The sequence below is a fragment of the Nomascus leucogenys genome, chromosome 4 (assembly GCF_006542625.1).
Source record: "Nomascus leucogenys isolate Asia chromosome 4, Asia_NLE_v1, whole genome shotgun sequence".
Lineage (NCBI taxonomy): Eukaryota > Metazoa > Chordata > Mammalia > Primates > Hylobatidae > Nomascus > Nomascus leucogenys.
The window spans coordinates 82,766,533-82,910,711 of NC_044384.1; the positions used below are offsets into that span (position 1 = coordinate 82,766,533).

The following is a 144,179-nucleotide window of genomic DNA, read 5'->3' on the forward strand; positions in this document are numbered from 1 at the left end:
ATGTGATGGGTGCTGTTAAAAGCATTCAGTTTTAAAAGGGAAAGAGAGGATAAAAGTTTGAAAAATTTGCAGCCTGATGATGTGATAGAAAAGAAAAACCCATTTTCTGAGGAGAAACTCAAGCCTGCTGCAGAAATTTGCATAAGTAATGAGGAACCAAAGCTTAATCCCTAAGACAATGGGGAAAATGTCTCCAGGGCATGTCAGAGACCTTTTTGACAGCCCCTCCTATCACAGGCCTGGAGGCCTAGGAGGTCCAGGTGCCCCTGCTGTGTGCAGCCTTAGCGACTTGGTGCCCTGTGTCTCAGCCACTCTAGCCATGGCTGAAAGGGGCCAAGGTACAGATCAGGCTGTGGCTTCAGAGGGTGCAAGTCCCAAGCCTTGACAGCTTCCACATGGTGTTGAGCCTACAGGTGCACAGAAGTCAATAATTGAGGTTTGGGAACCTCCACCTAGAGTTCAGAGGATGTATGGAAATGCCTGGATGCCCAGGTAGAAGTTTGCTGCAGGGGTGGGGTCCTCATGGAGAACCTCTGCTTGGGCAGTGTGAAAGGAAGATGTGGGGTTGAAGTCCATACACAGAGTCTCCACTGGAGACTGCCTAGTGGAGCTGTGAGAAGAGAGTCTTCAACCTCCAGACCCCAGAATGGTAAAGGCATTGACAGCTTGCAGTGCACGCCTGGAAAAGCTGCAGACACTCAATGCCAGCTCACAAAAGCAGCCAGGAGGGAGGCTGTACCCTGCAAAGCCACAGAAGCAGATCTGCCCAAGACCATGGAAACCCACCTTTTGCATCAGTGTGACCTGAATGTGAGACATGCAGTCAAAGGAGATAACTTTGGAGCTTTAAGATTGGACTTCCCTGCTGTATTTTGGAATTGTATGGGGCCTTTCATATAACTGCTATGGAGAACAGTTTGGAGGTTTCTCAAAAGAATTAAAAGTAAAGCTAACATTTGACCCAACAGTTCCAGTGCACAGTTGTTAGTCCATTTTCAAGCTGCTGATAAAGACATACCTGAGACTGGATAATTTATAAAGAAAAAAGGTTTAATGGACTCACAGCTCCATGTGGCTGGTGAGGCCTCACAATCACGGTGGAAGGTGATTCCCATGTAGTCAGTGCCTTTTATCTAGGTACAGCCTCATCCTTTTGTTTTGGTCAATTTCTCCCATTTGGAATGGATGTATTTTTCCAATGCCTGTACCCCCATTGTATCTAGGAAGTAACCAATTTCTTTTGATTTTACAAGGTCATAGGTGGAAGGGACTTGCCTTGTCTCAGATGAGACTTTGGACTGTAGACTTCTGAGTTAATTCTGAAATGAGTTAAAACTTTGGGGGACTGTTGGGAAGGCATGATTAGTTTTGAAATGTGAGGACATGAGAGTTGGGAGGGGCCAGGGGCAGAATGATATGGTTTGACTGTGTCCGCCTAACTTATCTCATCTTGAATTGTAGCTCCCACGATTCCCACGCATCATGGGAGGGATCCAGTGGGAGGTAACTGAATCATGGGGGCGAGTGTTTCCCATGCTGTTCCTATGATAGTGAATAAGTCTCACATGATCTGATGGTTTTATAAAAGGGAGATTCCCTGCAAAAATTCTCTTTTTGCCTGCTGCCATGTAAGACGTGCCTTTTGCCCTCCACCAGGATTGTGAGGCTTCACCAGCTATGTGGAACTGTGAGTCCATTAAACCTCTTTCCTTTGTAAATTATCCAGTCTCAGGTATGTCTTTATCAGCAGCTTGAAAATGGACTAATACAATGATGCAGTGGAATTGCTGGGTCAAATGTTAGCTCTATTTTTAATTTTTTTGGGGAATCTCCAAACTGTTCTCCATAGCAGTTGTACTAATTTACATTCCCACCAACAGTGTATGAGGGTTCCCTTTTCTCCACATTCTCACCAGCATTTGTTCTTGCCTGTCTTTTTGATATCAGCCATTTTAACTGGGGTGAGATGAGATCTCATTGTAGTTTTGATTTGCATTTTTCTGAGGATCAATGATGTTCAGCACTATTTCCTATGTCTGTTTGACATCTGTATGTCCTCTTTTGAGAAATACCTATTTACGTTGCCCATTTTTTTATTAGATTATTTGATTTTTCCTATAGAGTTGTTTGAGCTCCTTATATATTCTGGTGATTAGTCCTTTGTCAGAGGGGTAGTTTGCAAATATTTTCTCCCATTCTGTGGGTTGCCTCTTTACTTTGTTGAATGTATCCTTTGCTGTGCAGAAGCTTTTTAACTTGCTGTGATCCCATTTGTCCACATTTGCTTTGTTTTCCTGTACTTGTCAGGTATTACTCAAGAAATCTTTGGCCAGTCTAATGTACTGTAAAATTTCTCCAGTGTTTTCTTGTAGCAGTTTCATAGTTTGAGGTCTTAGATTCAAGTTTTTAGTGCATTTTGATTTGATTTTTGTATATGGTGAGAGAGTTCTAGTTTTATTCTTCTGCATATGGATATCCAGTTTTGCAACTATTTTTTATGTTCTTGTAAAAGTATGCAGCTTGAAAATGGACTTTTTCCATTTTTTTCATTTTTTTACATTGTAATTATTTAAGCAATTACTCTATTAAATAATTGAGGAAGAATCATTGTTTTAAATATTATTCAATCTTCATATCCAGAAACATGCGAGGTATATATAATTATACAAATGTTCTATTATGATTCCTTTTAAAGTGTTATGATTTTCTTCAAACTTCTTATGATTATTTGTAGATATTTTATATTTAATCATTTAGAATCACAGTTGTAAGTGGAATGTATTTATCCATTGTATCTTGTTATTTATTTATTTTCTAAATTTTAGTAGTATCTAGAAATGGTCTCGATTTTTCCTTAATCTTGCTGTTTAATCAGCAGTCAGCACCTGGAATTCCTTAAAACTGTGTCACTTGGCTGCAGGTATCTTCCTGCCCTGCTTTTCTGGAGCATCTTCTCCTGGTGCAAATATAATGAAATCAACAAACAAAAAAGCACAAAAATGAAAGACATGGACTAAACATACAAGTCCTGCATTCTTTAGGACATACCGATTCTTTGCCCACCAGCTTTAATAAAAAACATGCCTCTGCCCCCGAGTGTTTGTGTAAACCTTGTGAAGTAAAAAACCAAGCTCCCAGTCTAGGATCTGGGAAGGCAGCTTGAATAGCTTCTACTCTCATACTTGGACACCATGGCATTAACCAAAGGGATTTTGGAAAAGGCAAGAGAAGCACAGAAAAGTTTTAGAACTTTTTCTCATTCTTCATTGCTTAAAAAATCCCTTTACTTATCACTTCTTTTCCCCTTTTCCAACACTTTTTTTTCCCCAGGAAAATTAGATAGACTGAATTTCACATGTGATACAAAAGGACTTCTCATCTGTGGGAGGGGCTCTTATTTTCTATACAGTCTCTCACAAATTCTTCAGTGTCCTGGGAGTCAGGCCTGTAAGCACTGGCAATCCCGGACAGCTAACAGGTACGGTCACTGGGCTGAGGGCCCCCCAGGGATGAGAAGATGGTGTTTGGATCGCTGCATGTTTGTAAATTACCTTCAAGAGTGTGCATGTCATACTAGGGCAGGAAGGGCAGAGGTCACCTAATTTTGGTCTCTTCACCACAAATTAACCTCCCGGACAGGCTGGGCAGAGATGGTCTGTGTGATCTCGTGAGCCTTAGGGGATGTATGAGGCCATTGTGGAAGGGATGAGGATATACCAAAGGCAAAGGCACTGACTACATGGGAATAGCCCAGATCTAAGCCTTTTTGGGGGATGGTAGCCCTAAATGGTGTTTTGCTTTCCTCAGCACAGACCTATAGCAGAGAGCTCCTCTGAGGGGCAGCTAGGCTATTTACTCACTCATTTTCCACATCCTGGATGCTGTCAAGAAGAGGCTGGTTCCTGGTTTCAGGAAGGAGGAGGACAACAAGGCCAGAGAGGATGGCGAAGACCCCATAGATGATCCAGGGCAGGGGTGGAGAATATATGCTTAGGATCATCACGAGGGAAGCCAGGGCTCCCCCAATATTAGCAAAGGTTCCAGTGATTCCAGTAGCTCTTCCCCTTGGAGTAAAAACAGCAACAGAGGAAAAGTTGTTAAAAATCGTACATATAATTTGTGATTTATCATTTTGCTGTGATTATGGGTGAGCACTTAAACACATGGAGGTGATAACAGACTCTTGCTTTTGAAATTTTCTTTTATTTGCTAGCAATTTATTTTAGATTCACAAGTGAATTAGACACATTTTTATCATTTACAAAATGCTATTTTCCTTAGCACCAACCTTTCAGGTGGTTCAGAAGGTACGTGGGATACTGCATTAAAAGACTTAATGCAGTGTCTGGAACAAGGTCAGCTTGATATAAACTTGGGCTGTAATTTGTTGTTTTTATGACTATTACATTTGATTGTTTTTTAACTAACTTGTCTTAGATTTTTTTCCCTTGTTAAGTGTCAATTGTTGAGACAGGTCCATTTTGAGAATGACAGAGCACACATAAACTTTCGTACCTGATTATGGAAGGAATTAGTTCATTTTCTTGGGCAGCAGAACAGGTAATGGCAAGAGAAGCAGCTCCCACACCCAGGGTTGCCAAAACCACACGCAGGGTCTGCATTTCTGGAGAAAGGAAGACCACAGGGCCTCAGGAAATCTGAGCTGAAGGATCAGCATCTCCCAAGGTAGAAGTGAAAAGGACTGCTTTGGAGGTGTTTCCAGGGGTGAAATGTACTGTAGGAAAACTGCATAGAGGCAAAGAAGGTGCAGTGGCTAATAGCTGAGAAATGTGATTGGCCTACATATTGTGACTTAAATAGTGAATAAAAGGATCTGAGTTGATGCTTCAATTCTCACTATATATCAGGGGTACGCCATAGAAGAAAAGGGAACATTAGAGCTAAAGAGTTTTTTTTTTGGTCTCACTTATTCTGTCCAGGAACACCTGTGCCCTCCTTGCAGAAAACAGGAGTGTCATGTGGGCAATACTAGGGAGTGTAAGACTCATCCATGTCCTCATAGATTTTAAAACTCAGATATATACACAATATTGACATGGGGCTATGTTTGCAAAAGGCAGTCATAAAAGGACAGGGTTCCTATGTTAAAGGACAAATTGGACAGTATTAATGTTTCAAGGATGAAGAATAAGGACCTTTATTGGAGAAAAGAATCAGACTTTGGAAACAAATGAAGGGAAGTTTCAGAGGCAGGATTCTATCCAATTAAAACAAAAATGTCATAATTGCCTCGTGTCATTGGAGTGGGTTCTGTTGCATTGCAGCAGACTCGTATCATTGCTGACATTCAAGAGAAGAACTGGAGCACACCAACCTGGTATTCTCTTCAGTACACTACTAGACTGGGAGTGAGGTGAAGCCTGGTGACAACTTTGGTTCCCTCATTTATTGCATGTGATCATTTAATTTATGAATTCTAAGATTCTAAAAGAAGGTCTTAACTGACAATTGCCTCCTTCCTACTGGACATTTCTGTACATAAAGATACAGGACTTTTGTTTCCTTGAAGTCAAGACAACTCCCCTAAACCAGGATTGCAGTTATGGTGACCTAATGCAAGGCACACAGTGGATATGTAGGGATTAGGGAGTACTTTGTCACAGAAGCTGTAGTGGTAAGAGTGAGCCCAGACAGAGGAAATAGCAGTATTGTGTTCTCATATTGGGATACAAAGGCCCAGCACCTCAATACTTACTAAGAGTATGATTGGCCAAAGGGCAAGTGATAAATTGCTGTCCTAGAGAAACTATCAGGAATAAATGGCACCAATTTTTTACTACTTCTCAAATGTGCTGAAGACAACCATATATCCGAGCCAATCTTACTCATCTTTGACTCATTTCCCAGCAACTTCCATGTGGCAAAATCTGTCCTAAAGCCCCAGATTTCTATCAGGGAATCCTGAGAACTCGATTTTCCCTTTCCTTCTGGCTTCAGATAGGTGTGACCAGTGCAATCCCTGAGAAAAGAGGGAAAGGCATTTTCTTTCTTCTACCTGTGAACTTTTCTCACCTTGAGGCACAAATATGATGACCAGAAGGCAGATTGCCAGTAGGAACATGAGAAGCATCTGGCTTACTCGACGGCTCATGTGATTCAGTGCCCAAGGTGCAACACAATTGGCCAGGAGGGTGACTGCACCAAAGAGAGTCTGCAACAGGAAAACATTGTTTCCCAGATGCTGGAGGTGCAAAGTAAGGCCCCAAAAGGGGATGGTACTTGCAAATCTGCAGTGAACACAGAAAAAGGCACATATTATAATCTGTGGAAACTAAATCCTACAAACGAGAATAATATTGGCCCAGGTAGCCAAGGACTTTTTAAAGTAAAAAGGCAGAGTGTGTCTTGCGGAATATTTTCTTGCAAGTTGATATTTTAAAGTTATCATAAAATAATGGTTAGATGATAGTGGTAACAATTTTATCTTGAGGGATAACAGATGTTTTATGGAGGATGTGCTATGGGGTTTATTTATTTGTTTTATAAACAATGGATTTTATTAGTATTCTAAAACCAATTAGCCACATGGCATCAAAAATCACTGCAAAAAATTCACAGTAATGAAAATATACAATTAAAAATAAAAATGTACTGATATCAGTCAAACTCACAGTAAAGATCTAAGAAGCCAAAATTTCCATTTGCCACCCTTACAATCAGGAATGTTTACTAAAATGTACAACTTATTGGGTACAGATTGTATATCCATGGCATTCATTCTGTAGATGGTCTTGTGTAGCAAATCTAGATTAGAATAAGAAAACCTATTTTTATATTATGCATATTTAATGGCGTCTAACTTCATTATGGTTTTATTTTTTGGAATAAGAGGCAGTCTATAGAGACAGCTGGCAAGATGGCCGAATAGGAACAGCTCTGGTCTGCAGCTCCCAGCGAGAGCAATGCAGAAGGTGAGTGATTTCTGCATTTCCAACTGAGGTACCTGGTTGATCTCACTGGGACTGGTTAGACAGTGGGTGCAGCCCACGGAGGGTGAGCTGAAGCAGGGTGGGGCATCACCTCACCCAGGAAGTCCAAAGGGCCAGGGAATTTCCTCCCTACCCAAGGAAGCCATAGGGACTGTGCTATCCAGCCCAGAAACTATGCTTTTCCCACGGTTTTTGCAACACGCAGACCAGGAGATTCCCTTGTGTGCCTATGCCACCAGGGCCCTGGGTTTCAAGTGCAAAACCAGGTGGCTGTTTGGGGAGACACTGAGCTAGCTGCAGTTTTGTTTTTTTTTTTCCCCTAGTGGGACCTGGAACCTCAGTGAGACAGAACCGTTCACTCTCCTGGAAAGGGGGCTGATGCCAGAAAGCCAAGTGGTCTCGCTCAGCAGGTCCCACTCCCATGGAGCCCAGCAAGCTAAGAACCACTGGCTTGAAATTCTCACTGCCAGCACAGCAGTCTGAGGTCGAACTGGGATGATTGACCTTGGTAAGGGGAGGAATGTACACCATTACTGAGGCTTGTGTAGGCAGTTTTCCCCTCACAGTGTTAAGGAAGCCACTGGGAAGTTCAAACTGTGTGGAACTCACTGCAGTGCTGCAAAGCAACTGTGGCCAGACTGCCTCTCTAGATTCCTCCTCCCTGGGCAGGGCATCTCTGAAAGAAAGGCAGCAGCCCCAGTCAAGGGTTTATAGATAAAACTCCCATCTCCTGGGACAGAGCACTTTGGGGAAGGGGTGGCTGTGGGTGTGGCTTCAGTGGACTTAAACATTCTTGCTTGCCAGCTCTGAAGAGAGCAGTGCATCTCTCAGCACAGTGCTTGAGCTCTGCTAAGGGATAGACTGCCTCCTTAAGTGGGTCGCTAAACCCTGTGACTCCTGACTGGGAGACGCTTCCCAGCAGGGGTCAACAGACATTTCATACAGGAGAGCTCTGGCTGGCATCAGGCAGGTGCCCCTCTAAAATGAAGCTTCCAGAGGAAGGAGCAGGCAGGAATCTTTGCTGTTCTGCAACCTCCACTGGTGATACCCAAGCAAACAGGATCTGGAGTGGACCTCCGGCAAACTCCAGCAGACCTGCAGAAGAGGGACCTGACTGTTAGAAAGAAAACTAACAAACAGAAAGAAGTAACATCAACATCAACAAAAAGGATGCCCTCACAAAAACCCCATCCAAAGGCCATCAGCATCAAAGATCAAAGGTAGATAAATCCACAAAGATGAGGAAAAACCAGGGTAAAAATGCTGAAAATTCCCAAAACCAGAATGTGTCTTCTCCTCCAAATGATGACATTTCTCTCCAGGAAGGGCACTAAATTGGATGGAGAATGAGCTTGACAAATTGACAGAAGTAGGCTTCAGAAGGTGGGTAATAACAAACTCCCCTGAGCTAAAGAAGCACGTTCTAACCCAATGCAAGGAAGCTAAGAACCTTAATAGAAGGTTGCAGGAACCGCTAACTAGTTAACCAGTTTAGAGAAGAACATAAATGACGTGATGGAGCTGAAAAACACAGCACGAGAACTTCATGAAACATACACAAGTATCAATAGCTGAATCAATCAAGTGGAAAAAAGGATATGAGAGATTGAAGATCAACTAAATGAAATAAACTGTGAAGGAAAGATTAGAGAAAAAAGAATAAAAGGAACAAACTGAGCCTCCAAGAAGTACGGGACTCTGTGAAAAGACCAAATCTATGATGGATTGGTGTACCTGAAAGTGACAAGGAGAATAAAAGCAAGTTGGAAATCACATGTCAGGACATTATACAGGAGAACTTCCCCAACCTAGCAAGACAGGCCAACATACAATTTCAGGATATACAGAGAACACCACTTAGATACTCCTTGAGAAGAGCAACACCAAGACACATGATTGTCAGATTCTCCAAGATTGAAATGAAGGAAAAAATGTTAAGGGCAGCCACAGAGGAAGGTCAGGTTACCTACAAAGGAAAGCCCATCAGACTAACAGTGGATCTCTCTGCAGAAACCCCACAAGCCAGAAGAGAATGAATGCCAATATTCGACATTCTTAAAATACAAGAATTTTCAACCCAGAATTTCATATACAGCCAAACTAAGCTTCATAAGCAAAGGAGAAATAAGCTTCTTTCCAGACAAGCAAATGCTGAGGGATTTTGTCACCAGCAGGCCTGCCTTACAAGAGCTCCTGAAGGAAGCACTAAATATGGGAAGGAAATACTGGTACCAACCACTGCAAAAACATACCAAAATATAAAGACCAATGATGCTATGTAGAAACTGCATCAACTAATGTGCAAACTAAGCAGCTAACATCATGATGCCAGGATCAAATTAAACATAACAATGTTAACCTTAAATGTAAATGGGCTAAATGCCCCAATTAAAAGACACAGACTGGCAAATTGCATAGAGTCAAGACCCATTGGTGTGCTGTATTCGGGAGACCTATCTCATGTGCAAAGACACACATAGGTTCAAAATAAAGGGATAAAGAAATATTTACCAAGCAAAGAGAAAGAAAAAAAAAGCAGGGATTGCAATCCTATTCTCTGATAAAACAAACTTTAAGCCAACAGATATCAAAGAAGACAAAGAAGGGCATTACATAATGGTAAAGGAATCAATGCAACAAGAAGAGCTAACTATCCTAAATATATACACACACAACACAGGAGCACCCAGATTCATAAAGCAACTTATTAGAGACCTACAAAGAGGCTTAGATTCCCACGCAATAATAGTGGGAGACTTTAACATCCCACTGTCAATATTAGACAGATCAACTAGACAGAAAATCAACAAGGATATTCAGGACTTGAACCCAGCTCTGGACCAAGCGGGTCTCTAATAGACATCTACAGAACTCTGTACCCCAAATCAAGAGAATATACATTCTTCTTAGCACCACATCGCCCTTATTCTAAAATTGATCACATAATTGGAAGTAAAACACTCCTCAGCAAGTGCAAAAGAACAGAAATCATAACAAACAAGTCTCTCAGACCACAGTGCAATCAAATTAGAACTCAGGATTAAGAAACTCACTCAAAACCGCTCAACTACATGGAAACTGAACAACCTGCTCCTGAATGACTACTGGGTAAATAATGAAGTAAAGACAGAAATAAAGAAGTTATTTGAAACGAATGAGAACAAAGACACAATGTAGGAGAATCTCTGGGACACAGCAAAAGCAGTATTAAGACGGATTTTACAGCACTAAATGCCGACATCAGAAAGCGGGAAAGATCTAAAATCGACACCCTAACATCACAATTAAAAGAACTAGAGAAGTAAGAGTGAACAAATTGAAAAGCTAGGCAAAGACAAGAAATAACTAAGATGAGAGCAGAACGGAAGGAGACAGAGACACAAAAACCACTCATACAAATCAGTGAATCCAGGAACCAGTTTTTTGAAAAGATCAACAAAATAAATAGACTGCTAGCAAGACTAGTAAAGAAGAAAAGAGAGAAGAATCAAATATACACAATAAAAAATGATATAGGGGATATCACTGCTAATCCCACAGAAATACAAACTACCATCAGAGAATACTATAAACACCTCTACACAAATAAACTAAAAATCCAGAAGAAATGGATAAATTCCTGGACATATACACCCTCCCAAGACTAAACCAGGAAGAAGTTGAATCCCTGAATAGACCAACAACAAGTTCTGAAATTGAGGCAGTAAATAATAGCCTACCAACTCAAAAAGCCTAGGACCAGATGGATTCACACCTGAATTCTCCCAGGGAGAATTGGACAGCAAAGAGGAGTTGGAACCATTCCTTCTGAAAATTCTCCAAATAATAGAAAAAGAGGGACTCCTCCTTAACATATTTTATGAGGCCAGCATTATCCTGATACCAAAACCTGGCAGAGACACAACCAGAAAAGAAAATTTCAGGCCAATATCCCTGATGAACATCGATGCAAAAATCCTCAGCACAATACTGGCAAACTGAATCCAGCAGCACATCAACAGGTTATCCACCATGATTAAGTAGGCTTTATCCCTGGGATGCAAGGCTGGTCCAACATACAAAAATCAATAAACATAATCCATCACATAAACAGAATCAATGACAATAGCCACATGATTATCTCAACAGATGCAGAAAAGACCTTCAACCAAATTCAACACCCCTTCATGGTAAACTACTCAATAAACTAGGTATAGATGGAACATATCTCAAAATAATAAGAGCTATTTATGACAAACCCATAGCCAATATCATACCAAATGGGCAAAAGCTGGAAGCGTTCCCTTCGAAAACTGGCACAAGGATGCCCTCTCTCACCACTCCTATTCAACATAGTATTAGAAGTTCTGGCCAGGGTAACCAGGCAAGAGAAGGAAATGAAGGGTATTCAAATAGGAAGAGAAGAAGTCAAATAGTCTCTGCAGATGACATGATTGTATATTTAGAAAATTCCATCATCTCAGCCCCAAAACCCCTTAAGCTGATAAGCAACTTCAGCAAAGTCTCAGGATACAAAATCGATGTGCAAAAATCACAAGCATTCCTATTCATCAACAACAGACAAACAGAGAGCTAAATCATGAATGAACTCCCATTCACAATTGCTACAAAGAAAATAAAATACCTAGGAATACAACTTACAAGGGACGTGAAGGAGCTCTTCAAGGAGAACTACAAACCACTGCGCAAGGAAATAAGAGAGGACACAAACAAATGGAAAAACATTCCATGCTCATGGATAAAAAGAATCAATATCATGAAAATGGCCATACTGCCCAAAGTAATTTATAGATTCAATGCTATTCCTCAAGCTACCATTGACTTTCTTTGCAGAACTAGAAAAAACTACTTTAAATTTCATATGGATTTTAAAAAAGCTTGTATAGCCAAGACAATGCTAAGCAAAAAGAACAAAGCTGGAGGCATCATACTGCCTGACTTCAAACTATACTACAAGGCTAAAGTAATCAAAACTGCATGGTACTGGTACCAAATCAGATATATAGACCAATGGAGCAGAACAGAAATAACACCACACATCTACTACCACCTGGTCTTTGACAAACCTGACACAAATGAGCAATGGGGAAAGGATATCCTATTTAATAAATGGTGCTGGGAAAACTGGCTAGCCATATGCAGAAAACTGAAACTGGACCCCTTCCTTACACCTTATACAAAAATTAACTCAAGATGGATAAAAGACTTAAATGTAATACCTAAAACCATAAAAACCCTAGAAGACAACTTAGGCAATACCATTTGGGACATAGGCATGGGCAAAGACTTCAGGACTAAAACACCGAAAGCAATTGCAACAAAAGCCAAAATTGACAACTGGGATCTAATTAAACTAAAGAGCTTCTGCACAGCAAAAGAAACTATCAACAGAGTGAACAGGCAACCTACAGAATGGGATACATTTTTGCCATCTATACATCTGACAGGGTTCTAATATCTGGAATCTACAAGGAACTAATCAAATTTACAAGAAAAAAAATCCCATCAAAAAGTGGGCAAATGATGTGAACAGACACTTCTCAAAATAAAACACTTATGTGGCCAACAAACATGAAAAAAACTCATCATCACTGGTCATCAGACAAATGCAAATTGAAACCACATCGAGATACCATCTCACGCCTGTTTGAAGAGGAGCTAGGTGTGGGTGTTTTCAGTGCCTTTCACAGGATACTTTTTTTTTTTTTTTTTTAACCTGGTGGATAGCCTAATGTGATCCTTAAAAAGTCAGGAAACAACAGATGCTGAAGAGGATGTGGAGAAATAGAAATGCTTCTACACTGTTGGTGGGAGTGTAAATTAGTTCAACCATGTGGAAGACAGTGTGGTGATTCCTCATGGATTTAGAAACAAATACCATTTGACCTAGCAATCCAATTACTGTGTATATTATTCAAAGGATTATAAATCATTCTACTATAAGGACACATGCACATGTATGTTTACTGGAGCACTATTCACAATAGCATAGACTTGGAACCAACCCAAATGCCCATCAATGATAGTCTGGATAAAGAAAATGTGGCACATATACACCATGGAATACTATGAAGCCATAAAAAAGATGAGTTCATGTCCCTAGCAGGGACATGGATGAAGCTGGAAATCATCATTCTCAGCAAACTAACACAGGATCAGAAAAGCAAACAACACATGTTCTCACTCATAAGTGGGAATTGAACAATGGGAACACATGGACACAGGAAGGGAGACATCACACACTGGGGCCTGTTGCGGGTGGGGGGCAAGGGGTGGGACAGCATTATGCATACACGGTTTAAATCCTAGATAACGGGTTGATGGGTGCAGCAAACCACCATGGCACATGTATACCAGTGTAACAAACCTGCACGTTCTGCATATGTATCCCAGAACTTAAAGTATAATTTAAAAAAAGAGGCAGTCAATAAACTTTAATTATATATTCAACATACATTTGTATCTCATTGTAGTGAATACTTATAATTTTATGTTACTTCAGCATCCATTTTGAATTCAAGTTCAACTTTCTTATACCAGAGGCAGGGCTCAGTCACCCTTGACACAGTTTCCATTTCTATGCCACTCCCAAATGGTTCAAGCCAGTGGCCAGAGATAAAAACTTGGAGCCATGTTTCCTGCCTAGCAGATTGGGTTTGTGACTTTCCCAGCACTTCTTGTAAGTGTACCATTCAGGCATTTGCCCGGAAGCTCTAAGTGACCCACAACCTACTTGCTTATATATACTGCTCGTTGCCATGTGCTTTTCTCTCTCTGTGCATGATTCTTTATTTCTGCATCATGTGATCTGGTGATGCTTACCCAGGATCTGTAAGTAGACATCCTTGAACTTGTTTCCTTTTGTTCAGTGTATTGAATTTATGCTTTCCATTGGAAGAACTAGGGGCTGGCTATTCAGGGTTGGATTTTCTTTCTTTTTTTTTTTAAATTATATTTTAAGTTCTGGGATACATGTGCAGAACGTGCCTTTTTGTTACATAGGTATACACGTGCCATGGTGGTTTGCTGCACCCATCAACTCATCACCTACATTAGGTATTTCTCCTAATGTTATCCCTCCCCTAACCCCTCACCCCCTGACAGGCCCTGGTGTGTGATGTTCGCCTCCGTGTGTCCATGTGTTCTCATTGTTCAACTCCAACTTATCAGTGAGAACACATGGTGTTTGGTTTTCTGATCTTGTGATAGTTTGCTGAGAATGATGGTTTCCAGCTTCATCCATGTCCCTGCAAAGGACATGAACTCATCCTTTTTTATGGCTGCATAGTATTCCATGGTGTATATGTGCCACATTTTCTTAATCCAGTCTATCAAGTTTGGATTTTCTCCAGGATAGAAATCAGAACACAGGACTGGGCTCCCAGTGGCAGAGCAATGGTCAGGCAGGCATAAATTGCACATAGATCAGATAAGAACCACAACAGCATATGCCAGTCTAAGCTATTTTCCTGTGTGAGTGCCTAGTTGTCCAAACCTTCCTAGTTATGGTTTGGACAACTAGGCACTAGCTGTCCACCAGGTAAAACATGTATCCTGTGAAAGGCACTGAAATCACCCACATCTAGCTCCTCTTCTCTTTCCCTTAGGGCAGGGTTGCTAGTCACTCAGATACTGAAATCCCAGTTTAGCTGGGAACTCTCAAAACACTTATTTACTTTTTAAAACTGGTAAAAATGCATAACATGAGTTCTGCCCTGTTAACGAATTTTTAAGTGTACAGTAAAATATTCTTAACTGTATGCATAATGTTGTACAGCATCTTGTGTAACTGACACTTTACGCCCATTAAATGGGAACTTCCTATTTCCCCCTGCCCTCTGCCCCAGGAAACTACGATTCTACTTTCTGCTTCTATAAATTTGATTATTTTAGATATATTATGTAAGGGGAATTGGTGGTGTTTGTCCTTCTGTCCTGGCATATTTAACTTAGCATAATGTCCTCAAGTTTCATACATGTTAGATATGACATTTTTCTTTCCATGGCTGACTAATATTCCATCGTGTGTACATACCAAATTTTACTTATCCATATGTCAATGGACATTTAAGTTGCTTCTACATCTTGGCAATTGTGAATAATGTTGCAATGAACATGGGAGTGCAAATATCTCTTCCCAATCCTGATTTCAATTGTTTCTTTAAAGAATTGAGATCCTGGAAGTAGGACTGGTGAATCATATGGTAGTCCTACTGCTTCCCATAGGGGCTGTACTGTTTACATTTTCACTAACAGTGTACAGTGGTTCCAATTTTTCCACATTCTTGCCAACAGTTATCTCTTATTTATTTATTCAATTTATTTATAATGTCCTAACAGATTTGAAGTAATATCTGATGGTAGTTTTGACTTGCATGTTCCTGACTAGTGATTTTGAGCGCATGTTCTATTGGCCATTTGTATGGCTTCTTTGGAAAAATGTCTAGTCAAGTCCTTTGCTTATTTTGTGATTGGACTATTTGCATTCGTGGTAGTGAGTTGTAGGTTTTTCCTAATATATTTTGGATATTAACTCATATCAGATATGTGGTTGGCAAATATTTTCCCTCATTCTGAAGGCTGCCTTTTCATTCTATTATTTCCTTTGCTGTGCAGAAGCTTTCTAGTTTGATGTCCCATTTGTATATTTTTCCTTTCATTGTTTGTGCTTTTGGCATCATATCCATGAAATAATTGCCAAAACTAATGTCATGAAGTTTTTCACCTATGTTTTCTTCTAGGATTTTGATAGTTTCAGGTCTCATGTTAAGTCCTGAATCCATTTTCAGTTGATTTTTGTGTGTGCTATAAGGATAGGGTTCAATTTCATTTAATAAAGAAAATTGGGTGTATATATATATACATTTTAATCAAGTGAAACCCTTTCCTTAGAGCACAGAACCCTTTCCTGATAGCACAGTAAAATGAAATTGAATCCTTTCCTTATGGCACATATATGTGGATATGTAGTTGCTTAGCACCATTTGTTGAAGAAACTATCTTTTTCTATTGTGTATCTTTGTCACCCCCACAAAGATCAGTTGGCTGTATACGCATGGATTGATTTCTGCATTCTCCATTCTGTTCCATTGGTCTAAATGTCCATCTTTATGCAAATACCATAGTGTTTTAAACTACTGTTGCTTTGCAATATGTTTTGAAATCAGGTGGTGTGTGGCCTTTAGCTTTGTTCTTCTTTCTCAAGGTAGTTTTGGCTATTCTAAAATTTGTATGGTTCCCATAGGATTTTAGGATTTTTTTCTATTTCTGTAAAATAATGCCACTGAGATTTTGATAGGGATTGCATTGAATCTTCAGATTACTTTGAGTAGCATGAACATTTAATAATACAAAGCTTTGTAATTCATGCATATATCTTTTCATTCGTCTTTGTTTTGTTTATTTCATCAATGTTTTGTAGTTTTCAGTGTACAAGTCTTTTGCCTCCTTGGTTAAGTTTATTCCTAAGTATTTTCTTCCCTTTTATGGTATTATAAATGAGATCACTTCTTAATTTTATTTTTGGATAGTTTGTTGTTAGTGTATAAAAACACAACTGATTTTTATGTGCATTTTGTATCCTTCAACTAGATTGCATTTGTTTATTAGCTCTAAAATTTTTGTGTGTGTAATCTTTAGGATTTTTACTTATAAGATCATATAACCGGTGACTAGAGCTTAGTTTACTTCTTCCTTTCCTATTTAGATGCTTTTAATCTCTTTTTCTTCCCTAACTGCTCTGGTTAGCACTTTAAGTACTATATTAAATAGAAGTGGTGACTCTTGTCCTCGATGTTAAAGGAAGAGCTTTCAGTTTTTCATCGAGTATGATGTTAGCTCTGGACTTCTCATAGTTTCCTTTACCAGTAAGCCTTATACTTTAATATGCTTTCATGTTGCTCGTTAGGGTTCTTTGTTTAAACGTGAAGGGTTCCCTTTAACATTTCTTATAATGCAGATCTAGTGTTGACAGACTCACTCAGTTTTTGTTTGTCTGGGAAAGTCTTTATTTCCCTTCATTTTTGAAGGCCAGTTGGCTGGATATAGTACTTTTTGTTGGCAGTTTTCATCTCTAAATATATCATCATACATTCTGCTGGCCTGTAAACTTTCTGTGGGAAAACAAACCAAAGTCTTATGGAGGTTCTCTTAGTACAAGACAAGTCACTTCTCTTGCTGCTTTCAAAATTCTTTTCTTTTGATAATTTTATTATAAAATGTCTAGATATGAATTTTTTAAAATTTTTAATGTTTATGGATACATGATAATTATATATATTTATGAGGCACTGTGATATTTTGATATAATCATACAGTATATAGTGATAAAACCTGGGTAATTGGGATATCCATTATCTCACACATTCATCATTTGTGTGTGTGTGTGTGTGTCAAGAACATTTTAAATATACTCTTCTGGCTATTTTGAAATATACAATAACTTTATTGTTAACTATAGTCACCTATAGTCAACTATAACTATTGTGCTACTGAAAACTAGATCTTATTTTTTCTATATAACTGTATTTTTGTGCCCATTAGCCCATCCCTCTTAATACCCTCTCCCCAATATCTTTCCCAGCTTCTGGTAGCCACCATTTCACTTATTACCACCAGGAGATAAATTTTTTAGCTCTCACATATGAGTGAGAACATGCAATATTTGTCTTTTGGTGCCTGGATAATTTAACTTAAAATAATGTCCTCCAATTCCATCCATGTTGCTGTAAATGACAGGAATGTATTATTTTTATGGCTGAATAATATTCCATTATATCTGTCTCTCTCTACATATCTGATTATATATATATCCAAGTATATATATATAATGTATATCCCGTTTTCTTTTTTTTTTTGACAGGGTCTCACTCTGTCTTAAAAGTGACACTCCACCTCCTCGGGCTCAAGCTATCCTCCCATCTCAGCCTCCAGAGTAACTGGGACTACACGTATGTGCCACCATGCCTGGCTAATATTTTGTATATTTATTTATTTTTTTTTTTGTAGAGTCAGGGTTCTGCCATGTTGCTCAGGTTGATATGAACTTCTGGATTCAAGCAATCCATCCACCTTGGCCTCCCAAAATTCTGGGATTACAGGTGTGAGCCACCACGGCCTGCCAATATACCCCATTTTCTTTATACAGCCATTGATAAACATTTAGGTTGATACCATATCTTGGCTATTGGGAATACTGCTGCAAAAAACATAGAAGTGCAGATATCTCTTCAATATGCTGATTTTCTATCTTTGCATATATACCCAAAAGTGAGACTGGTGGATAATATGGTATTTCCATGTTTTAATCTTTTCACAAAGTTTTATATTGTTTTGCATAGTGGCTGTACTGATTTATATTCCCACCAACAGTGTGCAAACATCCCCCTCTATGTGCTTCTTCCCCAGCATTTGTTTTTTGTCTTTTTGTCTTTTTGATAATATTTTAACTGGGGTGAGATAATATCTTATTGTGATTTTAATTTACATTTTTCTGGTGATTAGCAGTATTGAGCATTTTTTTTTTTTTTATTCTTTTTTTTTTTTATTATACTTTAGGGTTTTAGGGTACATGTGCACAATGTGCAGGTTTGTTACATATGTATCCATGTGCCATGTTGATTTCCTGCACCCATTAACTCGTCATTTAGCATTAGGTGTATCTCCTAATGCTGTCCCTCCCCCCTCCCCCCACCCCACAACAGTCCCCGGAGTGTGATGTTCCCCTTCCTATGTCCATGAGTTCTCATTGTTCAATTCCCACCTGTGAGTGAGAACATGCGGTGTTTGGTTTTTTGTCCTTGCGATAGTTTACTGAGAATGATGTTTTCATACCATTTGACCCAGCCATCCCATTACTGGGTATATACCCAAAGGACTATAAATCATGCTGCTATAAAGACACATGCACACGTATGTTTATTGCGGCACTATTCACAATAGCAAAGAGTTGGAACCAACCCAAATGTCCAACAACGATAGACTGGATTAAGAAAATGTGGCACATATACACCATGGAATACTATGCAGCCATAAAAAATGATGAGTTTGTGTCCTTTGTAGGGACATGGAGCATTTTTTATACTTGTTGGTCATTTGTATATCTTATTTTAAGAAATGTCTATTCAGGTATCTTGCCCATTTAAAAATAGGGTTATTTGTTTCTTTGCTACTGAGTTGTTTATGTTCCTTATAGGTTTGATTTATTAATCCCTTGTCAGTTGAATAGTTTGCACTTTTTTTTCCATTCTGTAGGTTGTTTCTCCACTTTGTTGTTTTCCTTTGTTGTGCAGAAGATTTTTAGCTTGATGTAATTCCATTTGTCGTTTTTTTGCTTTGTTTGCCTGTGCTTTTGAGTTTTTACTCAAGAAAACTTTGCTAATAGCAATGTCCTAAAGGATTTCCTCAATGCTTTCTTCTAGTATTATCATAGTTTTAGGTCTTACATTTAAGTCTGTAATTTTTTATTTTATTTATTTATTTATTTTGAAATGGGGTTTTGCTCTGTCACCCAGGCTGGAGTGCAGTGGTGCAATGTTGGCTCACTGCAACCTCCACTTCCTGGGTTGAAGCAATTCTGGTGCTTCAGCCTCCTGAGTAGCTGGGATTACAGGGCCGTGATGCCTGGCTAATTTTTGTAATTTTAGTAGAGATGGGGTTTCACCATGTTTGGCTAGGCTGGTCTTGAACTCCTGACCTCAGGTGATCCGCCTGCCTCGTCCTCTCAAAATGCTGGAATTACAGGCATGAGCCACTGTGCCCGGTCTATATATCTCCATTTCTTTATAATCAGTTTCTTAAGATTTATTTTGTTCCCTTTTGTGCCATATTTCTCTGTTTCTTCGTGTTCTTTGTAGCTTTGCATTCGTATCTATACATTTGAAGAAATAGCCACCTCTTCCTGTCTTCCCAGACTGGCTTTTACAATCGGCCCAGATAGAGATTCTGGGGACCTTCAATTCTACTCTGTGAAAGTATCTTCTCTGTATTTGTGCATGTAAATTCCTAATTAGGGGGATTTCCTGGTTTCTGTTTTTCAGGAACTGTCAATCTCTTGCTTTCTGTGGTGTCTGTCTGCCGTACCATGAGTCCTCTGATGCAGCAGCTTAACACCCAGCTGTCTTTGTTCTCAGTAGTTCTGAGGCATCTAGTGTGTGTGGGGTCCTACTGGCATAATGGTTGGGCTAGAAAGAAACTAATTTCTTGGGCATCTCCCTGGAAAATCAGTATATCAGACACATACTGAACTCCTTTCCCTCCTGAGGGAGAAATCTCAAGTTGTGCATCTTCCTTTCATTGCACTGAGCTGTGTGAGTCACAGCTTTCTTTTGTACTCACTTTGTCCTCAGTGACCCCAGGCATCCAAATATGCCAGTTCCATCAGTGCTCTGAGTGAGGGGAGACAGACACCAGTTCCTCACACAGTGTGTCCAAAGGCCAAGGTGTGGCTGAATGCTCTACTCTTTCCTTCCCTATGAGGGAAAAGTCATAGGCCAGGGTGTCCTCTCTTGGCATGGGCTGTAATAACTTTGGGAAGGGGTTGTCATGTATAAACTGACATTACTCTTCTTGCCCATTTCAGTGCAACTGTTTTTGGTTTCATGCTCATCTGGGGCATTACAATGTCTTATCTCAGTTTTGAAATTCTCATAGAAGTATTTTTGTCCAGTCATTATTTAATCAGTGTTTCTGTGTGTGGTTGAAGGGTAAGATTTTCGGTTATGTCATCTTGCTGAACTTATGATCATTTCCTAGTGTTTTAGAATTTTTTCTATACCTTGATCTGAGGGGTAGCTAGATATTAATAAATGGTAATATTCATTGATCTGTATACATTCATATAATTTGCTGTTTATAATTTAGCTCAATTAAAATGGAAACAAATGAAGAAACTTTGAGTCTAAACCTATACCATAATTGAAGTTCTCAGCATAAGTCTCCAGTGATGAGCCTGGTAGAATGATGTTATAAACAGAAATCATTGTGTAATTAATTTTGTGTCAGTCTTTTCATAACCCTTTTACCACTTTTAAAAATAGCGATTCTCTTTATGGATTTATCATCTTTTATCCCCCAAATATTTTCCTTCAACATGTTGTATCATTTGAAATAAGAAATGGATTTATGTCTCCTCTATTTTAACATTCCTCACACACTGCATGAAACTTACCTCACAAAGGACAGGAAACAGATTCTTTTACATATGTTGGGTATGCGGAGCAATTCACAAAGAGAATGCTTTTTCTGTGCTGCCTCCAGTTCTTGCTTCATGGTGGATTTCAAAACCTTCAACAACAGCAGAAGCAACAAACTGTTCAGTTGTCACAAAATGGTAGGCATTGTAAGAGGACTTGTCAACCAACAGATGACAAGATAGATGACATCCGTTTCTGTCTAGCAGAAAATACATACCTTAAAAATGCAATGGCAAATATAAAAGTGGTATGAAAGTTAGATTAGAGAGTTAAAGAAGCCTCAGAGAAATTATTTATCAAGGCTATTTTAGACAAGAGATTTAATTGGCTGCAGAGCATTGAAAAGAATATGTAGGTTAGAGATTCAGATCAGGATGGGGAAAAAAATGAAGAGTTACTTGGATTAAACTCCAAAGCTCCATTTATACCAGATGGGCCCCAAAGACCTGGTTCTCAGCTGAACTGCCTTTGGTGAAAAACAGTTTGTCTGCCTCAGGAAAGAGATAAATTTCCTGAGAGAGTTTATTTTGGTTCTTGTTTCAGAAATACTGGAGGTTTGGGAGTGGGTTACTTTCTTCCTAACCTTTGTTTTTTTAATTATTATTATACTTTAAGTTTTAGGGTACATGTGCACAACGTGCAGGTTTGTTACATATGTATACATGTGCCATGTTGGTGTGCTGCACCCATTAACTCATCATTTAGCATCAGGTATATCTCCTAACGCTGTCCCTCCCCCCTACCCCCACCCCACAACAGTCCCTGGAGTGTGATGTCCCCCTTCCTGTGTCCATGTGTTCTCATTGTTCAATTCCCACCTATGAGTGAGAATATGCGGTGTTTGGTTTTTTGTCCTTGCGATAGTTTGCTGAGAATGATGGATGAAACTGGAAACTAACCCTTATGTTTCTATGAGGAACAAGTTTCAACAGGGATAATCTTGGTCCCTCTCCACATACCCTAAGCTGCCTGTGGAGGACTATGGTATTGTTGGTGAGTGTGGGAGAATGAGACAGGCATGCTGTAGTGCCCGGAACACTTTTAGAGAGAGATTGCATTCAAGTCTGCTTTCTGGGCCACATCCTATGTTTATCAGGTTAGGCTCTGCACCTCTGGGAAAACCTGTGACTGGTGAGTAAGCTTAATTCTGGGATGAAGTGTTAGAAATCCTGTTGAGACAAGGTACGTAAAGTCATGTCTTCTATTCCAGTTTTCTCAGTAGTACAAATGCTAAAAATTTTGATCTCCATGTTTCTGAACCCTTTAACTATCTCTCAGTTATGTTTGGTTTGGGCATAGGAGATGAACGTTATGTACTGAACTAGCTGACCACTAAAATTAGACTGATCAATGGATTGATATTGATATAAAGTGGATTTGCTTTAGGCTATAAGGGCTGCCTAGAGTAGGTGTGTTAGGCAGTCTGTCAGATGGAGGTTGAAACAGCAATAAGACCACACATATATGGATAATATTTACAAAATAAAAAAATCAAGTTAACACAATATTAGGTACCCATTCATGCATAGAATCCACATCCTGAACCAATTGCTTCTTTTGAGCAACACTGTCCTTCCTCTGCGTGCTGAGGGGACAGTCAGTTGCCATTCACTTTGAGATAATGCATTGTTATTTTTTTGATTCTACTGTTTTTTGTAACACTTAATTGTTGTTGTTGTTTTAAATCTTCCTGAACTTCTGTAAGAGTAGCTTTTATTTTCTTACTGGGCCAACCTTGTAGGTCACATGCTAGGTGTGTGTGTGTGAAACCACAGCTAGCACCTGAGAATTCAGTTGACCCCAAAGAATTACATTATATATATATATACGTATATATACGTATATATATATATACACGTATATATACGTATATATATACATATATATATACTCTATATATTCTCTTTCTATATATTCTTTATATATATTTAGATGCAGTCTAGAAATGACATTCAATTCCATCTGAATTTCAACATTTCCTTTTTTAAAAAAAGCTATGCCAATATTTTCACTATTATATTGGGATGCCTGTGCTATTGTCTCTGCAATGGGTTCATCTTTGTGGGAATATTTATTTCTTCCTGCCACCTTCAGTTGAACATTAACTCACAGGAGGATTTTCAGGCTTCTTATTTCAAATCTCCTTCTGAAGGATCTCTGCTTCCTTCTGGGACTAAGTTCCATCAGATATGTCATTGACCATGTCTTAAGAGATGTTTTATTCATTCTCTGATTAACTAGCTCCTAGTCCTCTCCTGTTTCAGTAAAATAAGGTAAAATGTATTTTTCTTGTCTTCATTAACATTCTTTCTATACTTTTATAATTTCCAACACTTAGATTTAAACAGGTCCATTAGTTCTCCTCTCTCATATTAAAGTAAAAGTTCCATTCAGGCTGTGACCCGGACTTCCTCTGTCATTCATGACCTAGTACCACTTGTGGCATACTATAATTTTTTGATAAATACTTTACATTTACTTAATAATCCATGGGGTGGAAAAAAAGATAAAGACTTCCCCCAGGCATTTCCACTTAGTCATGCTTTAAAACTTATAGTAAGTAGAAGAAACTCCATACAAATATAGATTTGGACTGGTGTTGGCACTGTCATATTTCCAAGAAAGAATGAAATCTGGAACAGGCAGGCACTCACTAAATATATCTTGAATGAAAGAATATATGACAGAGTGAACAAATAAGTGAACCTCCTTATGTCCTATTCTGTTTGCTCACTAATCCTTCCTTCCTCTGTCCTTATTACCCTGAAAGAAGGCCACAGAATAATAACTGGGAAGTAATGAACTAGTTTAGATTACTTTCTATTATAGAGTTAGAGTCAGTCCAATGCAAAATTTGCATTGTTAACACTCTGTGCCACTGCCTCTGTTGAGTAAAATATCTATGTCCCATCCTTTCAGCAACAGGATATTCTCTTTCAATGTTAATCCAATGTTGACACCCATTGAGAATGATCGTGAGGTGAGATGACCCATAACTATACCTGTGTTTCTCTCCTTTATTCACCTTATGAACACCAACAAGTATAGATGACAATTTATGTCTTCCCAGCATCCCATATCCAGCTCCCATCTTGCTTACCTCCATGGTTAGGATGTCTTCAGCATTCTTCATTCCATTCCTGTGTGCAGCTTTTCTAAGTTCCTTTAAGCCCTCTTCTGGCTTGTTATTGATAATGAGCCACCGAGCAGACTCTGCCAGCCACCTGAGCAAAGAAGAGGACAGAGGTGCAGCCAACTACTACTTACTCATTTTTTTTCACGTAACATTTATCCTGAGATGCCTTTCCCCTCCAAGCTAACACCCACCTCTTGTTTGGTTATACCAGGAAATAAAAGCCTACATTCTCTTGTGCCATCACCAGGAAAATGTAAGGATGACTCTCTGTGCAGTACACAGATAAACACTTGAGTCATATTGGCATCCCTCTTATTCAGCAAATTTATCATGGAGCTCCTGATGCTGAAGCATGAGGAATCATCACTTGTACAGATGCCTGCCAAGGTCCTAGTAAGGGCATAACAAATGACTATTCATAATGCGTTCTTTTTCCTAAAGTAAAGACCCTGAAATAATTGATGTATGCTTGAGGCCTTATAGAGATTAGACTCATTTCTGGCCATACCATCTATGACCGAAACTGGATATATTAGCAAGTCATTTACCTAAATCTTCCTCAGTTTGCTCATCTATGTAAATGGAACAATGTTACCATGTATGATTGTTACAGAGATAAGATGAACTAATGGATGAGCCTGACAGGGAGTACACTTTTTCTCTATCTGAACTTTCTCTCTGTATTAAATCTGTAATTATCTCTCTGAGGTAAAGACCAAATAGGCTTCCTCCACTGAACTGGTTTTGTTAAGGGAAGGGGTGTAGTTGACCATACATTAGGGTTTGTAAAGTAAATAGAAGGAAGAGAGAGCACAGGACAAGATGTAAATTGTTCGTTTTGCAATGAGAACTCATGGACACAGGAAGGGGATCCTCACACTCCGGGGACTGTTATGGGGTGGGGGGAGGGGGGAGGGACAGCATTAGGAGATACACCTAATGCTAAATGACGAGTTAATGGGTGCAGGAAATCAACATGGCACATGGATACATATGTAACAAACCTGCACATTGTGCACATGTACCCTAAAACCCTAAAGTATAAAAAAAAAAAATTGTTCGTTTTGCCTTTATGTTTTTAACTGGAGCAACTATGCAGTTCTTAGAAATGTATAGAGGTAAATTTGCTGTCCCTTCCTATCATCCAATATCACCTACAACAATTAAAAGCATCTCAAACTTTATCACAAATTTCTTTCTAGGGATGTACATATAAACATAGGCCACAATTAAGGATATCTACTCAAATATTTTCCTCTATTGGGGAAAACATTTTTGTAATAGTTCTGTTTCTACAATACTTGTTGAGGAAAGGATGGTCAGGAACATGAATAACTCCCAGGCAATGATTTATTGCTATGTCCTGTCTTATGGGTTATTGGTTTAGCAAATGTAAACTCAGTAGTGATGGCTGACATGACAGAAGCAGAATTCAGAATATGGATAGGAATGAAGTTCATTGAGCTACAGGAGTACATGGTAACCCAATGCAAGGAAGCTAAAAATCATGTAACACATTGCAGGAGCTGACAGACAAAATGGTCAGTATAGAGTAGAATGTAACTGACCTGATAGAGTTGAAAAACACAGTACAAGAATTTCATAATGCAATCACAAGTATTTTATTTCATTTTTTTATTATACTTTAAGTTTTAGGGTACATGTGCACAACGTGCAGGTTAGTTACATATGTATACATGTGCCATGTTGGTGTGCTGCACCCATTAACTCTTCATTTAACATTAGGTATATCTCCTAATGCTATTCCTCCCCCCTTCCCCCATCCCACAACAGTCCCTGGTGTGTGATGTTCCCCTTCCTGTGTCCACGTGTTCTCATTGTTCAATTCCCACCTATGAGTGAGAACATGCGGTGTTTGGTTTTTTGTCCTTGCGATAGTTTGCTGAGAATGATGGTTTCCAGCTTCATCCATGTCCCTACAAAGGACATGAAGTCATCATTTTTTATGGTTGCATAGTATTCCACGGTGTATACGTGCCACATTTTCTTAATCCGGTCTGGCATTGTTGGACATTTGGGTTGGTTCCAAGTCTTTGCTATTGTGAATAGTGCCGCAATAAACATACGTGTGCATGTGTCTTTATAGCAGAATGATTTATAATCCTTTGGTATATACCCAGTAATGGGATGGCTGGGTCAAATGGTATTTCTATTCTAGATCCTTGAGGAATCACCACACTGACTTCCACAATGGTTGAACTAGTTTACAGTCCCACCAACAGTGTAAAAGTGTTCCTATTGCTCCACATCCTCTCCAGCACCTGTTGTTTCCTGACTTTTTAATGATGGCCATTCTAACTGGTGTGAGATGGTATCTCATTGTGGTTTTGTTTTGCATTTCTCTGATGGCCAGTGATGATGAGCATTTCTTCATGTGTCTTTTGGCTGCATAAATGTCTTCTTTTGAGAAGTGTCTGTTCATATACTTTGCCCACATTCTGATGGGGTTGTTTTTTTTTTCCTTGTAAATTTGAGTTCATTGTAGATTCTGGATATTACCCTTTGTCAGATGAGTAGATTGCAAAAATTTTCTCCCATTCTGTAGGTTGCCTGTTCACTCTGATGGTAGTTTCTTTTGCTGTGCAGAAGCTCTTTAGTTTAATTAGATCCCATTTGTCAATTATGGCTTTTGTTGCCATTGCTTTTGGCGTTTTAGACATGAAGTCCTTGTCCATGCCTATGTCCTGAATGGTATCGCCTAGGTTTTCTTCGAGGGTTTTTATGGTTTTAGGTCTAACATGCAAGTCTTTAATCCATCTTGAATTAATTTTTGTATAAGGTGTAAGGAAGGGATCCAGTTTCAGCTTTCTACATATGGCTAGCCAGTTTTCCCAGCACCATTTATTAAATAGGGAATCCTATCCCCATTTCTTGTTTCTGTCAGGTTTGTCAAAGATCAGATAGTTGTAGATATGTGGCATTATTTCTGAGGGCTCCGTTCTGTTCCATTGTTCTATATCTCTGTTTTGGTACAAATACCATGCTGTTTTGGTGACTGTAGCCTTGTAGTATAGTTTGAACTCAGGTAGCGTGATGCCTCCAGCTTTGTTCTTTTGGCTTACGATTGACTTGGCAATGCGGGCTCTTTTTTGGTTCCACATGAACTTTAAAGTAGTTTTTTCCAATTATGTGAAGAAAGTCATTGGTAGCTTGATGGGGATGGCATTGAATCTATAAATTACCTTGGGCAGTATGGCCATTTTCACGATATTGATTCTTCCAACCCATGAGCATGGAATGTTCTTCCGTTTGTTTGTATTCTCTTGTATTTCATTGAGCAGTGGTTTGTAGTTCTCCTTGAAGAGGTCCGTCACATCTCTTGAAAGTTGGATTCCTAGGTATTTTATTCTCTTTGAGGAAATTGCAAATGGGAGTTCACACATGATTTGGCTCTCTGTTTGTCTGTTATTGGTGTGTAAGAATGCTTGTGATTTCTGCACATTGATTTTATATCCTGAGACTTTGCTGAAGTTGCCTATCAGCTTAAGGAGATTTTGGGCTGAGACAATGGGGTTTTCTAGATATACAATCATGTCATCTGCAAACAGGGACAATTTGACTTCCTCTTTTCCTAATTGAATACCCTTTATTTCCTTCTCCTGCCTGATTGCCTTGGCCAGAACTTCCAACACTATGTTGAATAGGAGTGGTGAGAGAGGGCATCCCTGTCTTGTGCCAGTTTTCAAAGGGAATGCTTCCAGTTTTTGCCCATTCAGTATGATATTGGCTGTGGGTTTGTCATAGATAGCTCTTATTATTTTGAGATATGTCCCATCAATACCTAATTTATTGAGAGTTTTTAGCATGAAGAGTTTTTGAATTTTGTCAAAGGCCTTTTCTGCATCTATTGAGATAATCATGTGGTTTTTGTCTTTGGTTCTGTTTATATGCTGGATTACATTTATTGATTTGCATAGGTTGAACCAGCCTTGCATCCCAGGGATGTAGCCCACTTGATCATGGCCAATAAGCTCTTTGATGCGCTGCTGGATTCGGTTTGCCAGTATTTTATTGAGGATTTTTGCATCGATGTTCATCAGGGATATTGGTCTAAAATTCTTTTTTTGTTGTGTCTCTGCCAGGCGTTGTTATCAGGATGATGCTGGCCTCATAAAATGAGTTAGGGAGGATTCCCTCTTTTTCTATTGATTGGAATAGTTTCAGAAGGAATGGTACCAGCTCCTCCTTATACCTCTGGTAGAATTCGGCTGTGAATCCAGCTGGTCCTGGACTTATTTTGGTTGGTAAGCTATTAATTATTTCCTCAATTTCAGAGCCTGTTATTGGTCTATTCAGAGATTCAACTTCTTCCTGGTTTAGTCTTGGGAGGGTGTATGTGTCGAGGAATTTATCCATTTCTTCTAGATTTTCTAGTTTATTTGCGTAGAGGTGTTTATAGTATTCTCTGATGGTAGTTTGTATTTCTGTGGGATTGGTGGTGATATCCCCTTTGTCACTTTTTTTGCGTCTATTTGATTCTGCTCTCTTTTCTTCTTTATTGGTCTTGCAAGCGGTCTATCAATTTTGTTGATCTTTTCAAAAAACCAGCTCCTGGATTCATTGATTTTTTGAAGAGTTTTTTGTGTCTCTATTTCCTTCAGTTCTGCTCTGATCTTAGTTATTTCTTGCCTTCTGCTAGCTTTTGAATTTACTTGCTCTTGTTTCTCCAGTTCTTTTAATTATGATGTTAGGGTGTCAATTTTAGATCTTTCCTGCTTTCTCCTGTGGGCATTTAGTGCTATAAATTTCCCTCTACACACTGCTTTGAATGTGTCCCAGAGATTCTGGTATGTTGTGTCTTTGTTCTTGTTGCCTTCAAAGAACATCTTTATTTCTGCCTTCATTTTATTATGTACCCAGTAGTCATTCAGGAGCAGGTTGTTCAGTTTCCATGTAGTTGTGCAGTTTTGAGTGTGTTTCTTAATCCTGAGTTCTAGTTTGATTGCACTGTGGTCTGAGAGACAGTTTGTTATAATTTCTGTTCTTTTACATTTGCTGAGGAGAGCTTTACTTCCAACTATGTGGTCAATTTTGGAATAGGTGTGGTGTGGTGCTGAAAAGAATGTATATTCTGTTGATTTGGGGTAGAGAGTTCTGTAGGTGTCTATTAGGTCCGCTTGATGCAGAGCTGAGTTTAGTTCCTGAATATCCTTGTTAACTTTCTGTCTCGTTGATCTGTGTAATGTTGACAGTGGGGTGTTAAAGTCTCCTATTATTATTGTGTGGGAGTCTAAGTCTCCAGGTCTCTGAGGACTTGCTTTATGAATCTGGGTGCTCCTGTATTGGGCACATATACATTTAGGATAGTTAGCTCTTCTTGTTGAAGTGATCCCTTTAGCATTATGTAATGGCCTTTGTGGGTTTAAAGTCTGTTTTATCCGAGACTAGGATTGCAACCCCTGCCTTTTTTTGTTTTCCATTTGCTTGGTAGATCTCCCTCCATCCCTTTATTTTGAGCCTGTGTGTGTCTCTACAGGTGAGATGGGTTTCCTGAATACAGCACCCTGATAGGTCTTGACTCTTTATCCAATTTGCCAGTCTTTGTCTTTTAATTGGAGCATTTAGCCCATTTACATTTAAGGTTAATATTGTTATGTGTAATTTGATCCTGTCATTATGATGTTAGCTGGTTATTTTGCTCATTAGTTGATGCAGTTTCTTCCTAGCATCAATGGTCTTTACAATTTGGCATGTTTTTGCAGTAGCTGGTACCAGTTGTTCCTTTCCATGTTTAGTGCTTCCTTCAGGAGCTCTTTTAGGGCAGGCCTGGTGGTGAGAAAATCTCTCAGCATTTGCTTGTCTGGAAAGGATTTTATTTCTCCTTCATTTATGAAGCTTACTTTGGCTGGATATGAAATTCTGGGTTGAAAATTCTTTTCTTTAAGAATGTTGAATATTGGCCCCCACTCTCTTCTGGCTTGTAAAATTTCTGCTGAGAGATCAGCTGTTAGTCTGATGGGCTTCCCTTTGTGGGTAACCTGACCTTTCTCTCTGGCTGCCCTTAACATTTTTTCCTTCATTTCAACTTTGGTGAATCTGACAATTATGTGTCTTGGGGTTGCTCTTCTCGAGGAGTATCTTTGTGGCATTCTCTGTATTTCCTGAATTTGAATATTGGCCTGCCTTGGTAGATTGGGGAAGTTCTCCTGGATAATATCCTGCAGAGTGTTTTCCAACTTGGTTCCATTCTGCCCATTACTTTCGGGTACACCAATCAGACGTAGATTTGGTCTTTTCCCATAGTCCCATATTTCCTGGAGGCTTTGTTTATTTCTTTTTACTCTTTTTTCTCTAAACTTCTTTTCTTGCTTCATTTCATTCATTTGATCTTCCATCGCTGATACCCTTTCTTCCAGTTGATCGAATCAGCTACTGAGGCTTGTGCATTCGTCACGTAGTTCTCGTGCCATGGTTTTCAGCTCCATCAAGTCCTTTAAGGACTTCTCTGCATTGGTTATTCTAGTTAGCCATTTGTCTGATTTTTTTTCAAGATTTTGAACTTCTTTGCCATGGGTTTGAACTTCCTCCTTTGGCTCGGAGTAGTTTGATCATCTGAAGCCTTCTTCTCTCAGCTCGTCAAAGTCATTCTCCATCCAGCTTTGTTCCATTGCTGGTGAGGAGCTGCATTCCTTTGGAGGAGGAGAGGCACTCTGATTTTTAGAGTTTCCAGTTTTTCTGCTCTGTTTTTTCCCCATCTTTGTGGTTTTATCTACTTTTGGTCTTTGATGATGGTGACGTACAGATGGGGTTTTTGTGTGGATGTCCTTTCTGTTTGTTAGTTTTCCTTCTAACAGTCAGGATCCTCAGCTGCAGGTCTGTTGGTCCACTCCAGACACTGTTTGCCTGGGTATCAGCAGCAGAGGCTGCAGAACAGCGGATATTGGTGAACAGCAAATGTTGCTGCCTGATCGTTCCTCTGGAAGTTTTGTCTCAGAGGAGTACCCAGCGATGTGAGGTGTCAGACTGCCCCTACTGGGGGGTACCTCCCAGTTAGGCTACTCTGGGTTCAGGGACCCACTTGAGGAGGTAATCTGCCTGTTCTCAGTTCTCCAGCTATGTGCTGGGAGAACCACTACTCTCTTCAAAACTGCCAGACGGGGACATTTAAGTCTGCAGAGGTTTCTGCTGCCTTTTGTTTGGCTATACCCTGCGCTGAGAGGTGGAGTCTACAGAGGCAGGCAGGCCTCCTTGAGCTGTGGCGGGTTCCACCCAGTTGGAGCTTTCCAGTCACTTTGTTTACCTACTCAAACCTTGGCAATGGTGGGTGCCCCACCCCCAGCCTGGCTGCTGCCTTGCAGTTTGATCTCAGACTGCTGTGCTAGCAATGAGTGAGCCTCTGTGGGCATAGGACCTTCTGAGCCAGGTGAGGGATATAATCTCCTGATGTGCCATTTGCTAAGACCGTTGGAAAAGTGCAGTATTAGGGTGGGAGTGACCTGATTTTCCAGGTGCCATCTATCACCCCTTTCTTTGATTAGGAAAGGGAATGCTCTGGCCCCTTGTGCTTCCTGGGTGAGGCAATGCCTCGCCATGCTTCAGCTGGCACTTGGTGTGCTGCACTCACTGTCCTGCACCCACTGTCCGACACTCCCCAGTGAGATGAACCTGGTACCTCAGTTGGAAATGCAGAAATCACCTGTCTTCTTCGTCGCTCACACTGGGAACTGTAGACTGGAGCTGTTCCTATTTGGCCATCTTGGCTCCACCCCCCCATCACAAGTATTAAAAGCAGAATAAACTAAGAAGAAGAAATAATCTCAGAGCTTGCAGACTGCCTTTCTGAAATAAGACAGTCAGATAAGAATAGAGAAAAAAGAATGAAAAGGAATAAAAGCAACAGAAGAGACTGAATCTACAACTGATTGATGTACCTGAAAGGGATTGGAAGTATGGAACCAACTTGGAGATCATATTTCAGGATATCTTCCATGAGAAGTTTCCCAAGTTAGCTAGATAGGCAAACATTCAAATTCAGGAAATGCAGGAAATGCACAGAATTCCAGTAAGATACTTCACAAGATCATCTTCAAAACACATAATAATCAGGTTCTCCAAGGTTGAAATGATAGAAAAAATGTTAAATGCAGTTAGAAAGAAAGGCCAGGTCACCTGCAAAAGGAAGCCCATTGGACTAATAGTGGGCCTCTCAGATGAAACCCCCTACAAGCCAGAAGAGATTGGGGACCAATATTCAACATTCTTAAGAGAAGAAGTTCTAATCCAGAATTTTGTATTTGGCCAAAATAAGCTTCAGAAGTGAAAGAGAAATAAGATCCCTTTTCAGACAAGCAAGTGTTGAGGGAGTTCATTACCATCAGACCTGCCTTACAAGAACTCCTGAAAGAAGCACTAAATATGGAAAAGAAAGTCCACTACCAGCCATTACAAAAACACACTGAAGTGCACAGGACAGAGACACTATAATGCAAACTCATAAACAAGTCAGAAAAATGATCAGTTAGCATCATGATGACAGGATCAAATCCACACATATCAATACTAACCTTAAATGTGAATAAGCTAAATGCCCCAGTTAAAAGACACAGAGTGGAAATCTGGATAAAAAACCAAGACCCATTGGTGTACTGTCTTTAAGAGATCTATCTCACATGCAATAACACACATAGGCTCAAAGTTAAGGGATGTAGAAAAATCAACCAATAAAATAAAAAGGCAGAAAAACCAGGGGTTGCAATCCTACTTTCTGACAAAACAGACTTTAAACCAACAAAGATGAAAAAAAGAAAGAAGGCATTACATAATGGCAAAGGGTTCAATTCAACAAGAAGATCTAACTATCTTAAATATATATGCACCCAATGCAGGAGCACCCAAATTCATAAAGCAAGTTCTTAGAGACCGTCAACAAGAAGGATTCCCACACAATAATAGTGGGAGACTTTAACACTCCACTGACAATAGTAGACAGATCATCAAGACAGAACATTAACAAAGATATTCAGGACCTGACATTCAGAAATTAACAAAGATATTCAGGACCTGATATTCAGGACCATTTGACTGGATCAAATGGTCCTGACATATATCTAAAGAACTCTCCACCCAAACCAATAGAATATATATTCTTCTCATTGCCACATGTCACATATTCTAAAATCAGTCGCATAATCAGAAGTAAAACACCCCTCAGCAAATGCAAAATAACTGAAATCATAACAAACAGTCTCTCAGACCACAGCACAATCCAATTAGAAAGCAAGATGAGAGATTGTTCCAAGATAACTGAATAGGAACAGCTCCAGTCTACAGCTCCCAGCATGAGTGATGAAGAAGATGGGTGATTTCTGCATTTCCAACTGAGCTTTTAAGAGAGCAATGTCCTCCTAGCATGGAGTTTCAGATCTGAGAACAGACAGTCTGCCTCCTAAAGTGGGTCCCTGAACCCCGAGTAGCCAGCCTAACTGGGAGACACCTCCCAGTAGTGGCTGACTGACACCTCATACAACTGGGTGCCCCTCTGAGATGAAGCTTCCAGAGGAAGGATCAGGCAGCAAGATTTGCTGTTCTGCACGTTTGCTGTTCTGCAGCCTCTGCTGGTGACACCCAGGCAAACAGGGTCTGAAGTGGATCTCCAGCAAACTCCAACAGACCTGCAGCTGAGGGTCCTGATTGTTAGAAGGAAAACTAACAAACAGAAAGGAAGAGCAACAAAATCAACAAAAAGGACATCCACACCAAAACCCCATCTGTATGTCACCATCATCAAAGACCAAAGGTAGATAAAACCACAAAGATGGGGAGAAACCAGAGCAGAAAACCTGAAAATTCTAAAAACTAGAGTGCCTCTTCTCCTCCAAAGGAATGCAGCTCCCTGCCAGCAATGGAACAAAGCTGGACGGAGGTGACTTTGATGAGTTGACAAAAGTAGGCTCCAGAAGATTGGTAATAACAGATTTCTCTGAGCTAAAGGGGGATGTTCAAACCCACCACAAGGAAGCTAAAAACCTTGAAAAAAGATTTGACAAATGGCCAACTAGAATAAACAGTGTAGAGAAAACCTTAAATGACCTGATGGAGCTGAAAACCATGGCATGAGAACTATGAGATGCATACACAAGCTTCAGTAACTGATGCGATCAAGTTGAAGAAAGGGTATCAGTGATTGAAGACCAAATGAATGAAATGAAGTGAGAAGAGAAGTTTAGAGAAAAGAGAGTAAAAAGAAACAAACAAAACCCCCAGGAAATATGTGACTGTGTGAAAAGACCAAATCTATGTTCGATTGATGTACCTGAAAGTGATGGGGAGAATGGAACCAAGTTGGAAAACACTCTTCAGGATATTATCCAGGACAACTTCCCCAGCCTAGCAAGGCAGGCCAACCTTCAATTTCAGGAAATACAGAGAATGCCACAAAGATACTCCTTGAGAAGAGCAACCCCAAGACACATAATTGTTATATTCACCAAAGTTGACATGAAGGAAAAAATGTTAAGGGCAGCCAGAGATAAAGGTCGGGTTACCCATAAAGGGAAGCCCATCAGACTAACAGCTGATCTTTCAGCAGAAACTCTACAAGCCAGAAGAGAGTGGGAGCCAATATTCAACATTCTTCAAGAAAAGAATTTTCATGCCGGAATTTCATATCCAGCCAAACTAAGCTTCATAAGTGAAGGAGAAATAAAATCCTTTACAGACAAGCAAATGCTGAGAGATTTTGTCACCATCAGGCCTGCCTTACAAGAGCTCCTGAAGAAAGCACTAAACATGGAAAGAAACAACCGGTACCAGCCACTGCAGGAACATGCCAAATTGTAAAGATCATCGATGCTAGGAAGAAACTGCATCAACTAATGAGCAAAATAACCAGCTAACATCATAATGACAGGATCAAATTCACACATAACAATATTAGCTTTAAATGTAAATGGGCTAAATGCCCCAGTTAAAAGACACAGACTGGCAAATTGTATAAAGAGTGGAGACTCATTAGTGTGTTGTATTCAGGAGACCCATCTCACATACAGAGACACACATAGGCTCAAAAGAAAGGGATGGAGGAAGATCTACCAAGAAAATGGAAAGCAAAAAAAAGCAGGAGTTGCAATCCTAGTCTCGGATAAAACAGACTTTAAAACAACAAAGATCAAAAGAGACAAAGAAGGCCATTACATAATGGTAAAGGGATCAATGCAACAAGAAGAGCTAACTATCCTAAATATATATATGCACCCAATACAGGAGCACCCAGATTCATAAAGCAAGCCCTTAGAGACCTACAAAGACACTTAGACTCTCACACAATAATAATGGGAGACTTTAACACCCCACTGTCAACATTAGACAGATCAACGAGATAGAAAGTTAACAAAGATATCCAGGAGTTGAACACAGCTCTGCACCAAGTGGACCTAATATACATCTACAGAACTCTCCACCCCAAATCAACAGAATATACATTCTTCTCAGCACCACACTGCACTTATTCCAAAATTGACCACATAGTTGGAAGTAAAGCTCTCCTCAGCAAATGTAAAAGAACAGAAATTATAACAAACTGTCTCTCAGACCACAGTGCAATCAAACTAGGACTCAGGATTAAGAAACTCACTCAAAACCACTCAACTACATGGAAACTGAACAACCTGCTCCTGAATGCCTACTGGGTACATAATGAAATGAAGGCAGAAATAAGGATGTTCTTTGAAGCCAATGAGAACAAAGACATAACATACCAGAATCTCTGGGACACATTCAAAGCAGTGTGTAGAGGGAAATGTATAGCACTAAATGCCCACAAGAGAAAGCAGGAAAGATCTAAAATTGACACCTAACATCACAATTAAAAGAACTAGAGAAACAAGAGCAAACACATTCAAAAGCTAGCAGAAGGCAAGAAATAACTAAAATCAGAGCAGAACTGAAGGAAATAGAGACACAAAAAACCCTTCAAAAAATCAATGAATCCAGGAGCTGTTTTTTTTTTTGTTTTTGTTTTTGTTTTTTTGAGATGGAGTCTCACTCTGTTGCCCAGGCTGGAGTGCAATGGCACAATCTTGGCTCACTGCACAGGAGCTGGTTTTTTGAAAAGATCAACAAAATAGATAGACCACTAGCAAGACTAATAAAGAAGAAAGAGAGAAGAATCAAATAGACGGAATAAAAAATGATAAAGTGGATATCACCACTGATCCCACAGAAATACAAACTACCATCAGAGAATACTATAAACACCTCTATGCAAATAAACTAGAGAATCTAGAAGAAATGGATAAATTCCTGGACACATACACCCTCCCAAGACTAAACGAGGAAGAAGTTGAATCCCAGAATAGACCAATAACAGGCTCTGAAATTGAGGACATAATTAATAGCCTACCAACCAAAAGAAGTCCAGGACCAGATGGATTCACAGCCGAATTCTACCAGAGGTACAAAGGAGCTGGTACTATTTCTTCTGAAACTATTCCAATCAATAGAAAAAGGGGGAATCCTCCCTAACTCATTTTATGAGGCCAGCATCATCCTGATACCAAAGCCTGGCAGAGACACAACAAAAAAAGAGAATTTTAGACCAATATCCCTGATGTACATCGATGCAAAAATCCTCAGTAAAATACTGGCAAACCGAATCCAGCAGCACCTCATAAAGCTTATCTGCCATGATCTAGTTGACTTCATCCCTGGGATGCAAGGCTGGTTCAACCTCTGCAAATCAACAAACGTAATCCAGCATATAAACAGAACCAACGACAAAAACCACATGATTTTCTCAATAGACGCAGAAAAGGCCTTTGACAAAATTCAACAGCCCTTCATGCTAAAAACTCTCAATAAATTAGGTATTGATGGGATATATCTCAAAATAATAAGAGCTATTTGTGACAAACCCACAGCCGATATCATACTGAATGGGCAAAAACTGGAAGCATTCCCCTTTGAAAACTGACACAAGACAGGGATGCCCTCTCTCACCACTCCTATTCAACATATTGTTGGAAGTTCTGGCTAGGGCAATCAGGCAGGAGAAAGAAATAAAGGGTATTCAATTACAAAAAGAGGAAGTCAAATTGTCCCTGTTTGCAGATGACATGATTGTATATTTAGAAAACCCCATCATCTCAGCCCAAAATCTCCTTAAGCTCATAAGCAACTCAGCAAAGTCTCAAGATACAAAATCAATGTGCAGAAATCACAAGCATTCCTATGCAGCAATAACGGACATACAGAGAGCCAAATCATGAGTGAACTCCCATTCACAGTTACTTCAAAGAGAATAAAATACCTAGGAATCCAACTTACAAGGGATGTGAAGGACCTCTTCAAGGAGAACTACAAACCACTGCTCAGTGAAATCAAAGAGGATACAAACAAATGGAAGAACATTCCATGCTCATGGGTAGGAAGAATCAATATCATGAAAATGGCCATATTGCCCAAGGTAATTTATAGATTCAATACCATCCCCCTCAAGCTACCAATGACTTTTTTCAAACAATTGGAAAAAACGACTTTAAAGCTCATATGGAACCAAAAAAGAGCCCACATTGCCAAGACAATCCTAAGCCAAAAGAACAAAGTTGGAGTCATCATGCTACCTGACTTCAAACTATACTACAAGGCTACAGTCACCAAAACAGCATGGTACTGGTACCAAAACAGAGATATAGACCAATGGAACAGAACGGAACCCCCAGAAATAATACCACACATCTACAACCATCTGATCTTTGACAAACCTGACAAAAACAAGAAATGAAGGAAACTGGTTAGCCATATGTAGAAAGCTAAACTGGATCCCTTCCTTACACCTTATACAAAAATTAATTCAAGATGGATTAAAGACTTTAATGTTAGACCTAAAACCATAAAAACCCTAGAAGAAGACCTAGGCAGTACCATTCAGGACATAGGTATGGGCAAGGACTTCATGACTAAAACACCAAAAGCACTGGCAACAAAAGCCATAATTGACAAATGACATCTAAGTAAACTAAAGAGCTGCTGCACAGCAAAATATGCTACCATCAGAGTGATCAGGCAACCTACAGAATGGGAGAAAATTTTTGCAATCTACTCATCTGACAAAGGGCTAATATCAAGAATCTACAAAGAACTTAAACTTACAAGGCAAAATGAAACAAGCCCGTCAAAAAGTGGGCGAAGGATATGAACAAACACTTCTCAAAAGAAGACATTTATGCAGCCAAAAAAACACATGAAAAAATGCTCATCCTCAGTGGCCATCAGAGAAATGTAAATCAAAACCACAATGAGATACCATCTCACAGCATCAGAATGGCGATCATTAAAAAGTCAGGAAACCACAGGTGCTGGAGAGAATGTGGAGAAATAGGAACACTTTTACACTGTTGGTGGCACTGTAAACTAGTTCAACCATTGTGGAAGTCAGTGTGGCGATTCCTCAAGGATCTAGAACTAGAAATACCATTTGATCCAGCGATCCCATTACTGGGTATATATCCAAAGGATTATAAATCATGCTGCTATAAAGACACATGCACACGTATGTTTATTGTGGCACTATTCACAATAGCAAAGTCTTGGAACCAACCCAAATGTCGATCAATGACAGACTGGATTAAGAAAATATGACACATATACACCATGGAATACTACGCAGCCATAAAAAAGGATGACTTCATATCCTTTGTAGGGACTTAGATGAAGGTGGAAACCGTTATTCTGAGCAAACTGTCACAAGGACAGAAAACCAAACACCACATGGTCTCACTCATAGGTGGTAATCGAACAATGAGAACACTTGGACACAGAGTGGGGAACATCACACTGGGGCCTGTCATGGGGGGGGATGGGGAAGGGAAAGCATTAGGAGAAATACCTAATGTAAATGATGAGTTAATGGGTCCAGCACACCAACATGGCACATGTATACATATGTAACAAATCTGCACATTATGCACATGTACCCTAGAATTTTAAGTATAATAAAAAAAGAAAAAAGAAATCAAGACAAGAAATTTATTCAAAATCATACAATTACATGAAAATTCAATAACCTGCTCCTGAATAACTTTTGGATAAGTAAGGAAATTATGGCAGAAATCAAGGAGTTCTTTGAAACTTAATGAGAACAAACATACAAGATACTAGCATCTCTGGGACACAGCTAAGGCAGTGTTAAGGTGGAAATTTATAGTACTAAATGCTCACATCAAAAAGTTAGAAAGATCTCAAGTTAACAACCTGACATCACAACTGAAAGAACTAGAGAACAAAGAGCAAATAAATCCCAAAACTAGAAGACAAGAAATAATCAAAACTAAAGCTGAACTGAAGGAGATTGAGACACAGAAAGCCATTCAAAAGATCAACTAATAAAGCAGATTCATGTTTTGAAAAAAAATTAATAATATATATAGACCCCTAGCTAGACTAATAAAGAAGAAAAGAGAGAAGACTCAAATAAACACAATCAGAAACGTCAAGGGGGATATTACCATTGACCTCACAGAAATACAAACAACAATCAGAGCATATTATGAACACCTCTGTGCACATAAAGTAGAAAATCTAGAAGAAATGGATAAATTCCTGGACACCTACACCGTCCCAAGACTGAACCAGGAAGAATTTGAATCCCTGAACAGACCAATAACAAGCTCTGAAATTGAGGCAGTAATAAATAGCCTACTGAAGGAAATAATGTATACAGTGGTCCATTTCCAAGACAAAGTGCCTTGAATCGGCTTAGGTCAGCAAACTACAGAAGAGACAGGATATACTAAGCCCCTGCTTGAATACCTGATGCCTACTTCTCAGCCTCCCCCACTCCCGCCTTCCTCCTCACTTAGTTGCCCTCACTTGAGCCAAAGAAATTTAGTCTAAGATAAAATTTACTAGTCTCCAAAATAGCTCACTTTGTGTGTTCTTATCAGCCTGCCCAGCTACTTAGGTCATAAGTCAAATACTTAAAAAGCCCCTGAGCTAATTAGGATTGCAAGGCATTGTGGGTTGCAAAAAATACAGCAAGGCAACCCTGTAAAAACACCTGAAGCCACTACCCAACAACCAATAGGCGACGTCTGAGAAGATTGTAACCTCGTAGTACTCATCCTATGAGGAACCAGGAGAGGGACTTGTGAACTATGGGATAAATTGCTTGTTGAAACTGTGCTGGATGTGCCTGCGTGCCAGACACCCAATCTTGCAAGATCATCATTGAAAGTCTCACTTCTGCTGTTCTCTGTGTCTCTGAGTCCATTCTTTGGGTTTGGACAAGTGAGTTTGTTTCTCACACATAACAACCAAAAAAAGCCCAGGACCTGATGGTTTCACAGCTGAATTCCACCAGATGTACAGAGAAGAGCTGGTACTATTCCTACCAAAACTATTCCAAAAAATTGAGGAGTAGGAACTCCTCCCTAACTCATTCTATGAGGGCAGCATCATCCTGACACCAAAACCTGGCAGAGATACAACAAAAATAGAAAACTTGAGGCCAATATCCTTGATGAACATCAGTGCAAAAATCCTAAAACAGAATCCAGCAGCACATTGAAAAGCTTATCCAGCGTGATCTAGTAGGCTTTATCCCTGGGATGTAAGGATGGCTCAACATACACAAATCAATAAATTTGATTCATCACATAAACAGAACTAAAGACGAAAACACATGGTTGTCTCAAGAGATACAGAAAAGGCTTTCAATAAAATTCAACATCCATTAATGTTAAAAAAACCGTCAATAAACTAGGTATTGACAAAACATACCTCAAAATAGTAAGTGCCATCTATAACAAACCCACAAACAACATAATACTGAATGGGCAAAAGCTGGAAGCTTTCCACTTGAAAACTGGCACAAGATGAGGTTGCCCTCTCTCACCACTCCTATTCAACATAGTATTGGAATTCCTGGCCAGGGCAATCAGGCAAGAGAAAGAAATAAAGGGCATCCAAATAGGAAGAGAGGAAGTCAAACTATCCCTGTTTGTAGATGACAGGTCTTATATCAAGAAAACCCCATAGTCTCAGGCCAAAAGCTTCTTAAGCTGATAGACAACTTCAGCAAAGCCTCAGGGTACAAAATCAATGTGCAAAAATCACTAGCATTCCTGTACACCAACAACAGCCAAGCCAAGGGCCAAATAATGAATGAACTCCCATTCACAATTGCCACAAAAAGAATAAAATACCTAGGAATACAGCTAACTAAGGAGGTGAAAGATCTCTACAAGGAGAACTATGAACCACTGCTCAAAGAAATCAGAGATGACACAAACAGAAAAAACTGCATGCTCATGGATAGGAAGAACCAATATTGTTAAAGTGGCCATACTGCCCAAAGCAATTTATAGATTCAAAGCTATTCCTATTCAACTACCACTGAGATTCTTCACAGAGCTAGGAAAAACTATTTTAAAATACATATGAAACCAAAAAAGAGCCTGAATAGCCAAGACAATCCTAAGCAAAAGAAACAAAGCTAGAGGCATCCATCATGCTACCCAACTTCAAACTATAATACAGGGCTTCAGTAACCAAAACAGCATGGTACTGGAACAAAAACAAACACATAGACCAATGGAACAGAATAGAGAACACAGAAGTAAGACCAAACACCTACAACTCTCTGATCTTCAACAAAACTGACAAAAACAAGCAATGGGGGAAATAATTCCCTATTCAATAAATGGTGCTATGATAACTGGCTAGCCATATTCAGAAGACTAAAACTGAACTCCTTACTTACACCATATACAAAAATTAACTCAACATAAGTTAAAAACTTAAATGTAAAATCCCAAACTATAAAAACCCTGGAAGACAACCTAGGCAATACCATTCAGGACACAGGCACAGGCAAAGATTTCGTGATAACAACACCCAAAGCAATTGCAACCAAAGCAAAAATTGACAAATGGCATCTAACTAAACTAAAGAGCTTTTGCACAGTAAAAGAAACTATCAACAGAGTAAACAGGCAACCTACAGAATGGGAGAAAATTTTTGCAAACTATGCATCCAATAAAGGTCTGATATTCAGAATCTATAAAGAAGTTAGACAAAATTTCAATAGAAAAACAACCCCATTAAAAGTGGGCAAAGGGGGGTGGCTGGCAAGATGGCTGAAGAGGAACAGCTCTGGTCTGCAGCCCCCAGCGAGATCAATGCAGAAGGTGGGTGATTTCTGCATTTCCAACTGAGGTACCTGGCTCTTATCTTATTGGGACTGGTTAGACAGTGGATGCAGCTCACAGAGGGTGAGCAGAAGCAGGTTGGGACATCACCTTGCCCGGGAAGTGCAAGGGCTTGGGGAACTCACTCCCCTAGCCAAGGGAAGCCATGAGGGACTGTGCTGTGAGGGACAGTGCATCTGGGCCCAGATACTATGCTTTTCACATGGTCTTCACAACCTGCAGACCAGGAGATTCCCTTGGATGCCTGGGTTTCAAGCACAAAACTGGGTGACAATTTGGGCAGACACTGAGCTAGCTGCAGGAGTTTTTTTTTTAAATACCCCAGTGGTGCTTGGAATGCCAGTGAGACAGAACCGTTCACTCCCCTGAAAAGGGGGCACTGAAGCCAGGGAGTTAAGTGGTCTAGCTCAGTAGATCCCACCCCCATGGAGCCAAGCAAGCTAAGATCCACTGGCTTGAAATTCCCACTGCCAGAACAGCAGGCTGAAGTCGACTTGGGACACTAGAGCTTGGTGAGGGGAAGGGTGTCCAACATTACTGGGGCTTGAGTAGGCGATTTTCCCCTCACAGTGTAAACAAAGACACAAGGAAGTCTGAATTGGGCTGAGCCCACCACAGCTCAGTGCCTAAGCTGCCGTAGCCAGACTGCCTCTCTAGATTCCTCCTCTCTGGGCAGGGCATCTCTAAAAGAAAGGAAGCATCCCCAGTCAAGGGCTTATAGATAAAATTCACATATCCCTGGGACAGAGTACGTGGGGGAAGGGGCAGCTGTGGGTGCAGCTTCAGCAGACTTAAACGTTCCTGCTTGCTGGCTCTGAAGACAGCAGTGGATCTCCCAGCACAGCGCTCGAGCTCTGCTAAGGGACAGACTGAGTCCTCAAGTGGGTCCCTGACCCCTGTGCCTTCTGACAGGGAGACACTCCCCAGCAGGGGTTGACAGACACCTCATACAGGAGAGCTCCAGCTGGCATCTGGCAGTTGCCCCTCTGGGACGAAGCTTCCAGAGGAAGGAGCAGGCAGCAATCTTTGCTGTTCTGCAGCCTCTGCTGGTGATACTCAGGGAAACAGGGTCCAGAGTGGACCTCCAGAAAACTCCAGCAGACCTGCAGCAGAGGGGCCTGATTATTAGAAGGAAAACTAACAAACAGAAAGGAATAGCGTCAACATCAACAAAAAGTATGATCACACAAAAACCCCATCTGAAGGTCACTGACATCAAAGACCAAAAGTAGATAAATCCACAAAGATGAAGAAAAACCAGTGCAAAAAGGCTGAAAATTCCAAAACCAAGAATGCCTCCTCTCCAAAGGATCACAACTCCTTGGCAGCAAGGGAACAAAACTGGACAGAGAATGAGCTTGACAAATTGACAGAATTAGGCTTCAGAAGGTGGGTAATAACAAACTCCTCTGAGCTAAAGGAGCACGTTCTAACCCAATGCAAGTAAGCTAAGAACCTTGAAAAAAGGATAGATGAATGGCTAACTAGAATAACCAATTTAGAGAAGAACATAAATGACCTGACGGAGCTGCAAAACACAGCATGAGAACTTCATGAAGCATACACAAGTATCAATAGCAAAATTGATCAAGCAGAAGAAAGTATATCAGAGATTGAAGATCAACTTAATGAAATAAAGTGTGAAGACAAGATTAGAGAAGAAAGAATGAAAGGGAATGAACAAAGTCCCCAAGAAATATAGGACTATGTGAAAAGACCAAACCTACGATTGATTGGTGTACATGAAAGTGATGGGGAGAATGAAACCAAGTTGGAAAATACTCTTCAGGATATTATCCAGGAGAACTTCCCCAACCTAGCAATACAGGCCAACATTCAAATTCAGGAAATACAGAGAACACTACAAAGATACTCCTTCAGAAGAGCAACCCCAAGACACATAAGCATCAGATTGAGCAAGGTTGAAATGAAGGAAAAAATGTTAAGGGTAGCCAGAGAGAAAGGTCAGGTTACCCACAAAGGGAAGCGCACAGTGGTCTCTCTGCAGAAACCCTACAAGCCAGAAGAGAGTGGGAGCCAATATTCAACATTCTTAAAGAAAAGAATTTTCAACCCAGAATTTCATATCCAGCCAAACTAAGCTTCATAAGTGAAGGAGAAATAAAATCCTTTCCAGACAAGCAAATGCTAAGAGATTTTGTCACCACCAGGCCTACCTTACAAGAGCTCCTGAAGGAAGCACTAAATATAAAAAGGAAAAACTGGTACCAGCCACTGCAGAAACATACCAAATTGTAAAGACCATTGACAATATGAAGAAACAGCATCAACTAATGGGCAAAATAACCAGCTAGCATCATAATAAGAGTATGAAATTCACATATAAACATATTAACCTTAAATGTAAATGGGCTAAATGCCCCAAATAAAATACACACATGGGCAAATTGGATAAAGAGTCAAGACCCATCGGTGTGCTGTATTCAGGAGATCCATCTCACATGCAAGAACACACGTAGGCTCATAATAAAGGGATGGAGGAATATTTACCAAGCAAATAGAAAGAAAAAAAGAGGAGGGATTGCAATCCCAGTCTCTGACAAAACAGACTTCAGACTTTAAACCAACAAAGATCAAAAAAGTCAAAGAAAGGCATTATATAATGGTAAAGGGATAAATGCAACGAGAAGAGCTAAGTATCCTAAATATAAATGCACCCAATAGAGGAGCACCCACATTCATAAAGCAAGTTCTTAGAGACCTACAAAGAGACTTAGACTCCCACACTATAATAGTGGGAGACTTTAACATCCCACTGTCAATATTAGATCAGTGAGACAGAAAATTAACAAGGATATTCAGGACTTGAACTCAGCTCTGCACCAAGCCAACCTAATAGACATCTACAGAACTCTCCATCCAAAATAAACAGAATATACATTCTTCTCAGCACCACACCACCTTTACTCTAAAATAGACCACATAATTGGAAGTAAGACATTCCTCTGCAAATGCAAAAGTATGGAAATCATAACAAACAGTCTCTCAGACCACAGTGCAATCAAATTAGAACTCAGGATTAAGAAACTCACTCAAACGCACACAACTACATGGAAACTGAACAACCTGCTCCTGAATGACTAATAGGTAAATAACAAAATTAAGGCAGAAAAAAGTACATTTTCTGAACCCAATGGGAACAAAGACACAATGTACCAGAGTCTCTGGGACACACTTAAAACAGTGTTTAGAGGGAAATTTATAGCACTAAATGCCCACAGAGGAAAGTGGGAAACATCTCTAACTGCCACCCTAACATCACAATTAAAAGAACTACAGAAGTAAGAGTAAACAAATTCAAAAGCTAGCAGAAGACAAGAAATAACTAAGATCAGAGTAGAACTGAGAGATAGAAACATGAAAACCCTTTAAAAAATCAGTGAATCCAGCAGCTGTTTTTTGAAAAGATTAACAAAATAGACCGCTAGCAGGACTAATACAGAAGAAAAGAGAGAAGAATCAAATCGACACAATAAAAAATGATAAAGGGGATATCACTGCTGATTCCACAGAAATACAAACTGCTATCAGAGAGTATTATAAACACCCCTATGCAAATGAAGTAGAAAATCTAAATGAAATGGATAAATTCCTGGACACATACACCCTCCCAAGACTAAACAAGGAAGAAGTTGAATCCTTGAATAGACCAATAACAAGTTCTGAAATTGAGGCAGTAATTAATAGCCTACCAACCAACCAAAGGCCAGAACCAGAAAGATTTACAGCTGAATTCTACCAGAGGTACAAAGAGAAGCTGGTACCATTCCTTCTGAAACTATTCCAAACAATAGAATAAAAGGGACTCCTCCCAAACTCATTTTATAAGGCCAGCATCATCCTGATATCAAAACCCATTGGAAACACAACAAAAAAATTTCAGGCCAATATTCCTGATGAACATCAGTGCAAAAATCCTCAATAAAATACTGGCAAACTGAATCCAGCAGCACATCAAAAAGCTTATCCACCACCATCAAGTTAGCTTCATCCCTGGGATGCAAGCCTGGTTCAACATATGCAAATCCATCACATAAATAGAACAAATGACAAAAACCACTTGATTATCTCAATAGATGCAGAAAAGTCCTCCAATAAAATTGAACACCATTTCATGCTAAAAACTCTCAATAAGCTAGTTATTGATGGAACGTATCTCAAAATAATAAGAGCTATTTCTTAGGAACCTATAGCCAATATCATACTAAATGGGTAAAAGCTGGAAGCATTCCCTTTGAAAACCAGCACAAGACGAGGATGCCATCTCTCACCACTCCTATTCAACATAGTATTGGAAGTTCTGGCCAGGCCAATCAGGCAAGAGAAAGAAATAAAGACAGAACCAAAGACAAAAACCACATGATTATCTCAATAGATGCAGAAAAGGCCTTTGACAAAATTCAAAAACTCTTCATGCTAAAAACTCTCAATAAATTAGGTATTGATGGGACATATCTCAAAATCATAAGAGCTGTCTATGACAAACCCACAGCCAATATCATACTGAATGGGCAAAAACTGGAAGCATTCCCTTTGAAAACTGGCACAAGACAGGGATGCCCTCTCTCACCACTCCTATTCAACATAGTGCTAGAAGTTCTGGCCAGGGCAATCAGGCAGGAGAAGGAAATAAAGGGTATTCAATTAGGAAAAGAGGAAGTCAAATTGTCCCTGTTTCCAGATGATATGATTGTATATCTAGAAAACCCCATTGTCTCAGCCCAAAATCTCCTTAAGCTGATAAGCAACTTCAGCAAAGTCTCAGGATACAAAATCAATGTACAAAAATCACAAGCATTCTTGTACACCAATCACAGACAAACAGAGAGCCAAATCATGAGTGAACTCCCATTCACAATTGCTTCAAAGAGAATAAAATACCTAGGAATCCAACTTACAAGGGATGTGAAGGACCTCTTCAAGGAAAACTACAAACCTCTGCTCATTGAAATAAAAGAGGATACAAACAAATGGAAGAACATTCCATGCTCATGGGTTGGAAGAATCAATATCATGAAAATGGCCATACTGCCCAAGGTAATTTATAGATTCAATGCCATCCCCATCAAGCTACCAATGACTTTCTTCACAGAATTGGAAAAAACTACTTTAAAGTTCATATGGAATGAATAAAGAGCCCACATTGCCAAGTCAATCCTAAGCCAAAAGAACAAAGCTGGAGGCAGCACGCTACCTGACTTCAAACTATACTACAAGGCTACAGTAACCAACACAGCATGGTACTGGTACCACAACAGAGACATAGATCAATGGATCAGAACAGAGCCCTCAGAAGTAATGCCACATACCTACAACTATCTGATCTTTGACAAACCTGACAAAAACAAGCAATGGGAAAAGGATTCTCTATTTAATAAATGGTGCTGGGAAAACTGGCTAGCCATATGTAGAAAGCTGAAACTGGATCCCTTCCTTACACCTTATACAAAAATTAATTCAAGATGGATTAAAGACTTACATGTTAGACCTAAAACCATAAAAACCCTAGAAGAAAATCTAGGCAATACCATTCAGGACATAGGCATGGGCAAGGACTTCATGTCTAAAACACCAAAAGCAATGGCAACAAAAGCCAAAATTGACAAATGGGATCTAATTAAACTAAAGAGCTTCTGCACAGCAAAAGAAACTACCATCAGAGTGAACAGGCAACCTACAAAATGGGAGGAAATTTTTGCAACCTACTCATCTGACAAAGGGCTAATATCCAGAATCTACAATGAACTCAAACAAATTTACAAGAAAAAAACAAACAACCCCATCAAAAAGTGGGCGAAGGACATGAACAGACACTTCTCAAAAGAAGATATTTATGCAGCCAAAAAACACATGAAGAAATGCTCATCATCACTGGCCATCAGAGAAATGCAAATCAAAACCACGAGATACCATCTCACACCAGTTAGAATGGCCATCATTAAAAAATCAGGAAACAACAGGTGCTAGAGAGGATGTGGAGAAATAGGAACACTTTTACACTGTTGGTAGGACTGTAAACTAGTTCAAGCATTGTGGAAGTCAGTGTGGCATTCCTCAGGGATCTAGAACTAGAAATACCATTTGACCCAGCCATCCCATTACTGGGTATATAACCAAAGGACTATAAATCATGCTGCTATAAAGACACATGCACACGTATGTTTATTGCGGCACTATTCACAATAGCAAAGACTTGGAACCCACCTAAATGTCCAACAACGATAGACTGGATTAAGAAAATGTGGCACATATACACCATGGAATACTATGCAACCATAAAAAATGATGAGGTCATGTCCTTTGTAGGGACATGGATGAAACTGGAAACCATCATTCTCAGTAAACTATTGCAAGGACAAAAAACCAAACCCTGCATGTTCTCACTCATAGGTGGGAATTGAACAATGAGAACACATGGACACAGGAAGGGGAACATCACACTCTGGGGACTGTTGTGGGGTGGGGGGAGGGGGGAGGGAGAGCATTAGGAGATATACCTAATGCTAAATGACGAGTTAATGGGTGCAGCACACCAACATGGCACATGGATACATATGTAACCTGCACATTGTGCACATGTACCCTAAAACTTAAAGTATAATAATAATAATAATAAAGAAACCAAAAAAAAGAAAGGATATTCAAATAGGAAGAGAGGAAGTCAAATTGTCTCTGTTTCCAGACAATATGATTGTTTATTTAGAAAACCCCATCGTCTCAGTCCAAAATCTTCTTAAGCTGATAAGCAACCTCAGCAGTCTCAGGATACAAAATCAATGTGCAAAAATCACAAGCATTCCTATACACGAATAATAGACAAACAGAGAGCCAAATCATGAGTGAACTCTCATTCACAGTTGCTACAAAGAATAAAATACCTAGGAATCCAACTCACAAGGGATGTGAAGGATGTCTTCAAGGAGAACTACAAACCACTGCTCAAGAAAATAAGAGAAAATACAAACAATGGAAAAATATTCTATGCTCATGGATAGAAAGAATCAATATCATAAAAATGGCCATACTGCCCAAAGTAATTTAAAGATTCAATGCTATCCCCAACAAGCTACAAATGACTTTTTCACAGAATTAGAAAAAACTACTTTAAAGTTCATATGGAACTACAAAAGAGCCTGCATAGCCAAGGCAATGTTAAGCAAAAAGAACAAAGCTGGAGGCATCATGCTACCTGACTTCAAATTATATTACAAGGCTACAGTAACAAAAACAGCATGGTACTGGTACCAAAACAGATATATAGACCAATTGAACAGAACAGAGCCCTCAGAAATAATGCCACACATCTACAACCATCTGATCTTTGACAAACCTGACAAAAACAAGCAATGGGGAAGGGATTCCCCATTTAATAAATGGTGTTGGGAAAACTGGCTAGCCATACGCAGAAAACTGAAACTGGACCCCTTCCAGGTGTCTACCTTATACAAAAATTAACTCAGGATGAATTAAAGACTTAAATGTAAGACCTAAAATCATAAAATCCCTAGAAGAAAACCTAGTCAATACCATTCAGGACATAGGCATGGGCAAAGATTTTATGACTAAAACACCAAAAGCAATGGCAACAAAAACCAAAATTGATAAATGGGATCTAATTAAGCTAAAGAGCTTCTGCACAGCATTGGAAACTATCATCAGAGTGAACAGGCAACCCTCAGAAGGGGAGAAACTGTTTGCAATCTATTCATGTGGCAAAGGGCTAATATCCAGAAACTACAAGGAACTTAAATAAATTTACAAGAAAAAAATACTCCATCAAAAAGTGGGTGAAGGATATGACCAGACACTTCTCAAAATAAGACATTTATGCAGCCAACAAACATATGAAAAAAAGCTCATCATCACTGGTCATTAGAGAAATGCAAATCAAAACCACAATGTGATATCACCTTGGAACAGGAATTAAGAGAAATTAAAGAATGTGTAAGCAGAAACTCAGTTGTATGTAAGAAAACCCAATTCTCCCTGAGAAAGAGCAAGAGCTGGAGTCCTTTAAAAATTAACTGCCTATTTTTCTGTGTCTAGTGAGCCTTATCTCTCCTTCTTTCCTAGGCATTGTGAAGACCCTGTTTCTCCAGATGTGTTGCTGCAAGATCACTAGACAGATAAACTCAAGTCATAAAACATGTTTGTTTTTGAAAAGTAAGAAATGATGTAATGCATGTCTCAATCAATTGAATAACTGTCTTTGTTTCTCGCTTCTGTAATATGCTTCCCCCTGCACAGATCTCCCCCCACCCCACGAAATGCTTAAAAGGTAACTTAAGTCTTTGTTCAGGGTTCAGTCCTTTGGATGCTAATCTGACTGGGCCGGTGCACCTAAATAATAAATATCCTCCTGAGCCCCATTGGTCTCTCTGATTCCTTAACAATACTGCAACATTTCTGTGGACTCATCCAGGGTTGGAGATGGCAGATTTACTGTCTCCTCTGCCTGTGGGACTACAGCCCTGGGGCTGGGGGAGACCTGGCATCCAAGGCACACCACAGGGGAGCTTCACCTGGATGGAGACCAGCTCTCCCCCAATCCTGGAGGCCTGCCTGGAAGCACAATGGAGCCAGGGGTGGGGTTGCAGTGATACCAGCACTTCAGGAACCATGGTAAGGAGCAAGGGCCCAAGGAAGGGAAGCCCATCCCATAAGAACAAAGGGGAGCTTGATCACCTCCCAGGGAACAACCACTAATCCAACCCAGAATGGCTGGGGGGCAGGAGTCATTTGCCAATTTGGATGAACCTCATGTCCCCACTAACAAAGTGAAAGTGGTTCACTGGATCTGGAGACAGGAACTGGGAGTGTGTGGGTGCATGTAAACCTACCTGGGACATGAGAGAGGCTCATTTCATCTGATGAGAAGTCCTGGGGTAGGAGTGGTGTGTGTATGTGTGTGAATGTGGGAGCCTAACTAGGCTCACCTGGGACATGAGAGAGGCTTGTTTTATCTGATGAGGAGTCCTGGGGCAGGGGAGATGTGTGAAAGAGACGGTGTTGGGAGAGGCCAATGTGGGGAGTGACGTGGGGAGGCATAGATCCCTTAGCGTGGGCTGTGTGCTTCAAGGTGAGTGTGGGGGAAGTCAGAACTAGGATGCTGCATATGGCTGATAAGACCAGCTTCATGGCCATAGCAGGCTGTGACAGGGGAAGGCATGTTCTTGGCTAAGCAGCATCCAAAACTCCCATAATAGGACCTCGTCTAGTGGACCCGAGAGTGAAAGTGAAAGTGAAAGTGTGCCGCAAGGGAGGAAATGGGAGGGAAAGCATCAAAACCAACTCCTTTGGAGTGCATGATAAAGAATTTAAAAAAAGGATTTAGAGGTGATTACGGCATGAAACTGGATGCTCAAAAATTAAGGACATATTGTGAGATAGATTGGCCTGATTTCAATGTGGGGTGGTCCTCTGAAGGTACAAAAGACAGGGAATTAATTGGCCATGTGTTTAAGGTGGTCACTGGAGTTGGAGGACAACCAGGATACCCAGACCAGTTTCCCTATATAGACTCTTGGCTCAGTGTGGCACAAACTTGCCCCAGTTGGCTACAGCCCTGCCTAGAGGGAAATTGCAATGCATTAGTGGCTCAGGCGCCCAACCAAAGAAAGCAGAGGAACCTAAAGCCCCTAGTGTCTCCCAGGAAAAGGAATCCCTGAAGCCTCAGCCAAAACCAGTTCTTCAGGCCCCACCAGAGGAAAGGGAATGTCGGCCCCTGTATGTGCCAGTCTACCCGTCTTTGGCCAGAATAAGGCAGGAGGCAGAGTCAGGAGCATCCGGAGAGTCAGGCTTGGAGGAAAGTGAGGCTCAGTCTCCCCTCAGAGTAACAGAAGCCCCCGTTTGAAAAAAACAGGGAAGATGGACAGGGTGAGGCAGCTGGGTGCCTCCACTCAGGCCAACCACAGGCTTTGCAGATGCCACTTTGAGAGACCAGAATACAAGTTTATGATGACCAGGGGCAGACACAAGGTGGCTCTAGGGTTTATGTTTATCAGCCTTTCTCCACTACTGATCTCTTAAATTGGAAACAGCACACCCCTTCCTATACAGAAAAGCCTCAGGCTCTCATTGATTTGGTGAATTCTATTATTATGACACACGACCCAACCTGGCCAGATTGTCAACAACTTTTGCTAACTTTATTTAATACAGAGGAGCATAGGAGAGTTAATCAGGCAGCTCTCAGCTGGTTAGAAGGGGAAGCCCCAGAGGCCACCCCTAATCCATGCCAGTTCACTGTGGAGCAATACCCAAATGAGGCAAGGGACATGGAATGGCTGCAGCTATATAGAAAGGTACTCCCAAATGGGAAAAAAGCAGGAGGAAGGAAGGCAATGAATATGAGTAAAATATCAGAAGTGCACCAAAAGCCTGACGAAAGCCGAAGTGCATTCTGTGAAAGGCTTTGTGAGGCATATCGGCTGTACTCTCCAATTATTCCAGAGGCTTCTGAAAACCAAAATATGATAAAAATGACCTTTGTCAGGCAAGCTCAGGGAGACATAAGATGAAACCTTCAGAAGCTGGAAGGCTTTGCAGGGAAACATATTAGTGAACTCCTGGAAAGAGCAAACAAAGTATACGTAAACCAGGAAGAAAGGAAGAAAGAAAAACCAGAAATAGAAGCAAAGAGATAGCTCGATTTACAGCTGCTGCACTAGCAGAAATTAACCCTGGATTTGCTAGAGGGTGTGGTTGAGGCAGACGCTGAGGAAGGGGGAAGACAAGACCGGGAGAGGAAAGCCAGTCTTGGTGGGACAGGAACCAATGTGCAAGGTGCAGGCAAATGGGCCACTGGAAAGATGAGTGCCCCGAAAAGGAAAAGGATGGAGATGATGGTCAGTTGTCTAACACCCGAGTGCAGCGTTCTGTTGCTATTCATGTCTCAAAGGCAGATCCTGTTCTGATCGGCTTAGTGGGGGCTGAGATTTTGAGGACTGAGACAGACTGGGCTCCATATTTTTAGGCCATGGGGAGCCTATGGTCTCTATGGAAGTAGGGGGCCGATTAATGGATATTTTGGTTGATACTGGTGCTGATTTCTCTGTGGTAACTCACCCAATTAGCCCCCCCACAAAGAACTGTGCTACTATCATAGGGGCTACTGGGGCCAAAGAAAAGAAACCTTTATGCAAATCCAGAAGATGTGTTATTGGGGCACAAAAAGTGCAGCATGAGTTTCTATATATGCCAAATTGTCCAGTGCTTTTGTTAGGGAGAGACTTACTCCAGAAACTGCAGGCACAAATTTCCTTTACACCTAAAGGGAATATGACCCTGGAGATAGAGGTGCTAAAGGCAATGGGTATTGATCCTGACTGTCCCAAGGGCTGAGGAGTGGCGGCTCTATGAACTGTGTGCCAGAAGGCCACTGGAGCCGGACCTACACAATATGTGGGGGATGCTTTTTAAGGTACCACATGTATAGGCTGAGGAAAACCCCCCTGGACTTGCTGCAAACAGACCCCTGGGTGGTAGTAGAGCTTAACCCTCATGCTGCCCCGGTATGAGTCCGTCAATACCCACTACCTAGAGAGGAAATTGAAGGAATAACAAAACATCTAAATCAGCTCTATGAACATGGGATTATAGTGAAATGCAAGTCCTCCTGGAATACTTCTCTGCTGCCCATGTGCAAGCCAAATGGTGAATACAGGCCAGTGCAGGATCTCCAGGTGGTAAACAAGGCCACTGTGACTATCCATGCCATAGTAGCCAACCCATACACAATGTTGGGACAGATTCCTGCTGAGGCCACATGGTTCACATGCCTGGACTTAAAGGATGCCTTCTTTTGTTTGAAGCTTGCTCCCCAAAGTCAGCCTATATTTGCCTTCTAGTGGGGGCAATCACAATATACCTGGACAAAGCTGCCACAAGGGTTTAAGAATTCTACCATTTTTGGTGCTGGGAAAACTGGCTAGCCATATGTAGAAAGCTGAAACTGGATCCCTTCCTTACACCTTATACAAAAATTAATTCAAGATGGATTAAAGACTTAAATGTTAGACCTAAAACCTTAAAAACTCTCGAAGAAAACCTAGGCAATACCATTCAGGACATATCCATGGGCAAGGACTTCATGTCTAAAACACCAAAAGCAATGGCAACAAAAGCCAAAATTGACAAATGGGATCTAATTCAACTAAAGAGCTTCTGCACAGCAAAAGAAACTACCATCAGAGTGAACAGGCAACCTACAGAATGGGAGAAAATTTTTGCAATCTACTCATCTGACAAAGGGCTAGTATCCAGAATCTACAATGAACTCAAACAAATTTACAAGAAAAAAACAAACAACCCCATCAAAAAGTGGGCAAAGGATATGAACAGACACTTCTCAAAAGAAGACATTTATGCAGCCAAAAGACACATGAAGAAATGCTCATCATCACTGGTCATCAGAGAAATGCAAATCAAAACCACAATGAGATACCATCTCACACCAGTTAGAATGGCCATCATTAAAAAGTCAGGAAACAACAGGTGCTGGAGAGGATGTGGAGAAATAGGAACACTTTTACACTGTTGGTGGGACTGTAAACTAGTTCAACCATTGTGGAAGTCAGTGTGGTGATTCCTCAGGGATCCAGAACTAGAAATACCATTTGAACCAGCCATCCCATTACTGGGTATATACCAAAGGATTATAAATCATGCTGCTATAAAGACACATGCACACGTATGTTTATTGTGGCACTATTCACAATAGCAAAGACTCAGAACCAACCCAAATGTCCAACAATGATAGACTGGATTAAGAACATGTGGCACATATGCACCATGGAATACTATGCAGCCATAAAAAATGATGAGTTCATGTCCTTTGCAGGGACATGAAGCTGGAAACCATCATTCTCAGCAAACTATCGCAAGGATAAAAAACCAAACACCGCATGTTCTCACTCATAGGTGGGAATTGAACAATGAGAACACATGGACACAGGAAGAGGAACATGACACACCAGGGACTGTTGTGGGGTGGGGGGAGCGGGGAGGGAGAGCATTAGGAGATATACCTAATGTTAAATGACGAGTTAATGGGTGCAGCGCACCAACATGGCACATGTAGACATATGTAACAAACCTGCATGTTGTGCACATGTACCCTAAAATTTAAAGTATAAAAAAAAGAAAAAATTCTACCATTTTTGAGGCGGCCTTGGCTACAGATCTTGAGGCTTTTGCGCCACCTACTGACAATTGTGTGCTATTACAATACATTGATGATTTGTTATTCACTGCCACCACGAGGGAGGAATGCCTCCAAGGAACAGAGAGGCTTCTTCACCTGCTGTGTGAAGCTGGTTATAAAGTGTCCAAGGACAAGGCAAAAGTCTGTTTCTGGGAGGTTGGATATCTACGATTCATGGTATCCCAAGGCCAGCCCAGGCTTGGAAGTGCACGCAAGGAGGCTGTTATGTGCGTTGTCCACCCCAGTTACAAGTGGCAGGTCAGGGAATTTCTAGGTGCAGCGGGATTCTGCCGAATCTGGATTCCAAACTTCTCCCTTATAGCAAGGCTCCTCCCTTATATGAGGCTACCAAAGGAAAGGAAAGAGAGCCCCTCCTATGGGAAAAGGAACAGGAAAAGGCCTTCAAGGATATAAAGTAAGCTCTCATCCAGGCCCCGGCACTTGGGTTGCCAGATGTAAAATAGCCCTTCTTTTTGTATGTGGATGAACGAAAGGGAATGGCAGTTGGAGTCTTAACTCAGTTGTTGGGCTGTTGGCATCGGCTGGTAGCTTATTTATCCAAAAGACTGGACTTGGTGGCCTTAGGTTGGCCCAGTGCTTCAGGGCATTGGCGGCTACTGCAATCCTTATAGAAGATGCCAACAAGCTAGCCCTAGGTCAGAAGTTAATAGTTCGGGTGCCACACGCTGTAGTCACCTTAATGAAGCAAAGAGGACATCGTTGGCTGTCCAACTCTAGAATGCTAAAGTACCAAGGACTTCTGTGTGAAAATCCCCAGATAACACTAGAGACTGTAAATACCTTGAACCCAGCTACCCTGCTGCCGGTGGAGAAACCCGATTGGAAGGGCGGTAGGTTGCCTCACTGTGCTGGCAGGACATTCCCCACTGTTGCATAAATACGGTGGACGAAGTGTTCTTGAGCCGGGAAGATCTCAGAGATACCCCCTTGGAGAGCCCAGATGTTGAATACTTCGCTGATAGTAGCAGTTTCATAACAGATGGGGTGCGATATGCAGGGTATGCAGCAGTGACCCAACACTCAGTAGTCGAGGCTCAAGCCTTACCTTCTGGGACTTCCACTCAGAAGGCTGAATTGAAAGCCTCGGAAGGAGGAGTACATGGAAAATTTAATTTAACCAACTGTTGCCTATAAATTGATGATAATGGCAGAGCTGTCGTGGAAATCACAGCTAGAATGCACAAGTTGGTCCATGTTCCAGTTCAGATTTGGTCTGGGTGGTCCCCAGATTCCTTGTTTGGAGGATGGCTCTTAGCTTTTGGAGGATTCAAAACCCTCATTGGTGGGTTCTTGCTTATTCTTGGTATCTGCCTCATCCTTCTTTGCCTTTTACCCCAGTTTATTAGGAGTATACAGTCAACTATAGAGGCAATAGTAACCTGACACACTGCTGCGCAGTTGATGGCATTAACAAAATATCAGCCACTGCCAATAGAAGACGCGCAGCTCTGTGAAGAAGTGGCAAATAGTGGTGCTTTCTATTAACACCTTTGTTATAAAAAGCACCAAAGGAAGGAATGGAACAGGAATTAAAAGAAATTAAAGAATGTGTAAGCAGAAACTCAGTTGTATGTAAGAAAACCCAATTCCCCCTGAGAAAGAGAAAAAGCTGGAGTCTTTTAAAAATTAACTGCCTGTTTTTCTGTTGCTAGTGAGCCTTATTTCTCCTCCCTTCCCAAGCATTGTGAAGACCCTGTTTCTCTAGCTGTGCAGCTGCAAGGTCACTAGACAGATAAACTCAAGTTGTAAAACATGTTTTTCCTTGAAAAGTAAGAAATGATGTAATGCATGTCTCAATTAATTGAATAACTGTCTTTGTTGCTTGCTTCTGTAATATGCTTCCCCTGCACAGATCTCCCCCTGCCCCACAAAATGTTTAAAAGGTAACTTAACTCTCTGTTCAGGGCTCAGTCCTTTGGATGTTAATCTGACTGGGCCAGTGCACCTAAATAATAAATATCCTCCTGAACCCCATCGGTCTCTCTGAGGAACAATCCCACAACAATCTCACATCGGTTAGAATGGCGATCATTAAAAAGTCGGGAAACAACAGATGCTGGAGAGGATGTGGATACATAGGAACACTTTTACACTGTTGGTAAAAGTGTAAATTAGTTCAACCATTGTGGAAGACAGTGTGGTGATTCTTCAAGATCTGGAATCAGAAATACCATTTGACCCAGCAATCCCATTACTGGGTATATACCCAAAGGATTATAAATCATTCTACGATAAAGACACATGCACACATATGTTTATTGCAGAACTATTCACAATAGCAAAGACTTGGAACCAACCCAAATGCCCATCAGTGATAGCCTGGGTAAAGAAAATGTGGCACATATACCCCATAGAATATTATGCAGCCATAAAAAATGATGAGTTCATGTCCTTTGCAGGGACATGGATTAAGCTGGAAACCATCATTCTCAGCAAACTAATACAGGAACAGAAAACCAAACACCACATGTTCTCACTCATAAGTGGGAGTTGAACAATGAGGACACATGGACACAGGGAGGGGAATGTGACATGCTGGGGCCTGTTGTGGGGTGGGAGACTAGGGGAGGGATAGCATTAGGAGAAATACCTAATGGTGATGATGGGATGATGGGTGTAGCAAACCACAATGGCACATGTATATCTGTGTAACAAACCTGCACATTTTGCACATGTATTCCAGAACTTAAAGTATACTAAAATAAAAGTGGGCATAGGACATGAACAGACACTTTTATTTTTTTCATTTATTTTAGATTTGGGGCACATGTGAAGGTTTGTTATAGAGGTAAACATGTATTATGGAAGTTTGTCGTACATATTTTTTCATCACCCAGGTATGAATCCCAGTACCCATAGTTATCTTTTCTGCTTCTCTCCCTCTTTCCAACCTCCCCTCTCAAGTGGACCCCAGTGTTTATTGTGTTTTTCTTTGTGTTCATAAGTTCTAATCATTTAGCTCCCATTTATAAGTGAGAACATGTCGTATTTGGTTTTGTGTTCTTGTGTTAGTTTGCTAAGGATGATACCCTCCAGCTCCATCCATGTTCCTGCAAAAGACATACTCTCATTCCTTTTTATGGCTGCATAATAATCCATGGTGTGTCAGTATCACATTTTCATTAATCTGTCATTGATGGACATTCAGGTTGATTCCATGTTTTTCTTATTGTCAATAGAGCTGCAACGAACATTTGCAACAGACATTTTGCAAAAGAAGACACACATATGACCGACTATTATGAAAAAATGCTCAATATCACTGGTCATTAGAGAAATGCAAATCAAACCACCATGAGATACCATCTCACATTAATCAGAATGTCTATTAATAAAAAGTCAAAAAGTAACAGATGCTGGCTAGGTTGTGGAGAAAAAGGAATGCTTTTACACTGTTGGTGGGAGTATAAATTCATTCAACCATTGTGGAATACAGTGTGGTGATTCCTCAAAGACCTGAAGAAAGAAATACCTTTCAACCCAGTAGTCCCATTACTGGGTATGTACCCAAAGGACTAGAAACTCTTCTATTATAAAGACATATGCACATGTATGTTCATGGCAGCACTATTCACAGTAGCAAATACATGGAATCAACCTAAATGCCATCAGTGATAGAATGGACCAAGAAAATTGGTACATATATATACACCATGGAATACTATGCAGCCATAAAAAAGAACAAGATTGTGTCCTTTGCAGGGACATGGATGGAGCTGGAGGCCATTATACTTAGCAAACTAAATACTGGAACAGAAAACCAAATACCACATGTTCCCATTTATAAGTGGGAGCTAAATAATGAGAACACACGGACATATAGAGGGGAACAAGACACGCTGGGGCCTATAGAAGGGTGAAAGGTGGGAGGAGGGAGAGGATCAGGAAAAATTACAAATGGGTATTAGGCTTAATACCTAGGTGATAAAATAATCGGTACAACAAATCCTCATGATGCAAGTTTACCTATGTAACAAGCCTGCACATGTACCCCTGAACTTGAAAGTTAAAAAAGATTTTCTTATAAAAAAAGTGGCATGGATAAATTTAAATTTCTTTTTTTTTTTTTTAATTATACTTTAGGTTTTAGGGTACATGTGCACAATGTGCAGGTTTGTTACATATGTATCCATGTTCTCACTCATAGGTGGGAATTGAACAATGAGAACTCATGGACACAGGAAGGGGAACATCACATTCCGGGGACTGTTGTGGGGTGGGGGGAGGGGGGAGGGACAGCATTAGGAGATATACCTAATGCTAAATGATGAGTTAATGGGTGCAGGAAGTCAACATGGCACATGGATAAATTTAAATTTCTAATGAGCAGCAATTTTCTTTTTTAGTATAAGCATGTCCCATGAGATATTTTGGATATCTTTACACCAAAAATTATTTGTTCTTTATCTGAAATTTGAATTAAATGGAACCTCCTATGTTTTATTCAGTTAAATAAAATACGGAATATTTGGGTGAAATAAAATTTCATATAAACAGTGAATAATTTTGAGTTTTATTGCATCTCTTGCAATATTTGGATATTTTACAGAAGTATTTGTTGATTATCTTATATTCAAATTTAATTAACTCTCCTTAATTTCATCAGGAAACCCTTTGTGTTTTGCTTCTTGAATTGCACATTTAGCACAGATTAGGAGAATGTACTCAGGGCTAGACAGAGGATCAAATGGAATTCATGTCCTAATTCCATGTACATCTGCATTCAAGGATGTCATATGGCAAAAGAAGAATGCAAGCTCAATACCTTGAGAACAGAAAGAAGACAAAGCATGGTGCAGACATCACCAACTGGAGGATGCACTGGTCTCGAATGACAAAAGCCAGGCCTCCAAGGGTTATATGTCCAATACTAGCAGCACAAATTGTCAATGTCAATGCCATGGCACAGAATCGGTGTGTTATCCACTCTACAACTGAAAGAAAACACAAACAAGATTTAGCTTCAAACACAGGTGGAGCTTCAATGGCAAAGCCAAGGCTTGGAAAATGTGAATCGAAAATATTGACTTACTTAACAAAACAGTATTTACAATGATGCTAAATGTAGCAGCCCCAGCCAAGAAGCGCAGGGAGCAGTATACGAGGATGGTGGGAGCAAAGGCTGCACAGGTGCCTACGATGGCGAGCTGGAGGTAAGACCATCTGAGCATGAACTTTCTCCCAAACCTGAGAAACAGGGGCAGATTAGATCATGGGAACAATAACAACCTTTGGGAAATGTTAGTGAAGGGAAAGCACACTTTGAAACTTAAAGGATGTTTAACAAGTGAAACTTTACACTTAAAACGTTAAAAGAATCAACAGTTAATCAATGGCAGGCCTTCTCAGAAGGAATGTTCTCTGTTTGTAAATAGATACTGAGTGTATAAAAGTTTCTTCTCCAATCTGTTGCCAGTAGATCATTGATACAAATTCAAAACATGTAAGACAGGCTGGGATGTTGAAATGTTAACACAACAGAAATGTCCCTTGTGAAGATAAATTGTTCTACCAAAAAGATACACGCACTCACATGTTCATTGGAGCACTATGCACAGTAGCAAAGGCATGGAATAACCTCAATGTCCACCAATGGTAGACTGGAATACTATGTAGCCATAAAAAAGAATGAAATCATGTCTTCTGCAGCAACATGGTTGCAGATGGAAGCCATTTTCCTAAGTGAATTAATGTAGGAACAGAAAACCAAACATTACAATGTCCTCAACTTATCAGTGGGTGCTAAATGTTAAGTACACAGGGACATAAAGAAGGGAACAATAGATGCTGGGGACTACAAGAGTTGGCAGGGAGGGAGGGAAAAGGATTTGAGAAACTACCAATTGGGTACTATGCTCACTACCTGGGTGATGGGTTCATTCATACCCCTAGCCTCAGCATCATGCAATATATTCGTGTAACAAACCTGCACGTGCACCCCTTGAATCTAAAATAAAAGTTGAAATTAAAGAAAGACAAATATCTCCTGTATTAACATACAGTGCACTATGAACACAAGTCTCTCCTATGTACTTTAGCATAGTAGAGAGTCTGTATAGTGGCTGGGAGGCAAGAGATCTAATTCTATACATGATATTCTAGGACTGTGCAGGCCATAGGTAAACTGATGTGAAAGGAACATCCATGAAACAATACATCAAAGTGGGTTAAGATTTTCAGGGGAGGGTTAAAAAAATAAAAAGGAAATTCTCTGTTTTATTATATTCTGGGAAAGAGGACCTCTCTGTAGACAACTTGGACAATGTGGCATGTGGTGAGGCAGAATTTCAGCTCTTGCCAATTGTTATTTGTTATTGTATTGAAGGTCCTAGCTACTGCCAGAAAGATAATAAAAAGCAAAAGATAGAAATATAATTGTTCTACCAAAAACACACATGCACTCACATGTTCTTGCAGATGGCATGATTTTGTAGTGGAAAATTTTAGGGAATCCACAAAATGCTACTAGATCTAATTATCAAGTTGGAAGGATATAAGCTTAATATAGAAAAAGACAATTGCCTTCATATATAGTAGCTATGAATAATTAGAAATTAAAATTATGATGAACAACTTTATGGCCTCAAAAACTAAGTTAATTAGAATAAATTTAATGGAAAATGCATGACTTTTTTCTATAAACTATAAAATATTGCAAAGGGAATTTAAGAAAATCTAAATTAATGGAGAGTGATGTTACATTCACAGCCTATAAAATTCAATATTTTAAAATGGCAATTTTACCCAAACTGCTATATAGATTTAATGCAATCCCAGTGAAATCCTAAAGAGAATCACCTTTCTGACTCCCAACACCATAGTTGCTTTTCTTTGACTTTTACATAAGTGAAGTGGTATCGTATGCAATCATTTTTTGTTATTCTTGTGGCAAACAAAATGATTTTGTTATTCATCCATGTTATTGTACACAGTAAGTTGTTCATTCCTTTTTCTGTATAAAAATCCACTAGGTGAATATCCTGCATCTTATTTATTCATTCTATTATTAATGAAATTCTAGAGTATTTCTAGTTTGGGGATATCGTGAACAGTTGAGTGTGTTATATCCAAAGTATCAATTTGATCATGGCTATCTCTGCATAAAATCATTTAATATTTCCCCCCAGGTTTATGATAAAGCTCCAAACCCTTAGATTACCTTGCCCCATCAACTTCAGCTGGTTCTCCTGCCTGGTACCACTACCTTATCTTGTACCACCTATGATCCATTAAAATTGGTTTATCTCCATTTTCTCATGGCACTGTCCCAGAGGGCTGGGTTACTGGACTGTTGGAAATTAACCCTCTGACTCTTGACTCTTTTATGTGTTACTTTTACTGTCATACATTCAAAGTTTCGGGAGAGATACCAGGCGATATGATGCTGGTGGACGGCAGTGGGCACCTCAAGTCCCTCCTCACCATCAGTGGAGACATGGTTGGGTGATGATAATGGTTTCCTGCCATTTCAGAAGACATACGGTAAGTTAGAGAGTACCCCAAACTTCTCATGTCACAGACTGTGACAATATTGTCCTTAGATTACTTACCTTTTGTTGTAACGTAGAAGTTGTAATACCTCTAAAAAGCTGTTTTTGCAAAGACAAAAAAATCAAGGTTTCAGGAATGATTTCTCAAGACACCATCAATGACACCTTGAAATGTACCCTGCAGGTTTTAGAAAAATGTCTGCCCCATCGTACTTGGAACTATGATCTAATGATCATGCTCCGGGCACAAGCCATCGGTACACAGTGTCCAGGAGGGACTGCACATGGTACCCCTTGCTAAGGCTGAATTCCATGTCGTGAAACATGTTCCTCTCTGTTCCCATAGGTAGCTCTGTTTCATCTGTCTAAACCAAATGTTGTGGCACTTTCTCTCCAAACTATGTCTTTGGAAAAATTTTAAATTTTTAGTTTTTGTGGGTACATAGTAGGTGTGTTTACTTATGGAGTATATGAGAGATTTTGAAACAGGCATACAATATGTTATAATCACATCAGGGTAAATGGGGCATCCATCACCTCAAGCATTTATCCTCTGTGTTACAAACAATCCAATTATACTCTTTTAGTTATTTTAAAGTGTACAATTAAATTATTACTGACTGTAGTCACTGTGTTGTGTGATCAAATGCTAAATCTTATTCATTCTTTCCATTTTTTTGTGTGCCCATTAACCATGCCCACTTTCCCCCTGACACAGCCACTACTACCCTTCCCAGTCTCTGGTAATTATCATTCTACTCTCTATGTCCATGAATTTAATTGTTTTAGTTTTTAGATCTACAGATAAGTGAGAACACGTGAAGTTTGTCTTTCTTTGCCTGGCTTATTTCACTCAACTTAATGATCTGCAGTTCCATTCATGTTGTTGCAAATGACAAGATCTCATTCTTTTTTATGGCTGAATAATACCCTGCTTTGTATATGTACCATATTTTCTTTATCCATTCATCTGTTGATGGACACTTAGGTTGCTTCCAAATCTTGGCTATTGTGAATAGTTCTGCAATAAACATGGAGAGCAGATATCCTTTCCTTTTGATATACTGATTTCCTTTTTGGGTATATACCTAGCCATGGGATTGCTGGATAATATACAGCTCTGTGTTTAACTTTTTGAGGAACCTCCAAATTGTTTTCCATGGGAGTTGTACTAAGTTATATTCCCACCAACAGTGCATGAGGGTTCCGTTTTCTCCACATCCTCACCAGCATTTATTATTGCCTGCCTTTTGGATACAAGCGATTTTAACTGGGGTGAGATGATATCTCATTGTAGTTTTGATTTGCATTTTTTCTGATGACCAATGATGTTGAGCACATTTTCATATACCTGTTTGTTTTTTGTGTGTCTTCTTTTGAGAAATGTCTCTTCAGATATTTCACCCATTTAAAAATTAAATTGTTAGATTTTTTTCCTACAGAGTTGTGGATCTGTAGGTCTAAAAACACACTCCTTGTATATTCTGGTTATTAATCCCTTTATCAGATGGGTAATTTGCAAAATTCCTCCCATTCTGTGGGTTGTCTCTTCCATTTGTGGATTGTTTCCTTTGTTGTACAGAAGTTTTTTTAACTTGATGTGATCCAATTTCTCCATTTTTGCTTCGTTTGCCTGTGCTTGTGGCATATTACCGAAGAAATCTTTACCCAGTCCAATGTCCTGGGGAGTTTACCCAATGTTTTCTTGCATTAGTTTCATAGTTTGAGGTCTTAGATTTAAATTTTTAATTCATTTTCATTTAATTTTTATATATGGCAAAAGATAGGGGTCTAATTTTATTCTTTTGCATGTGGATATCCAGTTTCCCAGCACTGCTTATTAAAGAGACTGTCCTTTTCCCCAATGTATGTTTTTGGCACCTTTGTTGATGATGAGTTCACTGTAGATGTATGAATTTTTTTCTGGATTCTCCATTCTGTCCCATTGGTCTATGCGTGTGTTTTTATGCCAGTACATCTTGTTTTGGTTACTATAGCTCTGTAGTATAATTGGAAGTCAGGTAATATGATTCTTCCAGTTTTGTTCTTTTTGCTCATGATAGCTTTGGCTATTCTGGGTCTTTTATGGTTTCATATATAGTTTAGAATTGTGTTTTCTATATCTGAGAATAATGTAATTGGTATTTTGATAGAGATTGCATTGAATCTGTGATTGCATTGGGTAGTATGGACATTTTAACAATATTGATTATTCAAATCCATCAACATGAATATCTTTCCATTTTTGGTGTCCTGTTCAATTTATTTCGCCAACATTTTAGAGTTTTCATTGTAGGGATCTTTCACTTCTTAGGTTAATTTCTAGGTAATTAATTTTATTTGTCACTATTGTAAATGGGGTTACTTTCTTGATTTGTTTTCCAGGTTGTTCACTGTTGGCATATAGAAATGCTACTGATTTTTGTATGTTGATTTTTTATCCTGCAACTTTACAGAATTTGGGTATCAATTTGAATAGTTTCTTGGTGGAGTCTTTATGTTTTTCCAAATAGAAGATCGTATAGTCTGCAAACAAGGATAATTTGACTTCTTCCTTTCCAATTGGGTGCTATTGATATTTTTCTCTTGTATGATTGCTCTAGTTAGGACTTCCTGTACTATGTTAAATGGCAATGGTGAATGTGGGCATCCTTGTTGTGTTTCAGATCTTAGAGAAAAGGCCGTCAATTTTTTCCCCATTTCATATGATACTAGCTATGAGTCTGTCACATATGGCTTTTATTATGTTGAAGTATGTTCCTTCTATACCCAGTTTTTTTTGAGAGTTTTTTTTTTTATCATGAAGCAATGTTTAATTTTATCAAATGTTTATTCAATATTGAGATGATCATCTGGTTTCTGTCCTTCATTCTATTGATAGAATGTATCACATCAATTGATTTTGTATTTTGAACCATCTTTGCATCCGTGGTTCAAAATCCCACTTGGTCATCATGAAAAATCTTTTTAATGTGTTGCTGAATTCAATTTGCTGGTACTTTGTGGAGAATTTTTTCATCAATGTTCTTTAGGGATATTGGCCTGTAGTTTTCTTTTTTTGAAGTGTCTTTGTCTGGTTTTGGTATCTGTGTAATACTAACCTTGTATTATGAGTTTAATATATTTCCTCTGTTTCTATTTTTTGGAATAGTTTGATTGGGGTTCATATGAGTTCTCTAAATGCTTGGTAGAATTCAGCAGTGAAGTCATCAGGTCCCAGGCTTTTCCTTACCTGGAGACTTTTTATTACAGCTTCAGTCTCATTACTTTTTATTGGTCTGTTCTGGTTTTGGATTTCTTTAGGGTTCAATCTTGGTAGGTTGTATGTATCTAGGAATTTACCCATTTCTTCTATATTTTCCAATTTATTGGCACACAATTGCTAATAGTAGCCTCTAATGACCCTTTGAATTTCTGTGGTATCAGTTGTAATGTCTCTTGTTTCCATCTCTGATTTTATTTATATAGGGTTTCTCTCTTTTTTCTTAGTCTAGCTAAAGGTTTGCCAATTTTGTTTATCTTTCCAGAAAACCAAGTTTTGTTTTGTTGATGTTTTGTATTCTTTTCTTCATTTTAAATTCCTTTATTATTGCCCTGATCTTTATTTCTTTTCTTCTGCTAATTTTTTATTTAATATGCTCTTGCTTTTCTAGTTCTTTAAGATGCATCATTATGTTGTTTGTTTGAAATTTATTTTTTCCTTTTTGATGTAGGCACTTATAGCTCTAAGCTTCCCTGTTGGTACTGCTTTTGCTGTATTCCATTGATTTTGGTATATTGTGTTTCCATTATCATTTGTTTCAATATATTTCTCAATTTCCTTCTTAATCTATTCATACCCATTAGTCATTCAGGAGCATACTCTTTAATTTTTATGTATTTGTATAGTTTCCAGAATCCGTCTTATTGATTTCTGTTATTCCAGTGTGATCAGAAAAGATACCTGAAATTATTTCAGGTTAAGTCCAATGTTTGTTTGTTGATTTTCTGTCTGGAAGATCTGTTCAATATTGAAAGTGGGGTGTTGAAATCTCCAGCTATTATTATATTGGGGTCTATCTCTCTCTTTGATATGTAATATTTTCTTTATATATCTGAGTGCACCAATGTTGTGTGTATATATTTAAAATTTTTATATCCTCTTGCTGAATTGACCCCTTTATTGTCTCTTTTTACTTTTTTTGTCTTGTAATCTATTTTGTCTGATATAAGCATAGCTAATCTTGCTCTTTTTTGGTTTTCATTAGCATGGAATATCTTTTTCCACCCCTTTATTTTCAGTCTATGTGTGTATAGATAAGATGCGTTTCTTGTAGGCAACAGATCATTGTTTTTGTTTTTAATATTCAGCCTTTCTATGTCTTTTGATTGCAGAGATTAGTCCATTTACATTCAATAATATTATTGATAAGTAAGGACTTACTCCTGCCATTGTGTTATTTATTTTCTTGTTGTTTTGTGGTCTTCTCTTTCTTCCTTTTTTCCTTCCTGTCTTCCTTTTAGTGAAGATGATTTTCTCTGGTGATATGTTTTGGTTTCTTGCTTTTTATTTTTTGTGTATGCATTGTATGTTTTTAGATTTGAGGTTACCATGAGGCCTGCAATTAATATCTTATAACTCATTATTTTAAACTGATAGTTAATAGAGATTGCATAAACATGAAAAACAAATAGGCAAAAAGAAAACTAATACAACTGCATACTTTACCTTAATCTCTCTGCTTTTTAACCTTTGTTTCTGTTTATATTTTATTGTACTATCTATGTCTTGAAAAGTTGTTTTAGGCTGGGCGTGGTGGCTCATGCCTGTAATCGCAGCACGTGGGGAGGCAGAGGTGGGTGGATCTTGAGGTCAGGAGATCGAGACCATCCTGGCTAACATGGTGAAACCCTGTCTCTACTAAAAATACAAAAAATTAGCCGGGCATGGTGGTGGGTTTCTGTAGTCCCAGCTACTCGGGAGGCTGAGGCAGGAGAATGGCATGAACCCGGGAGGCAGAGCTTGCAGTGAGCCGAGATTGTGCCACTGCACTCCAGCCTGGTGACAGAGCGAGACTCCATCTCAAAATAAATAAATAAATAAATAAAAATAAAATCAAATAAAAAAAGAAAAGTTGTTTTAGTTAGTTTATATGCCACAATTACAGTGTCATAATATCCTGTGATTTTCTGTGTACTTACTACTAGCAGGGAGTTTTATACATTCAGATAATTTCTTATGGCTCATTACTGTTCTTTACTTTCAGATTGAATAATTTCCTTTAGCATTTCTTGTAGGACAGGTGTGGTGTTGATGAAACCGCTCAGCCTTTGTTTGTCTGGGAAAGTCTTTATTTCTCATTCATATTTGAAGGATATTTTTGCCAAATGTACTATTAAAGGTTAAAAGTTTTTTTTTTTTCTTCTTCAGCACTTTAAGTATGTCATGCCACTCTGTCCTGGCCTGTAAGTTTTGCATGGAAAAGTCTGCTGCCAGACATATTGGGTCTCCATTGGATGTTATTTATTTCTTTTCTCTTGTGTGTTTAGGATTCTTTATTTATCCTTGACCTAGGGAGTTTGATTGTTAATACCTTGAGGTAGTCTTCTTTGGGTTAAATCTGCTTGATATCCTGTGATTTTCTTGTACTTGAATATTGATATCTTTCTCTGTATTTGTGAAGTTCTCTCTTAATAGCTCTTTGAATAAACTGTCTACCTTTGTCTCTCTCTCCCTCTTCTTGAAGGCCAATAACTCTTAGATTTATCCTTTTGAGATGATTGTCTAGATGTTGTGGGAGTGCTTCATTCTTTTTAATTCTTTTTACTTTTGTCTCCTCTGACTGTGTGTTTTTAAATAGCCTGTTTTCAAGCTCACTAATTCTTTCTTCTGCTTGATCAATTCTGCTCTTAAGAGATTCTGATGCATTCTTCCATATGTCAATTGCATTTCTTCAACTCCAGAATTTCTGATTCTTGATTCTTTTTAATTATTTCAATGTGTTTGGTAAATTAATCTAATAGGATTCTGAATTCCTTTGCTGTGTTATCTTGGATTTCTTCATTTTTCCTCAATACCATTATTTTGAATTTTCTATCTGAAAGGTCACATATCTGTCTCTCCAATATTGGTCCCTGGTACCTTATTTAGTTTGTTTAGTGAAGTCATGATTTCCTAGATGGTCTTGATGTTTGTGGATGCTTTTTGGTGCCTGGGCATTGAAACGTTAGATATTTATTGTGGTTTTCAATCTGGGCTTTGCTCATACTCGTCCTTCTTGGGTAGGCTTTTCAGGTATTCAAAGGGGCTTGAGTGTTGTGATCTAAGTTTTTGATCATTGCAACCACATCTGCATTAGGGGGCCTCCAAACGTAGTAATGCTGTAGTTCTTGCAGACTGCCTTGGTGGTCTTGGATAAGATCTGGAAAAATTATTTGGACCAGCAGGCAGAGACTCTTGTTTTTTTTTCTTTATTTTCTCCCAAACAAATGGAGTCTTTCTCTCTGTTCTGAGCTGCTTGTAGCTAGCGATGGGATGACAAAAACTCCCTGAGGCCACTACCACTAGGACTGTCCTGGGTCAGACCTGAAGACAGCATAGCACTGGGTCTTGGTCAAGGCCCAAGGTAAGCGTTTCCTTGTTACCACCTATATTTGCTAAAGGTCCTAGGGTTCTACAATCAGGAGGTGGTGAAACCAGCCAACCTTGTGCCCTTCCTTTCAGGGTGGCAAGTTCCCCTGGGCCCCAGGCAAATCCAGAGATGCTGTACAGGAGCCAGGGCTTGGAGTTGGAAACCTTATAAATCTACCCATAATTCTATTCTACTGCAGCTAAGCTGCCACTAAAACCACAAGACAAAATCCTTTCCACTCTTCTCTCCCCTTTCCACCAGAAGAGGAATTTCTCTGTGTCTAGTACCACCACAGGCCCATGTGGAATACTTCCAGGGTGAATATTAACTTATGGCCCAGGGCTCTTTGGTCAGCTTGTGGTGAATGCTGCCAGGCCTAGGACTCACCTTTTAGGGCAGTGGGCTCCCATCTGGCCCAGAGTAGGTCTAGAAATGCTGCCCAAGAGCTAAGACCTAGAATTGGGAAACCCAAAGGCCTACTTGGTGGTCTTCCCTGCTGCGGCTGAGCTGGTACCTAAGGTGAAAGACAAAGTCCCCTTTATTCTTCCCTCTCCTTTTCTCAAGCAGAAGAAGTCTCTCCTTGTAGCCACCACAGATGTGAATATGCTGGGCCACACTTGAAGTCAGCATATCTCGGAGTCTCACCCAAGGTCAATGACATGTATTACCTGGTTACCACTGCTGATTATTCAGGAGCCAAGGGATATTTAGTTAGCAAGTGCTATTTCCTGCCAGGACTGGGCCCTTCTCTTTAAGGCAGCAGATTCTCTTCTGGCTCAGGGTGTGTCTAGAAATGTCATCCAGGAGTTAGGTCCTGGAATGAAGGGATCATGACTCTGCCCAGTGCCCTTTCCTACTGTGGCTGAGCTGGTATCCAAGTTGTGAAACAAAGTCATCTTTACTCTTCCCTCTCCTCTCCTCAAATGGAATGAAGGAGTCTCTTTTAGAGTTGCAAGGTGCATTGTCTGTGGTTGGGGAGGGAGTGATGTAAGCACTCCATTAGCCACCCAAGCTGTTTTCTCATTAGATCCTGTGCTCCCCATGTCCACTAGCTCTTAGCCCAGCCCAGCACTAGAACTTGCCTAGGAGTTGCAGTCCTCGTGGCCTAGACAGTCTTTCAAGTTTGTTTAGGACCAGAGCACTTTAGCCTGTGATGGCAAGGCTTACCAAAACTCATATTCTGAACACTGGGATGGGTGATTCACTTCTGTGGCTATGGCTGGTCTAAATGCTTCCTTCATGAGTGCTGGCTGAGTTCTGCCCTGTGTTGGCAGCACTGAGTCCCAATGCAAAGTCCCATAATTGCTGTGCTCTTCCTCCCCCAAGTGCACAGATTCTCTGTGCCACATGGCCAGTGCTGGGGGACAGAGATGGGGTGTCGTCAGCAATTCAAGACTGTCTTTCCTATCCCCTTCAATGAAGTTAAAATCAGGTACTATGATCGTTCACTTGATTTTTGGTTCTTATGAGGGTGCATTTTTGTGTAGATAGTTTTCAAATTTGGTATTCCTGTGGGGAGGACAATCAGTGGAAGCTTCTATTCTGTCATCTTGCTCTGCCTCCCCTGGGATTTATCCAAACCCTATTTTGAAACACCCCCAGGTCAGATGGAGATGAAATTTCTGTGTACTGTGCACAGCACACACATTTTAAAAAATAGCACTCACCACACTCACTACAATTTTCCTTTTGTGTCTACAGATCCCTGGGGACCACGGGAGCAACAGGATAGTGTAATTTCCAAAAATATTTCTAGATGAAAAATGTTTCATGAATTGATGAAAATACCCTTAAAGAGAGCTATGCTCCATAGATACTCACCTGTCTGACAAATGGCCATATAGGTTGCCTCCCATCATCATTCCAGCCATGAATAGAAATTTAGCTACTGAATTCAGTGATTGAGATTCACATACCAGATCCCACTGGAAGAAAAGGAAACCCTCATATCAATGCTTATAGCCCCTCAGTGCAACCTGATCAAAATGTCTTAAAATAGCCTGCAAGCTTCATTCTATCTTCCTCCCTAGCTTCCCTTTTCTGCATTACCTGATATTCACTATTCAGGTCTCAACTTGAATACAACTTTCTCTTGAAAGCTATTCCTAAACTTTTAGGTATTATTAGTGCCCAGTTTTATTCCATACTAAATGGCTCTCAACCTTGGCCACACAGTGAAATCATCTGAGAACTTTTAAATATTTTTGGATGCCTAAATTTCACCCCTAGACTTTCTCATATGACTGTTGTGGGATACAGTCTGGACATGGAGGTTTTCAGTAATTTCCCAGAGGTTTATAATTTTCAACCACAGGCTGAGCATTCCTGACTTAGCAGAACATTTTTTAACACATTATTCATAAATGCTTGCTTAAATTTTGGTTTTACCAAGAATAAAAGCACTATGATAGCAGGGTCACATCTACCTTTGAATTCATTAGACTCATTAAATGTGCAGGTATCTGGCATTCAATAGAGAAGCAATTAATGTTTGCTGAAGGAATGAAGAATAAGCACCTACATGTGACTAAAGGCTGGAGGCACGATCATTTCTTGTGTTATTCTAAACACCCAGGTCATGTACGCAAGAGAGGAAAGTGAAGCTTCTTACCTTAGTCACAATGGTGGAACGGAAGGAGCTTTGGTCATATACCCAGCCATCCACACAGGGCTCTGTATCTGGCTCACTCGTGTTGGGGAAGGTCCCATTCAGATGAAGGAGCTCCCATTGGAGATGGACAAAGCGACGACACTTCTCTGGCCTCAGATTTGAGTTGAATGGGATGGAGATTCTCAGGAGGGCATCCTGGCTGAGGGTCCCAGGGTCATTGTCAGGGATAGTGTCATTGTCCAGTATATGAACCCAGCAGCGATGATCAGGTATGAATGCAGCGAAGTTCTCCAGCCGAGTTTGATGGTATACTATGATGTTGAACATTATAAGGAAAACCATCTGAAGGATCTGGAATCTCCCCAGGCCTCCAACTTGATCCAGAAGGTCCTGAAAGGCCATTGAGGCTGGACAAGTGATCCCCAAGAGGAGACAAAATGACTGTATCCAGATAAGTTCAAAGAGAAAATATTTCCTTTCCTTAAATCACACTAAGTGTGTGTGTTGATCCTGAGCCCACTCTCTTCTTAATGGGCCCTCTCTCCCCTCTGCAGCAAGGTCATGGAAGCAATTTCCTCAAGTCGTTTTGGGGTCAGGTAGGTATCTGTTTTCTTTAGGGTCACATAAGAAATAATTGGCTCGGATACTTCCAACCATTTTCAATGAAATGTGTTTAAACATTAGACATCTACTTATTGATGTCTTTAGTAGTTCCCCAATAGCAGCATTGAACTTTGGTCTGCACATTTTTTTTTTTTGTAAACAAACTAAAATAAACCTGCTACTTGGTATGCGGTCTTTCCAGAAAGTGTAATCTGTGGGACTCAAAGGCAAAGTGCTTTTTCTTTTCTCTGTGAAAAGAACAGAAAGCAAATGTCTTTCTTGTTAAGTACCAATTTTTGATTAAGAGTTAATAAACACAATCTGAGTTGAATTAAATGAGTAATATGGTGCAATCCTTCCATTTTGTTGACTGATGTTCTGCTTCATGCCAAATCATACCACAGACTCACACTGGAAATAAATTACTTCAAATGTGGGGAGCGTGGGTAGTGATAAGAACCAGAGGAGTAAGCCAGTGCTAAGCTCATATGGAGGTTTACTTTTACTGGCTTATTGATTCTTTCAGATATTATTTGTGAGGACATTTTCTGTGTCAGTATCTTGAATAATGTGTACAACAAGGTTCAAAAATCTTATAGTTCAGTGAGTAAGACAGAGTACATAAACAATTGTAATCTGATATTGTAAATGTTATGTGAGACGCACAATGTGCTATGGAAGAATTGTAGACAAAATATAGGAGAAAATTGCACCTTGATTAGGACTAAAAGTTCTATTAAAATGTATACCTCATTGAGGTGTAATTCATTTACCATACAGTTCACCCTTTTTAAAAAAATTTTATTCATTTATTTATTTTTATTATACTTTAAGTTCTAGGGTACATGTGCACAACGTGCAGGTTTGTTACATATGTATACATGTGCCATGTTGGTGTGCTGCACCCATTAACACGTTATTTACATTAGGTATATCTCCTAATGCTTTCCCTTCCTCCTCCCCCAACCCCAAGACAGGCCCCAGTGTGTGATGTTCCCCTGCCTGTGTCCAAGTGTTCTCATTGTTCAATTCCTACCTATGAGTGAGAACACGTGGTGTTTGGTTTTTTATCCTTGAGATAGTTGGTTGAGAATGATGGTTTCCAGCTTCATCCATGTCTCTACAAAGGACATGAACTCATCATTTTTTATGGCTGCATAGTATTCCGTGGTGTATATGTGCCACATTTTTTTAATCCAGTCTATCATTGATGGACATCTGGGTTGGTTCCAAGCCTTTGCTATTGTGAATAGTGCCGCAATAAACATATGTGTGCATGTGTCTTTATAGCAGCATGATTTATAATCCTTTGGGTATATACTCAATAATGGGATGGCTGGGTCAAATTGTATTTCTAGTTCTAGATCCTTGAGGAATCGCCACACTGTCTTCCACAATGGTTGAACTAGTTTACAGTCCTACCAACAGTGTAAAAGTGTTCCTATTTCTCCACATCCTCTCCAGCACCTGTTGTTTCCTGACTTTTTAATGATCGCCATTCTAACTGGTGTGAGATAGTATCTCATTGTAGTTTTGATTTGCATTTCTCTGATGGCCAGTGATGATGAGCATTTTTTCATGTGTCTTTTGGCTGCATAAATGTCTTCTTTTGGGAAGTGTCTGTTCATATCCTTAGCCCACTTTTTGGTGGGGTTGTTTTTTTCTTGTAAATTTGTTTGAGTTCTTTGTAGATTCTGGATATTAGCTGTTTGTCAGGTGAGCAGATTGCAAAAGTTTTCTCCCATTCTGTAGGTTGCCTGTTCACTCTGATGGTAGTTTCTTTTGCTGTGCAGAAGCTCTTTAGTTTAATTAGATCCCATTGGTCAATTTTGGCTTTTGTTGTTTTAGACATGAAGTCCTTGCCCATGCCTATGTCCTGAATGGTATTGCCTAGGTTTTCTTCTAGGGTTTTTATGGTTTTAGGTCTAACATTTAAGTCTTTAATCCATCTTGAATTAATTTTTGTATAAGGTGGGAGGAAGGGATCCAGTTTCAGCTTTCTACATATGGCTAGCCAGTTTTCCCAGCACCATTTATTAAATAGGGAATCCTTTTCCCATTTCTTGTTTTTGTCAGATTTGTCAAAGATCAGATGGTTGTAGATGTGTGGTATTATTTCTGAGGGCTCTGTTCTGTTCCATTGGTCTATATCTCTGTTTTGGTACCAGTACCATGCTGTTTGGGTTACTGTAGCCTTGTAGTATAGTCTGAAGTCAGGTAGCATGATTCCTCCAGCAAAAATCCTCAATAAAATACTGGCAAACTGAATCCAGCAGCACATCAAAAAGCTTATCCACTATGATCAAGTGGGCTTCATCCCTGGAATGCAAGGCTGGTTCAACATACACAAATCAATAAATGTAATCCAGCACATAAACAGAACCAAAGACAAAAACCACATGATTATCTCAATAGATGCAGTTCACCCTTTTAAAGTATACAATTGTGTTTCAGTCATTCAAAGAGTTGTGTAACCATCACCACTATCTCATTACAAAACATTTTCATCACCACATTGGAAACCACATCCATAGCAGTAATTCTGTATTTCTTATTTGCCCGCTGCCCTTGGCAACCACAAATTCACTTTCTGTTTCTATGGATTTGCCTATTGTGGACATTTGATTTATAAATTGAATCATAAAATACTTGACTCTTTATATCTGGCATGTTTCGCTTAATGTAATGTTTCAACTTTCATCTACATGGTAGCATATATCAGTCCTTCAATCCTTTTCCTGGCTAAATAATTCTCTATTGTATGGATATAATATATTTAGGCTTATCTATTCACATCTGGTAACATTTGGGTTGGTTCCCGCTTTTTGGCTATTATGTCAGTGTTTCTATGAACATTTAAGAATCACATAATTCAGAATAAAAACATACTCCTAAGTCTTATTGTAAGAGTTTACATTTAGGCCTATGAATCACTTTTAGTTCCTTTATCTATTTTCATGGTGTGATGTAGGTATACAAATTCATTTTCACTTGATATCCATTTGTTTCAGCAATATTTTTTTAAAAAGGCTTTTTTCCTTTTTCTTAGCCTCTTGTGGAAAATCAATTAATCATAAATGTTATGGTTTAGTTCTTAGACTTCAATTCTATTCATATATATATATATATATGTATATATACACACATATAATCTGTCCTTAGACCAGAATATACACAGTCTTGATTGCCTTAGCTTTGTAAGAAGTGTTGAAATTGATAAGACTTTGTATATCCCATTTGGTCTTTATTTTCATGGTTTTCTGTCTATTTCATAATTGTTGAATATCCATATTAATACAAAAAACAATTTGTCAAGTTTTGCAGAAATGCCTGTTGGTATTTTAAGAGGAGTAGTTTTATCTGTAGGTAAACTGATGTGTGTTGTCATCTTAACAATATTAGGCCTTTAAAACAAGCTCATGAGATATTTCTTTAATTTTTTAGATTTTTTATTTCTTTCAACAATGTTTTGTAGTTTTCAGTGCATAGGTCATGCACTCCTTTATGAAATATTTTCTTTTTTCCTTCTTTCCTTCCTCCCTCCCTCCCTCCTCCCCCTTTCTCCCTCCTTCCCCCTTCCTTTCTTTCTTCCTTCCCTAGTTGTATCTCTATGCAAGCAATGATAGCTGTGGCAGTTTTGCAGAACAAAAAAGGGAGACATGTTTGTGGAAGGGCTGAGGCAGGGCTCACTTGTCTGACATAATGTAAAAGAGTCTTGGAACATGTCCTGGGTCCAGGGCCTAAAACCCCTCGTGGCCTATGGAACACCAAGCTCTATGCCAAAGGGTAGAAGGCTGCCCTGCCACACTACAATCTAAGCCCAGGGCATAAAACTCCTTGTGGCTTGGAGAGAACCCAGGGCTCAGGGCATAAAACCCTTGTAGCCTCTGGAATGTGTCCAGACTCGCTGGCCCCTTGCTCCTTGCTCTCCCAAGATCATAAACTGATTGTATCTTGAATTAGAAGAACCTGTTCTCCCTTATCTCAAGTAGCAGAGCATATGCTAAACCGTCACAGCTACGCTTGATGCACCGCTACCTGTCTATCCCCACGTCTGCACGTCCTCACCACCTGCTTCTTTGTTTGACTACCAATAAATAGTGTGGGCTCCCAGAGCTCGGGGACTTCATAGCCTCCATACTGTTGTTGGCCCTCTGGACCCACCCTGTGCACTCTTGTCTTGTCTCATTCCTTTGACTCTGCCGGGCTTTGTAGCCCCCACGACCTGGTGTTGGGTCTGATCACCCAACACACAGGTCTTGCACTCCCTTATGAAATGTTTTCTTTTCCCCTTCTTTTTTCCCTTCTTCCCTCCCTTCCTTTTTTCCTTCCCTCCCTTCCTCCCTCCTCCCTTCCCTCCCTCCTTCATGCCCTCCTTTCTTTCTTTCTTTCTTTCTTTCTTTCTTTCTTTCTTTCTTTCTTTCTTTCTTTCTTTCTTCTCTTTCTTTCTTCTTTCTTTCCTTTCTTTCTTTCTTTCCTTCCTTCTTCTTTCTTCTTTCTTCCCTTTCTCCTCTTTCTTTCTTTTTCTTTTCTTTCTCCCTCTTCTCCCCTCCTCTCTCCTTTCCTTTCCTTTCTTTTCTTTTCTTATTTCTTTCTTTTTGAGACAGAGCCTCACTCTGTTGTCCAGGCTATAGTGCAGTGGAGCAATCTCAGCTAAATGCAACCTCAATCTCCCGGGTTCAAGTGATTCTCCTGCTTCAGCCACTCAAGTAGCTGGGATTACAGGCATGTGCTGCCATGCTGGCCATGCTGGTCTTGAACTCCTGGCCTTAAGTGATCTACCTGCATTGGCCTCCCAGTGTTGGGATTACAGGTGTGAACCATTGTGCCCTGCCTTATTAAATATTTTCTAAGTGATTTATTCTTTCTGATGCTCTTGGATATGTAACTATTTCTTCCATTTTATTTTGGATTGTTTATCATTAGTGTATAAAAACAATTTTTCTTATTTATATGGTATTGAGCAATGTTGATTAACTCATTTATAGTTCTAACAGGCTTTAGTAAATCTTTAGGACTTTCTACATGCACATGCCATCTGTGAATAGATATAGTTTTATTTCTTCCTTTTCAATCACATAACTATTATTTCTTTTTCTTGCCTACTTTCCCTGGGTAGAATCTGCAGTTCAATTTTAAGTGGAAGTTGCAACAGTAGACATCCTTGTATCGTTCCTGAACTTTGGGGGAAGCATTCATTCTTTCAGCATTTACCATCATGATCTTTGTGTCAGTTTTATGTGTGCTACTTAGTTTTCTTCATTCTTTTTTTTCTGTTCATGTTTTAAAATCTGCATTGTTTTATTTTCACACTCACTGACTCTTTTATTCTGCCAATGCAAATTTACTGCTGAGAACCTTAATGAAGTTATACTTTAGTTATTTTGCTTTTTAACTTCCAAATGTTCATACAGTTTAAAAAATAATATCTACATCTTTATTGATATTTTCTCTTTGATGAGTCACTGTTATTTTGTCTTTCTTTTAGTTCTTAAACATGTTATTTGAACATATTTAAAAGAGGCTCTTTGAAGTCTTTGCTAAATGGATCTGGGAGAACTCTGTAACCATGAGAATGGTCTAATTTTAGATAATTGGATATTAATTAGATGCCTAATTTAGATATAACTATCTAAAATAATTAGATATCTAATTTTAGATAACTAGATAATTAGATATTTTCATCAATTCCTGAGAATCACCATTCTCATTAATAGTTAATTTTGATTGTCTCCACCTGAAAGCTGGTAACCACTAATGCAATTTCTGCCTTTATTGAGTTATCTCCAATTAAGGGAAATAAATCTTAGCACTTTTCCTTTAATTTTTTCTCGCAGGGAATTTGATATGGTTTGAATGTTTACATCCTCTAAGATGGATGGAATTTAATTGCCATCGTAACCGTATTCAGAGGTAGGACTTCCAAGAGGTGATTAGGCCACCAGGGCTCCACTCTAATGGGTGGGACTGGTGGCCATTATAAAAGGGTGAGTTCAGTCCCCCATTGCTCTTTTTTACTCCTTTTATCCTCTCTTTTTTCCTTCTATTCTTCTGCTATGTGATGAGATAGCAAGAAGGCCCTTGCTTGAAGCCAGTACCTTGATGTGGGACTTCCCAGCCTCCAGAGCTATGAGCCAACAAATTTCTGTTTATTATAAATTACCCAGTCTCAAGTATTCTGTTATAGCAGCACCAAACAGACTAAGACAGGATTTGTCCTTAATTTTAGAAAATTCTCAGCCTTAATTACGTCAAGTATTTATTTTGTTCTTTTCTTTCTTTCTTCTTTGATATTTCCATTACATGTATATTTTTAAATCTACCACAGTTCTTGGATGTTTTGTTTTATATTTCATTATATTATTCTCTGCATTTTGTTTCAGAGTTTTCTTTTGAAATATTTTCAAGCTCACTAATTCTTTCCTGTTACTCCAGTCTATTGTTAAGCCGCTCAATGTTATTTATCACTTCGATTATAGTGGTTTTGATTTCTAGCACTTTTTAAAAATTCATTTTAAAGTTCTCATCTCTCTGGTTATATTACTCAATTGTTCTCACCTATTGTTCACTTTTTCCATTAGAGCAATTAGCATATTAATCATAGTTATTTTAAATTTCTGGTTGGTGATTCCAAAATTATTGCACTATTTGGGACTCTGATGCTTACACTGAATCTTCAGATTGTGTTTTTTCTTGCTTTTTACCATGATTTGTAGGGACTTAGATATGATATATTTGGTATTATTCCCTGGGATGTGATCTTCAGAAGATTTTTGTCTTTTTTTTTCTTTAGGTGAGGCAGAGAGTCTAGAGGGAGCTGGATTTGGCAAAATTTCTTCCCCTAGTTTAGGTAAGACTTTGGTACTATAGTGCCTCTTGTGGTCTGATCAAGATAAGGTTAGGTATTACATGTAATAATGAAAGGCATTGATAATAAAAGACATGAGTTGGGCAATTTCTGCCAGAAAGACAAGTCTCCATCTCTTCCTCTCTAAGGTGCACCTGACACATGGCATCAGGCATCTTGAAAGGAAAAGACATGTAAGTACTAGAGAGAAAGGTGGGCTGGGAGGCTGACATGCATGAAGCCCGGATTTTTACTTTTTAAATGAGTTTTTTCCTTGATTTTCACCTCCTTTTCCAGTAATATACACCAATAGCCTTGCCTCCTGCAGTAAATTGAACTGCTTTCAGCAGCAAATTTAATCACATCCCTGCCCTGTTTAAGCCTGCTTAGTTCTACAACATTTTAACATCTAAGACCCAATTGAGATATTACTACCTCCAAGTGGCTTTCAGTGGCTGCATCCCTGGAATCCAGGCTAGGTTTTCCTCCCTGGTATTCTTATTGTCCCTTGGAGGAGGAGCTGAACTGAGATCCAAACCAATCTGGAGAAGGAAGGAGGTATTGGCAGCATCTAGGATACTCACCAAGTCAGACACCCCGTAATGGTGTGTCTTGGAATTCCTAACCAAGAACAAGAGTATCCCCTTCAAACTATCCTCCCATTCTCCATCTGAGAAATCTCCTGAAATCTTCATGATTGAGAAGTCTCTCAAACCAAGATTCTTCCTACTAATTAGAGAGAGCCAACTGAGACTCCCAAAGGAGCCAAACTGAGATAGACACCCGCAATGGGGCCACACAAAAACCAAGACCCCACAAAGGAACCAAACCAATCAGGAGAAGGAAGGCGGCTTTGGCAGCACCTGGGATACTCACCAATCCAGACACCCCTTAATGGGGCTATAGCTACAGGCATTCCATGACCATGCTACAGACAGATACCCTATGATAGAGCTACAGTTACAGACAGCCTACCATGGAGCTATAGGCAGACACCCTGTGATAGGGCTACAGTTATGGGATATTTTCTCAGGACTGTTTCTCTATTTTAATTAAATTCATGCACATTTAATTAAATGTGTCAGCAGTGCCTGCCAGTAGAGAGAATACCAGAGTCAGCCCCAGTCTGAGAGAACTAGTTGGCTATTTGGGCTGGCCTCTGGATCCATTGCTGGAAGGGGGCTACACAAGGGCAATCCCAGATGAGCTTGAAGATTTGTAACTGCCCAGTGGGTTCACTTTGCCTGCTGCCTAGACAGAGCTGATTTATCAAGACAGTGGAGCTGCAATAGAGAAAGAGTAATTCACACACAGCTGGCTGTGCAGGAGACCAGAATTTTATTATTACTCAAATCAGTCTCCAAAATTACAAGTATTGATGCTATTCAGAAAAATATTTCTTAATGTACTATAGTTGGAAAACTCTGAAATTTGGTTGATATAACAGAAAACTGCAGAGTGTTCAGTAGAGAAATTTGTTTTGATCTTGCACAGTTACCTCATCACTCATAGTCACGTAAGTGTGCCATCATTGACTTTCTAAGGATTGGATCTCAGTGATCACAGTTAACCTCAGTGATACTCATGTAAGTGTGCTGTCATTGACTTTCTAAGGATTGAGTCTCAATGACACTCTTTTCTTATGGTTTGAATGGGGAATGCACTTTGGAACTAAAGTTTCTTCTACTGGGGCTGAAATACACAGAATAAAGAGATAAAGATTGAAAAAGGCTGAGCAAGTCACAATGGCATGGGAAGAAGAAATTGGACAGAGCAGAGATGAGAAGAGAGCAGGAGAGGATTTCTTTTTTTAAATTTTATTTTATTATTATTATGCTTTAAGTTTTAGGGTACATGTGCACAACGTGCAGGTTAGTTACATATGTATACATGTGCCATGTTGGTGTGCTGCACCAATTAACTCATCATTTAGCATTAGGTATATCTCCTAATGCTGTCCCTCCCCCCACCCCACAACAGTCCCCGGAGTGTGATGTTCCCCTTCCTGTGTCCATGTGTTCTCATTGTTCAATTCCCACCTATGACTGAGAACATGCGGTGTTTGGTTTTTTGTCCTTGCGATAGTTTACTGAGAATGATGTTTTCCAGTTTCATCCATGTCCCTACAAAGGACATTAACTCATCATTTTTTATGGCTGCATAGTATTCCATGGTGTATATGTGCCACATTTTCTTAATCCAGTCTATCGTTGTTGGACATTTGGGTTGGTTCCAAGTCTTTGCTATTGTGAATAGTGCTGCAATAAACATACATGTGCATGTGTCTTTATAGCAGCATGATTTATAGTCCTTTGGGTATATACCCAGTAATGGGATGGCTGGGTCAAATGGTATTTCTAGTTCTAGATCCCTGAGGAATCGCCACACTGACTTCCACAATGGTTGAACTAGTTTACAGTCCCACCAACAGTGTAAAAGTGTTCCTATTTCTCCACATCCTCTCCAGCACCTGTTGTTTCCTGACTTTTTAATGATGGCCATTCTAACTGATGTGAGATGGTATCTCATTGTGGTTTTGATTTGCATTTCTCTGATGGCCAGTGATGATGAGCATTTTTTCATGTGTCTGTTGGCTGCATAAATGTCTTCTTTTGAGAAGTGTCTGTTCATATCCTTTGCTCACTTTTTGATGGGTTTGTTTGTTTTTTCTCGTAAATTTGTTTGACTTCATTGTAGATTCTGGATATTAGCCCTTTGTCAGATGAGTAGGTTGTGAAAATTTTCTCCCATTTTGTAGGTTGCCTGTTCACTCTGATGGTAGTTTCTTTTGCTGTGCAGAAGCTCTTTAGTTTAATTAGATCCCATTTGTCGATTTTGGCTTTTTTTGCCATTGCTTTTGGTGTTTTAGACATGAAGTCCTTGCCCATGCCTATGTCCTGAATGGTATTGCCTAGGTTTTCTTCTAGGGTTTTTATGATTTTAGGTCTAACATGTAAGTCTTTAATCCATCTTGAATTAATTTTTGTATAAGGTGTAAGGAAGGGATCCAGTTTCAGTTTTCTACATATGGCTAGCCAGTTTTCCCAGCACCATTTATTAAATAGGGAATCCTTTCCCCATTGCTTGTTTTTGTCAGGTTTGTCAAAGATCAAATGGTTGTAGATATGTGGCATTATTTCTGAGGGCTCTGTTCTGTTCCATTGATCTATGTCTCTGTTGTGGTACCAGTACCATGCTGTTTTGGTTACTGTAGCCTTGTAGTATAGTTTGAAGTCAGGTAGCATGATGCCTCCAGCTTTGTTCTTTTGGCTTAGGATTGACTTGGCGATGCAGGCTCTTTTTTGGTTCCATACGAACTTTAAAGTAGTTTTTTCCAATTCTGTGAAGAAAGTCATTGGTAGCTTGATGGGGATGGCATTGAATCTGTAAATTACCTTGGGCAATATGGCCATTTTCACGATATTGATTCTTCCAACCCATGAGCATGGAATGTTCTTCCATTTGTTTGTATCCTCTTTGATTTCATTGAGCAGTGGTTTGTAGTTCTCCTTGAAGAGGTCCTTCACATCCCTTGTAAGTTGGATTCCTAGGTATTTTATTCTCTTTGAAGCAATTTTGAATGGGAGTTCACTCATGATTTGGCTCTCTGTTTGTCTGTTATTGGTGTATAAGAATGCTTGTGATTTTTGTACATTGATTTTGAATATGTAGAGTTGAGAGCAGAAGGAAGTTAAATACGGCCATAATCACATCAAAAAGTGAGAACTAATAGAATGCAATGACTTGGGAAGATGATGATTTATTATAACATGAAGAAGAGACTGCTCTATGGCTGGAAAAAGGGACCTGCCAGGGGATGACTGGAACAAATCAGACTTAGAAAGTGCACCAAAAAGAAAGAACCAAGGATGTACTGGAGATTTGGGAGGGGGGCACTTTCTCCCTAATTCTCATGTTTCCATGAGGAATGACTTTTAACTGATGACAATCCTGGCCCCTCCCTCTATAGCCCCAGCTGCCCAGGGAACACTTAGGTACTTGACTGCTGAGTGTAAGAGAATGCAATCGGCCTGCTCTAGTGCCCAGAATATCTTAGAAAAATATTGCATTCAGGTATACACATACATACACACACAGTGGGATATTATACAACCATAAAAAAGAAGAAAATCCTGCTATATGCTACAACATGGATGAGTCTTGAAGGCATAATACTAAATTAAATAAGCCAGTCACATAAGGATAAATTCTGCACCATTCTATTTATATGTGGTATTTAATACAGTCAAACTCATATAATTACAGAGTACACTTGTGGTTTCCAGAGGCTGGAGGAAGCAATAAATAGGAAATTGCTGTTCAGTGGGTATAGAGTTTCAGTGATACGGGATTGAAAAATTTTAGAGACCTTCTGTACAACACTGTACTTATAGTTAACAATATTGTATTGTGACTTAAAACTTCGTTAAGCTAGTAGATCTCATTTTAACTGATTTTGACCAGAATAAAACACTTAAAATATCTATTTCTTTTTCTTTCTCTTATTAATATAAAAACTCTGTGAAGCCTGAGACCCTGATTTATACTGTTATACATGATCAAGCTCTATGCCTAGCCTGGTATAGTTTTTCAATACAGTTTTATATGTGCATAATATGATAAATGGTTTACTTTAGGATCCACAGCAATATCTACCTTCTATACTTGAAGTGGAAAAAAGAGAAAGACTTCTTTCAGGCATTTACACTCAGCCATACTCTTAAAAGTTGTAATAAGTAGAATGTAAACTCCACAAACCAGGAATTTGGACTATGTGGTTACTGTCATATCTCCAGGGATAGAGCAGAACCTGGCACATTAGGCAGTGAGAAAATATACCCTGAATGAAGAGTGCATGACTGAATGAACAAATAGTGAACGTCTTGGTGTTCTATTCTACATGGTCACTAACCCTTCCTTCCTCTGGCCTTACACCCTGAAAAAAGGCCCAAAGAATATTAAGCAGGAAGAAATGGAATAGTTTTTCTTACTTTCTAGTGTATATTGTTACCAATATACACTCTTCGCAGGTGTTAATGCTAAATGCCCTCTGTCTCTTCAAAGTGAAATATCTGTGTTGAATCTGTTCAGCAAGAGCATACTCTCTTTCAGTACTAATCCAAACAATGTGAACACCCACTGAGAACCAGGACAGTGAGGTGACATAGGAAGACCCATAATCAGACCTGTGTTCCCACCCTTTATTCTCCTCATGGAAACCACATAGTGTGAATGCAGGTTATGTCTTCCCAACATCCTATATCCAGCTCCCATCCTGCTCATCTTCATGGTTAGGATGGCTCCAGCATTCTTAGTTTCATTTCTGTGTGCAGCTTTTATGAGTTCCTTTAAGTCCTTTTCTGGTTTGCTGTTGATAATCAGCCACTGAGCAGACCCTGTGAACCACCTGGGCAAAGAAGAGGACAGAGGTGCAGGCACCTCTCACTTACTCATTTTTCACATAACCTTTATCCTGAGATGTCTTTTCTCTCTCATCTAATACCCACCACTTGTTCAGTTATGCCTGGTTTATTAGTCCATTCTCACACTTCCATAAAGAAATACCCAAGACTGGGTAATTTATAAGGAAGAGGTTTAATTGGCTCACAGTTCTGCAGGCTGAACAGCAAGCATGGCTGGGGAGACCTCAGGAGACTTATAATCATGGCAGAAGGTGAAGAGAAAGCAGGCACGTCTTACATGGCTGGAACAGGGGAGGTGCTATATACTTTTAAATAACCAGATCTTGCGATAGCTCACTCACTATGATGAGAGCAGCATCAAAGGGGAAATCTGCCCCTATGATCCAATCACCTCCCACCAGGCTCCACCTCCAACATTGGGGATTACAATTTAACATGAGATTTGGGTGGGGACACAGTACAAAACCATATCACTTGGAGATATAAATTTACATTCTCTTGTGCCATTACTAGGGCAATATGAAGATGACCATCTCTGCATACACCTTCACTGCAGGGAATGCAGACTACGAATCATGTTGGTTCCTCTCTTATTCAGGGGAGGTTCCAAGTTTTAGCAAGTAAAAATATAGTGTGTCTAGTTAAATTTGAATTCAAAGAAATAGCAAATAGTTATTTAGTAAACTGTGTCCCCTGCAATATTTTGAACATATAATTATTTGTTATTTATTTGAAATTTGAATTTAATGGAACATCCCATATTTTATCCAATTAACAAATAAAAATACAGAACTCTCAGATAAATAGAAATTTTAAAGCCATTCATCATATATTTTCACTGATATGTGGGAGCTAAGCTATGAGGATGCAAAGGCATAAGAATGATACAATGAATTTTGGAATTTGGGGGAAGGGGAGTGAGGGATAAAAGAATACAAATAGGGTACAGTGTATACTGCCTGGGTGATGGGTGCACCAAAATCTCACAAATCACCACTGAAGAGCTTACTCATCTAACCAAATACCACCTGTACCCCAATAATCTATAGGAAAAAAGATTAAAAAATAATAAGTATAACTAAGGTCCATGAAATATTTGAAGAATTATTAAAAGATATTTGTTGTTTATCGAAAACCAAGTTGAATTTTGTGTTCTCAATATTATCTGACAACCCTATTTCTTATGCTTCTTGTATTGCACACAGGGTATAGATTAGTAGAGAATATGTTCAAATGTTGACAAGGCACCCGATAGAACTCCCATGTCCTAATTCCATGTACCTTGCATCTGAAGGTTATAAGGCAAAGGAAGGGAGAAAGCTTATACCTTGAGGGCAGAAAGAAGACAAAGACAGGGAAACCACCAGCTGGAAGGTGTGTCAGTCAGCAATGGCAAAAGCCAGTCCTCTCCAAATTATCTGTTCAATAGTGGTGATACCGGATGTCAGTGTCATTTCCAGGACTTGGAATAGACATGCTGTCCACTCTAAAACCAACAAAAACATAAACAGGATTTTGACTTTAAAGATAGAACTTCAAGGCTAAAGTCAAGGATTGGAAAATGTCAAGATCCAAAGTGTTGACTTACTCAGCACAAGACTATTTGCTGGACAGTCTTGGTAGAAATCCTAGCCAAGAAGCATAATGAGAAGTAAGTGAGGAAGGTAGGGGCAATGACTGCACAAGTGTCAGCAATGGCAAGCTGGAGATAACACCATCTGAGCATTAAACTCCTCTGAAACTTGAGAAATGGGAACACATTAGATAATGGGAACAAAAACAACTTGTAAAAACTAGCAAAAAGAAAGTATATTTTGAAATTTAAGGGATGTTTTAACAAGTGAAACTTTGCATTTGAAACCCTAAAGCACCAACAGGTAATCAGTAGCAGATCTTCTTAGAAGCAATGTTTCCTGCTTGCAAATAGACTGAGTGTATCAAAGATTCTTCCTCAATCTGCTGCAAGTAGATCTTTGATATCAGTTGAAACCATATGAGATAGGCTGGAATATTGGAAAATTTATACATCATAAATGTCTCTTGTACTAATACCTGCATTTGCATAGTAAAGACTATGTTTATTCTGTACAGCAAAAGAAACTATCAGCAGAGTAAACTGACAATCTACACAATGGGAGAAAATATTTGCAAACTATACATCTGACAAATGACTAATATCTACGAGGACTTTAAATCAACAGGAAGAAACCAGGTAACTTCATTAATAAGTGGGAGAAGGACATGGACAGACATACAAGTGGCCAACAAATGAATGAGAAAATACTCATTATCACTAATAATCAGAATAATGGAAATCAGAACCACAATGAGATACCATCCACACTCTTCAGAATGTCTATTATCAAAAAGTCAAAAAATGACAGATGCTGGGGAGGCTGCAGAAAAGGGGAATGCTTCTACATTGTTGGTGGGAATGCAAATGAGTTCAGCCACTGTGGAAAGTAGTTTGGAGATTTCTCAAAGAACTAAAAACAAGAAAAAATAAAATAAAAAGAGAATAAACATTCGACCCAGGAATCCCATCACCGTACCCAAAGGAAAAGAAATCATTTTACCAAAAAGATTCCTGCACTTGTATGTTTATCAAAGCATTATTCACAATAGCAAAGGCCTAGGTGCCCATGATTGGTGGACTCGATAAAGAAAATGTGGTACATATACACCATAGAATACTGCACAGCCATAAAAATGAATCAAATCATATTCTTTGCAGTAACTTGGATGCAACTGGAGGCCATTATCCAAAACAAATTAATGCAGAAGTGGAAAACCAAATACTGCATGCTCTCACTTGTAAGTGGGAGCTAAACATTGGGTACACATGAACACAAAGATGGGAACAATAAATGCTGGGGATTCCAAAAGGAGGATGGAGGGAGGGAAGTAAAGGTTGAAAAACTACCTATTGGGTAATTATGCTCACTACTTCGGTGACTTTTATATATTAAGCTTACATTCTGTCACCTTGCTAAATTCATTTCTTAGTTCTAGTAGCATTATTACAGATTCCCTAAAGTTTTCTATTACACAATTACATCATCTGCAAGTACAAACAGTTTTGCTTATTATTTTCCTATCTTTTGCCTCTTATTCTTTTGTGAAAATAGCTGGGACTTTCAGTACAATATTAATTGTAAGTAGTAGGGCCTGATATATCCTTGCCTTGTCCTCTAATCTTAGGTTAGATTGGAAGCTTTTATTATTTCATATAATGTTAGCTATAGGGTTATATTAGATGCCCTTAATAAGGGTTGAGAAATTCCCTTATATTTACAGCTTTCTGAGTGTTTTTATTGTGAAATGATTTGACATACAATAAACACTAATGTTTAATACCATATTTTTACTATATCTTTTCTATGTTTAGATAGACAAATACTTAGCATTGTTACAATTACCTACAGTATTCAGTATAGTAACGTGTTGCACAGATCTGTAACCTAGGAGCAACAGTCTTTACATTTTGTGCAGCATAAATTTCTCTTCTTTGGACATTAAGCATGTTGCATTCAATTATCATATTCCTAATTGTATGAGACAGTGACCTCATTGAGTCATGAATTCCTTTCATATATGTATCTCTTTCCATTTTTCTTTATGCTTTAATCCCATTTCTATCTCTGAACATAGGGATCATTATACAGTATTAATATACTTTAAATATATATATATATATATATTTTTTTTTTTTTTGAGATGGAGTGTGGCTCTGTCGCCCAGGCTGGAGTGCAGTGGCGCCATCTCGGCTCACTGCAAGCTCCACCTCCAGGGTTCATGCCATTCTCCTGCCTCAGCCTCCCAAGTAGCTGGGACTACAGGTGCCCGCCATCACGCCCAGCTAATTTTTTTTTTTTTTTTGTATTTTTAGTAGAGACAGGGTTTCACCATGTTAGCCAGGATGGTCTTGATCTCCTGACCTCATGAACCGCCCGCCTCAGCCTCCCAAAGTGCTGGGATTACAGGCGTGAGCCACTGTGCTGGACAAATTTATATGTGTTTTTAAAATGATTCACACTGGTTACTTTCATGCACGTCTGTGTGAAGAGACCACCAAACAGGCTTTGTGTGAGCAACATGGCTGTTTATTTCACCTGGGTGCAGGTGGGCTGAGTCCAAAAAGAGAGTCAGCAAAGGATGGTGGATTATCATTAGTTCTTATAGGTTTTGGGATAAGTGGTGGAGTTAGGAGCAATGTTTTGGGGGCAAGGGGTGTATCTCACAAAGTACATTCTCAAGGGTAGGAAGAATTACAAAGAACCTTCTTAAGGGTGGGGGAGATTATGAAGTACATTGATCAGTTAGGGTGGGGCAGAAACAAATCACAATGGTGGAATGTCATCAGTTAAGGCTCTTTTTAATTCTTTTGTGGATCTTCAGTTACTTCAGGCCATCTGGATGTATACGTGCAAGTCACAGGGGATGCAATGGCTTGGCTTGGGCTCAGAGGCCTGACATTCCTGCCTTCTTATATTGATAAGAAAAATAAAACAAAATAGTGTTGAAGTGTTGGGGTGGTGAAAATTTTTCAGGGGTGGTATGGAGAGAGAATGGGCGATGTTTCTCAGGGCTGCTTCGAGCGGGATTAGGGGCGGCATGGGAACCTACTGTCGGAGAGATTAAGCTGAAGGGAGGTCTTGTGGTAAGGGGAGATATTGTGGGGATGTTAGAAGAAACATTTGTCATATAGAATGATTGGTGATGGCCTGGATACAGTTTTGGATGAATTGAGAAACTAAATGGAATAAGAGAAGGAGAAAAACAGGTATAAAAGGTCTAAGAATTGGGAGGACCTAGGACATCTGATTAGAGAATGCCTAAGGAGATTCAGCATAGTCCTGCCAGCAAAGATTATTTATTTACTTTAAGATTTAAGAGTGGCAGTTTGGGGATAGCACCAGGAGATATCAGCTGTGATGGCTTGGAGAAACAGTGTAAACCGGCAGTGTAAACAAGAGCAGGGCATGTATGAGTAGTTGAGAATGGTGAATAGGAGTATGACTAGACAGAAGATAGTAGGGATGACAAGTTCTTTTGGGGCACAGTCTAAGTTGGTCCAGTGTCTGGAATGAGACTGGGGCCTAATAAAAAGGAGCATCTATACAGGAGCTCAAATGGGCTGTACCTTGTAATATTCTGAGGACAGGTCTGACTTCTGAGAAGGGAAAGTGGTAAAAGTATTGTCCAGTTTTAAGTTGGTGGCTGAGCTTGGTGAGGTGTGTTTTTAAAAGACCTTTAGTCCGTTCTGCTTTTCTTGAAGATGGAGGACCGTAAGGGATATAAAGGTTTCACTGAACACTAGGAGCCTGAAAAACTGCTTGGTTGATTTGACTAATAAAGGCTGGTCTGTTATTAGACTGTATAGAGGTGGGAAGGCTAAACTGAGGAATTATGTCTGACAGAAGGGAAGAAATGACTGCAGTGGCCTTCTCAGACCCTGTAGGAAAGGCCTCTACTTATCTAGTGAAAGTGTCTATTTAGACTAAGAGGTATTTTAGTTATCTGACTCGGGGCATGTTGAGTAAAGCTAATTTGCCAGTCCTGGGTGGGGGCAAATCTTCAAGCTTGATGTGTAGGGAAGGGAGGGGGCCTGAATAATCCCTGAGGAGTAGTAGAATAGCAGATGGAACACTGAGAAGTTATTTCCTTGAGGATAGATTTCCACAATGGAAAGGAAGTGAGAGGTTCTAAGAGGCGGGCTAGTGGCTTTTACTATAGCATACGCTGCCTTTGCTGGTGTGTGGCGATTAGGCCTGGTGGAACTGCCATCAATAAATCAAGTGTGATCAGGGTGAGGAACAGGAAAGAAGGAAATATGCGGAAATGGGGTGAGTGTCAGGTGGATCAGAGAGATACAGTCATGGGGATCAGGTGTGGTGTCAGGAATAATGTGGGAGGCCGGATTGAAGTCTGGGCCAGGAACAATGGTAATTGTGGGACTTAACAAAGAGTGAGTACAGCTGAAGGAGCTCGGGAGCAGAAAGTATATGCATCAGGTATGAGGAAGAAAATAGATTTTGGAAGTTATGAGAAATGTAGAGAGTGAGTTGAGCATAGTTTGTGATTTTGAGGGCCTCTAAAAGTATTAGGGTGGCAGCAGCCACTGCACGGAGACATGATGGCTAGGCTAAAACAGTAAGGTCAAGTTGTTTGCACAGAAAGACTACAGGGTGCAGTCCTGGCTCTTGTGTAAGAATTCTAACCACACTAACCATACCTAGGAAGGAAAGAAGTTGTTGTTTTGTAAGGGATTGAGGTTTGGGAGATTAATCGGACATCATCAGCAGGGAAAGCACGTGTGTTTTTATGAGAATTATGCCGAGATAGGTAACAGATGAGGATGAAATTTGGGCTTGACTGAAGTAATGGGGGCTGTCTGTGAAGCCTTGCGGCAGTACAGCCCAGGTGATTTGCTGAGCCTAACGGGTGTCAGGGTTAGTCCAAGTGAAAGTGAAGAGAGGCTGGGATGGTGGGTGCAAAGGAATAGTAAAGAAAGCATGTTTGAGATCCAGAACAGAATAATGAATTGTGGAGGGAGATATTGAGGACAGGAGAGTATATGGGTTTGGCACCACGGGGTGGATAGGCAAAACAATTTGGTTGATAAGGCATAGATCCTGAACTAACTTGTAAGGCTTGCCTGGTTTTAGGACAGGTAAAATGGGGGAATTGTAAGGAGAGTTTATAGGCTTCAAAAGGCCATGCTGTAGCAGGCGAGTGATAGCAGGCTTTAATCCTTTCAAAGCATGCTGTGGGATGGGATATTGGCATTGAGTGGGGTAAGGGTGATTAGGTTTTAATGAGATGGTAAGGGATGCATGATCGGTCGCCAGGGAGGGAGTAGACGTATCTTATACTTGTGGGTTAAGGCAGGGGAATACAAGAGGAGGAGGCAGAGGAGGCTTTGGATTGGGAAGAAGGGCAGCAATGAGATGTAGCTGTAATCCAGGAATAATCAGGGAAGCAGATAATTTAGTTAAAGTGTCTCAGCCTAGTAAGGGAACTGGGCAGGTGGGGATAACTAAAAGGAGTGCTTAAAAGAGTATTGTCTAAGTTGGCACCAGAGTTGGGGAGTTTTAAGAGGTTTAGAAGCCTGGCTGTCAATACCCACAACAGTTATGGAGGCAAGGGAAACAGGCCTTTGAAAAGAAGGTAATGCGGAGTGGGTAGCCTCTGTATTGATTAAGAAGGGGATGGACTTACCCTCCACTGTGAGAGTTACCTAAAGCTCGGCATCCGTGATGGTCTACGGGGCTTCTGAGACAATCAGGCGGCGTCAGTCTTCAGCCGCTAAGCCGAGAAGGAGTCAGAGAGCCTTGGGCCAGAGTTCCAGGGGCTCTGGGAGTGGCTGCCAGGTGAGTTGAACAGTCCGATTTCCAGTGGGGTTTCACACAGATGGGACATGGCTTAAGAGGAATCCTGGGCTGCAGGCATTCCTTGGCCTGGTGGTCAGATTTCTGGCACTTGTAGCAAGCTCCTGGGGGAGGAGGTTCTGGAGGAACGCCTGGCCGCTGTGGTTCCGGCATTTGGAAGTTCTTGTGTGCTGGAGATGTGGCTGGGGTTTGTTTCACAGTGGAGGCAAGGAATTGCAACTTTTTTCTATTATTGTACACCTTGAAGGTGAAGTTAATTAAGTCCTGTTGTGGGGTTTGGGGGCCAGATTCTAATTTTTGGAGTTTTATTTAATGTCAGGAGCAGATTGGGTGATAAAATATATACTGAGAATAAGATGGCCTTTTGACCTTTTAGGGTCTAGGGTTGTAAAGCATCTCAAGGTTGCTGCCAAAGGAGCCATCAACTGGGCTGGATTTTTTTTTTTTTTTTTTTGCCCAGATTCTACTTATTATTATTATTATTATACTTTAAGCCTTAGGGTACATGTGCACAATGTGCAGGTTTGTTACATATGTATACATGTGCCATGTTGGTGTGCTGCACCCATTAACTCGTCATCTAGCATTAGGTATATCTCCTAATGCTGTCCCTCCCCCCTCCTCCCACCCCACAACAGTCCCCGGAGTGTGATGTTCCCCTTCCTGTGTCCATGTGTTCTCATTGTTGAATTCCCACCTATGACTGAGAACATGCCGTGTTTGGTTTTCTGTCCTTGCAATAGTTTGCTGAGAATGATGGTTTCCAGTTTCATCCATGTCCCTACAAATGACATGAACTCATCAGTTTTTATGGATGCATAGTATTCCATGGTGTATATGTGCCACATTTTCTTAATCCAGTCTATCATTGTTGGACATTTGGGTTGAATCCAAGTCTTTGCTATTGTGAATAGTGCTGCAATAAATACACGTGTGCATGTGTCTTTATAGTAGCATGATTTATAGTCCTTTGGGTATATACCCAGTAATGGGATGGCTGGGTCAAATGGTATTTCTAGTTCTAGATCCCTGAGGAATCGCCACACTGACTTCCACAATGGTTGAACTAGTTTACAGTCCCACCAACAGTGTAAAAGTGTTCCTATTTCTCCACATCCTCTCCAGCACCTGTAGTTTCCTCACTTTTTAATGATGGCCATTCAAACTGGTGTGAGATGGTATCTCATTGTGGTTTTGATTTGCATTTCTCTGATGGCCAGTGATGATGAGCATTTTTTCATGTGTTTTTTGGCTGCATAAATGTCTTCTTTTGAGAAGTGTCTGTTCATGTCCTTCACCCACTTTTTGATGGGGTTGTTTGTTTTTTTCTTGTAAATTTGTTTGACTTCATTGTAGATTCTGGATATTAGCCCTTTGTCAGATGAGTAGGTTGTGAAAATTTCCTCCCATTCTGTAGGTTGCCTGTTCACTCTGATGGTAGTTTCTTTTGCTGTGCAGAAGCTCTTTAGTTGAATTAGATCCCATTTGTCAATTTTGGCTTTTGTTGCCATTGGTTTCGGTGTTTTAGACATGAAGTCCTTGCCCATGCCTATGTCCTGAATGGTATTGCCTAGGTTTTCTTCTAGGGTTTTTATGATTTTAGGTCTAACATTTAAGTCTTTAATCCATCTTGAATTAATTGTTGTATAAGGTGTAAGGAAGGGATCCAGTTTCAGCTTTCTACATATGGCTAGCCAATTTTCCCAGCACCATTTATTAAATAGGGAATCCTTTCCCCATTGCTTGTTTTTGTCAGGTTTCAGATCAGATAGTTGTAGATATGTGGCATTATTTCTGAGGGCTCTGTTCTGTTCCATTGGTCTAGATCTCCGTTTGGGTACCAGTACCATGCTGTTTTGGTTACTGTAGCCTTGTAGTATAGTTTGAAGTCAGGTAGCATGATGCCTCCAGCTTTGTTCTTTTGGCTTAGGATTGACTTGGTGATGCAGGCTGTTTTTTGGTTCCATACGAACTTTAAAGTAGTTTTTTGCAATTGTGTGAAGAAAGTCATTGGTAGCTTGATGGGGATGGCATTGAATCTGTAAATAACCTTGGGCAGTATGGCCATTTTCACGATACTGATTCTTCCAACCCATGAGCATGGAATGTTCTTCCATTTGTTTGTATCCTCTTTGATTTCACTGAGCAGAGGTTTGTAGTTCTCCTTGAAGAGGTCCTTCACATCCCTTGTAAGTTGGATTCCTAGGTATTTTATTCTCTTTGAAGCAATTGTGAATGGGAGTTCACTCATGATTTGGCTCTCTGTTTGTCTCTGATTGGTGTACAAGAATGCTTGTGATTTTCGTACATTGATTTTGTATCCTGAGAATTTGCTGAAGTTGCTTATCAGCTTAAGGAGATTTTGGGCTGAGACAATGGGGTTTTCTAGATATACAATCATGTCATCTGCAAACAGGGACAATTTGGCTTCCTCTTTTCCTAATTGAATACCCTTCATTTCCTTCTCCTGCCTAATTGCTCTGGCCAGAACTTCCAACACTATGTTGAATAGGAGTGGTGAGAGAGGGCATTCCTGTCTTGTGCCATTTTTCAAAGGGAATGCTTCCAGTTTTTGCCCATTCAGTATGATATTGGCTGTGGGTTTGTCATAGATAGCTCTTATTATTTTGAGATACGTCCCTTCAATACCTAATTTATTGAGAGTTTTTAGCATGAAGGGTTGTTGAATTTTGTCAAAGGCCTTTTCTGCATCTATTGAGATAATCATGTGGTTTTTGTCTTTGGTTCTGTTTATATGCTGGATTACATTTATTGATTTGTGTATGTTGAACCAGCCTTGCATCCCAGGGATGAAGCCCACTTGATGATGGTGGATAAGCTTTTTGATGTGCTGCTGGATTCGGTTTGCCAGTATTTTATTGAAGATTTTTGCGTCAATGTTCATCAAGGATATTGGTCTGAAATTCTGTTTTTTGGTTATGTCTCTGCCAGGCTTTGGTATCAGGATGATGCTGGCCTCATAAAATGTGTTAGGGAGGATTCCCTCTTTTTCTATTGATTGGAATGGTTTCACAAAGAATGGTACCCGTTCCTCCTTGTACCTCTGGTAGAATTCGGCTGTGACTCCATCAGGTCCTGGACTCTTTTTGGTTGGTAAGCTATTGATTATTGCCACAATTTCAGAGCCTGTTATTGGTCTATTCAGTGATTGAACTTCTTCCTGGTTTAGTCTTGGGAGAGTGTATTTGTCAAGGAATTTATCCATTTCTTCTAGATTTTCTAGTTTATTTGCATAGAGGTGTTTGTAGTATTCTCTGATGGTGATTGTATTTCTGTGGGATCGGTGGTGACATCCCCTTTATCATTTTTTATTGCATCTATTTGATTCTTCCCTCTTTTCTTCTTTATTAGTCTTGCTAGTGGTCTATCAATTTTGTTGATCTTTTCAAAAAACCAGCTCCTGGATTCATTAATTTTTTGAAGGATTTTTCGTGTCCCTATTTCCTTCAGTTCTGCTCTAATTTTAGTTATTTCTTGCCTTCTGCTAGCTTTTGAATGTGTTTGCTCTTGCTTTTCTATTTCTTTTAATTGTGATGTTAGGATGTCAATTTTGGATCTTTCCTGCTTTCTCTTGTGGGCATTTAGTGCTATAAATTTCCCTTTACACACTGCTTTGAATGTGTCCCAGAGATTCTGGTATGTTGTGTCTTTGTTCTAGTTGGTTTCAAAGAACATCTTTATTTCTGCCTTCATTTTGTTATGTACCCAGTAGTCATTCAGGAGCAGGTTGTTCAGTTTCCATGTAGTTGAGTGGTTTTGAGTGAGTTTCTTAATCCTGAGTTCTAGTTTGATTGCATTGTGATCTGAGAGACAGTTTGTTATAATTTCTGTTCTTTTACATTTGCTGAGGAGTGCTTTACTTCCAACTATGTGGTCAATTTTGGAATAGGTGTGGTGTGGTGCTGAAAAAAATGTATATTCTGTTGATTAGGGGTGGAGAGTTCTGTAGATGTCTATTAGGTCCGCTTGGTGCATAGCTGAGTTCAATTCCTGGGTATCCTTGTTAACTTTCTGTCTCATCGATCTGTCAAATGTGGACAGTGGGGTGTTAAAATCTCCCATTATTATTGTATGGGAGTCTAAGTCTCTTTGTAGGTCACTCAGGACTTGCTTTATGAATCTGGGTGCTCCTGTGTTGGGTACATATATATTTAGGATAGTTAGTTCTTCTTGTTGAGTTGATCCCTTTACCATTATGTAATGGCCTTCTTTGTCTCTTTTGACCTTTGTTGGTTTAAAGTCTATTTTATCAGAGACTAGGATTGCAACCCCTGCCTTTTTTTGTTTTCCATTTGCTTGATAGATCTTCCTCCATCCCTTTATTTTTAGTCTATATCTGTCTCTGCACGTGAGATGGGTTTCCTGAATACAGCACACTGATGGGTCTTGACTCCTTATCCAATTTCCAGTCTGTGTCTTTTAATTGGAGCATTTAGCCCATTTACATTTAAAGTTAATATTGTTATGTGTGAATTTGATCCTGTCATTATGATGTTAGCTGGTTATTTTGCTCGTTAGTTGATGCAGTTTCTTCCTAGCCTCGATGGTCTTTACAATTTGGCATGATTTTGCAGTGGCTGGTACTGGTTGTTCCTTTCCATGTTTAGTGCTTCCTTCAGGAGCTCTTTTAGGGCAGGCCTGGTGGTGACAAAATCACTCAGCATTTGCTTGTCTGTAAAGCATTTTATTTCTCCTTCACTTATGAAGCTTAGTTTGGCTGGATATGAAATTCCGGCATGAAAATTCTTTTCTTTAAGAATGTTGAATATTGGCCCCCACTCTCTTCTGGCTTGTAGAGTTTCTTCTGAGAGATCAGCTGTTAGTCTGATGGGCTTCCCTTTGTAGGTAACCCGACCTTTCTCTCTGGCCGCCCTTAACATTTTTTCCTTCATTTCAACTTTGGTGAATCTGACAATTATGTGTCTTGGAGTTGCTCTTCTTGAGGAGTATCTTTTTGGTGTTCTCTATATTTCCTGAATCTGAATGTTGGCCTGCCTTGCTAGATTGGGGAAGTTGTCCTGGATAATATCCTGAAGAGTGTTTTCCAACTTGGTTCCATTCTCCCCGTCACTTTCAGGTACACCAATCAGACGTAGGTTTGGTCTTTTCACATAGTCCCATATTTCTTGGAGGCTTTGTTCATTTCTTTTTATTCCTTTTTCTCTAAACTTCCCTTCTCGCTTCATTTCATTCATTTCATCTTCCATCACTGATACCCTTTCTTCCAGTTGATTGCATTGGCTACTGAGGCTTTTGCAGTCTTCACGTAGTTCTCAAAACTTGGCTTTCAGCTGCATCAGCTCCTTTAAGCACTTCTCTGCATTAGTTATTTTAGTTAAACCTTTGTCTAATTTTTATTCAAAGTTTTTAACTTCTTTGCCATTGGTTTGAATTTCCTCCTGTAGCTTGGAGTAGTTTGATCGTCTGAAGCCTCCTTCTCTCAACTCATCAAAGTCATTCTCCATCCAGCTTTATTCCATTGCTGGTGAGGAACTGCGTTCCTTTGGAGGAGGAGAGGTGCTCTGCTTTTTAGAGTTTCCAGTTTTTCTGCTCTGTTTTCTCCCCATCTTTGTAGTTTTTTCTACTTTTGGTCTTTGATGATGGTGATGTACGGATGGATTTTTGGTGTGGGTGTCCTCTCTGTTTGTTAGTTTTCCTTCTAACAGACAGGACCCTCAGGTGCAGGTCTGTTGGAGTTTGCTAGAGGTCCACTCCAGACCCTGTTTGGCTGTGTGACAGCAGCGGTGGCTGCTGAACAGTGGATTTTTGTGAACCACAAATTCAGCTCTCTGATCATTCCTCTGGAAGTTTTAGAGGAGTACCCAGCCAAGTGAGGTGTCAGTCTGTCCCTACTGGGGGATGCCTCCCAGTTAGGCTGCTCAGGGGTCAGGGTCCCACTTTAGGAGGCAGTCTGCCCGTTCTCAGATCTCCAGCTGCGTGCTGTGAGAACCACTACTCTCCTCAAAGCTGTCAGACAGGGACATTTAAGTCTGCAGAGGTTACTGCTGACTTTTTGTTTGTCTGTGCCCTGCCCCCAGAGGTGGAGCCTACAGAGGCAGGCAGGCCTCCTTGAGCTGTGGTGGGCTCCACCCAGTTCGAGCTTCCTGGCTGCTTTGTTTACCTAAGCAAGCCTGGGCAATGGTGGGCGCCCCTCCCCCAGCCTTGCTGCCACTTTGCAGTTTGATCTCAGACTGCTGTGCTAGCAATCAGTGAGACTCCGTGGGCATAGGACCCTCTGAGCCAGGTGCAGGACACAGTCTCCTGGTGTGCCGTTTTCCAAGCCCATATGAAAAGCGCAGTATTAGGGTGGGAGTGACCTGATTTTCCAGGTGCCGTCCGTTACCCCTTTCTTTGACTAAGAAAGGGAACTCCCTGAGGTGGGCTGGATTTTTATATTTGATGAAAAAGAGCCTAAACGCTATCTGATTTGGGATAAAGAAAAAGGAGCATTAACCTTGACTATGCCTTTAGCTCCAGCCTCTGTTTTAAGAATAAATTGCTGGGCAGTTGGGGGAGGGCTAGTCACAGAAGGAAACTGTAAGCCAGACCGGGTGCGAGGAGGGGAGGTGATAAAAGGATTATAGGGTGGAGGAGCGGAGGCTGGGGATGAATTGGGACCTAGCTCAGCCTGGTGATGAGCAGCCTGGGGAGGAGGGGAAAGGTCAGTTGGGTCTGTAGAAAAGGAAGACTGGAAAGACTCAGCAATGCTTCAGGTTGGGACTGAGGGGACAAGCAGGAGGGAAAGCAGGAGGATCTGGGAGGAATCGCATTGGGAACAGAGACTAGGGAGGGAATGAATTGTGAAAAATGCCTGGACATAAGGCACCTCAGACCATTTGCCCATTTTTTGACAAAAATTATTTTGGTCTTGTTGGATTGAGAAATCGAAAGTGCCATTTTCTGGCCATTTAGAGCCATTGTCAAGTTTGTATTGGGGCCAAGTGGTGTTGCAGAAGAAAATAAGGCATTTAGGTTTTAGGTCAGGTGTGAGTTGAAGAGGTTTTAAGTTCTTGAGAACACAGGCTAAGGGAGAAGAAGGAGGAATGGAGGGTGGAAGGTTGCCCATAGTGAAGGAGGCAAACCCAGAGAGAAGATAGCATAGAGATGCAGAGGGAAGGGGTTTGGGGGTTCTTACCCTCCAGAGAAGTGGGAAAGGGGTCAGGGCATAGAAATAAGGGATTGGGGCACAGAGATAAGAGGTTGGGGTGTGGAAATAAGGTATTGGGGGTTCTTGCCCCCTAGAAAAGCGGGACTTGCCGCTAAGGGTGAAGGAGAAGGGGTTGAGGGGTACTTGCCCCTCCCCTAGAAAAGTGGGACTTGCCTCTAAGGGTGAAGGAGAAGGGGATGAGGGGTACTTGCCCCTCCCCCAGAAATGCAAAGAGGTAGAGACACAGAGAGAAGGGGTTCAGGTACTTGCCCCTCCCCCAGAAAAGTGGGACTTGCCGCTCTGGGTGAAGGACCAAGGCAGGCGTCCCTGCGTGTTCTGACACCTTTGAAACATGGGTGAATAGTCAGAGAGGCATCCCTGCAATGATTAAACACCAAGGGAAGGCTGCCTTTCCAGTTCGTGACCAGTGCCATAGTTTTGGGTCCACGGATAAAACGTGTCTCCTTTGTCTCTACCAGAAAAGGAAAGGAATTGAAATTAAGAGAAGGGAGAGATTGAAGTGTGGTGCCAAGATTGAAAGGAGAAAGAGGTTGAGGGATATTGAGGGAGGTTGGAGAAGAGAGTAAAAAGAGGCCGCTTACCGGATTTGAAATTGGTGAGATGTTTCTTGGGCTGGTCGGTCTGAGGACCTGAGGTCATAGGTGGATCTTTCTCATGGAGCAAAGAGCAGGAGGATGGGAGATTGATCTCCCAAGGGAGGTCCCCTGATCCAAGTCAGGGCACCAAATTTCATGCACGTCCATGTGAAGAGACCGCCAAACAGGCTTTGTGTGGGCAACAAAGCTGTCTATTTCACCTGGGTGCAGGTGGGCTGAGTCCTAAAAGAGAATCAGCAAAGGGTGGTGGATTATCACTAGTTCTTATAGGTTTTGGGATAGGCGGTGGAATTAGGAGCAATGTTTTGGGCGCAGGGGGTAGATCTCACAAAGTACATTCTCAAGGGTAGGAAGAATTACAAAGAACCTTCTTAAGGGTGGGGGAGATTACAAAGTACATTGATCAGTTAGGGTGGGGCAGAAACAAATCACAATGGTGGAATGTCATCAGTTAAGGCTCTTTTTACTTCTTTTGTGGATCTTCAGTTACTTCAGGCCATCTGGATGTATACATGCAAGTCACAGGGGATGCAATGGCTTGGCTTGGGCTCAGAGGCCTGACAGTTACATATGTTTTAATGTATATATTGTGTAAATGTATTATATCATTCTTTTTCATTTTACACTCACCACTATGTTTTTGAGATACATAAACATTCCTAAGTGTCTTTACAATTTATTTTTCTAACTGCTGCACTGTGCTTCACAGTGGAAATCCACTATGATGTCTCTAATACCTTTTTATAAGAATGGACAACCGGATTGGCAACAAAGGCTTGGCACTCCAAATATCACTGCTTTTAACAACTTTATATGTATCATTTCCCTTTGAGAATATACATTACACACACACACACTTCTATTTGTTTGCTTTGATTGACCAGGATTTTCAATAACTGCCACTTCATCATTTTGTTAATCATAGCACTTTTTTTTTTTTTTGAGACGGAGTCTCGCTCTGTCACCTAGGCTGGAGGTAGTGGCACAATCTCGGCTCACTGCAAGCTCTGCCTCCCGGGTTCACGCCATTCTCCTGCCTTAGCCTCCTGAGCAGCTGGGACTAAAGGTGCCCGCCACCACACCTGGCTGATATTTTTTTGTATTTTTTTTGGTAGAGACGGGGTTTCACCATGTTAGCCAGGATGGTCTCGATCTCCTGACCTCGTGATCCACCCATCTCAGCCACCCAAAATGCTGGGATTACAGGCGTGAGCCACCGCACCTGGCCAGCACCTCTTTATATAGATTACATTCCATTCTGAATTGAAATACAAATTTAGAAATTAGACATATGTTTTACAAACACTCAGGATATATAAGATTTAACAGTTTTATTATAATGTAAATATGCTGTGAGAGTAGCCAGGATTGCAGAGTATCTGCCCACTCCCAATGTTTGTCCAGTGGTATATATTACTGGTCACATAGAACCAACACAGGCATTTTTGTCTCCCAAAAACCCTTGAAAGAGAAAATTCCTTCTTCTTTCCTCTTTCTCCTTGCTTCCTTCTTCCTTCTTCTTTCTTCCTTCCTCCTCCTCCTCCTCCTCCTCCTTCTTCTTCCTTCTCCTTCTTATTCTTCTTTCTTCTTCCTCCTCTCCTCCTCCTTCTTCTTTCTTCTTCGCCCCCCCTTCTTCTTCTTCTTTTTTTATTTTATTTTATTTTATTATTATTATACTTTAAGTTTTAGGGTACATATGCACAACATGCAGGTTTCTTACATGTGTATACATGTGCCATGCTGGTGTGCTGCCCCCATTAACTCGTCATTTAGCACTAGGTATATCTCCTAATACTATGGCTCTCCCCTCCCCCCACCCCACAATAGTCCCTGGTGTGTGATGGTCCCCTTCCTGTGTCCACGTGTTCTCATTTTTCAATTCCCACCTATGAGTGAGAACATGCGGTGTTTGGTTTTTTGTCCTTGCGATAGTTTGCTGAGAATGATGGTTTCCAGCTTCATCCATGTCCCTAAAAGGACATGAACTCATCATTTCTCATGGCTGCATAGTATTCCATGGTGTATATGTGCCACATTTTCTTAATCCAGTCTATCATTGTTGGACATTTGGGTTGGTTCCAAGTCTGTGCTATTGTGAATAGTGCCGCAGAAAACATACATGTGCATGTGTCTTTATAGCAGCATGATTTATAGTCCTTTGGGTATATACCCAGTAATGGGATGGCTGGGTCAAATGGTATTTCTAGTTCTAGATCCCTGAGGAATCACTACGCTGACTTCCACAATGGTTGAACTAGTTTACAGTCCCACCAACAGTGTAAAAGTGTTCCTATTTCTCCACATCCTCTCCAGCACCTGTTGTTTCCTGACTTTTTAATGATGGCCATTCTAACTGGTGTGAGATGGTATCTCATTGTGGTTTTGATTTGCATTTCTCTGATGGCCAGTGATGATGAGCATTTTTTCATGTGTTTTTTGGCTGCATAAATGTCTTCTTTTGACTGGTGTCTGTTCATATCCTTCACCCACTTTTTGATGGGGTTGTTTGTTTTTTTCTTGTAAATTTGTTTGAGTTCATTGTAGATTCTTGATATTAGCCCTTTGTCAGATAAGCAGGTTGTGAAAATTTTCTCCTGTTCTGTAGGTTGCCCGTTCACTCTGATGATGGTTTCTTTTGCTGTGCAGAAGAAGCTCTTTAGTTTAATTAGGTCCCATTTGTCAGTTTTGGCTTTTGTTGCCATTGGTTTTGGTGTTTTAGACATGAATTCCTTGCCCATGCCTATGTCCTGAATGGTATTGTCTAGGTTTTCTTCTAGGGTTTTTATGATTTTAGGTCTAACATGTAAGTCTTTAATCCATCTTGAATTAATTTTTGTATAAGGTGTAAGGAAGGGATCCAGTTTCAGCTTTCTACATATGGCTAGCCAGTTTTCCCAGCACCATTTATTAAATAGGGAATCCTTTCCCCATTGCTTGTTTTTGTCAGGTTTCAGATCAGATAGTTGTAGATATGTGGCATTATTTCTGAGGGCTCTGTTCTGTTCCATTGGTCTAGATCTCCGTTTGGGTACCAGTACCATGCTGTTTTGGTTACTGTAGCCTTGTAGTATAGCTTGAAGTCAGGTAGCGTGATGCCTCCAACTTTGTTCTTTTGGGTTAGGATTGACTTGGTGATGCAGGCTCTTTTTTGGTTCCATATGAACTTTAAAGTAGTTTTTTGCAATTGTGTGAAGAAAGTCATTGGTAGCTTGATGGGGATGGCATTGAATCAATCAATTACCTTGGGCAGTATGGCCACTTTCATGATACTGATTCTTCCTACCCATGAGCATGGAATGTTCTTCCATTTGTTTGTATCCTCTTTTATTTCATTGAGCAGTGGTTTGTAGTTCTCCTTGAAGAGGTCCTTTACATCCCTTGTAAATTGGATTCCTAGGTATTTTATTCTCTTTGAAGCAATTGTGAATGGGAGTTCACACATGATTTGGCTTTCTGTTTGTCTGTTATTGGTGTATAAGAATGCTTGAGATTTTTGTACATTGATTTTGTATCCTGAGACTTTGCTGAAGTTGCTTATCAGCTTAAGGAGATTTTGGGCTGAGACAATGGGGTTTTCTAGATATACAATCATGTCATCTGGAAACAGGGACAATTTGACTTCCTCTTTTCCTAATTGAGTACACTTTATTCCCTTCTCCTGCCTGATTGCCCTGGCCAGAGCTTCCAACATTATGTGGAATAGGAATGGTGAGAAATGGCCTCCCTGTCTTGTGCCAGTTTTCAAAGAGAATGCTTCCAGTTTTTGCCCATTCAGTATGATATTGGCTGTGGGTTTGTCATAGACAGCTCTTATTATTTTGAGATATATCCCATGAGTACCTAATTTATTGACAGTTTTTAGCATGAAGTGTTGTTGAATTTTGTCACAGGCCTTTTCTGCATCTATTGAGATAATCATGTGGTTTTTGTCTTTGGTTCTGTTTATATGCTGGATTACACTTATTGATTTTCATATGTTGAACCAGTCTTGCATCCCAGGGATGAAGCCCACTTGATCATGGTGTATAAGCTTTTTGATGTGTTGCCGGATTTGGATTGCCAGTATTTTATTGAGGATTTTTGCATCAATGTTCATCAAGGATATTGGTCTAAAATTCTCTTTTTTTGTTGTGTCTCTGCCAGGCTTTGGTATCAGGATGACGCTGGCCTCATAAAATGAGTTAGGGAGGATTCCCTCTTTTTCTATTGATTGGAATAGTTTCAGAAGGAATGGTAGCAGCTCCTCCGTGTACCTCTGGTAGAATTCGGCTGTGAATCCATCTGGTCCTGGACTTTTTTTGGTGGGTAAGCTATTAATTATTGCCTCAATTTCAGAGACTGTTATTGGTCTATTCAGAGGTTCAACTTATTCCTGGTTTAGTCTTGGGAGAGTGTATGTGTCGAGGAATGTATCTATTTCTTCTAGATTTTCTAGTTTATTTCCATAGAGGTGTTTGTGATGGTAGTTTGTATTTCTGTGGGATCGGTAGTGATAACCCCTTTGTCATTTTTTATTGCATCTATGTGATTCTTCTCTCTTTTCTTCTTTATTAGTCTTGCTAGCAGTCTATCAATTTTGTTTGTCTTTTCAAAAAACCAGCTCCTGGATTCACTGATTTTTTGAAGGGTTTTTCGTGTCTCTATTTCCTTCAGTTTTGCTCTGATCTTAGTTATTTCTTGCCTTCTGCTAGCTTTTGAATGTGTTTGCTCTTGCTTCTCTAGTTCTTTTAATTGTGATGTTAGGGTGTCAATTTTAGATCTTTCCTGCTTTCTCTTGTGGGCATTTAGTGATATAAATTTCCCTCTACACACTGCTTTAAATGTGTCCCAGAGATTCTGGTATGTTGTGTCTTCATTCTCGTTGGTTTCAAAGAACATCTTTATCTCTGCCTTCATTTCGTTATGTACCCAGTAGTCATTCAGGAGCAGGTTGTTCAGTTTCCATGTAGTTGAGCGGTTTTGAGTGTGTTTCTTAATCCTGAGTTCTGGTTTGATTGCACTGTGGTCTGAGAGACAGTGTGTTATAATTTCTGTTGTTTTACATTTGCTCAGGGGTGCTTTACTTCCAACTATGTGGTCAATTTTGGAATAGGTGTGGTGTGGTGCTGAAAAGAATGTATATTTTGTTGAATTGGGGTGGAGAGTTCTGTAGATGTCTATTAGGTGTGCTTGGTGCAGAGCTGAGTTCAATTCCTGGATATCCTTTTTAACTTTCTGTCTCGTTTATCTGTGTAATGTTGACAGTGGGGTGTTAAAGTCTCCCATTATTATTGTGTGGGAGTCTAAGTGTCTTTGTAGGTCACTAAGGACTTGCTTTATAAATCTGGGTGCTCCTGTATTGGGTGCATATATACATTTAGGATAGTTAGTTCTTCTTGTTGAATTGATCCCTTTAGCATTATGTAATGGCCTTCTTTGTCTCTTTTGATCTTTGTTGGTTTAAAGTCTGTTTTATCCAAGACTAGGATTGCAACCCCTGCCTTTTTTTGTTTTCCATTTGCTTGGTAGATCTTCCTCCATTCCTTTATTTTGAGCCTATGTGTGTCTCTGCAGGTGAGATGGGTTTCCTGAATACAGCACACTAATGAGTCTTGACTATCCAATTTGCCAGTCTGTGTCTTTTAATTGGAGAATTTAGCCCATTTACATTTAAGCTTAGTATTGTTTTGTGTGAATTTGATCCTGTCATTATGATGTTAGCTTGTTATTTTGCTCATTAGTTGATGCAGTTTCTTCCTAGTCTTGATGGTCTTTACAATTTGGCATGTTTTTGCAGTGGCTGGTACTGGTTGTTCCTTTCCATGTTTAGTGCTTCCTTCAGGAGCTCTTTTTGGGCAGGCCTGGTGGTGACAAAATCTCTCAGCATTTGCTTGTCTGTAAAGTATTTTATTTCTCCTTCACTTATGAACCTTAGTTTGACTTGGTATGAAATTCTGGGTTGAAAATTCTTTTCTTTAAGAATGTTGAATATGGGCCGCCACTCTCTTCTGGCTTGTAGAGTTTCTGTGGAGAGATCAGCTGTTAGGCTGATGGGCTTCCCCTTGTGGGTAACCCAACCTTCCTCTCTGGCTGCCCTTAACATTTTTTCCTTCCTTTCAACTTTGGTGAATCTGACATTTATGTGTCTTGGAGTTCCTCTTCTCGAGGTGTATCTTTGTGGCATTCTCTATGTTTCCTGAATGTGAATGTTGGCCTGCCTTGCTAGATTGGGGAAGTTGTCCTGGATAATATCCTGCAGAGTGTTTTCCAACTTGGTTCCATTCTACCCGTCACTTTCAGGTATACCAATTAGACATAGATTTGGTCTTTTCACATAGTCCCATATTTCTTGGAGGCTTTGTTCATTTCTTTTTATTCTTTTTTCTCTAAACTTCTCTTCACGTTTCATTTCATTCATTTCGTCTTCCACCACTGATACCCTTTCTTCCAGTTGATCACATCGGTTACTAAGGCTTGTGCATTCATCACAAGAAAGGGGTGACATGGTTTTCAGCTCCGTCAGGTCCTTTAAGGACTTCTCTGCATTGGGTGTTCTAGTTATCCATTCGTCTAACTTTTTTTTCAAAGTTTTTAACTTCTTTTCCATTGGTTCGAACTTCCTCCTTTAGCTCGGAGTAGTTTGATCTTCTGAAGCCTTCTTCTCTCAACTCGTAAAAGTCATTTTCCATCCAGCTTTGTTCCATTGCTGGTGAGGAGCTGCATTCCTTTGGAGGAGGATAGGCACTCTAATTTTTAGAGTTTCCGGGTTTTCTGCTCTGTTTTCTCCCCATCTTTGTGGTTGTATCTACCTTTGGTCTTTGTTGATGGTGACGTACAGATGGGTTTTTGGTGTGGATGTCCTTTCTGTTTGTTAGTTTTCCTTCTAAAAGTCAGGACCCTCAGCTGAAGGTCTGTTGGAGTTTATTGGAGGTCCACTCCAGACCCTGTTTGGCTGGGTATCAGCATTGGTGGCTGCAGAACAGTGGATATTGATGAACTACAAATGCTGCTGCCTGATCGTTCCTCTGGAAGCTTTGTCTCAGAGGAGTACCTGGCCGTGTGAGGTGTCAGTCTGCCCCTACTTGGGGGTGCCTCCCAGTTAGGCTACTTGGGGGTCAGGGACCCACTTGAGAAGGCAGTCTGCCCATTCTCAGATCTCAAGCTGTGTGCTGGGAGAACCCCTATTCTCTTCAAAGCTGTCAGACAGGGACATTTAAGTCTGCAGAGGTTATTGCTGTCTTTTGTTTGTCTGTGCCCTGCCCCCAGAGGTGGAGCCTACAGAGGTGGGCAGGCTTCCTTGAGCTGTGGTGGGCTCCACCGAGTTTGAGCTTCCTGGCCGCTTTGTTTACCTACTCAAGCCTGAGCCATGGTAGGCACCCCTCCCCCAGCTTCACTGCCACCTTGCAGTTTGGTCTCAGACTGCTGTTATGGCAATGAGGGAGGCTCCATGGGCATAGGACCCTCTGAGCCAGGTGTGGGATATAATCTCCTAGTGTGCCATTTGCTAAGACCATTGGAAAAGCGCAGTATTAGGGTGGGAGTGACCCGATTTTCCAGCTGCTATCTGTCACCCCTTTCTTTGAGTGGGAAAGGGAATTCCCTGACCCCTTGTGCTTCCTGGGTTAGGCAATGCCTCGCCCTGTTTTGGCTCATGCATGGTGCACTCCATCCACTGTCCTGCACCCACTGTTCGGCACTCCCCAGTGAGATGAACCCGGTACCTCAGTTGGAAATGCAGAAATCACCCGTCTTGTGCATCATTCATGCTGGGAGCTATAGAATGGAGCTGTTCCTATTCGGCCATCTTGGCTCCACCCCCTTCTTCTTCTTTTTATTTTTATTTTATTTATTTATTTATTTATTTTATTTTATTTTATTTTATTATTATACTTTAGGTTTTAGGGTACATGTGCACAATGTGCAGGTTTGTTACATATGTATCCATGTGCCATGTTGGTTTGCTGCACCCATTAACTCGTCATCTAGCATTAGGTATATCTCCTAATGCTGTCCCTCCCCCCTCCCCCCACCCCACAACAATCCCCGGAGTGTGATGTTCCCCTTCCTGTGTCCATGAATTATTGTTCAATTCCCACATATGAGTGAGAACATGCTGTGTTTGGTTTTTTGTTCTTGTGATAGTTTACTGAGAATGATGTTTTCCAGTTTCATCCATGTCCCTACAAAGGACACGAACTCATCATTTTTTATGGCTGCATAGTATTCCATGGTGTATATGTGCCACATTTTCTTAATCCAGTGTATCATTTTTGGACATTTGGGTTGGTTCCAAGTCTTTGCTATTGTGAATAGTGCCGCAATAAACATACGTGTGCATGTGTCTTTATAGCAGCATGGTTTATAGTCCTTTGGGTATATACCCAGTAATGGGAAGGCTGGGTCAAATGGTATTTCTACTTCTAGATCCCTGAGGAATCGCCACACTGACTTCCACAATGCTTGAACTAGTTTACAGTCCCATCAACACTGTAAAAGTGTTCCTATTTCTCCACATCCTCTCCAGCATCTGTTGTTTCCTGACTTTTTAATGATGGCCATTCTAACTGGTGTGAGATGGTATCTCACTGTGGTTTTGATTTGCATTTCTCTGATGGCCAGTGATGATGAGCATTTTTTCATGTATTTTTTGGCTGCATAAATGTCTTCTTTTGAGGAATGTCTGTTCATGTCCTTCATCCACTTTTTGATGGGGTCGTTTGTTTTTTTCTTGTAAACTTGTTTGAGTTCATTGTAGATTCTGGATATTAGCCCTTTGTCAGATGAGTAGGTTGTAAAAATTTTCTCCCATTCTGTAGGTTGCCTGTTCACTCTGATGGTAGTTTCTTTTGCTGTGCAGAAGCGCTTTAGTTTAATTAGATCCCATTTGTCAATTTTGGCTTTTGTTGCCATTGCTTTTGGTGTTTTAGACATGAAGTCCTTGCCCACGCCTATGTCCTGAATGGTATTGCCTAGGTTTTCTTGTAGGGTATTTATGGTTTTGGGTCTAACATGTAAGTCTTTAATCCATCTTGAATTAATTTTTGTATAAGGTGTAAGGAAGGGATCCAGTTTCAGCTTTCTACATATGGCTAGCCAGTTTTCCCAGCACCATTTATTAAATAGGGAATCCTTTCCCCATTGCTTGTTTTTCTCAGGTTTGTCAAAGATCAGATAGTTGTAGATATGTGGCATTATTTCTGAGGGCTCTGTTCTGTTCCATTGATCTATGTCTCTGTTGTGGTACCAGTACCATGCTGTTTTGGTTACTGTAGGCTTGTAGTATAGCTTAAAGTCAGGTAGCGTGATGCCTCCAGCTTTGTTCTTTTGGCTTAGGATTGACTTGGTGATGCGGGCTCTTTTTTGGTTCCATATGAACTTTAAAGTAGTTTTTTCCAATTCTGTGAAGAAAGTCATTAGTAGCTTGATGGGGATGGCACTGAATCTATAAATTACCTTGGGCAGTACGCCACTTTCATAATATTGATTCTTCCAACCCATGAGCATGGAATATTCTTCCATTTGTTTGTATCCTCTTTTATTTCATTGAGCAGTGGTTTGTAGTTCTTCTTGAAGAGGTCCTTCATGTCCCTTGTAAGTTGGATTCCTAGGTATTTTATTCTTTTTGAAGCAATTGTGAATGGGAGTTCACTCATGATATGGCTCTCTGTTTGTCTGTGATTGGTGTACAAGAATGCTTGAGATTTTTGCACATTGATTTTGTATCCTGAGACTTTGCTGAAGTTGCTAATCAGCTTAAGGAGCTTTTGGGCTGAGACAATGGGGTTTTCTAGATATACAATCATGTCATCTGCAAACAGGGACAATTTGACTTCCTCTTTTCCTAATTGAATACCCTTTATTTCCTTCTCCTGCCTAATTGCTCTGGCCAGAACTTCCAACACTATGTTGAATAGGAGTGGTGAGAGAGGGCATCCCTTTCTTGTGCCAGTTTTCAAAGGGAATGCTTCCAGTTTTTGCCCATTCAGTATGATATTGGCTGTGGGTTTGTCATAGATAGCTCTTATGATTTTGAGATACGTCCCATCAATACATAATTTATTGAGAGTTTTTAGCATGAAGCGTTGTTGAATTTTGTCAAAGGCCTTTCCTGCATCTACTGAGATAATCATGTGGTTTTTGTCTTTGGTTCTGTTTATATCTTGGATTACATTTATTGATTTGTGTATGTTGAACCAGCCTTGCATCTCAGGGATGAAGCCCACTTGATCATGGTGGATGAGCTTTTTGATGTGCTGCTGGATTTGTTTTGCCAGTATTTTATTGAGGATTTTTGCGTCAATATTCATCAAGGATATTGGTCTGAAATTCTCTTTTTTGGTTGTGTCTCTGCCAGGCTTTGGTATCAGGATGATGCTGGCCTCATAAAATGTGTTAGGGAGGATTCCCTCTTTTTCTATTGATTGGAGTAGTTTCAGAAGGAATGGTGCCAGTTCCTCCTTGTGCCTCTGGTAGAATTCAGCTGTGAATCCATCTTGTCCTGGACTTTCTTGGTTGGTAAGCTATTAATTATTGCCACAATTTCAGAGCCTGTTATTTGTCTATTCAGAGATTCGACTTCTTCCTGGTTTAGTCTTGGGTGGGTGTATATGTCGAGGAATTTATCCATTTCTTCTAGATTTTCTAGTTTATTTGCATAGAGGTGTTTGTAGTGTTCTCTGATGGTAGATTTTGTTTCTGTGGGATTGGTGGTGATATCCCCTTTTTAATTTTTTATTGCATCTATTTGATTCTTCTCTCTTTTCTTCTTTATTAGTCTTGCTAGCGGTCTATCAATTTTGTTGATCTTTTCAAAAAACCAGCTCCTGGATTCATTAATTTTTTGAAGGGCTTTTTGTGTCTCTATTTCCTTCAGTTCTGCTCTGATTTTAGTTATTTCTAGCCTTCTGCTAGCTTTTCAATGTGTTTGCTCTTGCTTTTCTATTTCTTTTAATTGTGACATTAGGGGGTCAATTTTGGATCTTTCCTGCTTTCTCTTGTGGGCACTTAGTGATATAAATTTCCCTCTACACACTGCTTTGAATGTGTCCCAGAGATTCTTGTATGTTGTGTCTTTGTTCTAGTTGGTTTCAAAGAACATCTTTATTTCTGCCTTCATTTCGTTATGTACGCAGTAGTCGTTCAGGAGCAGCTTGTTCAATTTCCATGTAGTTGAGTGGTTTTGAGTGTGTTTCTTAATCCTGAGTTCTTGTTTGATTGCACTGTGGTCTGAGAGACAGTTTGTTATAATTTCTGTTCTTTTACATTTGCTCAGGAGTGCTTTACTTCCAACTATGTGGTCAATATTCTGTTGATTTGGGGTGGAGAGTTCTGTAGATGTCTATTAGGTCCACTTTGTGCAGAGCTGAGTTCAATTCCTGGATATCGTTGTTAACTTTCTGTCTCATTGATCTGTCTAATGTTGACAGTGGGGTGTTAAAATCTCCCATTATTTTTGTGTGGGAGTTTAAGTCCCTTTGTAGGTCACTCAGGAATTGCTTTATGAATCTGGGTGCTCCTGTGTTGGGTGCATATATGTTTAGGATAGTTAGCTCTTCTTGTTGAATTGATCCCTTTACCATTATGTAATGGCCCTGTCTCTTTTGATCTTTGTTGTTTTAAAGTCTATTTTATCAGAGACTAGGATTGCAACCCCTGCCTTTTTTTGTTTTCCATTTGCTTGATAGATCTTCCTCCATCCCTTTATTTTGAGTCTATGTGTGTCTCTGCACGTGAGATGGGTTTCCTGAATACAGCACACTGATGGGTCCTGACTCCTTATCCAGTTTGCCAGTTTGTGTCTTTTAATTGGAGCATTTAGCCCATTTTCATTTAAAGTTAATATTGTTATGTGTGAATCTGATCCTGTCATTATGATGTTAGTTGGTTATTTTGCTCATTAGTTGATGCAGTTTCTTCCTAGCCTCGATGGTCTTTACAATTTGGCATGTTTTTGCAGTGGCTGGTACCGGTTGTTCCTTTCCATGTTTAGTGCTTCCTTCAGGAGCTCTTTTAGAGCAGGCCTGGTGGTGACAAAATCACTCTGCATTTGCTTGTAAAGTATTTTATTTCTCCTTCACTTATGAAGCTTAGTTTGGCTGGATATGAAATTCTGGGTTGAAAATTCTTTTCTTTAAGAATGTTGAATGTCGCCCCCCACTCTCTTCTGGCTTGTAGAGTTTCTGCCGAGAGATCAGCTGTTAGTCTGATGGGCTTCCCTTTGTGGGTAACCCGACCTTTCTGGCCGCCCTTAACATTTTTTCCTTCATTTCAACTTTGGTGAATCTGACAATTATGTGTCTTCGAGTTGCTCTTCTCGAGGAGTATCTTTGTGGCATTCTCTGTATTTCCTGAATCTGAATGTTGGCCTGCCTTTCTAGAGTGGAGAAGTTCTCCTGGATAATATCTTGCAGAGTGTTTTCCAACTTGGTTCCATTCTCCCCATCATTTGCAGGTACACCAATCAGACGTAGGTTTGGTCTTTTCACATAGTCCCAAATTTCTTGGAGGCTTTGTTTGTTTCTTTTTATTCTTTTTTCTCTAAACTTCCCTTCTCGCTTCATTTCATTCATTTCATCTTCCATCACTGATACCCTTTCTTCCAGTTGATCGCATCGGCTACCGAGGCTTCTGCAATCTTTGTGTAGTTCTCAAAACTTGGCTTTCAGCTCCATCAGCTCCTTTAAGCCCTTCTCTTCATTGATTATTCTAGTTATCCATTTGTCTAATTTTTTTTCAAAGTTTTTAACTTGTTTGCTATTGTTCTGAATTTCCTCCCATAGCTCGGAGTAGTTTGATCGTCTGAAGCTTTCTTCTCTCAACTCATCAAAGTCATTCTCCATCCAGCTTTGTTCTGTTGCTGATGAGGAACTGCATTCCTTTGGAGGAGGAGAGGTGGTCTGCTTTTTAGAGTTTCCAGTTTTTCTGCTCTGTTTTTTTCTCCATCTTTTTGTTTTATCTACTTTTGATCTTTGATGATGGTGATGTACAGATGGGTTTTTTGTGTGGATGTCCTTTCTGTTTGTTAGTTTTCCTTCTACCAGACAGGACCCTCAGGTACAGGTCTGTTGGAGTTTGCTAGAGGTCCACTCCAGACCCTGTTTGGCTGGGTGTCAGCAGCGGTGGCTGCAGAACAGTGGATTTTCATGAACCACAAATTCAGCTCTCTGATAGTTCCTCTGGAAGTTTTGTCTCAGAGGAGTACCTGGCCGAGTGTGGTGGCAGTCTGTCCCTACTGGGGGTTGCCTCCCAGTTAGGCTGCTCGGAGGTCAGGGACCCACTTTAGGAGGCAGTCTGTCTGTTCTCAGATCTCCAGCTGCATGCTGGGAGAACCACTACTCTCTTCAAAGCTGTCAGACAGGGACATTTAAGTCTGCAGAGGTTCCTGCTGAATTTTTGTTTGTCTGTGCCCTACCCCGGAGGTGGAGCCTACAGAGGCAGGCAGGCCTCCTTGAGCTGTGGTGGGCTCCACCCAGTTCGAGCTTCCTGGCTGCTTTGTTTACCTAAGCAAGCCTGGGCAATGGCAGGCGCCCCTCCCCCAGCCTCATTGCCACCTTGTAGTTTCACCTCAGACTGCTGTGCTAGCAATCAGCATGTCTCTGTGGGCATTGGACCCTCCGAGCCAGGTGCGGGACACAATTTCCTGGTGTGCCGTTTTCCAAGCCAGTTGGAAAAGTGCAGTATTATGGTGGGACTGACCTGATTTTCCAGGTGCCATCTGTTACCCCTTTCTTTGACTAGGAAAGGGAACTCCCTGACCCCTTGCACTTCCCGATTGAGGCAATGCCTCACCCTGCTTCAGCTCACACACAGTGCGCTGCACCAACTGTCCTGCACCCACTGTTTGGCACTCCGTAGTGAGATGAACCTGGTACCTCAAACGGAAATGCAGAAATCACCTATCTTGTGTGTCGCTCACACTGGGAGCTGTAGACCGGAGTTGTTCCTATTCAGCCATCTTGGCTCCACCCTCCCTTCTTCTTTTTATTAACTATATGCATCTCTATTTCTTCACACTTAGCTTATCTAGTGCTTTCATCTTCTAACTATCTACCAGTTCCACTGTCTGGGCTGTGGCTCCCTTGTATCCAGCATAGAACACTGTTCTCCATATCATCATCTTCAAACGGTCTGAATCCCATGTCATGAAATATCTGTCTTTCAGTTTTCATAGGTAACTGCTATGGTTTCAATGTCTGATCCAAAACTCATGTTGAAACTTAATTGCTATTGTGATTGTATTAAGAGGTGGTGCAGGAACAGAAAACCAAATGCTGCATGTTCTTACTTGTAAGTGGGAGCTAAACACTGAGCACACATGGACATAAACATGGGAACAATAGACACTGTGGACTACTAGAGGGAGGAAGGAGGGAGGAAAGGTATAGGTTGAAAAACCCCTCTGTTGGGTACTGTGCTTACTACCTGGGTACAATATACCCATAAAAAGCCTGCACGTGTACCCTCTGTATATAAAATATAAGTTGAAATAAAAAAAGAGATGAGATCTTTAAGAGGTGAATAGGTTCATGTGGCTATCACGGAGGTGGGTTATTGCAGGAGGGGATCCTGATGATAGGATGAAATCCAGCCCCCATTCTCTGTCTTGTGACCTTGCTTGCCCTTCCACCTTCTGCTGTGAGATGATACAGCACAAAGTTACTCATCAGATGCTGGTGCCAAACTCTTGGACCTCCCAGACTCCATAACCACGAACCAAATAAATTTCTATTGTGAATAAATTACCTACTCTGTGACCTTCTGTTATAGCAGCAGAACATGGACTAAGGCAGTAACTGTTCTCATATTTCTAAATCACATGTTGTGGCACCACATTTCCAAACCCTGGCCTGTCAGGCTTAATGGAGGTGTCATTTCTGTGTCTTGTACACAACACTCAGTGCTGACAGGATAGCCCTCACCACACAGATGGTAGTTCTCCATTTGTATTTCTAGATCCCTGAAGACCAAGCTAGCCCCAGGACAGTGTGATTTGCAGTAAATATTTCTTAATGAATAAATATTTAATCAGTGGATGGAAATACTCACTAGTATAGTGATCTTTGAAACAGAGACATTCATCTGTCTGATAAATGGCCATATTGGATGCCTTTCACCACCACTCCGTGAATAGGAATGTAGCCACTAAATTCAGTGACTGAGATCCACATACCAGGTCCCACTAGAAGAAATAAAAACCAGCATTGTAGAGTTTTACAGCAACTTATAACCCCTCAGAGGAACCTGATCAAAACTCCTGAACATGACCTGAGTGTTTCATTATAGCAGGCCTCTATCTTCCTCTGTAGCCTCCCTTTTCTTTACTGTTTGACCTTTATCATTCAGGTTTCAGCTTAAACATAACTTTCTCTAGGAAGCTGCCTCTAAAACTGTAGGTTAAATTAATAACCACTTTTGCTCAATACTAAGTGTGGTTCTCAAATTTTGCCATAGAGTGCAATCATTTGTGAACCTTTAAAAATGTAATGATTCATGATTGTCACTGCAGACCTTCTCCTATGACTGCTCTGGGTGTACAGTCTGGGCATGGGGGTTTTGATCAACCTCCCAGATATTTTTAATTGCAACCACAGGCTGAGCCTTACTGATTTGGCATACAATTTATAACAAAATACATGAAATACTTGCCTAAACTTTGGTCTTCCCAAGAATGAAAGCACTATGATAGCAGGATACATGCCTACTTTTGAAATCACTAGACTTATAAAATGCATAGGGGTCTGGTATTTAACAGAGAAGCAATTAATATTTGCTGAAAGAATGAAGAATAAGCACCTACATGTGATGAAATGCTGGTAGCATGTTAATTACTTGTGTTATTTGTAAACACACTAGTTGTGTATGCAGGAGGAAATTGGGGCCTCTTACTCAGTCACGATGGTGGAGAGGAAGGAGCTTCTGTTGTACACCCTGCTGTCCACAGACGGTTCCATGTCTGGTTCATTCATATTGAGGAATGTCCCATTCAGGTGAAGGAGCTGCCACTGGGGATGGATGAAGTGACAACGTTTCTGTGGCCTCAGGTTTGCGTCCAGTGAGATAGAGATCCTCAGGAGGGCATCTTGGCTGAGGATCACAGTGTCATTGTCTGAGACTATGACATTTTCTATGATGTGCACCCAGCAGTGGTGACCAGGGTGAATGCAGTGAAATTCTCCATACAACATGAGGGCAAACTATAAAGGTGGAGATGATTAGAAAAACCATCTGAAGGATCTGAAATCTCCCCAAGCCACCAACTTGATCCAAGAAGTCCTGAAATACAATTGAGGCTGAAGAGATTATCCCTAAAAGGAGGCAAAATGACTGTATTCAGATAAGTTCAAAGAGAAAAAATGTTTCCTTTCCTGAAGTCCCATTGAGTGTATGTTGATCCACTTTCTTTTAACAGGGCCTGCATCACATTTGCAGGAGGGCCATGGAAGGTTACACATCTTATTATCATTTGGGGATTAGATAGTTAGCAATTTTTATTAAAGTCAAAGAAAAATATTTTGCTTGGATATTCCAACTGTTGTCAATGAAATCTGTTGAAAGTTCTACTTTGTGAAAATTTATGTTATCTGCAGCACCTCAAAAAAGCATCAACCTTTGATCTCCACATTTTGTGTAAATAGAGTAAAATAAACACGCTATATTGTTTGCAGTCTTTTCCGGAATGTATAACTTGTGACAATCAAAAGGGATGCACTTTTATAAATCTTGCTGTGAAAAGTACTGAAAGTAAGTGCTTTTCTTGTTCAGTATGGAATTTGGGCTTAAAGGGTTAGTGTGAGCTAATTAGAGCAATTTAAACATGGTACAATCCTTCCCCTTTAACAACTCTCTGCTTCGGGTCAAATCACAGCAGAAACTCATTTCGAACATAAGTTTTTCAGAAAGGGCAGAGTCAGGGTAGTGAAGGAGGCAGAATAAGCCATGGCAAGCTGATTTTTCTAGGCTTGTTGATTTATTCACACTGCATTTGTGAGAAACTTTTCTGGGCTCATTCCAGGGATACAATAAGTGCAAGATAAGGTCTTCAAGGTTCTTATAGTGAGTAAGGGATAGGTATTTAAACATTCACACTCTGATATAAAATGTTCTCAGTCATGCATCTCAAAACAACAGGAATATGCTCTGAGAAATGCATCGTTAGGTGATTTTGTTTTGTGAACATCATGGAGTGTACTTACACAAACCTACATGGTGTAGTCTAATGCACACCTAGGCTATATGATATAGCCTATTGCTCATATCCTGCAAACCTGTACAGTATGTTACTTCACTGAGTACTGTAGGCAATTATAATACATTGGTGCTTGTGTACCTAAACATATCAAAACATAGAAAAGTTAGAGTAAAAATAAAGTATAAAAGATAAAAAAAATTACACCTTTATAGGGTTCTTGCCATGCATGGATCTTGCAGGACTGGAAGTTGCTCTGGGTGAGTCAGCGCGTGAGTGGTGAGTGAATGTGAAGGCACTTTTGGGGATCTGGAAGTTAGTCATTTTCATTAGAGTCAAAGAAAAATGTTTTTGTTGTGTTAATTCCAACAGATTATAATGAAACCTGTTTCAAGTTTAAATCATAAGATATACCTTATAAACACTGTACACTTGGGCTGCACTAAATATATAAACAAATATTTTCCTTTCTTCAATAATAAATTAACCTAGGCTTACTGTAATTTTGTAACTTTATAAACTTTTTAGTTTTTAAAATCTTTTGACTCTTGTAATAACACCTAACTTAAAATATAAACATGTTGCACAGCTGTACAAGAATTTTTTTTATATCATTGTTCATTCTATAATCTTTTCTATTAAGTTTATTTTTTGCTTTTTAAATTTTTTGTTAAAAATAAAGACCAAACTATCACATTGGCCTAAGCCTACACAAAGTCATAATCATCAATATCACCGTTTTCCACCTTCACATCTTGTCTCACTAGAAGGTCTTCTGGAGCAGTAACATGCATGGGGTTGTCATCTCCTGTGACAGCAAGGCCTGTCTGTGTAAATGGTACTCCCATCCAACCTGTTATGCAACTAATAAATTAGCACTTTGTCCTTTGACTATTTACTTTTACTCATTCCAAACAAGCCAGCACAAATCTAGTCAATTCTACTAACTTACACAATGAGACCATAAAAAAACTTTGTAGCATTGACTGACTTGATATGGCTCTAGCTCAAAATGCAGAAACAACATTCATGCTATCTTGTCATGTTTAACTGCAGGCACATGAAAATATTAGTATTTGTCTTGGTTGGGAAAGAAATTCTGAGGCAGAAATGTGTGTACAAAGGGTTTATTAAGGCATGCTCTCATCTAAGTGCATGATGAAATATGATTGACTGGAGCTAATTGTTGTACCATAATATAGTTGCAAAACAGGCCTGAAGCCATTCCGTGGGGAGATGTGAACCTGGAATGGCCCTTCAGAAAAGTCTGGAATTGAGCCACAGAAGGAACCCTGTTTGCTTGCATTGGAGAGGCTAATGACAGAGCCTGGTGGACTTCAGCTCTGTCATTATGGATATTTGATTGGTTAGTGCTTCTCCCCTTCTTCCATGGTGTACCATGTAATACAAAGACCTTCACACCTCATGCCCACTCCATAGGTGCATCCCCATGCCTCTTTCCCAGACCTCTTTCTTTCCTATTATCCAATCTTTCTGTTTATAGGTCAGTCCATCAAACAAAGTCATCTGGAGCTCCTAGTCTCTGTATTCTTACCTCAGGATTATCTTATTTATACACAAAGTAGACAATCAGTTGTATTACTTGAGAGGGTTAACAGTCATCAGTGACCATCAAGGCCCCCAGAGTGAAGCATTACTTCATTAAGTTTTACTTTTCCCACATACCAAGTCATTCTATATCTGAACCCAGAAAGGCTATCTTCTTTTGTCATCTGATCACAGCAGAAACCCAAGTAGCTGTGGGTATGCACTGAGGTGAGGCACAACATCAGTGGGCAACAGGGTCTCTGAACCACCAGATTATGCAGCTTAAATGGCCTTTTGTTAAGTACTGACAATGAACTGAGATTGTAGCCCAGACAAAAGGCTTTCTAAAGATGGTTAAGGATATTGCATATAAACTCTCTCAAACAAAATGAGGTTTCTAAGAATCTTAATGTCATTACCTCTCAGCAGAATGTCATAGTCCATCTGCATGAATGGAGATATTTTGGGTATGGCTTTTGTCCAAGAGTCACAAGAGACCAAGAAACAGTTTAATAGAATTACATGGACAGAAACACTGCTAGTTGGGACAGAAACTAACAGAGAATGTACAAAATGAAATGGTGCCACTTACCTCCCTCTCCACCCCTGGATTCTACTTTCAGAGAGCAGGTGGACAAAACCACACACCTAAAACCACATACTAACTTTAACATAAAAGGAAGGATGTCTCATAGGCAGAACCCAGAGACCAGATGTCAGACCCAAGAACTATATAGAATAACTCATTGGCAGGAGTAGGATAGCGTCTTCATCAAGAGGCACTCAATATTTGCCCAGCTGGATTTCAGAACTGCTATACAGCATACAGCAATGACACTTCCGTGACTCCTGTTTTCCCACCTAAGAATAGTGTCATATTTAATAGACTTGTTTAATATCATTGCTTCCTTGGCATGCCTTTTTAGGTCTGACATAAGTTATTTGAAATTCAGCTATACCCCATCACTTCGGCCTAGTTAAAACTTCCTCTTTCTGTGTAATTGTGATGTAGCCAGCTGGAGGGTGGGTCTGCCTCTCCCAATCCACTGACTCAAATGTTAATCTCCTTTGGCAACACCCTCATAGACACACCCAGGAACAATACTTTTTGCATCCTTCAATCTGGTCAAGTTGACACTCAATATTAACCCTCATAGTCTGTGAGCCCTATGTTGCTGCCTTCCCTGGTTTCTATTGCTCTTTGGCCCCAACCCAAATAAGGTTCCTTGGGACACACTAAAGAAGGAGGTGGAGTTTGAAGGGGAGGACAGATGTGAGTGAGGCAGCCAGGGAAGCTCTGCTTGCCCACTGCCCAATCCTCACCTCTCTTCTCTACTTTCTGTCTCTGCCCTCACCTCTCCTCTGAAAACCCCCTAGTTAGCCAAAGGAAGGAGATAAGGGGAACGCTTTTCCCCTCTCCCTCCAAAACAAAAACAAAAACAAAAACAAAAACACTTTTCCAGTCCAGAGAAAGCAGGGGAGTGAGGAGTCACAGAGTTGGCCATGGAGCTGCTGTGCTGTGAGGTAGACCCGGTCCTCAGAGCCATGAGGGACTGCAACCTACTCCAAGATGACTGTGTCCTGCAGAACCTGCTCACTATCGAGAAGCGCTACCTTCAGTAATGCTCCTACTTCAAGTGTGTGCAGAAGGCCATCCAGCCATACATGCACAGGATGGTGGCCACTTCTGATGGTGGCCATTTGATTGGTGGCCACTTCTGATGGTGGCCAACATGATTGAACCATTTGGGATGGAAAAGCACCTTTACTCTCAGCCACCTGTTACTAATGCTGGAGGTCTATGAGGAACAGAAGTGTGAAGAAGAGGTTTTCCCTCTGGCCATGATTTACCTGGACTGTTTCTTGGCCAGGATCCCAACTCCAAAGTCCCATCTGCAACTTCTGGGTGCCGTCTGTACGTTCCTGGCCTCCAGGCTCAAAGAGTCCAGCCCGCTGACTGCCAAAAAGCTGTGCATTTACACCGACAACTCCATCAAGCCTCAGGAGCTGCTGGAGTGGGAACTGGTGGTGTTGGGAAAGTTGAAGTGGAACCTGGCAGCTGTCACTCCTCATGACTTCATTTAGTACATCTTGCACAAGCTGCCCCAGCAGCGGGAGAAGCTGTCTCCAATCTGCAAGCACGCCCAGAGCTTCAATGCTCTGTATGCAATGTACCCGCCATCAATGATTGCAACTGGAAGTGTAGGAGCAGCTATCTGTGGACTTCAGCAACATGAGGAAGTGAGCTCACTCCCTTGCAATGTCCTGACTGAGCTGCTGGAAAAGATCACCAACACAGATGTGGATTATCTCAAAAGCTGACCAGGAGCATATTGAGGTGGTGTTCCTCAACAGCCTGCAGCAGCGCCATCAGGACCAGCAGGACAGATCCAAGTCAGAGGATGAACTGGACCAAGCCAGCACCCTATAGACCTGTGAGATATCGACCTGTGAGGATGGCAGTCCAGCTGAGAGGCGCGTTCATAATCTGCTGTCTCCTTCTTTCTGGTTATGTTTGTTCTTTGTATCTTAGGGTGAAACTTAAAACAAAACCTCTGCCCCCACATAGATCGTGTTTAAAGATCTTTTAGAAGTGAGAGAAAATAGTCCTATAAAAACAGAATAAGAAAAAGCATTTGGTGCTTATTCTAAGTACAGCATAAGGGAATCCCTCATATATTCGAACAGTTATTGTTTGATTTTGTAAAAGTAATGGTAAAATGCTTGCAGGAAAACCTGCAGGGTAGTTAGAGAATATGTTTGTCTGCAATATGGGAACAAATTAGAGGAGACTTTTTTTTTTCATGTTATGAGCTAGCACATACACCCCTTTGTAGTATAATTTCAAGGAACTGTGTATGCCATTTATGGCATGATTAGATTGTAAAGCAATGAACTCAAGAAGGAATTGGAAATAAGGAGGGACTTGATGGGGAAGGAGTACAAAATAATCTCTCAACATGATTGAACCATTTGGGACGGAGAAGCACCTTTACTCTCAGCCACCTTTTACTAAGTCAGGAGTGTGGTTGGATCTCTACGTTAGGTACTCTTGCTGTCTACATTAGCTGCTACCTAAATAAGATGTTTTATTTTGCCAGTTGGACACAGGTGATTGGCTTCTGGATTTCTTGTCCTGTGACATCTTGCTGCTTCTTCCAAATGCAGTTCATTGCAGACACCATAGTATTGCTATCTAATGGGGGAAATGTAGCTATGGGCTGTAACCAAAACTCACAGGAAATGGAGGCAGATGGAGACCTGGGGTGGCATCCAGAATGGAATCTTTTCTCTTATTGTATTAAAAAGGGTAACATGACCTTGGCATTTCTTCTTAGGAAAAACTAATTTTTGGTGCTGATTGGCATGTCTGCTCCACAGTTTAGCATTGTTCTAAACCATTGCATTTGAAAAGCACTTTGAAAAATTGTTCCCGAGCAATAGATGGGATGGCTTATGCAAGTCATGCTGAATACTCCTCCCCTCTTCTCTTTTGCCCCCTCCCTCCCTGCCCTCCATCTGGGTTACTCTTCACCTCTGGTATCTGACATTCTTGGGTACACAGTTCTGATGTTCCTACCAGGACACAAGAGGCACCCCTTTCTGCTGACATCCCCATCACAACATTCCTCAGAAAAGCCTAAAAACAAAGATCTGTTACCATTCTGATGACACAGACGATCTTCATTTTATTTCTTTAAATACTAATTTTACATATTTATACTTCTTTGGACATGGAAAGAAAAGTTATTGCGGGTGCAAAGACAGATGGCTGAACATCAGGGGTGGAATTTTGTTTCCTTTTCCTTTTTTGTTTTTGGTAATTTTATTGCAATGTTGTATTCAGTGTACATGAATTTTTCCCCTCTTCCCTTCTTTTTTTATTATTTATTATTATACTTTAAGTTTTAGGGTACATGTGCACAATGGGCAGGTTTGTTACATATGTATCCATGTGCCATGTTGGTGTGCTGCACCCATTAACTCGTCATTTAGCATTAGGTATATCTCCTAATGCTATCCCTCCCCCCTCCCCCCACCCCACAACAGTCCCCGGAGTGTGATGTTCCCCTTCCTGTGTCCATGTGTTCTCATTGTTCAATTCCCACCTATGAGTGAGAACATGCAGTGTTTGGTTTTTTTGTCCTTGCGATAGAGGCATTCGGTTAGTAAAGAGGTTGGAGCAACAACTCTTTTTTTTTTTTTTTTTCACAATTGTAATTGAACAGGTAATGAAGCTATTTGTTAAAATATTTGCCTTTTTAAGTAAAAAAGAAAAATCAGAATGGGGCTACTTTGAAGAATTATTTTATACACAGATTCTGTCTTGTTTCAGAGTGTGAAGGTTGAAGATGGAAAAAAATTTAAGCATCTCATTTTTCATTTTGTTTTGTTCATGTGTTTCATGGAGTGTGCTGCTATTTTGTAAATATTTTTATAGTATATTATTTTACTGCTTAAACTCCAAGTCCTGAAGTAGATGGTTGAGATAAGAATTCTTCATACTGGAAACACCCTTCTGTAGTTTGTCTTCTTCTGGTTGCATATTCATGGTTGTTGTTGTTTTTTCTTTTTTCTTTTTCTTCCTCTGATCACATTCATCAGAGACAGAGTATTCTTTACCTCGGATTTACTGGACAAAATCAATAACTATAAAAGACAATGATTCACACTTTTATTTTCACAATACCTCACAACCATATAGTTTCTGATTGGGAGCCTATTAGTGTGAGGAACAGAGAAGCAGGGTGAACAGGGCTAAATTCCTTCTCAGGTGGAAGGCAGGGTGGTCTCAATCCCAAGGTCATGAAGGCCATCGGGCTCCCATTTTGACTCTGGTATGCTCATTATGATGGAAAAAGTACATTGAACCAAGGGATCCTTCCTCCCCTACAAGGAAGATGTTCAGTACAGACATTTATGAAGTGGACTAGGATGTCATAATTTGCACTTGGGTACCAGGTATCAAGAAACAGACTAAAAGGAATTCCAGCAGGCTGTATGTAGATCCTCATCTTGCAGCTTTTTCAAAAGCAAGGCGTCATCTGCATTGGGCCCTTTCATCTTGAAACATTTTCTTCCATCTTCCCCCTTCTCTGGAATGGACACTGAGTTGAGGATCATCTGTACAGTTTTCCTGGGTCTGAATCTGTGAGCAGATGAATCTGCAGCATGCAGTATTTGTGGTGCTTCCTTCTCCCTCCTCTGTCTCCAACTGCACAGGCAAGCACTATGTAAGCCCAGATTCTCTGCTAAGTGGTTTTCAGGTTTTCAATCACACTGAATCAGCAGGATAAGAAACATTGTTCAGAGAAGTATGGGATGATAGCTGAAGGGAGATGAAGAGGCTGCTTCTCTATAGAGATGAAATTCCAGATAAGTCAGTCTCTTGGGATGTGTGTTTAGAAGGGTTCAAGACTTCGTGAGTAAGCATGACCCTAAAATTCTAGGGGATTTCTGGTAGGACAGTGAGTGGTGAATTCTGAAATTTTGGAGAGGAAAGTGGAGGAGCCAGCAAGCTAGCTAACCCGTTTTCTAAAAGCCAACTTTGCACAGCACAATTTTCTGGGCCCTAAGGAGTCCCACAGAATGGGGAAAGTGGGAACCCTGGAGTTCTTGGGAGTCTTGGAGCCTAAAGAGAAAATGAGGTGCAAATTCATTTCACAGTGACTGACCCTTGAGCTTAAACAGAATCAGCAAATGAAAGAATCTGACAAATAAGGAAAGGCACAGGCCTACCTGACTACTGGACAATAAACTCACGACCTAAAAAGAAAAAAAAGGAGGTGGCTGTCAGTAAATGGGGCTGAAGAGAACCACTAATGAAGACCAAGCCTCACAAGGGAGGCTACTCACAGCCACCAGAAGCTTGTCACGTAAACATCGAGAGAGTGAGGGAAAAAATTCTTTTTAGGCTGGGCGCAGTGGCTCATGCCTGTAATCCCAAGCACTTTAGAAGGCCGAGGTGGGTGGATCACCTGAGGTCGGGAGTTTGAGACCAGCCCAACCAACATGGTGAAACCTGGTCTCTACTAAAAATATAAAAACTAGCCAGGTGTGGTGGCACATGCCTGTAATCCCAGGTACTTGTGAGGCTGAGGCACAAGAATTGCTTGAACCCGGGAGGCGGAGGTTGCAGTGAGCCAACATCATACCATTGCACTCCAGCCTGAGTGACAGAGTAAAATAAATTCTGTCTCAAAACAAAAAAAAGCCCAACTTTTTAGCGCCTAGTCATTCTAAATATTTACTTAAAAGAAAAAGCAAGGTCTCTATGTGGGAGGGAGGTAATGATTATCTTGCAGTCTGGGGTGATTCAAGAGAGAGACTACTGCTTAGATGGACCAGCACCCTTTCTCTCTCTCTCTCTCTCTTTCTTTTTTTTAATCAGAAATTAAAACTAAGAGCCACGACTTCAGAAGACTAAAAGTCGAAAAACGAAAACAACAAACAAAACTACAGCACAAAAGGGAAAAGCTATAGGTGGCTACGAATCTGAAAAATAAGTAAAAGAACTTTAAACTTAAGTCCTGAGTAAACACCAGGTCTACCAAACATGATATTAGCCCTATATTACTTACGGATTTAGAAACAAGCCCCTAGATACAGGGGGGAAATAAAAGCTAATTAAATAAATTACATATACATACATATAACTATATAATAAATAGATAAATTAAGTATATGTGTATATTTTATATAATAAGCTAAAACAAATTTCCATAATTTGACTCAATTAGAAATCCAAAATTTATATACTAAAGGACTTATATAACAAAATGATTTTAAAAAGACACTGATTGGCTTTTGTGCCTCTATAACATAGACTTTAACTTAACTTTAATTTAACATTTGTTAAAAGTATCAATTGGCAGAACTTCACAAGCTTAACACTGAGACTCAAATTACAATGATACACCAGGATTCCACTAAATTTAAACAGTCTGCTCCTATAATCTTGAGAAGGTACTTAAATATATATAAAGAAAAATGAGTTTGCCTCACTTTAGCAGTGGGGAAAGGATTCCGTGTTCAAAAAATTTTGCTGGCAGAATTGGCTAGCCATATGCAGAAGATTGAAACTGGACCCTTTCCTTACACCATATACAAAAATTAACTCAAGATGGATTAAAGACTTAGGTGTAAAACTCAAAACTGTAAAAACTCTGGAAGAAAACCTAGGAAGAAGTAGGCATGGGCAAAGATTTCATGATGATGCCAAAAGCAATTTAAACAAAACAAAAATTGACAAATGGAATCAAATTATACTAAAGAGCTGCTGCACAGCAACACAAACTGTCAACAGAGTAAACAGGCTGGGAGAAAAATTATGCAAAGTATGCATCTGACAAAGGTCTAATATCCAGCCTCTACAAGGAACTTAACAAGTTTACAAGAAACAAATAACCCCATAGAAAAGTGGGCAAAGGACATGAACAGACATTTTGAAAAGAAGCCATACATGCAGCCAACAATCATACGAAAAAAAGCACCACATTACTGTTTATTAGAGAAATGCAAACCAAAACCACAATGAGATACCATCTCATGCCAGTCAGAACAGCTATTATTAAAAAGTAAAAACAAACAAACAGATGCTGGTGAGATTGTGGAGAAAAAGGAATGCTCATACACTATTGGTGGGAGTGTAAATTAGTTCAGCCAGTGTGAAAGACAGTGTGGCAATTCCTCAAATATCTAAAGAAAGAAATACCATTCAACCCAGCAATCCCATTACTGGGTATATACCCAAAGGCATATAAATGATCCTATTAAAAAGACACATGCACGTGTATGCTCATTGTAGCACCATTCACAATAGCAAAGGCATGGAATCAACCTAAATGTTCACTAATGGTAGACTGGATAAAGAAAATGTGGTACATATACACCATGGAATACTAAGCAGCCATAAAAAAGGATGAGATTATGTCCTTTTGAGGGACATGGATGGAGCTGGAGGACATTATCCTTAGCAAACTAACACAGGAAAAGAAAACCAAATGCTGCATGTTCTCACTTATAAATGGGAGCTAAATGATGAGAACACATGGGTGTGCAGAGGGGAATTATACACTTGACATAAATTGGCTTGATAAAAGGGGACCCCTTCAATCCCCAGTTAAAATAGTTAATATGACCCAATGTAAATTAATACAGGGCCTCAAGGATTAAAATTTATTGTATAAAAGCTAATTAACAAAAGACTGATTTCCCCCTCTGCTTCTCCATTTGGCAGCCCAATTTTGCCTGTTCTTAAATCTGAAAACATGAAATAAAAGATCTCTCACTATGGATTAACGCAGGCTTAATGTCATGATCCTATCCATCAAGGCTTTCATACTTAATGTCCAATTGCATTAAAATGACTGCTTCTATTTAAGCAATAACCAGTAAATATTTGCTCTTATTGATTGCCTTTCATGTACCGTTCAGTTCCTGTTTCAACATCCTCTCAGGTCAAAGTTTGCCTTGACCTCTAAAGGGACACCTTTTCCAGGATACCCATGGGGTATGTCCATAACTCTGTCATTCCATGCAAACTTTGCGGACAAGATTTTGAGGATATTCACCTTTCTCCAGAAACACAGGTGTGACATTACTTTGAGGACATCCTCCTCCAAGGAGACTCATGTGACACACTCCTTAAAGACATAGAAGTCTAGTATCTCTTAGCACTTTTTGGGTTCTGGTGGCAACACATCCTCATTTACAAAATTTGCTTACAAATTAAAATCAGCAGCCACTTCTGTGAGTGAAGTCAGAAACATCTTCACTGTAAAGGCTTTGACAACTTCTTCATACATCTTCTGGTGTTTCTAAACCACTTATGATGGTCATCAATTGCCTCACAGCTTCTGATGAAAAAAATAAAATAAAGAACTGCCCCTCTTGGCCTGTGTCACACACTATTAAAACAACAAATGATTGGCTACCTGCTGGAACCTCCTGGAAGCAGAGGCTCTCACAGATCCTGAACCTGTGGCCCTCCATACCCAGCTTCAATTATGGTTTGGGAAACAGCACCACACAAACTTGGCAAGGCTACCAAGGGCTCCCTAAGACAGTATGAACCAAACCTGGGCCTCTGGTACATTCCACCTGTGGGAGAGGGTGGCCTTCTCTGTCCTCAGTCTTTTGCCAGGTGCTAGTGTGCTGGAGGAGGTCATCCATTCCACTATATTAGTCTATTTTTCATACTGCTATGAAGAAATACCCCAGACTGGTTAATTTATAAAGAAAAAGAGGCTCAATGGACTCACAGTTTCACATGGCTGGGAGGCCTCACAATCACGGCAGAAGGTGAAGGAGGGGCAAAGGCATGTCTTACATCACAGCAGGCAAGAGAGCATGTGCAGGGGAACTGCCCTTTATAAAACCATCAGATATCATGGAACTTATTCACTATCATGAAAACAGCGTGAAAAACATGACTCCATGATTCAATTACCCCTTGCTGGGTCCCTGCTGTGACACATGGGGATTATGGGAGCTGCAATTCGAGATGAGATTCGGGTGACACAGCTAAATCATATCACCCCTAGACCCTTTGACTGCCTGGAAATGTTCATGGGATTAACTGAGTAAATAGTAATGGGAATTTGTAGACTGTAAATGACACTGTAAGCATTTTGCATCATGGAGCTTTGTGCAATGTGACTGTTTTCCACTCCTCAGCCAGGATGTCCTTAATAAAGAATAACACCCCAAAACAACAAATTTGGCCAAACTTTAGGCCGTTTTAGCACCAGATGCCCTGGTGAACAAACGATCCTATTTTCACATTAATTATCAACTAATGAGCCATTACCTAAAAATTATATTCTTCAGAATAAAAAAACACTCTAGGAATCTCTTGCCTCATAGATACTCAAACAGCGATCAAGCTGATAATCAAATCAAGAACTCAACCCTTTTTACAATATCTGCAAAACAAAAAGCAAAACTTAGGTATATACCTAACCAAGGAGGTAAAAGACCTGTACAAGGAAAATTACAAAACACTGATGAAAGAAATCATAGATGACACAAACAAATGGAAACACATCCCATGCTCATGGGTGGGTAGAATCAATATTGTGAAAATGACCATACTTCCAAAAGCAATCTACAAATTCAATATGATTCCCATCAAAATGCCACCATCATTTTTCACAGAACTAGAAAAAAAATCCTAAAATTTATATGGAACCAAAAAAGAGCCCACATAGCCAAAGGCAGACTAGGAAAAAAGAACTAATCTGGAGGCATCCCATTACCTGACTTCAAACTATATTATGAGGCCATGGTCACCAAAACAGCAGGGTACTGGCACATAGACAAATGGAACAGAATAGAGAACCCAGAAATAGGCTGGGTGCAGTGGCTCATGTCTGTAATCCCAGCACTTTGGGAGGCTGAGGTGGGTGGAGTTTGAAACCAGCCTGGCCAACATGGTGAAACCCTGTCTCTATTAAAAATACAAAAGGGCATGGTGGCACACACCTGTAGTTCCAGATACTTGGGAGGCTGAGGCAGGAGAATTGCTTGATCCTGGGAGGCATAGGTTGCAGTGAGCTGAGATCATGCCACTGCAATCCAGCCTGGGCGACAGAGCAAGACTCTGTCTCAAAAAATAAACTAAAAAAGGAGAACCTAGAAATAAAGCCAAATACTTACAGTCAACTGATTTTTGACAAAGCAAATAAAAACATAAAGTTGGGAAAGGACACCCTATTCAACAAAGGGTGCTGGAATAATTGGCAAGCCCATCAGGCTAACAGCAGATCTGTCTGCAGAAACTCTATAGCCAGAAGAGAGTGAATGCCAATATGTAACATTCTTTTTTAAAAAAGAATTTTCAACCCAGAATTACATATCCAGCCAAACTAAGCTTCATAAGTGAAGGAGAAATAAAATCCTTTACAGACAAGCAAATGCCGAGGAATTTTGTCACCACTAGGCCTGCCTTACAAGAACTCCTGAAGGAAGCCCTAAATATGGAAAAGAAAAACTGGTACCAGCACTGCAAAAACACAGCAAAATATAAAGACCAATGACACTATTAAGAAACTGCATCAACTAATGTGCAAACTAAACAGCTAGCATCATAATGACAGGATCAAATTTACACATAACAATATTAACCTTAAATGTAAAAAGTCTAAATGTTCCAATTAAAAGACACAGACTGTCAAATTGGATAGAGTCAAGGCCCATCAGTGCGCTGTATTCAGGAGACACATCTCACATGCAAAGACATACATAGGCTCAAAATAAAGGGATGTAGGAATATTTACCAAGCAAATGGAAAGCCAAAAAAATAAAAAATTAAAAATAAAAAAATAAAAAGCAGGGGTTGCAATCCCAGGCTCTGATAAAACAGACTTTAAACCAACAAAGATCAAAAAAGATAAAGAAGGGCATTACAGAATGGTAAAGGGATCAATGCAACAAGAAGAGCTAACTATCCTAAATACATATGCACTCAATACAGGAGCACCCAGATTCATAAAGCAAGTTCTTAGAGACCTACAAAGAGATTTAGACTCCCAAACAACAATAATGGAAGAACTTAACACCCTACTGTCAATATTAGATCAACTAGACAGAAAATTAACAAGGATATTCAGGACTTGAACTCAGCTCTAGACCAAGCAGACCTAATAGACATCTACAGATTCTCCACCCCAAATCAACAGAATATACATTCTGTTGAATATACATCACACTTATTCTAAAATTGACCACACAATTGGAAATAAAACCCTCCTCAGCAAATGCAAAAGAACAGAAATCATAACAAACAGTCTCTCAGACCACAGTGCAATCAAATTAGAACTCAGGATTAAGAAACTCACTCAAAACCACACAACTACAAGGAAACTGAACAACCTGCTCCTGAGTGACTACTGGGTAAATAACGAAATTAAGGCAGAAACAAATAAGTTCTTTGAAACCAATGAGAACAAAGGCACAATGTACCAGAATCTCTGGGACACAACTAAAGCACTCTTTAGAGGGAAATTTATAGCACTAAATGCATACAAGAGAAAGTAGGAAAGATCTAAAATTGACGCCCTAAAATCACAATGAAAAGAACTAGAGAAGTAAGAGCAAACAAATTCAAAAGCTAACAGAAGACAAAAAAAAAAAAAAAAACTAATATCACAGCAGAAATGAAGGAGAGACATGAAAAACCCTTTAAAAAAATCAATGAATCCAGGAGTTGGTTTTTTGAAAAGATCAACAAAATAAATAGACCACTAGCCAGACTAATACAGAAGAAAAAAGAGAAGAATCAAATAGACACAATAATAAATGGTAAAGGGAATATCACCACTGATCCCACAGAAATATAACCACCATCAGAGAATGCTATAAACACCTCTACACAAATAAACTAGAAAATCTAGAAGAAATGGATAAATTCCTGGACACATACACCCTCCCAAGACTAAACTAGGAAGGAGTCAAATCCCTGAATAGACCAATAACAAGTTCTGAAATTGAGGCAGTAATTAATAGCCTACCAACTAAAAAAAGTCCAGGACCAGATGGATTCACAGCCAAATTCTACCAGAGGTTCAAGGAAGTGCTTGTACCATTCCTTCTGAAACTATTCCAAACAATAGAAAAAGTGGGACTCTTCCCTAACTCATTTTGTGAGGCCAGCATCATCCTGATACGAAAACCTTGCAGAGACACAACAAAAAAAGACGACTTCAGGCCAATATCCCTGATGAACATTGATGCGAAAATCCTCAATACAATACTGGAGAACTGAATTCAGCAGCACATCAAAAAGCTTATCCACCACGATCAAGTCGGCTTCATCCCTGGGATGCAAGGCTAGTTCAACATAAGCAAATCATAACACGTAATCCATTGCATAAACAAAAACAATGACAAAAACCACATGATTATCTCAATAGATGCAGAAAAGGCCTTTGATAAAATTCAACATTACATGCTAAAAACTTTCAATAAACTGATATTGATGGAACATATCTCAAAATAATAAGAGCTATTTTTTGAAAAACCCCTCACCAATATCATATTGAATGGGCAAAAACTGGAAGCATTCCTTTGAAAACCAGCACAAGACAAGGATGCCCTCTCTCACCACTCCTATTCAACATAGTGTTGGAAGTTCTGGTCAGGTCAATATGACAAGAAAAGAAATAAAGGATATTTAAATAGGAAGAGAGGAGGTCAAATTGTCTCTGCTTGCAGATGACATAATTGTATATTTAGAAAACCCCATCGTCTCAGCCCAAAATCTCCTTAAGCTGATAAGCAACTTCAGCAAAGTCTCAGGATACAAAATCTCAGGATACAAGCATTCTTACACAAAAATTACAAGCATTCTTATACACCAATAATAGTCAAACAGAGAGCCAAATCATGAGTGAACTCCCATTCACAATTGCTACAAAGATAATAAAATACCTAGGAATACCACTTACAAGGGATGTGAAGGACCTCTTCAAGAAGAACTACAAACCACTGCTCAAGGAAATAAGAGAGGATACAAACAAATAGAAAAACATTCCATGCTCATGGATAGGAAGAATCAATTATCATGAACATGGCCATACTGCCCAAAGTAATTTGTAGATTCAATGCTATCCCCATCAAGCTACCATTGACTTGTTCTCACAGAATTAGAAAAAACTACTTTAAATTTCATATGGTACCAAAAAAGATCCTGTATAGCCAAAACAATCCTAAGCAAAAAGAACAAAGCTGGAGGCATCCTGCTACCTGATTTCAAACTATACTACAAGGCTATAGTAACAAAAACAGCATGGTGCTGGTACCAAAGCAGATCAATGGGACAGAACAGAGGCCTCAGAAATAACACCACACATCTACAACCATCTGATCTTTCACAAACCTGACAGAAACAAGCAACCAGAAAGGATTTCCTATTTAATAAATTGGGAAAACTGGCTAGCCATATGGGGAAAACTGACACTGGGTCCCTTCCTTACACCTTATACCAAAAGTAACTCAAGATGGATTAAACACTTAAATACAAGACATAAAACCATAAAAACCCTAGAAGGAAACCTAGGCAATACCATTAGGGACATAGGTATAGGCAAAGACTTCATGACTAAAACACCAAAAGCAATAGCAACAAAAACCATAATTGACAAATGGGATCTAATTAAACTAAAGAGCTTCTGCACAGCAAAAGAAACTATCATCAGAGTGAACAGGCAACCTACAGAATGGGAGAAAATTTTTGTAATCTATTCATCTGGCAAAGGGCTAATATCCAGAATCTACAATGAACTTAAACAAATTTACAAGAAAAAAACAAACAACTCAATCAAAAAGTGGGCGAAGGATATGAACAGACACTTCTCAAAAGAAGACATTTATGTGGCCAACAAACATATGAAAAAAAGCTCATTATCACTGGTCATTAGAGAAATGCAAATCAAAACCACAATGAGATACCATCTCATGCCTGTTACAATGATGATCATTAAAAAGTTGGGAAACAACAGATGCTGGAGACGATGTGGAGAAATAGGAACAGTTTTACACTGTTGGTGGGAGCGTAAATTAGTTCAACCATTATGGAAGTCAGTGTGGTGATTCCTCAAGGATCTACAACCAGAAATACCATTTGACCTGGCAATCCCATTACTGGGTATATACCCAAAGGATTATAAATCATTCTACTATAAAGACACATGTACACATATCCTTATTGCAGCACTGTTCACAATAGCAAAGACTTGAAACTAACCCAAATGCCCATCAACGATAAACTGGATAAAGAAAATATGGCACATATACACCATGGGATACTATGCAGCCATAAAAAAGGATGAGTTCATGTCATTTGCAGGGACATGGATGAAGCTGGAAACATCATTCTCAGCAAACAAACACAAGAAAAGAAAACCAAACACTGCATGTTCTCACTCATAAGTGGGAGTTGAACAATGAGAACACATGGCCACAGAGAGGGGGACATCACACATGGAGGCCTGTCAGGGGGTGGGGGGCTAGAGGAGTGATAGCATTAGGAGAAATACCTAATGTAAATGAGGTATTAGGTTGATGGGTGCAGCAAACCACCATGGCACGTGTATACCTATGTAACAAACCTGCATGTTCTGCGCATGTATCCCAGAACTTAAAGTTTTATATATATATATATATATATTTACATATAAATGTATACATATGTGTATATGTATATACATATATAAAATTACCATTTCTCTCTGAACTCAAGAGGACATGATTACACAAAGGCATGGGTATCAGAAGTTTGGATCTTTGAGGGCCATCTTAACAATCAACCAGGGCTTCAGCTTGTCTTCCCTTAAGACTGGCTAGGGAAGCAGCCATCTCAAGCTCAATTACATGGCTGTTGGTTAGACTCGGATCTACTTCCAAGTTCCTTCATGTACCCATTGGTGGGACTGAGATACTCACTAGCTCTTGTCTAGAGAAATTAGTTCTTCCTCACTAGTTGCTCACCATAGATCTACTCACAACACAGCTGCAGAGGATCTTGGAGATAGCCAGTGAAGCAAGCAGAAGGATGAGGTGCTGTTAATGAGTAGCCATCAGCAAACATCAGATTGTCCAGCTAAAATGCAGAAGAAAAGCCTAGCAGCACTACCATTAGGGAGGTTTATGAAGAGGCTAGTGTCAAGGGAAAGTTAGGCATATGCTTGAACATATTTTAAAACCAAGATCAGAGCTCAGGACATAGGTATATGTGCTCACAGTGAGTAAATTACTAGAATATTGGATTCTGTAGCTAAAGAAGAGAGAATGGCTCAAGGGAGAGGATAAAGTCAAAGTTCTCCAGTAATGTCCACAAATATGCATATGAAAACTATCTGGAAAACTAAAATTTGATGTTCCCTAAACAATGGGAATTCCAAGCTCTGGTCCCTCCAGATAATGCCACATCTGTAACTATAGCACATTCTTTTGAGTCACCATCTAAGGTAGAACAAAGACAATTGGAAAGATCTCTACCATTACATGCAATCTCTGTGGGTGGGGTAAAGACCACTTTATTGTCCTTAACTAATATCTGATGTTTGCAAAGTGTTTGTATTTTCTATGCAGAGATTTCTAACAATTTGCCTCTTTTTAAATAGTTTTGAAATGTTCTTTTCCTTTTAAATAGAGTAAAACATTTTAATAACTCAAACCTAGATGGACTTTTTTTATGTTTTAAGTTCTGGGATACATGTGCAGAATGTGCAAGTTTGTTACATAGGTATACACGTGCCATGGTGGTTTGCTGTACCCATCAACCCATCATCTACATTAGGTATTTCTTCTAATGCTGTCCCTCCCCTAGCCCCTCAACCCCTGACAGGCCCCAGTGTGTGATGTTCACCTCCCTGTGTCCATGTGTTCTCATTCTTCAATTCCCACTTATGAGTGAGAACATGTGGTGTTTGGTTTTCTGTTCTTGTGTTAGTTTGCTGAGAATGGTTTCCAGCTTCATCCATGTCCCTGCAAATGACATGAACTCATCTTTTTTTATGGCTGCATAGTATTGCATGGTGTATTTGTGCCACATTTTCTTTATCCAACCTGTCACTGATGGGCATTTGGGTTGGTTCCAAGTCATTGCTATTGTGAACAGTGCTCCAATAAACATGCATGTGCATGTGTCTTTATAGTAGAATGATTTTTAATCCTTTGGGTATATGCCCAGTAACAGGATTGCTGGGTCAAATGGTATTTCTGGTTGTAGATTCCTGAGGAATCACCACACTGACTTCCACAATGGTTGAACTAATTTACACTCCCACCAACAGTGTAAAAACGTTCCTATTTCTCCACATCCTCTCCAGCATCTATTGTTTCCTGACTTTTTAATGATCATCATTGTAACAGGCATGAGATGGTATCTCATTGTGGTTTTGATTTGCATTTCTCTAATGATCAGTGATGATGAGCTTTTTTCATATGTTTATTGGCCGCATAAATGTCTTCTTTTGAGAAGTGTCTGTTCATTCTTTGCCCAATTTCTGATTTTTTTTTTTTTTGGAGATGAAGTTTCATTCTAGTTGGCCAGGCTGGTGTGCAATGGTGTGATCTTGGCTCACTGCAACCTCTGCCTCCTGGGTTCAAGTGATTCTCCTGCCTCAGCCTCCTGAGTGGCTGGGATTATAGGCATGTGCCACCATGCCTGGCTAATTTTGTATTTTTAGTAGAGATAGGGTTTCTTCATATTGATCAGGCTGGTCTTGAACTCCTGACCTCAGGTGATCCACCCGCCTTGGCCTCCCAAAGTGCTGGGATTACAGGCATGAGCCACCATGCCTGGCCTGTTTGTTTTTTTCTTGTAAGCCTATTTAAGTTCTTTGTAGGTTCTGGATATTAGCCCTTTGACAGATGGATAGATTGCAAAAATTTTCTCCCATTCTGTAGGTTGCCTGTTCACTCTGATGATAGTTTCTTTTGCTGTGCAGAAGCTCTTTAGTTTAATTAGATTCCATTTGTCAATTTTGGCTTTTGTTGTCATTGCTTTTGGTGTTTTGGTCATGAAGACTTTGCCCACTGCTATGTCCTGAATGGCATTGTCTAGGGTTTCTTCTATGATTTTTATAGTTTTATGTCTTATGTTTAAGTCTTTAATCTATCGTGAGTTAATTTTTGTATTAGGTGTAAGGAAGGGGTCTAGTTTTTGGTTTGCTACATATGGCTAGCCAGTTTTCCCAACACAATTTATTAAATGGGAAATCCTTTCCCCATTGCTTGTTTTTGTCAGGTTTGTCGAAGATCAGATGGTTGTACATGTGTGGTGTTATTTCTGAGGCCTCTGTTCTGTCTCATTTGTCTATATATCTGTTTTGGTACAAGCACCATGCTGTTTTTGTTACTGTAACCTTGTAGTATAGTTTGAAGTCAGGTAGCATGATGTTTCCTGCTTTGTTCTTTTTGCTTAAGATTGTTTTGGCTATGTGGGCTCTTTTTTCATTCCATATGAAATTCGAAGTAGTTTTTTCTAATTCTGTGAAAAAATTAATGGTAGCTCGATTGGGATAGCATTGAATCTATAAATTACTTTGGGTAGTATGGCCATTTTTATGATATTGATTCCTCCTATCCATGAGCATGGAATGTTTTTCTATTTGTGTCCTCTCTTATTTTCTTGAGCAGTGGTTTGCAGTTCTCCTTGAAGAGATCCTTCACATCCCTTATAAGTTGTATTGCTAGGTATTTAATTATTTTTTAGCAATTGTGAATGGTACTTCATACATGATTTGGCTCTCTGTTTGTCTATTATTAGTGTTTAGGAATGCTTGTGATTTTTGCACATTGATTTTGTATCCTGAGACTTTGCTGAAGTTGCTTATTAGCTTAAGGAGATTTTGGGCTGAGACGATGGTGTTTTCTAAATATACAATTATGACATCTGCAAACAGAGACAATCTGATTCCCTCCCTCCCTTCTCCCTTTCTTTTCTTTTCTTTCTTTCTTTCTTTCTCTTTCTTTCTTTGTTTCTGTCTCTCTCTCTCTCTCTCTCTCTCTCTCCTTCCTCCCCTTCCCTTCCCTTCCCCCTTTCCCTTTCCTTCCCTTCCCTTCCCTTCCCTTCCCTTCCCTTCCCTTCCCTTCCCTTCCCTTCGCTTCTTCCCTTCCCTTCCCTCTCTTGTCTGATTGCCCTGGCCAGAATTTCCAATACTATTTTGAATAGGAGTGATGAGAGAGGCATCCTTGTCTTGTGCCAGTTTTCAAAGGAATGCTTCCAGTTTTTGCCCATTCAGTATGATATTGGCTGTGGGTTTGTCAGAAATAGCTCTTATTATTTTGAGATATGTTCCATCAATACCTAGTTTATTGGGAGTTTTTTTTTTTTTAGCATGAAATGGTGTTGAATTTTATTGCAGGCCTTTTCTGCATTTATTGATATAATCATGTGGTTTTTGTCATTTGTTCTGTTTATGTGATGGATTACGTTTATTGATTTGCACATGTTGAATCAGCCTTGCATCTCAGAGATGAAGCCAACTTGATCGTGGTGGATAAGCTTTTTGATATGCTTCTGGATTCAGTTGGCCAGTATTTTATTGAGGATTTTCACCTAGATGTTCATCAGGGATATTGGCCTGAAATTTTGTTGTTGCTGTTGTCGTGTCTCTGCCAGGTCTTTGTATCAGGATGATGCTGTCCTCATAAAATGAATTAGGGAGGATTCCCTCTGTTTCTATTGTTTGATATAATTTCAGAAGGAATGACAGCAGCTCCTTTTTGTACCTCTGGTAGAATTCAGCTGTGAATCCATCTGGTCCTGGACATTTTTTGGTTGGTAGGCTATTAATTACTGCCTTAATTTCAGAACTTGTTATTGGTCTATTCAGGGATTGGACTTCTTCCTGGTTTAGACTTGGTAGGGTGCATTTGTTCAGGAATTTATCCATTTCTTCTAGATTTTCTAGTTTATTTGTGTAGAGGTGTTTATAGTATTCTCTGATAGTAGTTTGTATTTCTGTGGGATCACTGGTGATATTCCCTTTATCTTTTATTTATTGCGTCTATTTGATTCTTCTCTCCTTTCTTTTTTATTAGTCTTGCTAGTGATCTATTTCGGTAATCTTTTCTAAAAACCGGCTCCTGGATTTATCAATTTTTTTGAAGGGTTTTTCATGTCTCTGTCTCCTTCAGTTCTGCTCTGATCTTGGTTATTTCTTGCCTTCTGCTAGCTTTTGAATTTGCTGGCTCTTGCTTCTCTAGCTTTATCAATTGTGATATTAGGGTGTCGATTTTAGATTTTTCCTGCTTTCTCTTGTGGGCATTTAGTGCTATAAATTTCCCTCTAAAGAGTGCTTTAGTTGTGTCCCAGGGATTCTGGTACATTGTGCCTTTGTTCTCATTGGTTTCAGGGAACTTATTTGTTTCTGCCTTAATTTCATTATTTACCCAGTAGTCATTCAGGAGCAGTTTTTTTTTTCAGTTTCCATGTAGTTGGGTGGTTTTGAGTGAGTTTCTTAATTTTGAGTTCTAATTTTATTGCACTGTGGTCTGAGAGACTGTTTGTTGTGATGTCTTTCTTTTGTATTTGCTGAGGAGTATTTTACTTCCAATTATGTGGTCAGTTTTAGAATAAGTGTGATGTGGTGCTGAGAAGAATGTATATTCTGTTGATTTTGGCTGAAGAGTTCTGTAGATGTCTATCAGGTCTGTTAGTCCATAGCTGAGTTCAACTTCTGAATATTCTTGTTAATTTCCTGTCTCATTGATCCATCTAATATTGACAGTGGGGTGTTCAAATCTCCCACTATTATTGTTTGGGAGTCTGAGTCTCTTTGTAGGTCTCTAAGAACTTGCTTTATGAATCTGGGTGCTCCTGTATTGGATGCATGTATATATTTAGAATAGTTAGCTCCTCTTGTTGCATTGATCCCTTTACCATTATGTAATGCCCTTCTTTGTCTCTTTTGATCTTTGTTCGTTTAAAGTTTGTTTTATCAGAGACTGGGATTGCAACCCCTGCTTTTTTTTTCTTTCTTTCCACTTGCTTGGTAAGTATTCCTCCATCCCTTTATTTTGAGCCTATGTGTGTCTCAGCACGTGAGATGGGTCTCCTGAATACAGGACACTGATGGGTCTTGACTCTTTATCTAATTTACTAGTCTGTGTCTTTTAATTGGGGCATTTAGCCCATTTACTTTTAAGATTAATATTATTATGTATGAATTTGATTCTGTCATTATGATGTTAGCTGGTTATTTTGTCCATTAGTTGATGCAGTTTCTTCATAGATCGATGGTCTTTACAATTTGGCATCTTTTTGCAGTGGCTGGTACCAGTTGTTCCTTTCCATGTTTAGTGCTTCCTTCAGGAGCTCATTTAAGATAGGCCTGGTGTTGACAAAATCTCTCATTTGCTTGTCTGTAAAGGATTTTATTTCTCCTTCACTTATGAAACTTAGTTTGGCTGGATATGCAATTCTGGGTTGAAAATTCTTTGCTTAAGAATGTTGGATATTGGTCCCCACTGTCTTCTGTCTTGTAGGGTTTCTGCAGAGAGATCTGCTGTTAGTCTGATGGGCTTCCCTTTATGGGTAACCCGACCTTTCTCTCTGGCTGCCATTAACATTTTTTCTTTCATTTCAACCTTGGTGAATCTGACAATTATGTATCTTGGAGTTGCTCTTCTCCAGGAGTATCTTTGTGGTGTTCTCTGTATTTCCTGAAGCTGAATGTTGGCCTGTCTTGCTAGGCTGGGAAAGTTCTCCTGGATAATATCCTGAAGAGTGTTTTCCAACTTGGTTCCATTCTCCTTGTCTCTTTCAGGTATAGCAATCAAATGCATATTTGGTCTTTTCACATAGTCCCATATTTCTTGGAGGCTTTGTTGGTTCCTTTTCATTATTTTTTCTCTAATCTTGTCTTCATGCTTTATTTCATTAAGTTGATCTTCAATCTCTGATATCCCTTCTTCCGTTTGATTGATTTGGCTATTGATACTTGTGTATGCTTCATGAAGTTCTCGTGCTGTGTTTTTCACTCCATCAGCTCATTTATGTTCTTCTCTAAACTGGTTATTCTAGTTAGCAGTTCCAGTAACCTTTTTCAAAGTCCGTAGCTTCCTTGCATTGGGTTAGAACATGCTCTTTAACTTGGAGGAGTTTATTATTACCCACATTCTGAAGTCTACTTCTGTCAATTCATCAAACTCATTCTCCATCCAGTTTTGTTTCCTTGCTGGTGAGGATTTGTGATCTTTGGAGGAGAAGAGGCATTCTGGTTTTTGGAATTTTCAGCCTTTTCATGCTGGTTTCTCCCCATCTTCATAGGTATATCTACCTTTGATCTTTGGTGTTGGTTCCTGAGTGGACATCCTTTTTGTTAATGTTGATGCTATCTTTTTCTGTTTGTTAGTTCTCCTTCTAACAGTCAGACCCCTCTGCTGCAGGTCTGCTGAAGTTTGCTGGAGGTCCACTCCAGACAGTGTTTGCCTGGGTATCACCAGTGGAGGCTGCAGAACAGCAAAGATTGCTGCCTGTTCCTTCCTCTGGAAGCTTTGTCCCAGAGGAGCACATACCAGATGCCAGGTGGAGCTCTCCTGTATGAGATGTCTGTAGCCCCTGCTGGGAGGCATCTCCCATTCAGGAGACATGGGTGTCAGGGACCCACTTGAGGAGGCAGTCTGACCCTTAGCAGAGCTAGTGCACTGTGCTGGGAGATCTGCTGGTCTCTTCAGAGCTTGCAGGCAGGGGCATTTAAGTCTGCTGAAGCTGTGCCCACAGCCACTCTTTCCCCCAGGTGCTCTGTCCCAGGGAGATGGGAATTTTATCTATAAGCCCCTGACTGGGGCTGCTGCCTTTTTTTCAGAGATGCCCTGCCCAGAGAGGAGGAATCTAGAGAGGCAGTCTGGCTATAGTCGCTTTGCTGAGCTGTGGAGGGCTCTGCCCAGTTGGAACTTCACTGTGGCTTTTTTACACTGTAAGGGGAAAACCAACTACTTAAGCCTCAGTAATGGCAGATGCCCCTCCCCGCACTAAGCTCAAGCTTAGTTCCCAGGTCGACTTCAGACTGCTGTGCTGGCAGGGAGAATTTCAAGCCAGTGGATCTTAGCTTGCTGGGCTCTGTGGGGGTGGGATCCACTGAGCTAGACCACTTGGCTCCCTGGCTTCAGCCCCCTTTCCAGGGGAGTGAATGGTTCTGTCTCGCTGGCATTCTAGGCACCACGGGGGTATGAAAAGAAATTCCTGCAGCTAGTTTGGTGTCTGCCCAAATGGCCACCCAGTTTTGCGCTTGAAACCCAGGGCTCTGGTATTGTAGGCACCCTGGGGATTCTCCTGGTCTGTGGGCTGGGAAGACCATGGGAAACGCATAGTAACTGGGCTGGGGCTGTTCCTCATGGCACAGTCCCTCAAGGCCTCCCTTGGCTAGAGGAGGGAGTTTCTTGACCCATTGCACTTCTGGGGTGAGGCAACGCCCCACCTTGCTTCAGCTCACCCTCCATGGGCTGCACCCACTGTCTAACCTGTCCCAGTGAGATGAGCCAGGTATCTCAGTTGGAAATGCAGAAATCACTTGCCTTCTATGTTGATCTCACCGGGAGCTGCAGACTGGAGCTGTTCCTATTTGGCCATCTTGCCAGGTCTGCCCGGTACAATATTTCCTAAGGTCCCAGAAAGGTCGAAGGTTCAGTGTATTACTGAGAAACAAAGAGCCTTTAAAAAGATTAAGGATGCGCCCCTCAATCAAACAACAGAGCCTCTAGGATACTTAGGTGCATTGTTTCTTCACTATCTCAGTAGAAGCCAAGGTGAAAAGTTTATCTCAAAGATATTTGTTGGGGTAGATTTTGTCTAATAAGATAAACCACAAAGAGATTCACAGAATATCCACAACCTTTTTGAGAAATCTTTATCAGAAAATTGCTGCCAATTTGACTGCAAGGGGCAAAGACAGTACAAAAATAAAAAGGCTGTGTAGTCCTCAAAATGCTCCAGGTGGGAAGGTGGCTGAGAATACTATTCACTTAGAGGCATGTTCTGTCTTTCAAAAAAATGTTGGGATCCAAGTGGCAAGAGGTTGTGGCTGAGAGCCAAATTGCTTTCATTTTTCATGCCTCCAGACCTATTCAAGGAATTTCTAATATTTGCCTAAGTGCACTTCATAATTGCTCTGAACTCCTCGTGTCTCACATCTCCTCCGTTTTGAACAGGAATGTCTACAGTAGTAATTGGATGCTTGTATTATTATTGTGTGTTGGGTGTTTTGGAGACAAGTGTCTTGTCTCTTCAGTTTCACAGATTAACAAATACAAAGATAAAAGCCAGAGAACTCCATGTAAGTAGTCTCACTTACACTTGAACCTCATTTAAATGTTAAGATTCTGGACTTTGAGCATATACTATAATGAAATAATACTTTTCTGGACATTTCACACGTGATAATGTAGCACATCAGAGGGATGGAATCATTTGGGACCAGAGGATCTGGCCACGATCTGCCACAGCTGCTGTTCTGTGCTGTGGAGAATTCCTGCTGGTCCAAACTGCCCAGTCTTCCTGGCACCAGCAGGGGAGAACAGCGGACTGGAGCCACAGTGATGGCTGTCTTCTTAGGCAGTCCCTGCCCTGGTGCCGCTGGTTGCAAACTGAGCAGCCACTGAAAGCTTGCACAGCTCTGTGCTTGGGTCCCAAGGCCCTGGTGGCGTGGGCTCATGAGGGGATCTCCTGATCCATGGGTTGCACAGATCCATGGAAAGAGTGTGGTTTCTCAGGCAGGGTAACACAATCACTCACTGCTTCCCTTGGCTGGGAGTGGGGGCTCCCCTTACTCCATGCAGCTCCTGGTGGGCCTTCATTCCATCTTGCTTTTTCTTGCTCTCAGGGGGTCATGCCAACCACCTAGTCAGTCCCAATGAGAGAAGCTGGATACCTCAGTTGAAGGCACAGTATCCACTCACTGTTTTTGCTCTTGTTGGTGGGAGCCACCAACTGCAGCTGCTTCTAATAGGCCATCTTGGCCCCCTCTGCCTATCATTCTACTGTTAATGGATATTAACTTGGACCTATGACCTGAGAAAACTTATTTATTCACTTTTTACATTCAAATGTTTAATTAATTAATTAATTCTGCTATTTGAACTAATGGCACAGAGGCTAAGTCTGAACACAAGGGGAAAACGAACTCTCTGATCCCGAAATCTATACAGGTAATATGTAAGTGGGATAGACTCAAAGGTCACAAGTTTTAACTGAGACTATTAGATGGCATTGAGCTTCTAAACTCCCCTCAGTGTCCTTGTGGGTGACATGCCTGGGTGACAGCCATGGTTGATTGCCTCCTCCAGAAGGAGCTCTGCCAGGACACAGAAAGCCCTAAACATCTCATCCTTAAGCCAAGTCATCCTGGGTTCTTACTTTATTTACCTTATGTGGTTACAAAAATTACCTATTAAAGCCATTCCACAGGATCAGCACCCAGGTTAGAGGTGTAATGTCTTCCAATCCTGTGAGTGCCACAGTGCTTGCACAACCCTCAGATTTTATAATGATGACTACCCACTGCAC

The 144,179-nt window shown here is 40.1% G+C and overlaps 1 protein-coding gene and 2 pseudogenes across 1 annotated transcript; 1 reads left to right on the forward strand and 2 right to left on the reverse strand.

Moving 5' to 3' along the window:
- Positions 1–3,856: 3,856 nt before the first annotated feature.
- On the reverse strand, positions 3,857–72,805 carry SLC22A25 (solute carrier family 22 member 25). Its single transcript, XM_003274121.3, has 9 exons — positions 72,404–72,805; positions 71,614–71,717; positions 60,724–60,878; positions 60,457–60,625; positions 24,243–24,366; positions 21,118–21,233; positions 6,034–6,248; positions 4,516–4,624; positions 3,857–4,064 (listed from the first exon to the last, which is right to left on the reverse strand). The coding sequence occupies exons 1-9, from the start codon at positions 72,803–72,805 to the stop codon at positions 3,857–3,859; spliced, it is 1,602 nt and encodes a 533-aa protein (XP_003274169.2).
- A 12,106-nt stretch (positions 72,806–84,911) lies between these two features.
- LOC115834654 overlaps positions 84,912–144,179 on the reverse strand; it is a 61,346-nt pseudogene continuing 2,078 nt past the window's right edge.
- LOC100590565 lies at positions 120,668–121,618 on the forward strand (annotated as a pseudogene).

Bases quoted from the DNA above. Each gene is read 5' to 3' on its own strand.
- SLC22A25 (XM_003274121.3), bottom strand. From the start codon at position 72,805: ATGGCCTTTCAGGACCTTCTGGATCAAGTTGGAGGCCTGGGGAGATTC. The intron at 60,879-71,613 runs GTGAGTATCTAT...CCTGTTTCTCAG, and splicing joins TATGGCCATTTGTCAGACAG to GTTTGGGAGAAAGTTCATGC. The intron at 60,626-60,723 runs GTAAGTCAATAT...GTTTTCTTTCAG, and splicing joins TGTAAATACTGTTTTGTTAA to TTGTAGAGTGGATAACACAC.